At 40.2% G+C, this 144179-nt stretch overlaps 1 protein-coding gene across 7 annotated transcripts; it reads right to left on the reverse strand.

Moving 5' to 3' along the window:
* Positions 1–13599: 13599 nt before the first annotated feature.
* On the reverse strand, positions 13600–99745 carry LOC128870451 (carnitine O-palmitoyltransferase 2, mitochondrial). Of its 7 annotated transcripts, XM_054113116.1 has the most exons (5): positions 45999–46096; positions 45761–45934; positions 20292–21026; positions 14038–14829; positions 13600–13982 (listed from the first exon to the last, which is right to left on the reverse strand). In XM_054113116.1, exons 3-5 carry the CDS (start codon positions 21017–21019, stop codon positions 13838–13840), a joined length of 1665 nt encoding a protein of 554 aa, XP_053969091.1. In that variant the 5' UTR covers positions 21020–21026; positions 45761–45934; positions 45999–46096; the 3' UTR covers positions 13600–13837. The 7 variants fall into 7 exon arrangements, with proteins under 7 accessions (XP_053969091.1, XP_053969086.1, XP_053969087.1 ...); XM_054113111.1 differs by lacking the exons at positions 45761–45934; positions 45999–46096 and adding an exon at positions 97394–99745; XM_054113112.1 differs by lacking the exons at positions 45761–45934; positions 45999–46096 and adding an exon at positions 97394–99731 and having other exon boundaries at positions 13600–13979.
* Between the last annotated feature and the right edge of the window lie 44434 nt (positions 99746–144179).

Consider the following 144179-nt stretch of genomic DNA (forward strand, 5'->3'; position numbering starts at 1 on the left):
CTGTTTACTTTCGGGCTCACACGCGTAAATCCATGATTCATCACCTGTCACGATGTCATATACGTGTTTCGAAGCCCCGCGACCGTATTTTTTGAGCATTTCCTTCGACCAATCGACACGAGCCTTTTTTTGAGCGATTGAAAAATTGTGTGGGATCCAACGCGAACAAATTTTTTTGACAGTCTAATGTTTATGCAATATTGAATGTATGCTGGTCCCACTAATGCCTAAGATTGTCTCAATCTCACGATAGGTCACATGACGATCTTGCAATATCAGTTCGCGCACAGCTCCAATGGTTTTCGGAACAACAACTGATTTTGGACGACCTTCACGAAATTCGTCTTGGAGTGAACTACGGCCACGATTGAATTCACCATACCATCGATAAACACTGGTCCTTGATGGAGTTTCATCGCCAAAAAATGAATTAAGTTCATCCATGCAATGTTGCTGAGTTAATCCACGTCGAAAGTTGTAAAAAATAATCGCACGAAAATGTTCACGATTTAATTCCATTTTTGGATCGAGATGAATCTTTTAAGTAACTGTAAGCAACACAAATAGCGCTGGTATTTCAAAACGTTCTGAGTACGTAAAAGCCAAAAAATATCAAATTTGTTGTATATATATATGAGTATATACCTGATTAGCCGAAGTTCAGCTACAGATAACTCTTGACAACTCGGCGCTTTATAACATTGCGCCGCCTGTTAGCACGAATGCTGGTCAAAAAACGTAAAACGTTGGAAATGACTCGATGCAGCTTAGAATACGAAGAGTATTTTGCCATCACGGACCAATGATCTGTAGAGTTAATCACATGGGCACGAATGCCATTTCGTATGCCCAGTTCTTCTTCCACAATTTCTGCTTCCACAATTCTTCAGAGCTTTTCAGGAAAATAGGACCAGCCTACCACAATAGATGACGTAATAATTCGGAGGGGGTTATACCTCGTGAAGCGCAATCTGCAGGATTCTGTTCAGAACGAACGTGGTTCAACATTCGGGAGGCAGAACTTCTTGAACATCAGTGACGCGGTTGGCTATTAATGCCACCGATCTGCTGAGGTGAGCTTATAACCATGCCAATATTATGGTAGAGCCAGTCCAAGCGAAAAGCGTGTAGCGAAGATCAGACCAGCAGTGTAGCACGCTAATGGTAGACGTGCGGTAGTCTCCCTCTGTGTTCCAGATAACACCCAAAGCATGAACGTCATCATCATGAATTATCATCGACGATATAATGTGATACGTTAATAGATGCATTGGAAATGCTTGCGTTTAGTTCAGCGCAGTTCGATGCCCACTTACGAAGTTCACTCACCTTTCCTCAATATTTCCGAAATCTTTTGCTGCAACAATCGAAGTACTTCTTTACTAGATGCACCAGTAAGTATATCGTCCATGTAAAAATCCTTAAGAATGACACTAACAGCCCCAGCACAGCCATTCGGCGAATCTCTTGCCATCTGTTGAAGTGATCGGACAGCTAGATGAGACGCAGCTGTCACTTCGTACTTTACGCGAGCCATGCGAAAATCTTGGATGGGCAGGAATGGGTGGCTACGCCATACGATGCGTTGCAAATCGGCGTGTTTTGAAGATACGCAAACTTGACGATACATTTTCTTCTTTTTTGACATCTGCCGTTACAGCATAGCGGTGTGTTCTAAAGCGAAGCAAGATCGTATACCAATCTTCTTGCAGTTGAGGTCCTACAAATAACGCTCTATTCAGCAAATTTCTGGAAGCCAATTTTGCGGACGCGTTGAATACAACCCTTAATTTGGTCGTGATACTACTTTCCTTTAAAACAGGATTATGAGGCATATAATACGTTTGATTCACAGTCTCTGACCGGGGCCGCATATGTTTCATGTCAATGAGTTTATTCATGAAGTCATTGGCTTAATAAAGTGCAGATCGGCTAAAAACAAACCTCGGATGTGCGGCCACAATGAAATAGCTGTACGTTTTGACAGTGAAGTATTGATTTGTAGAGAAAGAAGAAAGAGAAAGTGATACTTCACCTCTAGCTCGTCCTCCTTGTGCTGACCCAATTTCAGTAATACTAACTTCAGATGTGAATCGCGGCAGGCCCAAGCGTTGCACACACGCCTCGGTCACAAAGGAAGCATGTGATCCAGAATCGAAAAGTAAACGTGCGGGCTGCCAATTACCTTCACTAATGCGGTGGATATCAGCACAACTCTTTCTACTGCTACGGGTGGACTGGAGCTCGAGTTCAAGCATGAAGAGACGCGTGGACCGTACGCTTGCTGGAAATTCAAAATTTTTTGAGCTTACCTTTGATGTGGCGTCAGCAGCGCACAACGGATGGGACGCGTTGCATATGTAATTATTCACTGCGGTAACGGTCGTTGAAGGCAAGGCACCGAGCAACAGGGTGTGATGACGTTGTTTACACATGCGGCAAGTGGAAGCACTGTTACAACGGTCCTTATAGAGACCCGAACTTAATCAGTTGAAGCATATGCGACCTTGCTTCAGTAACTGTGATATTGTGGACAAAGCTAATTCACGAAATTTTTCACAACTGTAAATTTTATGAGGTCCACTACAATAAGCAGACACGTTATTCTGTTCCGATACCGCGTGGAACACATTTGTCGACTTGCTTGCTGATGCAGTTTTAACCTTAATTGGTACTGATGTTGTTGACGACGAAAGCATCGATAACGATCGACATATTATCTCTAAAAATGTTATTAGTTGCTCAAAAGATGGAGCATCATCACTTACGAGTGATAACTCCCACTGCTTATGCGTTTCGAATGCCAATTTACTGACTACCTCATGTACCAATTAATCATCCCAAAACTCAATCGGACGACCCAACGCTTTAAGCTCGCGAATATGCTGTAGGAACGCATCAATTATACCTTTGATTGGGTCAGCATTGTGATGCGTAGCCCTTTTAATATCGCCCAACGCGCGAATATGAGATTCCACAATTACACGAATAACCTTATACCGCGTTGTTAATAAACCCCAGCTTCACCGTAATTTGCGTCACATATTTTAAAACCACTGATAATTTTTAACGCGTCACCCTTCAAGCAGCTTCGGAGGTAGTACAAGTTTGGTCCGGCCCATAAAGCAGAGTTACTATCGACTAACGAGGAAAACGCATCGCAAAAACCAATCCACTCGGAAGAGTCACCGGAGAATGTGGGTAACTCCACTTTCGGTAAACGTATAGCCGCGGATACAGGTGCCTTTGTGGAGCTATCTTGCGATTTAGTATGACATTTTCCACGCGGCTAAAGTTAGCTGAAGCTGTAGAGTACCAAGTTTCGGCTTGGATACGCACATTTTCTTCAATTTCAATAACATCGGCACCACAAGTAATTTCTACAGCGTCTTGAGCATCGTTAAAACAAACCCACTGTTCACTCAATAATTGGAGGTAACTCGCAATATTTTTTGTATCCATAGTGAATGCCTCATCAATACTTTTTGCCATACACCGTTTAATGGCATTGAAAGCGGAATCGCGCGTTTAGTAGAATTCGATTTTTTTTTATTTTTTTTATTTTAATTTAAAGAAAAGTAACGACGAGTTTTTAGAACTTTCGCGATGTTAAATGCAGGAACGGCTGCACAAACGTACACACGGTTTAATGCATTAAAATGTAATTTTCTGCCCGGCCCGAAGGACAAATAATGTTGCGGGGAGAATCCTGCATGCGGCTACAAATCTGTTGCGGGGAGAGTCCGGTATCTTTAATGTTGCGGGTTTAAAAATGTTGCGAGAAGAGTCTTGTATCCAATACAATAATGAAGTCTGCTGCTTTTCGAAATTACAATTTTTCTCTCTTTTTATTTTCCAAAATATTCCCATTACCATATACATATGTACATATTTCTTTTCCATCAAAGCCTACTTATTTTCACAGAAAATTATAACAAATAACAAGAGTTGAAAAACATTAAAGTGTTTATAATGAAAACATATTTTTCTCAAAATCGGTAAGCTCTAAGCACGTATGTATGTAGAAGAACAAATGACTTATTTTAATCGAATACTTAGTTGGACTCAACAATATAAATTCGCATATTTGTACGTGTATATACCATCTTCCTATGTGCCTGGTAATGAGGCATTTCTCTATGAAGGAATTTATTTCATTTGGTTGAAATTATTCTGTGACTAAAGCATTAACAGTTGGTATATTTTTGGATGCCAGTACAGAAAGTATTCTATTAAATTTAAAATGTTTGTGTTTTAATGATATTTTTATATTTTTTGAGTAATTAACGAAATGAGAAATAATTCAAAACGAAATATTTATAAATGAAGTGGAAAGTAAACAGAAAAAAATTAAATATATCTATATATTAATACGGAGAGCAAAATTTTGTCGTACCTTTTTTTAGTATTTATAGGCAGAGAAAAAAGTTGAAACATATACCAATGGATAGCATATGTGGAGACGGTTTGCACAATGTATTAAAATAGATACATAAGTGAATCGGTGCAGGTAAAAATAATCACACTATTTTAAGTGTATTAATAGTGTGTTAGAGCAGAATTATATTTTTACTTATATTTAGTCGCACTGTAATGGCAACAGAGTTGTTTGTTTGAAAATTGCTATATACATATCATGTATATAATCGCATAATAGAATAGCGTGATAAAAAAAAGGGAGTTACCTGGAAAGTTTTCCGGTAGTTTTCGAACTAGGTAAAAGTTTTCAACTTTGTCGCAAATATTGTGGAAAAATACCATTCCTAAAATCCACTTGGAAAGTACGCTGTCGTTAACTCCTTGTCCATAAGTGAGGCCACCAAAGCATTTCATCAATGATTGCTCAATTGCCATATCTGACCATGTGCGACACCAAAATTTGTCGGAACGTCTAATTGTAATTAAAAAACGTGGTGGTGTAGGTGAATTTTACTTTGTGGCGCTTGTACACCAAAAACTATTGATTTTACAAAAAATCGTAATAACATAAAATGTACGAAATTATCTCTAGTTTAATTTTGTATACATACGTTTTTCTCAATATGGCGGCGCTAGCGTCGCAGATACGAGGTGGCAAAGTTTAAATTCGAAAAGAGCATCCCAAAATCTATAAAAATTACCCAGTTTCAAAACTCCCGCAAAACTTTCCAGGTCAAACTACCAGATGACTGGACTAATAAACGAATAGTGTGAAGACGGAATAAGAAATATAGCTATATTATTGTGAATGCATACTATTATAAATTTGATTCAGAAATTATGATGGTCATGGATTAATTAATGATTGTTTTTTGTTATGGTTTTTCAAAAAAAAAAAATTTTTTTCCGTAATACATGAAATTAAATGTTTCCAAATCATGAATAAAAAAAATTATGATATTTGAAATACACAAATATAGGATCGCTTAATACAGGTAAAATGGGATATTTTTCACATTTAATTTTACCACATCTATTCACATACATATGTATATTATGTAAAAAGTTTCAACATAAGCGATCCATTTATATATGTATGTTTCAACTTTTTTCTATGACTATAAATACTAAAAAAATTTATAACTAAATTTTGCTCTCCGTATTTATATAACCGTCGATCCTAGTATATTATATTACTAATGGCTAATGACAAACGAATTCCAATCGACTGCTGCTAAATTTACATAATTCTGTCTCTTCGTTCCTTCTTCTATGCGTTCCTGTCATTGAGACTTCTCTATACCTTAACGTTCTCTGACATGAATATGAGTAAACCAAGTGGAAAGAATAACGAGACAAGACAATAGAATTGTATACTCGACTAGGACATATGTAAATAGCAATCCACATAGTGCAATATTATGTACGAGTTAACGAAAGTATGAATACAGACCATCCTTGAAGTTGCTACGAATTGAAACTGGAATTGAGTTCTAGATACGTGCAGCATTGACAAAAAACAGAGTTCAAATAACTGTATACCAGTACAATCAGATCATTCCGAAGAGCCGATTTTGTGAAAAATAATTTCTCGTAAATCTAATTGGTGATTTGTGTTATACAGCAACCAAAGCTTAATATTACATGCCGAATGCTTGGGATCATTATCATGCTGAAACCAGAAATCATCACCAAGCACCAACTGTTGATTGCTTTGCATCATACTAGTCTTTAAAATATTCAAATAAGAAAATTGATCCATTGTTGACTCAATAAAAACAAGTTTGCGAACTCCTAGCACCGCCATACACCACCAGACCATCACACCTCCCCCGCTATGCTTCACAGATGGTACAAGATTATCTTTTTCGAGCACAGTACCGCTCTTAAACTGAACTAGATTTCTTCCTTTAATGCCAAATATGCAATATTATATAAAATAGAACACGATCCCAAAATTCTGGAAGCTTGTAAATATATTCGTTTACAAAATCCATGCGTTTTTTCTGTTGATTTCGGACTTGTACGGTTTTCTACGTGCTACGAAATACCCATCATTTGTAAGTATTTTACGTACAGTATCGTCGTGCATATGCTTGCCAAAGGAATTTCAAAAGTTTTTACATATTTGAGAAGCCGTAATTCGAGGATATTTCACTGATTGCAATATGGGTCGTTTTTCATGTACGGTCAGCGTGGCAGATCGACCATAACGTGGCCTTGACACAATTGAACCAGCAGTATTGTAACATATATTTGCACGACATACTGCAGAGAAGAGTGACTTCTTCCTATGATTTTCCCAATTTCGCGGAAAGACTTGCCTTCATTTCTAAGTGGCAGGATAATTTTTCTCTCGCCAACACTAATTTTCTTAGTTATGAGGGCCATCGCTATGTCTTGTACACAAAAACTTTAAAATAACTCCAAAGTAATGTAGTCACAGTAAAATCAATTACAAACTAAAATAAAACCGTTATTGGGTATGAATATGCCACCGCATACTGCGAGGAATCACTGTTTTCATGTGTATGAAAACTTTTTCTGCTTCTTTGAAGAGCAGTTTTTTGTTTTGTAAAATTTAATTTTTAGAGATGTACTTAGGAAAAAATGTATAGAATTTAGGGGAAAATTGCTGACTAAACATTTTTCATAAAAGTTTAGAATGCTTTACCTCATCATGTTGGTCTCCTTCACGCGGGGATGAGGCCTAAGTGGTGGTCTGACCCCCATAGCATGGGGGCCAACCCAACACGAACTGAGAGGGAAGCTCCACATGGGGATTAGATTAGCTAGCCATTCACTTGCTTTACGGCATACTTGGTGGCCACCCAATCACCATGCGAAGATCACCGTACCGACGAAGATCCCTTTGTCATCCCCAAACCCTCTACATCCCGTTATTTCCTCTCCTTGCCCACCCCCTAATCCAGGGTGTTATGCGACACCGTGCCCATTTGACGGTTTGCAGCCAGAGGGTTCACCAGACCGGCTGTATTTCAACGGCGCCTTCCTAACACCGGTCCGCCTTAGGAAGTAACTGTGGCCTTGCCACGGCATGAGGCGCTGCCGTGGTGGACCGTTTTGAATTCCCCATTATAAAAATAGACCACTGCGCTCGCCTCGTCGAGCAGGTGGTCGTAAGAAAAAGATGAATACCAACAAAAATTTAAGAAACAAAACTTCTACTGCAGCGGGAGCAGGCTACAGTGGTCGTAATTCTACTGCCAAACACACGAATAACGCTCTTCAGCGCGGAAGTGCCGTTGTCGACGAAGACTCGGACCACGAAAGCGTCGGGAGCACTAACACAGCTGAGGAAGAGGCTCTCCTGCGTTCTCTGGTTGGGTCCAATGGTGCTGCTTCGGATAGCAAGAACAGACCAAGGATCAAGCCTGATAAAGAGAAGCTGAAAGCCAAAGCCCGATACAAGGCCGCGGTCAAAGTTTGTGATCGATTTGGCAGCAAGTCCAACCTGACGAAGCAAGAGGAGGAACGGTTGGCTTGGGCCAGAGAGGAGATCAAAAATGGCCGGGCCTTCTACGCAGCAAAACCAATGTTCGCGGCTTCCAATCCGAAATATGCGAACAAAATCGAAGAAGAGCTAGCCATCAAGAGGCAGCGTTCTGCGGATAGTGAGGCCTCAGGACCATCAAAAAAGCAGAAGCACAGGCACGAGATGGCTAAACCGAAAAACGGAGACGAAAGACCTACGACGTCGAAAGCAGCGGCAGCGGCCAGTGAAATTGCCAAGAGACACCTGATAGTGGCACTCACTGACCGTAGCGACCAGCTGGGGCGAATGTCGCAGGAACGGTGGAAGGTAGTGGAAATGAAGCTACTGGAAACCATGTTTACTAAAATGGACGCAGAACCGAACGCACCCATGCCAGCATTCGACGGAGCAGGGTGGTTCAGCGGCATCAAATTCATAAAATGCAAAGATGTCCCCACGCTCACATGGCTAAAGGAAGCAGTAAAAACGCTTCACGGCCTGTGGGAGGGGGCATCACTGGAAATTGTTGATCGCAACTGCATTCCCTCAATACCGAAGGCAAAGGTTTTCATTCCGCGAGTGGTAAAACCGGAATATGCGCTGCGACTACTACAACGACAAGACACGGACGTGTCGACAGACGATTGGAAAGTGTTGAGCGTGGCAAAACCAGCAACTGCTGATGGTGGCCAAGACTACATCATCCAAATCAACAAGCCGGCAGAGGACCTGCTTTACGCGCGATTCGGGAGGATGGCTTGGGGAGTTGGTAGCGTGCACCTTCGCCTCAAAAAGCGCAACCCGACCGATGACAACCACAACACGCTCGCTGCGGGGGAGGTGGAAAAGGATCTCGGTATAGAAGAGATCCTGGAAGCCTCCCTCAATATACAGGAAGTGGAGAAGGGTGACTTGGAGGTAGTATCCAACCCCGAGAAGGTACTGAGGCCAGATGCTGAAAGTCCTTCAGATAAACCTCCACAAAAGTAAGAACGCCTCAGCCGAGCTCCTGCTTAACATAGAGGGAGTCGGCTACGATGTGGCTCTAGTCCAGGAACCATGGATAGCATAGGGCAACATAGTCTCCGGTCTAAAGTCTCACAACTACAATACATACATCCCGATTGTAAAAAATAAGGTAAGAACAGTGATAATGGTCCAAAAAAAGTCTATGTTCTTATATTGATCATAATCTCTCTTCAGACGATCTGACAGTGGTGGCGCTGGAGGGCTGCAAGGATGAGACGCTACTCTTTGGGTCCTGCTATATGCCACATGATGAAGAAGCACCACAGACGGAACTTCGGAAGCTGGTAGAAACAGCTGCCAGAAAGAAGCATGCTCTGGTGGTAGGAACGGACGCAAACGCACATCACACAGTCTGGGGAAGTGCAGACATAAACGACCGAGGTGAGTCACTATTTACCTATATTCTTCAGAGTAGCCTAGAAATAGCTAATAGAGGTGAAGAACCAACATATGTGGGACCAACCTCGAAGAATGTACTCGATTTAACACTCTACACAAGCAGGCATGTTATGGTTCAGGAATGGAAAGTGTTGAGCAGGCCCTCATTCTCTGATCACAGATACATAAGCTTTCAGGTTATATTCCGCTCAAAAAACAAGCTTACGTCCTTTAGAAATCCTAAGAATACGAACTGGGACTTGTATAGGGATGTACTATCAAAAACACCAATGATACCCCGGAAATACTTGTCACACGTCGCACTAGAGAAAGGGGTTGAATTGTTTGCAACTACTCTCGTCAAAGCCTTTAAAAGATCCTGCCTCCCAACAAATAATAGACGCAAGGTGAAGTCTCCTTGGTGGAACAAGGAATTAGGAGCACAAAGGCGTAGGGTACATAAATTCTATAGGTTAGCCAAAGTTGCTGACAATGAGTTCTGTTGGAGGGAGTATAGGGATCTACTAAAAGTATACAAGAAAGAGATAAGGAAAGCCAAGAGAGAAACTTCTAGAGACGTCTGTAGCAGTATGGAAGACACTAACGAAGTAGCTAGACTTAGGAAACTGTTATCCAAGAAACTGTCTATGCAAGAACAATACGAAATAACAATATAAAATTAACGGGGAATGGGCTGTGAGCTGTTAGGACTCTCTATAAGACCTAGTCAGCACATATTTTTAAGGTGTGCGTACACTACAGATCTCGAACCTAGAGGAATGGAAAGTGTTGAGCAGGCCCTCATTCTCTGATCACAGATACATAAGCTTTCAGGTTATATTCCGCTCAAAAAACAAGCTTACGTCCTTTAGAAATCCTAAGAATACGAACTGGGACTTGTATAGGGATGTACTATCAAAAACACCAATGATACCCCGGAAATACTTGTCACACGTCGCACTAGAGAAAGGGGTTGAATTGTTTGCAACTACTCTCGTCAAAGCCTTTAAAAGATCCTGCCTCCCAACAAATAATAGACGCAAGGTGAAGTCTCCTTGGTGGAACAAGGAATTAGGAGCACAAAGGCGTAGGGTACATAAATTCTATAGGTTAGCCAAAGTTGCTGACAATGAGTTCTGTTGGAGGGAGTATAGGGATCTACTAAAAGTATACAAGAAAGAGATAAGGAAAGCCAAGAGAGAAACTTCTAGAGACGTCTGTAGCAGCATGGAAGACACTAACGAAGTAGCTAGACTTAGGAAACTGTTATCCAAGAAACTGTCTATGCAAGAACAATACGAAATAACAATATAAAATTAACGGGGAATGGGCTGTGAGCTGTTAGGACTCTCTATAAGACCTAGTCAGCACATATTTTTAAGGTGTGCGTACACTACAGATCTCGAACCTAGAGGAGATATTGTGCACGACATCCCGACGAACGTAATTACGACCAACAAGATAGAATGGACTATACAAAGTTTCGACAAATATAAATCACCAGGACGGAACAGAATCTTCACAGCCATGCTCCAAAAGTAAGCCATATTGTGGTACCATGGTAAAGAACGATATTCAGGGGATGCTTGAGGTTCAGCTTTGTTCCTGTATTGTGGAGAGAAGCGAAAGTTGTGTTTATTCCAAAAGTTGGAAAAAGCAACCCTCTCTACTCGAAGGAATACAGACCCATTAGTCTGACCTCATTTCTCCTGAAAACGTTAGAGAAGATTCTAGACACATACATTAGAGACACAATTGCGCCAGACGAATTATCCAAGGCGCAACATGCTTACACTAAAGGCAGATCCACTGAAACGGCACTTCACTCACTTGTACTAAACATAGAAAAGGCGTTAGAATATAAGGAGTATTTCTAGATATATCAGGGGCCTTTAACAAAGTGACAAAAGATGCTATTTTAAATAGCAAAGAGTCACTTAATGTGCAACCCGCGGTTTATCTATGGATAAGGCAGCTATTAGCTAGCAGAAAGATAAGAGCGGAGTGGAACGATGCGAGCGTCACCAAATATGCATGCAGAGGTACTCCGCAAGATGGGGTACTATCGCCGCTATTATGGTTACTTGTAGCAAATGAAATTCTTAAGAAACTTGACAGAGGGGCACCTAAGCTAGTGGCATATGCCGATGGATGGCATAGCTATAGTAGTTACGAGAAAGTACCTGGACACCATCAGTAATATGATGAACAGCACTCTCAAAACGATACACCAATGGGCATCTCGCGCAGGGCTAGGGATAAACGCGGGAAAAACGGACATGGTACTTTTTACCAGGAAGTACAAAGTTCCGGCGTGGAACCTCCCGAAGCTAGGCAACAACGAACTACTTCTCAAAGATTATGCAAGGTACCTCGGAGTAATACTGTACAGCAAATTGCTGTGGAAGCACAACGTTGAGGAGAGGGTGAAAAAGCCCAGTAATGCGTTGTACGCATGTAAAAGAATGCTGGACGTTACTTGGGGTCTATCACCCTCTCTGATGCATTGGTGCTACTCAGCAGTAATCAGACCGATATTGCTGTACGGAACCTTAGTATGGTGGACTGCGACAAAAAAACTGACATACTTAATGCCGCTGGAAAGGATTCAACGACTCGCTGCTCTGTGCATAACAGGAGCGATGAAGACCACTCCAACGGCGGCGCTGGAAATGATACTCAGCATGCCACCTATTGACCTCATGGCGGAAAACCTGGCAGCGAAATCCGCGAGGAGGCTAATGGCTGCGGGGGTATGGGGGTATTCACCTGCTCACAGCTTAATAGGAAAGTGGAGCTCAGGTGGCACAGACTACATGACTCTGTACTTTAATTGGGAGAGAAGGTTTCGCACTACAATTGAAGAGGAGGGATGGCACAAAGGCATGAAGCCTGGCCATAGAACCTTTCACATCTATACAGACGGCTCGAAAACTCCAGACGGAGTGGGAGCGCGTATTTACTGCTCAAAACTAGGAATAAGGCAGTCTATCAAGCTGCCAGACCACAGCAGTATTTTCCAAGCGGAAGTTTTTTGGTGTGGGGAAGGCCGCGGAGCTAGCCTACACTAGAACAAGAAAGAACTCAACAATTAATATATACGTGGATAGTCAAGCAGCAATAAGAGCAATAAGCACATATTGTATTAAGTCCAAAAATGTTCGTCGGGGCAGGGAGGCCATAGAAAGGCTAGCCGGAAACAGTAGGCTGCATATCTACTGGGTACCTGGTCACAATGGCATTATGGGGAACGAAATAGTAGATGAGATAGCAAAAAGTGCTGTGAGACTACCATTTGAACAAGAGAACGGCATACCAAGACCGCTAAACACAATATACAACGAAATGGAAGACCACATGAAAAGGCAAGTGGAAGCTAGGTGGACTAACCTGACCACATGCAAAACAGCAAAAGTCGTGTGTAGAACTAACGACAAAAAACTTACTCAATTCGTACTTACGCTCTCGCGAAAGGAATGCAGAACTATCATAGGTATGCTAACAGGTCACAATCTATTGGCTGCACATGCGTACAATATAGGGATTGCTAACACGGTCAAATGCAGTAAATGCAGAGAGGATGTTGAGGAGACTTTAGAACACCTTCTGTGCGTTTGTCCGGCATTATCAAAAACGCGACTAAGATGCCTGGGAGGCCCACTGTTTGAGGGTCTGGAAGACGTCTCAAAAGCGGAGTTCCCAGCCCTACTTAGATTCGTCAAAAGCGCTGACATCCTACATGATGTCTACTTTAGGTATTCATAGAGGTCGGTCTCCAACTGGTATCGCTAGGGACCAAAAGGTCTATGCGTGTCTTATTGCCAACCAGGCTAACCTAACCTAACCTTAGAATGCTTTAGTTTCTTTTACAATGAATTTCTTAATATGTTGCCTTCATTTTTTTGTGTGCAGATACTTTTCCTGAGAAATGTATATTTGGCGGCTACAAAATTTTTGGGTATTGAGCCCTTCTATTTATGACGTGCATCTAGATGTTGTTCCACAGTTTTGAGCCGACTCCAAACGGCAAATATTTTTCGGAGGTTAACCATTGTCTGCCGAGGGACAACCGCAATTAGAAAAAACTTTTTCTTCATTTTGGTGTTTCACGGAGTTTTGACCTACGTCTTCCGAATGGTAGTCACGCACCAGCTCATTCGGCTACGGTGGCTGCAATTATTATTTTTATTTTTTTGAAGAACTTTTTAAAAAATAAACCCGTTTAATTTCACCGCTTTGATTCATCAAGCCCACGAGTAAACCATTTTTCGAAGAACTGATCCAATAGTTATTCTTTATTATTTGAAATAATTGTCGAATTTGTTACATTTAACCTCACATAAGGTAATAGATTTTGGGTAAGCCGACTTATGTATTTCGTTCATTATACAATAAGTTAAGGTTATTCGAGGGATTTCAATGGGGAAGGCACCATTGCTTAGAACTAGACTACATATGTAAAAAAACCACAAATATTTGCTTGTAGAAATATTTACTTAACATTTTTTAGTTAATTTATAGCTTCTTTGAACTCATTTTTAAAATGTTATATATATCATTGAACGCAGTTTCGAGGTTATCAACAAACGCTTGTCCGTCTCGCTGTTTTTCATAAGAGGAAACTATTACACCGCAATAATCGTCCTGAATTGAATACCTGCTAGAAACATTTAACAATCATAGAATTCGTTTATCAACTTTAACTGTATACTTACGCAATGCCCAATCCATCCTGAACCACAGGACCAAAGGAACCCGCCAGCAAAGCATTTGAAGATAACGTTGAAGTACTAATGATGTTGTGATTGATTTTTGCATAACCTTTGCTATTATATATTTCTGGCAATCGTTTACCATGAAGTGAAGCTTGATGTTTTAAGGCAAACATATGCCTATCAAAGCCTTGTCCCATGGCAGCTTCTTTCACAAGCTTATTATGCACTTGGGAACATCGTTTAATTGAGGTATACAAATCTCTCGTATCAGGTTGTTTACTTCGCGTTTGCATTAAGCTTTCACAAACTTGTTTTGCTGCCATAGTGCATGGCCGCACAGTCTCGGTGCGCCCATGTCGAAATGCAGCCGTACTACATGATTCATAGGTTCCAACATAATCGTTAAATGCTCGTTTGTATGCAAGTTGGAACGAAAGTTGCATTATCGCGTCAGGACTTATACCATGATATTTACACAAACTTTTAGTTATAAGGGGATAACGGAGCATGTTTATATTAAGTTGTTTCATTATATAAGTATTATTTAAAATCGCTTTCTCTACGGCTATTTCTACTAGTTTATCGGTTTTCAGTTTTATTGGTCTCACAGACTTTATATGTTCAAAATTTTCAATATCTAAACCAGGATCTGCAAAGGGACTTTCTGTGGTTTCTTTATATATTTCATTGAAATATCTCAATACGGCGACGCCGTCGCCCCAAGAGTGCTCGAAATTCAGTGCAGCCGTACCATCCGCGCTTACTATCAACGATAAGGACTTGTCAAACCAGCTAGTAAGCAATAAAAGAACATATTAAATACCACTCTTCGAACCATCTGGCAATAAAATTACATGCCAAATAAACATATGTTATAATATGTTCACATATAAGTAGATGATCTACTTTTTGTGCTTCACTCCCAATCCGTAATTAAACATCGAGATTTCCCATACAAAATTTCTCTCCCTAAATCTGAGATTATAAAATAATCCTAGATAATAACCATACTGTGTTTTCTGTGTAATAGATCATTATTTTTACGCGTGTAAAAAAAAACTTCGAAGTAAAACCTAAATAAAATGGATGCCGGCAAAGAAAACAGGTTTGTAGACATAATTCTAATAAAATGTTTGTTAGGTATTATTAACTATGCATTCATATAACAGAAAAAAGCGTGTGTCCATAACGTGTGTTCTCTTATTACTTATTATAAAATGTAATATCAAATTTCGAATGCGTATTGCTGCCATAATTTTTTGAAACTTCAGTAAGCGTCGTTTACGGATTTCCTCCAACTGTTTATTATTAGAAACCAATTACGGAACCAAATTAGCTATTCCTTCTCCTTGTCTTTTCTTCATAATAATTAAAAAAAACTAAAAACACCGAAATATTCCACCAATTTAATTTCATTATTCATTTTCATTTCAAATTAAACCTTTCACAACAGTATCGACAGCTGATTGTCAATTTTGCAGGAAATCTGCCATATGTGAACGGGTTGTTGTTGTTGTTGTGACAGCATAAACATTCCCTAAGTATGGGGAATGCTGCTGGAGTGACAGTCCTTGGCCGGATATAAATCCGGGTCGTAACGGTCACGTAGAACCGACTGTCGTGGAAACGTATGTGAACGGGTGATTAATTTTGTGGATTTATTGGTAATTAATGCATATATGTGAACGTACTTTTAATTTAATAATGCATTACCACGCTAATTATTTAATTCCACTCTCACAAATCGCGTCTGCATGTTTCGAATGAAATGATTCGTTTTATAAATTTTCAAAGTTTAATTATCTTATTTAGTGGAAATTCAGTTTGAATAACAACGCAAATTAATGCCAAATCGAGGTTTTCCAAAGAAATAATTGCCAAGATATTTTGCACGGCTTTTATGAAGTGCAGGGCATTCACAGAGGAGGTGTTGTACCGGCTCAATTTCTTCTTCATCTCTACAACTCCTGCAGAAATCATTGTGAGGTACACCCATTCTGCTGGCTAGGGTGCCAATAGTGCAGTGACCCGTTATAACACCTGTGAGGGCGCTGGTAGTTGATCTGTTGAATCCTAGCAGACATTTTGTCCTTTTAAGATTCAGTTTTGGCCAAAGCGCTTTAAAAACCCTACAGTTAGTAGTCAGAGACCATTCTATTGGTTTCCGCGACTACGCTCAGGTCAATCGCAGTATAGAACTCATTTTTTTTCTTGTTCACGTTTCCCGGGAGCATAGATTTTTGTTTTTTGTTTTGTTTTAGAAACAGGGAAAGTAGGTAAATTTGGAAAAGTGCGAGGACCGTGCTTTACGTGGGATTTGAACCCACAACCTCTGGGATGGCAGATTGGTGCACATATACTAGACTACCGAGGCCGCTATAACTCATGTAAAGGAATGCTAATGTTCTCTACCACTCAGTGAAGGCCCATTTCCGAACCTTTCCTTGCACACTCATTCGCTCTTTCATTTCCCTCCACTCCAGAGTGGCCGGGGACCAAACAAAGTGTGGTGTTGGATAAGCGAGAGCGACCTTCTACATTCTTTAAGGGGTTATACGGGGTTATGAATTTCAAAAAAATCGATTTTTTTTATTGCATTTTTGTAATGTACATATATTCAAAAGTATACGCACGAAATTTGAAGTAGATCTAAGCAATACTTTCGGAGTTATACCTAAATATGTAGAGATGCCTCGGCACGTTTTAAGGTAGGTATTGAAACTTTAAACGTGTTTTTTGCAAAACGGCATTTTTCAAGTCGGTGTACACGATATCTCGAAAACGGCTTGTTTGATCGGTCAACCGTTTTAACTCAATCTTTAAAGATACATTTTCTAGTAATTAATCGTTCCTTTTGTAAATCTGATACTTATTTTCCATTTTATAATCAATTTACGGCCAAATTTTAACGTAAAAATCGAAATCATTTCTTTTAAAAGCTGCCATTTTGTGAAAATTTACTATTTTGATTCGCCGAACGATTAATTACTAGATAATCTAATATATTAACAAAATTTGTTTGGTTTTTTGATTTCAGATAATCCAATCCTGAGTTACGATGTACACCGTAAATCGTCTTTTTTTAAAGGAGGTTCCAGAAATCGCCTGCAGCGCGCTCTATAATCAACATTTTCATAAATAAAAAATTTTGTTACGTTCTTGAAGGATGCTTTTATAACCGCCAAAAATTTTCAAATTAAAATATTCTGAAGTTTCTTCAGGATAAATCCTTGACAACCCGTCTTTTATTTGCTTCATAACTGCGTATAACCCCTTAACACATCTTAAAGTTATGTGCGCTGACGCCAGTGCCTTAATCGCTGATTGACTATCAATAAAAATTGTAGGGTTTACCGGAAATAAGTCAATTAGTCTTATCGTCTTTGCTGCTTCGTGTATAATGTAGATTTCAGCTTGGCAGAAGCTACACCAGGCTGGGGGTCTAAAGGAGCAATTTAAGAATACTTGTTTCGGATACACTACCGATCCATCTTTGAGCCGCCAGTATAAATATGGCGACCACTATAATCTTATATGGCTCTGGTCTGTCAATCCTTTCTCGGATATTCCTATTTAATAGTATTCTTTCAGATCTATTTTGGGAACCAGATGGTTTATTTTTGATGCGTCTTGCAAGTGTTTCACAGATAGTATAACCGATTCCTGACCGTGTGTTTTCTTATAACATGCCTGCTGCTTTAATCCTTGAAGCAGATTTGGCCGATATCTCAATATGAAGAATCAGACGTTGGTAAACAAAAGCATCCTTCGTTAATATTATCAAACAATAGCGAAAACTGCCAAACAATTGTGCACAGCCTGCTTTATTATTATTATAATCCAAAACACCTCGCACTAGTATTATAAAATTCCATATCATCGCAGTAATAAATTGTAAAGTAACGTTTAGGAATTCATCCCATCTCCCTAAGGTTTTCAACCTATGTATGGTTACTTTTATTATCCCATAAACAAGAAGAGTAGCTCCAGTACTGTAAGCTGGGAAACCCGCCAACCAAAGATAATCAGTATCGTCGGATATCTCTCGGTGAAAAAAGCTCTACGGTCGCCGCTTGTCAGTAACAGTAAGTTAAAGTCGATAACACACTAACTCTGATTGTCAATAAACCGATAACATGGTATTACTTTCGATAGTTTTCTCTATTTTGCTCGGCACAAATAATCGCGTTAGCCACTTAGAATTCGGTAGACGGTAGTAATTGGGGCAAAAGTAAAACGTGTATGGCGACTTTTATGATGATCAGTTGCCCGGTTTTAAACTATGCACCGTAGTCACAGACTAGTAAGACGCAATGAATGAAGCTCTTAATCCGCCAAAGCACTACTCACCCCAGAGACTGACGGCTCAAAAGCCGCAAATAAAAACTCGCAAACAGCAAACAACCAAAGAAGCAAAGCACCAGAATAGAAACTATGGGTACATCGAAGTGAATAAAGCAACAACGAATGTAACGATGTCCAACGTACAACATTTTCACAATGAAGCGTTATGCCCCCTGTTAACTAACAGTCACTTGCTGAAAGCCGAGCCACTTCCAAGGTTGTCAAGAGACATCTCATCCAAATGATCGGTGGGATCCAGGTACACATCAAGCAACCACTGGACCCAATGACAGCAATAAGCATATGAACGGCATTCATAGAGAGCCTTTAACTAATTGTTGAACTTTCATCTCTCGGCAGGCAACCGCAAACTTCCAAGTGTATTTTTGCTACGAAAAAACTTCACGTAAGACACCATCTGCCGTTCAGAGTCAACGCTCTTCATTTATGGTCAAAAACCCAACGAAGGATGTATGCGCCGGTTGTATATAGTAATAAAGTGTTTTTCATAGAAAATATGGCAAAAATAATTACAGCAATATTTCGAATCTGTTACATTTTCTGATGGCTTATTATTGATACTCTGCCTATTAACTGTCCCAATATTGCAGAAATTATTTCGCGCCAAACCTGTTGTTTGAAAATATGGGAACTTGAATGTCTATGATGCCATCTCATAAAAGGTAACCCTACTGCGATTATTACACACTCTTAAACAAACCTGCAAAAACACTGTAGGAAGATGTGGGGCACAAAGACCGTTTGTTTAGAGCGGTAGTTTAGACCCATCGGCATTTGGCATCGTTCCCACGACAGTTCTACGTTACCGGAATGACCCGGATTTATATACGGCCAAGGACTGTCACTCCAGTAGCCCACCCCTTACATCTATGGGGAATTTTTATGGTGCCACAACAACAACCTACCATTTGGCGGTCATACAGTAGGGTTAGATCACTCAGCGTTAAGTGCTATAGCCCATACGGAAGTCACAGCTGGGCATTATCTTGCCCTTTACCACCATAGATCGTGGACCTAACCAAACAGCCGTATTAGCGTTAACCTTTTTAGTTCACACACAAAACGCTGCTAGAAGACAAGGAGAACTTCTCTATTCCAACGGGACTAGAGAGGTGGTCGGCAATCTATCGTAATATTTCGATGCCGCACATATAATACAGGGGGTCCACAAGACTGTGTCCTTTCCTCTTATTATTAATTTTCTATTGTATATTTCGTAGTAGCCCCAATTTCGTTTATTTCTTTTGCTGATGGTTGCTTGATATTGGCGGCCAACAATGACATTGACGGCTTGTATTCGAAGTTTAAGGATTATCTACTACTATCCAATTTAAAGTTTACGGCTGCCCTATTTACACTGTGGAACGAGGTCAAACTCTAAGTGACGGTATAAGTCGATGATACACGAGAAACATCTTGATAGGAAAGTGTGTATGCTCTCTGTCAAATAGAATGTAGTTGCTGTGAAAAACGATCCCAGAGGATACCTGCTAGAAGCAGAGCCTCTTCCTATCCCCTAACACCACCGTCAGAAGTCATCTCCTCCAAGCTATTGCTAAAGCACGCATTATACAACCACTGCACCCAACGAAATAAAAACAGACTTTCAAATACTTTCATCGATAATCCATCACTAAATTTACAAACTCTCGCCCATTTTTCGTTAATAAAACCAACATTTCATCACGAAAATGCAGGGGTTCGACTACTTGAGGAAACAAGGCACAGAAAATTTAAATTAAGATATCACCTACGGGGCCAAATGCTTTAAGTGTGCCTCTCCGAAGGCCACCAAGAACAGCACCCACCGTTATCTAACCTTACAGAGCAAATCGTTTTATACAATATAATTTTTATTTACGTATGTTTTTCTTTCGAATTTGTCTCACCGATTTTTCGCATCTCCAACAAGTAAGTGCTTTAACAGGGGTACGAAGCATTCCTCACTGTACACGGGATCATCAGTTGTGTCCAAACACAGGCAAAATAGTGCCGAGTCTATTTCCGTTTCAAGTAATCGCTTATTTTCTGCTTCTAAATTTTCTATTAAATGTTGACGCATTGTGGCCCAATCATCTCGGTTGCTAGATGTCAAGGCCCCAAAGGGCACAGGAGAAGGTCCGCTATTTCCATCCAACTGGAGAACAGCATGTAAACGTCCAAGGATTACATTAGGTCGTTCTATGTTTCCATCTTTGTTCAAAACATCTACAGAATACATATTACCTCGACGCATAACTAATATATGTTTTGACCTTTCATCTTGCACCAACCAATCTTTTCCTTTTCCGGGTATTCTAGATACGCCAAAAAGTCGACTGTACTGATTCATATCCAAAGGAAAAGCTTTAAAGGCATACGCTGCATATGTGGCTACAGCACGTGGCATGAGTCGCATCAAATTCCGAAAGCCTTGAGTATCGGTTTTGTTAGAATTTAAATGGTAAATTTCAGGCTCTAAAATGTCTGCCTGAAGCGAACGCCAAAATCTCATTGAACTGATTACTAAGTTAGTGGCACGTAGCAGCTGATTTTGATATCCACTTCGCGTATCATGCTTCATAATTAGCAAAGGATTATAGTTAAGAGGTAATGGGCGTCGATCTCTCAGATACATGTCAAACCTATATTAAAAATAATTGTTTAAATTAGACTTTATTTTAATATTTTATGTTTTGCATATTTAGTTCTATCTTATATGGTACATCTCGAGCTGCAATTATTACAAAGGTTTGAAGTGGAATACACGGATTTTTTTTTATTGATCTACGCCCTAGTAGCGTATCTCGAACCATAAAATATTTTACGCTGTTTAAACCGCTACTATCCTTTCAATGCATGGGTTAATATATTAAAAACTGTACATATTTCAACCCTGAGGAGAATCGATACGATATATAGTGGCTCTCACAAGTATTTTGCATGTGAAGACGATTAAGTATAGGGTTTTCCAATAACAGGTGTTAACGGTGAATGGAGAGATGATTAACGTTTTTTTATGGCCAGAATTGGATGGTATTGATCTGGACAACGTTTATTTTCAACAAGACGGCGCTACGTGCTATACAAGCAACGAAACCATTGATCTTTTACGGGTAAAGTTTCCGGACCGTGTTATCTCTCCAAGAGGTGATCACAATTGGTCAAAGAGATCTTGTGATTTAACATCTTGTGACTCTTTTCTTTGGGGCCACGTGAAAGAGAAGGTCTACACCAACAGCCCAGGGTCGATTCAAGACCTAAAAGATGGATTTCGTGAGGCTGTCGAGGACATAGGGCAGCCGCCATTTTGCAATTCGGTTATGGAAAATTTCAAGAAAAGGATATTGTCCTGTAAGCGTGGTCGTGGTGATCATTTGCCTGATGATAAAAATCCGATCATTTACATTAAAAATAGCAATTTTCTTTGAATATCAAAATAACACCTCTCATTGGAAAACCCTATATATCTTTCAATTTTTGTATTTTTTTAATTTATTTATTATTTAACAAGTTGGTTAAACTAAAGGTTAATACTACATACATAACTAAGTAAAATTTAAAAAAATGTAATTTTTATTATAACTAGTTATTTGATATGGTATTTCGTATCTTCTCAATTCTTCTAACTGTCGTCAATATTCGGCAAGTATTTCCCATTCCTCGATCAAAACAGCCCCAAGGTCATTTTTTTTTTTTTTTTTGTGTTTGCGAACTTTGTCTTCGAGATGGGCCCAACGATTTTCTATAAAGTGTATGTCAGGACCTTGTTGAGACATTTGCAAATTCTATGTGTTGTGTTGGTTTTCATATTGAACTAAGAACTCGTTCCATCACATACCCGTTTCTTCAGCCTTGGAATGTAAATTTTCCTTGAGAATAAACAAATAAAATATTAATCTATGGCGTTATCTATAAAAACTACTTTTCTCACTCCCTGAGCTGACAAAAAATCTCAACCGCCGTTTAGCAAAATCGACTAGGCAAATAACTAATGTATCTTGCAGATTTTCCTTCATTGTGAAAATATAAAAGTTTTTTTTCAGCTTTAGTTAATTATTTAGCCTTAATGATTTGTACAGTACCACAATTACAAACGACATGAATTCAATTATAAGTGATATTAATAATCCTTGTTGTTGTTGATCTCCTTGCCGCGAGGATGGGGCTTATATAGTGGTTAAATTTAAAAAAATTCAGGAGTTCCCATTAAGAGGGAAGCTCCGTATGTGGATTTTTTGTTGCGAAACGGCTCGTCTGGTGTTCGTTTCATCATCTATACGGATAGTACCGCACCAACATATTTCCAAGTCAAGGTGTGCTTGGAATCGTGCCGAGGACTGAATGGTGCATCACGAACGGAGATTCCCTCCCGAATTCTTGGCCGCCTTCGAGAGTAACTGTGGCCTTACCGCGGGGACCCGATTACTTCCTCTTAATACTGGTAGGTCGTTGTTGTTATTGTAGCAGTACCTTTGCCCTGTCAGTGTAGTGTAATCACCGGCCGTCTTTGTCTAGCTTGGCCCAGGAGACTAGCAGTTTCAACGGATTGGGTCCAAACGGAGAGAAGTGTTAGATGAGTGGGTTTGACGGTCGTGCGGAGTGCCTTCATATGCCGGACCTATGTTTAGTATGTCGGGGTCGATTCTGGATAGGTAGGAGTTTAACCTCCTACAGTATCCAGAACGTTATTGTGCCAAGGTTACGCGGGACTCTCGGGGAAGATGGAGCTCTTCGTCTGCAATTGGTAGTGGTTGGACTCCCATAACGGCATTCGGAGGTCGGGAGCTTAAGAAGGTGAGCATATGAGCCTCGTCGTGCAGGTGTTGTATGGGGGACATCAGGAGGCACCCGGTCGCTGTCCGAATATCAGTATTTTGACATGTCTGTAGCTTTGTCCCCTGCGAATCACTAGTTCCAGGCGACCAAACAGGCGCAGCATAGTTTAGAACCGGCCGACCAATTGCCTTAAATGTCGAAAGCAACAGTTCTTTGTCTTTGCCCCAAGTGCTGCCGGCAAGCGATTTGAGGACCTTGTTGCGATTTTCGACTTTTGTGGCAATTGCGGTTGTATGCGCAGAGAAGGAGAGCAAGCTGTCAAAGGGTACACCCAAAATTTTTGGGTTATTTACAGTCGCAATTGGTGTGTCGTCGACTTTTACCTTAAGGGACAGCTTGACCTCCTTTGTCCAGGTGGCGAAAAGGGTCGCCGTGGACTTGGTGGGGGAGAGTTGGAGATTCCTCGCAGTGAAAAAGCGAGAAAGGTCGGTGAGGTAGTTGTTCACTTTGGAACACAGGCCATCGATGTCATTGCCCGACGCCATTATCGTGCAGTCGTCAGCGTATGAGATCAGGGAAACTCCCGCTGGTGGTTGGGGAGCTTCGAGATGTAGAAATTGAACAGCAAGGGAGAAAGGACACCACCCTGCAGTACACCTTGCTTAATCTTTCTCTGCTTTGAAGTTTGATCTCGAAATATCACTGACGAGTGCCAACCGCTCAGATAGTTTGCGGACCACCTCTTTAGCCCTGGCGGGAGTGTCGACTGAAAAATATCATCTAGTAGCGTGGAATGGCTGACTGTATCGAAAGCCTTCTCTAGGTCCAACGCTACTAGGACAGTCCTCTCGCAGGGGCGGTTTTGGTTAAGCCCGCGATTTATCTGGGCGTTTATGGCGGTGAGTGCAGTGGGGGTGGTGTGCACTTGTCGGAATCCGTGCTGATGTGGGGCTGGGGCATGGTGTGTCGTGTAGAGTGGGAGTAGGAGGGCTTCAAGTGTCTTCACTACTGGGGAAAGGAGAGTTATCGGCCGATAAGACTCCCCTTGGTTGGCGGGTTTCCCAGGTTTCAGTAATGGGACCACTCTCCCTGCTTTCCACTTGTCAGGGATGATGAGAGTGGCCAGGGACAAATTGAAGACCCTTTTGAGGAATCCTACTCCCAGGGGTCCCAGATGCTTCAGCATCAGCGCGTTTAATCCGTCAGGGCCAATGGCTTTCGATGATTTCGACTTGTTGATGGCCCCCTGAACCTCATCTCCGGAGAAAGTAAGTGGCGCACTGTCGTTCGTCAGTTTGTGCAGCCTTCTGGTAGCACGACGTTTGGTTCAGTCGCCCAGAGGATGCGGTATGAAAAGCCGGCTAAAATAGATCGCGCATCTCTTCGGGTCTGACGAAGTGCAACCGTTGAAGGTGATAGCCACCTTGTCGTTGTGCTTCGTCGGGATCGACAGGGACCTAACGGTGGACCAGAGCCTACTCACACCAGTGGTGAGGTTGCAAGTCTTCAGATGCTCAACCCATTTGGTCCGCTTGTGTTGATCTACTAGTTGCCGGATCTCGAAATTGAGATCCCTCATGCGGGGATCCCGGGGATCGACCTGGCGTAGGTGGTCACGCTCGTTGGCCAAGCTGGCTGCTTCGGCTGGGAAATGAGGACGGATGTCCTTATGACCTCCAGCTGGAATGAAGCGAACCGCAGCAGCTGTGAGCACCTTGCGGAATACGCGTTCGCCTACGCGCACATCAGTGGGGATGGGAAGAGCGGCGAAGGTGTCCTCAGTGAATTCCGTGAAGCCGGCCCAATTAGCTTTTTTAAAGTTAAAATAGGACCGGTGATTCGCGGAAACAAAGTTGGCAGGTCTCTCAATCGAGACGATAATGGGCAAGTGATCTGATGCAAGCGATAGCATAGGTCGCCACGTTATGCTATTTATCAGACCCGCGCTAGCTATTGTTAGGTCAGGCGAGCTGCTGCAATTGCCCACTACCCTGGTGGGGGCGTCGTCGTTCACAGTGCTGAATGTCGAGTCGTCTATCTGCTCTGCCAGTTGCTGTCCCCTACGATCATTTGGCAGGCTTGAATGCCAAAGATCGTGATGCGCATTGAAGTCACCTACAACCAATCGGTTTTCACCTCTGATGAGCGCACCTATATCAGGGTGATATCCTGCCGGGCAGCAGGTGACAAGGGGTATATATATGTTAAATATTTCGAGCTCGGAATCGCCTGACCGGACAGCTATGCCTTGACATTCTAAGGTGCTGTCCCTGCGGTCGATTCCTTCATCGATAAGACGATCCTGTACATTGTGGTGGACTATAAACGCTAGGCCACCACCATTGTCTCGCTCGCGTTCGTGTCTGTGCACGTTATAGCCATCCCTGGTGATCAGCGATGACCTAGCGTGCAGCTTGGTTTCTTGGACCGCAACTATTTTAATACAGTGCCGGCTCATAAAGTTAACTATCTCGTCGACCTTACTCGTGAGTCCGTTGCAGTTAAATTGTAGAAGCTTGAAGCTTCTCGATAAGGTCAGTGTAACTCGGGGGGTGAGGGACGCGTGGGGTTGTCTACGTTGGACCTGCTGCGCAATCCACTGTGGTTGTTGTGGCCTGATGGTGGTGGGCGGCCGCGCCTCCGGGGGCGATGGTGGGTGCAGAGCTCTGCAGCAGGGGGCAACGTAGGCAGTTGTCCACTCACGGGTGGTGCGCAGGCCGGAACATCTCCGAAAATGGCACCAGCCAATGCAGGAATTGCATTGGACTGATACCAGATTCCGAGGTATTACGGTCTGACACACGGAACAGACTGTACGGGGGACCAGGAGCTGCTGGTTTGTCCCCGCACTGGGGTTGGAGCAGGAAGGGAGGGGAGGGGTTGAAGGGGAGTTGTGTTGCTCCGATGGGCTCCTCACCGTGGAGGTGTGGGTTGTGGTGGCGGTTGGTAGTGCCGGCTTATCAGGGGGTGTAGTAGCCGTGGAGGCATCAGACGCCTGCTGGCGGGAGCAACACGTGGCCACATACCGTGTGGACCACTCCCTGTGCGACTTAAGACCTGAACAGGTCTTAAGGTGGCTCCACCCGTTGCACTTATTACACCTAACTGAGGTGGAGTTCGGGTGAAGGCGTTTGTGGCTGACGCAGCAGTAGAATACTTCTGGCCCAGGGTTGGATTCGATTCCAGCCCTGAGGATAATCATTTGGAGCACGATTGCTGCGAGAGTTTGCTCCTGTGACGTAAGGGGTGAGGTGATATGCGATACACTAGACAGGGCTAGTATACTGGGGCGGCAGCCCTTGGTCGGGAAAAACCCGAGTCATTCCGGTAACGTAGAACCGGCTGCCATGGGAACGGGCGAGGTAGTCGTTTACTTTGGTGCATAGGCCATCAATGTCATTGTCCGACGCCATTATCGTACAGTCGTCGGCGTATGAGACCAGGGAGACTCCCTCTGGTGGCTGGGGGAGTTTCGAAATATAGAAATTAAAAAGCAAGGGTGAAAGGACACCACCCTGCGGTACGCCTTGCTTTATTTTCTCTAATTATACGTTTGGTCTCGAAATATCACTGACGAGTGATGACCACTCAGGTAGTTCGCGGTCCACCTCTTTAATCCTGGCGGGAGTGTCGACTGTCAAATGCCATCTAGTAGCGTGGATTGGCTGACTGTATCGAAAGCTTTTTGTAAATCCAACGCTACTACGACAGTCCTCTCGCAGAGGCGGTTTTGGTTAAGTCCGCGGTTTACCTGGGTGTTAATCACGGTGAGTGCCGTGGTGGTGCTATGCATTCTTCGGAAACCATGCTGGTATGGGGCTGGGGTCAGGTGTTCTGTAAGGAGTGGCAGTAGAAGGGCTTCAAGAGTCTTCACTAGTGGGGAAAGGAGAGTTATAGGACGATAAGACTCCCCTTGATTGGCGGGTTTCCCTGGCTCCAGTAGTGGAACCACTCTGTGGAAATTAGGCTCTTATCAGGAATGATGAGATTGGCCATAGACAGGTTGAAGCCCTTAGTGAGAAATTCTACTCCCAGTGGACCCAGCTTTTTCAGCATCAGCATATTTAGTCCGTCAGGGCTAATGGCTTTAGATGGTTTCAAGAGTTTGATGGCCCCCTGAACCTCGTCGCTGGAGAAAGCAAGCGGTGCACTGTTGTGTGTCAGTTTGGATCTGTGGGCCGGAGGATGCAGTATAAATTGCCGGCTAAAGTTGCTCGCGCATCTCTTCGGATCCGACGAAGTACGCCGTTGAAGGTGATATCCACCTTGTCGTTGTGCTTCGTCGGGTTCGACAGGGACCTCACGGTGGACCAGAGCTTGCTCACACCAGAGGTGAAGTTGCAGGACTTCATATGCTCTTCCCATTTAGCCCGCTTATATCGGGTTACCAGTTGCCGGATCTCCGAATTGAGATCTTTTATTCGAGGATCTCCGGGATCGGCCTGGCGTAGGCGATCACGCTCATTCGCCAGAACAGCTGCTTCAGCTGGGAAATTGGGGCGTATGTACCGGATCCGTCCAGCGGGTATAAAACGGGCCGTAGCAGCTGTGATCGCCTCGGTGGGAATGGGTAGAGCGGCAAAGATGTCCTCAGTAAATTCCGCGAATCTGGACCAATCAGCTTTGTTGAAGTTGATGTATGTATATAAATATTATAAAATTCGAACTCGGCATCGCCTGACCGGACATCTATACCTTGACATTGTAAGGTGTTGTCCCTGCGGTCGGCGCCTTCTTCGATGAGACGATACTGCACTGTATGGTGGACTATGAACGCTAGGCCACAACCGTTGTCTCGCTCGCGGTCCTTTCTATGCACGTTGCAGCCATCCCTGGTAATCAGTTCTATTGCAGGCCTCCAGACTAGTGCCGCATATGTTAGTTTTGGCCTTACAATGGCTGTGTAAGGCCAAATAGATAGTTTTGGTTGGATACCCCAGTTTTTATCCCACATTCCCTTACTTCTCTTCTGTAAAATGCTGTATTTGCTTTCTTTACCCTGTACTCTACGTTGAACCTCCAGCTGAGTTTAGGATCTAAGATGACAGCTAAGTATTTTGCCTGTTGGGTTAGCATAAGACTAACGCCGTTTAATTTTGGGAGATTAGAGTTTGGTATCTTGGTTCTCTTAGTGAATAGTATCAGTTCATTATTGCTCGGGTTTACACTTAAACCACAGTCTGAGCCCAATTGCTGAGTAATCCCAGAGCTCCTTCCATAATCTAACTGATTATGGTTGGAAACATTCCTGAAACCATTAGCACTATGTCATCCGCATACGCCACTGCTTTAATTCCCTTTCGCTTGAATTTGGTACGGATATTGTACTAATTGTACTAATAACCATAGCAAAGGGGATAAGACCCCTCCTTGAGGGGTTCCCTTGTTGACAGCGTTTTACCGTCCTGCTGTCCACCTCACCGATGATTATTCTAGTTTTAAGCACGTTCTCTATCCATTTGTTGAGACCTATGTCTGCGTCTAACATATTAAGAATCTCAATTATGAATCTTGTGCTATCGTTGTTAAACGTCCCCTCTATGTCGAGAAAAGCGACTAGTGAGTATTTTTTGTATTCTATGCTCCTTTAAATCGCACTTACAACCTCATGAAGAGCTGTGTCTGTAGATTTTCCTTTGAGGTAGACATGTTTGGGTGATGAAATTTGTGTGTTTGTAATTGTTGTGATGTGTGGTATGATCCACCTGTTATACTCTCTGGTGTGTGCCAACTTACCGACACCACACTTATATGTTTACTTCAGAACGTTTATTACTTCTAATTAGTTAACAATATTAAATGCTATACCAAATACAATTCAATCAAAGTGTTTAATTAATTCAGCTTATTACGATCGACTGTCTGTCATCTCAATTATAGTGCTTTTTGACATTTTAGATCAGGATTGCCATATTACTATTTCGCATTCCTCAACACCTCCCTTTGTTAGGAAGTATCATACTCATTCAAATATGCTGGTGGTCTACGAATCCTGCGACTCGTTGATGTTCCTCTATTCGTTCCTTCATGTGCATTAGAACCAGATGAGGTGGTTTCCACTAGGGGAGCCACTTCAACAGTTTCTGGCAGTAGTACTGGTTGATTTTCTTCATTGAACCGTGGTAGTTTTGTGAGATCAAAAACGTCGCATAAATATTTAGTCACATCGCGATTGCCAGTATGGTTTCCATACCATTTTATTTGCATGTGATCTAATCAGTTTTGAGTTGCCCTTTACTTCAATTCTGACATTGCAGTTCACATAACCAATCCGTTCTATGATAACGACAGGAACCCAAAACGTATCATTGCCTTGATGCCATTTAACGTTTACAAGGTCTCCATTCGAAAATTCTCTAGATTTTGCTCCGTGTTTGACATTAAACTGCTTTTCTTGTTTTAAATTTCGTTGTTTGATTTCCGTTGTTTGGGGCTTAGTTAAGTCTAACGTTGTTTTGATTTTCCGGTTAAGGAAGGCTTCTGCCGGATATTTACGTTGTACCACATTCGGATTTGGTGTGGATCTATACGTTTGCAAAAATGTTTGCAAGTTTTCTGAATCCGTTCCTTCCATTTTTAATTTTTTTAATGCCCTTTTCAGTGTATCTACGAACCGTTCCGCTTGTCCGTTGGACTGGGGATGATAAGGCGATGTCCTTATGTGTTGAATACCCCGCGATGTTACGAATTGTTCGAGCGCTCCGCTCGTAAATTGTGTGCCGTTATCGGAGACCAGTGTGTCACAATCTCCGTAACGTGAAAGCGTTTCATTTAGCTTGCTAATGATTGTTTGCGTTGTGATATTCTCTATTTGAAAAATTTCAGGCCATTTTGAGAATGAATCTACGATTACGAAGTATTAAAAACCATTGCATGGTCCTGCTATATCAATGCGTAACCGTTCCATTGGTTTTGTTGCTAACGGCCATGATCGTAGTGTATGTTTTACAGGCATTTTTGCTGTTGATGCACAAAGTTGACAATTTCGTGAATACGAGACTATATCTTCGTCCACACCAGGCCAATACACGTAACTCCTTGCTAACAATTTCATCCGTTCTCTACCTGGATGTCCTCTGTGTAGTTGACGTAAAATTCGTGGTTGTAATTTCTTCGGAATCACTATGCGTTCATGAAACATTAGGCACTCTTGAATCACGCTGAGTGCATCCTTCCGTGCATAAAGTGGCTGTAATTCTGGTGTTATTTCTTCCATCCATTTGATAATGCGTTTATGACACCTTGGGTCGTTGAACATTGCTTTGTAGCTTTTCTTATCATTTCAAAACTCACCGGAAGTTTTTCACATTGGTCTTCAATAATTGTGTTCATTTCTTCTTCCATTTGCGTACAAGCTATCACTATGTCTTCGTCTTGCTTTGTGTGATTAGCTATAAGGCGCGAAAGCATGTCTACACATCCAAATTCTGTTGTTTTAATGTATTGGATATTGAAGTCGTAAATCATCAATATTAGTGCCCATCGCTGAAGCCTATTTGCTGTGTACGTTGGGATGCCCTTATTTTTACCAAATATTGCGATTAGCGGCTTATGATCCGTGCACAATGTGAACTTACGTCCAAAAATAAATCTGTGGAACTTCTTTAACGCAAAAACTAATGCTAAAGCTTCCTTTTCAATTTGCGAGTACTTTTGCTCTGCATCCGTTAAAGCTTTTGAGGCGTGTTGTATAACCTTCTCTGATCCGTCCGGAAAAACGTGACAAATAAACGCACCGATTCCTCTATTGGAGGCGTCTGCTGCCACTTTCAATGGTAAATTGGGGTTATAATGCAATGTAAGCATTAAATCTGAATTTAAAATGCGTTTGAATTGCTGGAAGGCTTTTTGGCAATCAGCGTTCCAATTAAACTTTTCATTTTTATGAAGCAATTTGTCCAAAGGTGCTCTGATTTTGGACATTTCTGCGATGAATTTTCCATAATAGTTTACACTGCCCAGAAATGCTCGGACTTCTGACATATTTTTGGGTTCTGGTAGTGCTAGAATCTGGCTTATTTTGGTGGGGTCAGGTTTTATACCTGTTTTGCTTAAAATGTTTCCCAAATATTTTACCTGTGCAGCAAAAAATTTGCATTTGTCGAACTGGACCCGAAATTTATACTTCTGTAGCTGTTGCGCCACTTTATGAAGGTTTTCGACATGTTTCTCAAAGGTTGCACCGCCTATAATGATGTCATTTATGTAAGCGACGGTGTCATCTATGCCTGCCAATATGGTGTCCATGATTTGTTGGAACGCTCCTGGAGCGCTTTTGATACCTGGTGCGAGTCGATTGAACGTAAACAGACCCATATGCGTGTTAATGGTGAGCAGCTTGGCTGACTCTGCTGTGACGGGTATCGGTAGATACGCGTCTGATAGGTCTATTACGGTAAAACAATGACTTCCCGCGACCTTTGCGTAAATTTCTTCTGGCGTGTGCAGCGGATATTGATGCGGGTTTAACCATGCGTTTAGCCCTGATGAATAATCGCCACAGATCCGAACCTTGCCAGACGGTTTCTTCACTGCGACGATAGGCGCGGCCCATTCAGAAAATTCTACAGGGGTGATAACCCCTAATTGATGTAATCTATTTAGTTCTTCTTCAATGTACGGTAGCATGGAATATGCTACTGGCCTTTTTGCGCGAAAAATTGGTTTAGCATCCGGCTTTAGATGCAATGCTGATGTAACTGTGCTACAACTTTCCAGATTTGACTTGAATATGTCCGCATAGTCTTGCTGTATATGCTTCAAAATAGTAGATTGTTGATCTTGAACCGATATGATGTTGTTACAAATGAGATTGAGGCTTTTCCCAAATATGGAAAATGTCACACCAGTCAACTCCTAAGATGTTCAAAGAATCAATATTTGTTACGAATAAATTACAGTATTGTACTTCCCCGTTTAGCCTAGCTTCACAAGAGAATTCGGCTAGTAGTTGAATCCTATCTTTTGATGCGCTGGGAACGTATTTGTTCTCCAACCGTATTCCCGGTTGACCCATTTGTATCCATGTGGACTTTCCGATTAGCGAGACGTCCGAGGCGGTGTCCACCTGCATTCTGACATCACACGACGGAAACGATGAAGTTGCGGTTTCTATCGGCATTATGCTTACTGTTGTGTATTTGCGTCGATTAACATGCGTTATTGAATTTACTTGTAAGCAACTGTTGTGACCTTTGTTGCTCGTTTGTTGTTGCTTGTGTCGCTGAGGTTTTGTGCTTTTGCTTTTGCTGGCGCTGTATGAATTACAGTACCCCTCCTTATGACCGTATTTGTTGCACTTGTTACACTTTTGATTGCGATATGTACAATATTTTGCATAGTGCATGTCTCCGCAATTCCAACAGGGTGAGAATCTTCGCTTTATTTGTTTTGCTATTTTTAGTTGCATCGTTCTTGCTTTGGCGTGTATTTGCATGTATTGCGTTGGTTATTACGGCTTTTGTCTCTTCCACCATTGCTGTATCTTTCTTTAGATTGATGAATTTTTGCGCATGGCTCACCAGAGAGTTTAACCCTTTGCAGCATGGTGGGAAGCCAGGTTCCCACCTTCTTTTTTCTCAACTTTTCTCTACAGATTTCATATTTATGAAAATGGGACCGAGAAAATTTATTTATATGATAATCCATATATCAAAGAATGTAACTGAAACTAAGAAAATTGTTTTGCGTGAATTTATAAACAATTACAGATAAACAAATTGAAAAAATCGTCTATTTTCAGGAAAAAATTCATTTTTCAACAAAGTACATAATGTATAAAGATGGGACATGATACTATAAGGTTTTTGGGGTTGCTGATTACGAATCTGAGGTCAGATTTGAGAAATTCAATATGGCGGACCCCAAAAACTCCCTAATATCAAACTTGGTGAGTATCCAACAAGTTTTCAAAAAATATGTCCGCCATTTTGTATCCGCCATATTGAATTTCTCAAATCTGACTCAAGGTTCGTAATCAGCGACCCCAAAAACCCCCTAATATCAAATTTGGTGAGTATCCAACAAGTTTTCAAAAAATAGGTCCGCCATTTTGTATCCGCCATATTGAATTTCTCAAATCTGACCTCAGATTCGTAATCAGCGACCCCTGAAACCCTTAAAATTACATGCAATCATAAAAGCGGTTGGTAAGTAAAATGTGTGATTCAAAGGGTTAATGTTTGCTGTGAATCTTCTTCTAGTTTTGCCAATATTTTTATCCGAATGTCGGCTTCTGTGAGTGCTTGCAACCCAAATACATAGATGAGGCATTTGAATTGATCTGCCGAAAGTTCCGACAGTCTAAATTTTCACATTTCTCCCAGCTTGGAGACTGTTTCTTCGAATGTGAAATCTCGTGGATTTTTTGGTAAAATATATGTTGCATACTTGTTATACGCAATTGGATTTAGCTTCCTCATTAAGAGGCGAACACGTGATGCTTCGTCCAAATCTTTGCCATCGACCAAGAAAACGTCTTCGTGACGTGTATACCACGTGTCGAATGTGAGTGCGTTTGTGGCATCATAGCAAAATTCTGCTATGCTTTTTGCCAATGACTCCATCAACTGTTCCTTTGAATTTTCTACTGGCTGCTTTGATCTTTGAGTCAATTGCTCCAGTAATTTGCTTTGCCTCTGCAACAGTTTCATAAGTTCCTCTTGTTCTGGCATTTTCGCTTATGTTCCTACTTTGCAGTTTTGTAGGTTATGAGACCAATTTCCTCGTCGCCACCTGTTGTGATGTGTGGTATGATCCACCTGTTATACTCTCTGGTGTGTGCCAACTTACCGACACCACACTTATATGTTTACTTCAGAACGTTTATTACTTCTAATTAGTTAACAATATTAAATGCTATACCAAATACAATTCAATTAAAGTGTTTAATTAATTCAGCTTATTACGATCGACTGTCTGTCATCTCAATTATAGTGCTTTTTGACATTTCAGATCAGGGTTGCCATATTACTATTTCGCATTCCTCAACAGTAATCTTCTCTCTTAAGCTAATGCGTCTAAAGAACGACGGACTGCCCGCTGATCTATTCAAACATGGCGGCGAGGAGCTGGTAAGGTGCATGCATCAGCTCCTATGCAAAATATGGTCGGATGAAAGCATGCCTGCCGATTGAAATTTAAGTGTGCTCTGCCCAATCCATAAGAAGGACGATCCTGCAATCTGTGCCAATTACCGCGAGATTAGTCTAAATATCGTCTATAAGGTTCTAGCGCGCGTATTGTGTGAGAGGCTCAAGCCCACCGTCAAACAACTGATTGGACCTTATCAGTGTGGCTTTAGACCTGGAAAGTCTACCATCGACCAAATATTTACAATACGCCAAATCTTGGAAAAGACCCCCAAAAGGAGAATCGACACACACCATCTTTTCGTCGATTTCAAAGCTGCATTCGACACAAAACTAATACGGCTTTGCAAGATGACGCTGCTCACCGTCAGAATTGGAAAGAGGTCCGAGCCGTTTGATACCAAACGAGGTTTCAGACAGGGTGACTCACTGTCATGTGACTTCTTTAACCTGATGTTGGACCGGAAAGATGAGGTGGAGAAGGACTTGGCTTCACTTGGTGCGTCCAACTGGGCACGAGAAAGTAACGACTAGCGCGATTTGCTAAACACGGCCAAAATCGCGTAAGCGGATATCGCCCCAATTAAGAAGAAGAAGAATCTTCTCTTTGAGAAATACATCCAACAATCGCTCAAGAGTTTTTAGAATAAAGGAGGATAAACTGATGGGTCTGAAATTTGGAAAATGTGTATTTATAAGATATTCTAATGTATCGGCCGCGGATTTTGACCATTACCCGTTCCCACAGCAGCCGCTTCTACGTTACCGGAATGACTCGGGTTTTCCCCGACCAAGGGCTGCCGCCCCAGTATAGTAGCCCTGTCTAGTGAACCGTATATCACCCCACCCACGTCACAGGAGCAAATCCTCGCAGCAATCCTGCTCCAAATGCTTCTCCTCAGGGCTGGAATCGAATTCAACCCTGGGCCAGAAGTATTCTATTGCTGCGTCAGCCACAAACGGCTCAACCCGAACTCCACCTCGGTTAGGTGCAACAAGTGCTACGGGTGGAGCCACCTTAAGACCTGTTCAGGCCTTAAGTCACACAGGGAGTGGTCCACACGGTATGTGCCCACGTGTTGCTCCCGCCAGCAGGCGCCTGATGCCTCCACGGCTACCACTCCCCCTGATAGGCCGGCACTACCAACAGCCACCACAACCCACACCTCCATGGTGAGGAGCCTATCGGAGCAACGCGAGAGTTACGTACCATCACTCCACCACCCTATCTATTTATTTCTCTTTTTTGAGTTGTGACAGTATTGTCTTACATTTAATGAAATTGGAATCATACGCCAAACTATTTAAATGCTAAGATACTAAGATTTCACAAATAAAGGTTCCCACCAAAAGATTTGCTTAGTATGCAATATTACACCGACACGTTTTTCGCTCAATGCAGTTATGCTCTCAATAAGCATAAGGTACTGCATAAAGTGAGCGCAAAAAAGGTGTTATTAGAATTAAGGAAATTGTAAAAAGTTAGTCTGCAGATTCACAGCAACCAAGAAGGTTGAATTTGTTTAAAGAATAAAACCGTGAAAAATAAAAATTAAATTTAGTGTTTTAATTTAAGTCTAAAGACTTAAAACACATTAGTGGCGCAGTCATTGGAGATATTCCCGAAGGAATATTTAAAGAACAAGAAAGTGAATGAATGAATTTTTGACCAAAATAGAGGTCTAATAATGGCGAACCAACACGACGTGGAAGAACTACTGGAGATCATCCGCAGACAAGAAGCGGAGTTACAACTGCAGCAGCAACGCTTAATACAGCAGCAGCAACAACAGCAAACACAACAGCAACAACAACAAACACAACACCAACAACAGGAGTTTAATTTTAATATGACCGCCAAGGATGTCATCGACCAATTTCGACGCTTGAAGCCCCTTTCAGAAAATCAAAACGCAAGGGCCTTTATCAATGCTGTAGAATCAAATCTTACGTTATGCGGAACAAATCTGAGCCTTATTCAGTTTTGTTTGAGAATTGTGGCCGATGAGAAGATTCATGGCAATGCTGGCCGGCGTGTAAGAGAACTAGAAAGCGGCGCTTCGTGGGAGGAAATGAAGGGGAAAATTCAACAAGAATGCAGCCCAAAGACGACCTACGGAGAAGTCTTCAACTTGTGCCGGACAATAAAAGTAAGAAATTTAAGAGAACTATTTAATATTTTTGAAAATTCCAAATTTCATATTAATGATATATATACTTGTCTGACCCATTAAAACCTGGTATCTACCGACCAGAAAATGTAGACAGGGACCTGGTAGACATATTATTAGAAAAAATTGACGGACCAATTAGGGCTCATTTAAGTGAAAATGCGACTTTGAATGAGATAATTACAAAATATACCAAATTGAAACTATTAGATGACACAAGGGCCATTGCATTTAACCATAGAGTTAATATACAAAGTGAACGAAAAACAAACAACAATTGGCAATCATTAAAGCCAAGTAATAGTTTTCATAGCAATAATTGGAATACTAATAATTGTTTTCAAAACACAAATCGGCAAAAATCTAAGCCAAATAATAACTTCCAAAATGGCAACTTTAAACCGAATAGTAGCATTCAAACCCGAAATTTCAACTGGCAGAATTCAGACCCTTACCACAGGTCACAATACAGATTAATCAATAATTTTCCAGTTGAAAATTACAGCAGAAATTCAACACAGCAATTAAATTCCAGTAAATTATTTCAGTACAATCAACCAAATTCTTCTCAAACTAGAAAATCTTATCATAGTAGGCAACAACGTCAAACTAATGCGTATCAACAAGAACCAGAGCCAATGGATATTGGTAATTTAAAAGAAGAGGAGGACGTAAATTTTTATATGACGGCTTCTCCACAAAATTACCCATAATATTAGTAACAATTGGAAATTGTAAAATTAGAGGTCTCATAGACACCGGACCAGAAACAAGCATAATTAAACCTAATGTCCTTGGCAATACTTTTCCCACTCAACAACTCAATTCACCCCTTTTTTACAGAACCATAAACGGAATAAATCAAGTGACACACAAATTAGTTACCCCAATACCTAGAGAATTTAATATCTCAGGTACCTTCTCTTGGAAGGTTATTGATTTCCATAGCAAAATTTGTTCAGCAATAATAGGTCAAAAATGTCTCATCGCTCTTAAAGCTAAGGTTGATGTAGAGAATAAATTTATTACTATACTAGATAAACATATACCGTTTAGAAATTACAATCCATACAATAGTGTAGAAATTTGCTCACTTGAACACAGCGACCTAGAAAAATTTAATCTGAGACATCTAAATTCGGAAGAAACCCAATTGATAACGAAGTTATTGTACAGCTTCAAGGATTTATTTTATAAAGAAATTAAACATGAAATAATTACATCAACTGATAGAGCTGTATATTCAAAAATTTATAGGTACCCCCAAATTCACGAAGAAGAAATAAAGAAACAAATCACAGAAATGTTAGAGCAAAACATAATTAAGGAAAGCAATTCACCTTATAATAGTCCTTTATGGGTAGTGCCAAAGAAGATCGACAATTCTGGCATCCAAAACTGGCGAATTGTTGTAGATTATCGGAAGCTAAATGAAATTACTGTTAATGATAAATTTCCAATTCCCAATATGGAAGGAATTCTTGATAAATTGGGCAAAGCTCAATACTTCTATTCTATTGATCTTGCCAAAGGTTTTCATCAAATTGTTCTAGATGAAAATGACAGAAAAAAAACTGCCTTTTCTACACCTTTTGGCCATTACGAATTCATAAGAATGCCATTTGGGCTTAAAAATGCCCCCTCGACTTTCCAGCGACTTATGAATTCAGTCCTTCGTCAGTATATAAATAAAATTTGTGTTGTCTATTTAGACGACATCTTAATATTCAGTACTTCTTTATCAGAACATATACAAAATATTACAAACATATTTCAAACTTTGAAAACAGCAGGACTTAAAATTCAAATTGATAAATTTAGCTTCTTAAAGAAGGAAACCGAATTTTTAGGTCATATACTTACACCTAAAGGTGTTAAGCCAAATCCAGCTAAGGTCGAAGTAATTCAAAAATTGAAGCTTCCGACAACACAAAAGCAGATTAAATCATTTTTAGGAATAACAGGTTTCTACCGAAAATTTATAAAAGACTATTCTAAAGTAGCTTACCCCATGATCGCATATTTAAAGAAAAATGCTAAAATCAACATTACGGGCCCAAATTATATCATAGCTTTTGAAAAACTAAAGGATATAATAACAAATCCGCCTATTTTAAAATATCCAAATTTTAATAAGCGCTTTAAGCTTATCACTGACGCCAGCAATTTTGCTATTGGTGCGGTTTTGACCCAAGATGGTCATCCTGTTTCATTCGCATCGCGAACACTAAATAATCACGAAAAAAATTATTCCACCATTGAAAAAGAGCTATTGGCAATAGTGTGGGGAGTCAAATACTATAAACCTTATCTTTTTGGAAGAGAATTTGATCTCCAAACCGATCATCAACCACTAAAGTGGTTGCAAGTCAAAAACTCGGGTAAAGATATAAGCCCGAGATTACAGAGATGGCTAGTTCAATTAGGGGAATACGACGCAAAAATTTATTACATTGCTGGCAAAGAGAATAAATTAGCAGACTTTCTCAGCCGCATTAATTGCGAAAAGTGTGAGATAAACGCGTTAGATTCTGATGATTTAGGAATCACTCTTAACGAAACTTTTATAATAAAAAATCTAAATGCTGAAGAAGCAGCAAATCAATCTGATATATCTCTAGAAGTTCATTCCAACCATTCCCTTGAAACCGTACATTCTCAGGCAGAGAATTGCAATGATCATATTTCTATTTTAGATACCATAGTAAATAGGTTCAAAAACCAACTGATTTTAGTAAATAACAAGGAAGTTGAGGTCATGGAAATTTTCAAAAACAAAAGAATCTTTATCGATAAACAAGATATTGACTCTGACAATATAACTAATATAGTCCGAAGAAATTTTGATAAAGGAAAAGTGGCGATATTTTCCCAAATTAATGATCATGAATACAACAAATTACAGCAAATTTTAATTAACAATTTCTTAAGTAGTGAACGGTTATCATTTGTAAGATGTAGCTTTTTAGCACAGGACATCCAGGATGAAAGCGAGTTAAGAAAGCAAATATCTCTGTTTCATAAGTACGAAACTGGGCATTCTGGAATATTAGTAACTTACGAGGGCATGAAGCACAAGGTTTATCATCCCCAATTAAAAATAAAAATACATGAAATTATAAATAACTGTGACATATGCTCTGGAGGAAAATATGATAGAAATCCAATTAAAAATAAATTCCATTTAACCGAGACTCCTACTTCTACTATATTAATAAAATTGTACATGTCGATACTTATGTTAATAGTAAACACTCTTTTATAATTTTTCTTGACAAATTTTCAAAACATGCTGTGGCTTTTTACCTACCCGATAGGAATAATCAAACTATTATTGGCAAAATAAACGAATTTTTATCAATTAAGGGTTCCATTGAAAAGTTTGTGTTTGACAATGAGTTTAATTCCAAAAATTTTAGAGATTTTTTAACTAGGGAAGGAATTGAGTTTCACGTAACTAAACCAAACAGTCATACAGTAAATGCTGATATTGAGAGACTTAATAACACTCTAACAGAACGCATTCGAATATTAAACCTAGAGGAAAAACTCCCAGTTATAACTCAAATGCAGAAGGCCATAAAATTTTAGAACAATTCTTTCCATAGTACAATAAAAACTACTCCACAAGAAGTTCAAAATTACAAAGTTGATCACAAATTAATAAAAAATCGAATTGAAAGATCAAAGTTAACCACAATTTATAAACAAAACCAAAAACGGGAAAACTATTCAGAGAATCGACTGGAAGGATTTATAAAAAATTACAAAAGTTTGAGGCATAAGGAAGAACCCAAATTTATAAAAAGGAAATTGCAAAATATTCATACATCCAATATTAAAAGGCCAAACAAATTTTCAGGTGGCAACATTCGTACTGGTGATAGCGATATTGGTAACAGGGACTCAAGGGACATTGAAAGTCAACAAAATATTGGAAGAAACAGGTTACACTCAAATTAAATTAAGAGAAGTGGAAGTAATAAATGAAACAATTACTGTAATACATTTAATAGATTTAACCGAAATAAATATAATAATTTCACAAATAGAATCCAATATTAAAAATTTAGATATTGTCCATAAGGATTTATTACTCAAAGAAATAGAAATACTTAAAGACAAAGTTAAATCAATTACACCTTCGCCAGTGAATTTTAAACAAAAAAGAGGACTTTTAAATATTGTCGGGACAACACATAAATGGCTATTTGGCACAATGGACGACGATGACCGTCAAGAAATTTTACAGCATTTAAAAGTTACGGATGAAAATAATCACAACGTTACTGAAACAGTTAATAAACAAATTCAGATAAACCTACACTTTAATGACACCTTAAACCTACTAAAAAATAATATAGAAGAAGACAGAAAAAGAATCCAGGAAGCTTTTAACGAAATTAAAACCAGGAACAGCGAAATTGTAAGATATTTGCTATACTTAGACCAAATGCAAAAAATCAGATACTTGGAAAATAGGCTTAATCAAATTCAAGATAACATATCAGCGGCTAGGCATAAGACTTTACACCCTAGTATATTGACGGTCAATGAAATAGAACGTTACAATATTGATTTTTATAAGCTAAAATTACTAAAATTAGGTATAATGAAATACGATAAATCTAAGTTAATTATTGCCATTAAAATACCAACAAATTTTATTAAAACCTATGTAAAAGCTATAGTGCCAATACCCAACAAAGAGTTCATGGAAATAAATACTGATATTGAACATGTTGTCGAAATAGCAAATAACGTATATTATTATGAAGAAGAGACAGATTTGAAAAATTTGAAAAAAACTCAAAACTGTGTATATTATCAAAACTGTATGTTAAAGTATAACAACAAATTCGAGATCCTAGCTATGGACGATGAAACTTTAATTGTTAAGAATGCAATAAATGAAACTGTTTTACAAAATTATGACGACCGAAAAATCACACTTAACAAAAATTATTTAATATCTGTATACAACTGTAAAATAACAATAAAAGAGTACGTTCTTCAAAATAAAATAGAAATTGTAAAAGAGAAATATTACATTCCAGTAAACAACGAAAATAACACGTTTGAAAAAGAAATTAACTTCAAAAAAATTGTATTGGAAAATTTTGAAAATATTAAAGAAATAAAAGAATTAAAATATCATAGGAATGTTTCTTATTCAATAAGCACTTTCTTTTTTGTAAGCATTGTTATAATTATTGTGATATTGTATTTAAGAAAAAATAATAATAAAATTAAGATTATCAATAAAATTGAAAAAAAATCTGAGGATGTGGAACTGGAAGCCATTAAAGAAAAATACGGCTTAAAAAATAACAAACCATAAAATCCAGGAGAATCTTTTGACAAAGGGGGGAGGAGTTACGTACCATCACTCCACCACCCTATCTATTTATTTCTCTTTTTTGAGTTGTGACAGTATTGTCTTACATTTAATGAAATTGGAATCATACACCAAACTATTTAAATGCTAAGATACTAAGATTTCACAAATAAAGCTTCCCACCAAAAGATTTGCTTAGTATGCAATATTACACCGACACGTTTTTCGCTCAATGCAGTTATGCTCTCAATAAGCATAAGGTACTGCATAAAGTGAGCGCAAAACAGGTGTTATTAGAATTAAGGAAATTGTAAAAAGTTAGTCTGTAGATTCACAGCAACCAAGAAGGTTGAATTTGTTTAAAGAATAAAACCGTGAAAAATAAAAATTAAATTTAGTGTTTTAATTTAAGTCTAAAGACTTAAAACACATTAGTCGAGCGAGATAGCGGTGGTGGCCTAGCGTTTATAGTCCACCACACAGTGCAATATCGTCTCATCGATGAAGGAATCGACCGCAGGGACAGCACCTTAGAATATCAAGGCATAGCTGTCCGGACAGGCGATTCCGAGCTCGAAATTTATAATATCTATATACCCCCTGTCACCTGCTGCCGGGCAGGATATCACCCTGATATAGAGGCGCTCATCAGAGGTGAAAACCGATTGGTTGTAGGTGACTTCAATGCACATCACGATCCTTGACATTCAAGCCTGCCAAATGATCGTAGGGGACAGCAACTGGCAGAGCAGATAGGCGATTCGACATTCAGCACAGTGAACGACGACGCCCCCACCAGGGTAGTGGGCGATTGCGGCAGCTCGCTTGACCTAACAATAGCTAGCGCGGGTCTGATAAATAGCATAACGTGGCGACCTATGCTATCGCTTGCATCAGACCACTTGCCCATTATCGTTTCGATTGAGAGACCTGCCAACTTTGTTTCCGCGAATCACCGGTCCTACTTTAACTTTAAAAAAGCTAATTTGCCCGGCTTCACGGAATTTACCGAGGACACCTTCGCCGCTCTTCCCATCCCCACCGATGTGCGCGTAGGCGAACGCGCATTCCGCAAGATGCTCACAGCTGCTGCGGCTCGCTTCATTCCAGCTGAAAGTTTTAGCCAGTTTAGCAAACGAGCGTGACCACCTACGCCAAGCCGATCCCGGGGATCCCCGCATAAGGGATCGCAATTTGGAGATCCGGCAACTGGTAAATCTACATAAGCGGACCAAATGGGTTTAGCACCTGAAGACCTGTAACCTCACCTCTGGGGTGAGCAAGCTTTGGTCCACCGTTAGGTCCCTGTCGAGCCCGACGAAGCTCAACGACAAGGTGGCTATCACCTTCAACGGTTGCACTTCGTCGGACCCGAAGAGATGCGCGAGCTATTTTAGCCGGCTTTTCATACCGCATCCTCTGGGCGACAGAACCAATCGTCGTGCTACCAGAATGCTGCACAAACTGACAAACGACAGTGCGCCACTTACTTTCTCCGGTGGTGAGGTTCAGGGGGCCATCAACAAATCGAAGTCATCGAAAGCCATTGGCCCTGACGGATTAAACGCGCTGATGCTGAAGCATCTTGGACCTCTGGGAGTAGGATTCCTCACTAGGGTCTTCAATCTGTCCCTGGCAACTCTCATCATCCCTGACAAGTGGAAAGCAGGGAGAGTGGTCCCACTACTGAAACCTGGGAAACCCGCCAACCAAGGGGAATCTTATCGGCCGATAACTCTCCTTTCCCCAGTAGTGAAGACACTTGAAGCCCTCTTACTCCCACTCTACACGAAACACGTGGTCCCAGCCCCACATCAGCACGGATTCCGACGAGTGCACAGCACCACCACGGCACTCACCGCCATAAACGCCAAAACCGCCCCTGCGAGAGGACTGTCCTGGTAGCGTTGGACCTGAAGAAGGCTTTCGATACAGTCAGCCATTCCACGCTACTAGATGATATTTATCAGTCGACACTCCCGCCAGGGCTGAAGAGGTGGTCCGCAAACTATCTGAGCGGTCGGCACTCGTCAGTGATTTTTCGAGATCAAACATCAAAGCAGAGGAAGATTAAACAAGGTGTACCGCAGGGTGGTGTCCTTTCTCCCTTGCTGTTCAACTTCTACATCTCTAAGCACCCCCAACCACCAGCGGGAGTTTCCCTGATCTCATACGCTGACGACTGCACGATAATGGCGTTGGGCAATGACATTGATGGCCTGTGTTCCAAAGTGAACAACTACCTCACCGACCTTTCTCGCTTTTTCACTGCGAGGAATCTCCAACTTTCCGCCACCAAGTCCACGGCGACCCTCTTTACCACCTGGACAAAGGAGATCAAGCTGTCCCTTAAGGGAAAAGTCGACGACACACCAATTCCGACGGTAAATAACCCTAAACTTTTGGGTGTAACCTTTGATAGGTTGCTCTCCTTCTCTGCGCACACAACCGCAATTGCCACTAAAGTCCGAAACCGCAACAAGGTCCTCAAATCGCTTGCCGGCAGCACTTGGGGCAAAGACAAAGAACTGTTGCTTTCGACATTTAAGGCAATTGGTCGGCCGGTTCTGAACTATGCTGCGCCTGTTTGGTCGCCTGGAACTAGTGACACGCAGTGGATAAAGCTACAGATTTGTCAAAATACAGCCATTCGGACAGCGACCGGTTGGCTCCTGATGTCTCCCATCCAACACCTACATAACGAGGCACAAATGCTCCCAATAGTGGAGCACAACAAACTGCTCAGCAAGCAGTTCCTGCTTGGATGTTATCGCAGGTTTCACCCCTGCAGACATCTGCTTGAGCCTGAGCGGCCTCCCAGGCACGTCAGGAGACACCTCTTAGACTACGTTGACGAAATCCAGGACAAAACTGACCGCAGCCTACTGGACCGGACAGTATTGAGACAGTCAATAAACGACATCCACCGGGAGACCGTCACCACCTTCATGAACTCCCGTCCCGTGAATGCCGTAATCGGAGTCCAACCACCAACTATTGCAGACGAAGAGCTCCAGCTTCCCCGTGAGACCCGTGTAACACTGGCACAACTACGTTCTGGATACTGTAGCTGGTTAAATTCCTACATATCCAGAATCAACCCCAACATTCCAAACACATGTCCGGCATGTGAAGGTACCCCGCACGACACTAACCACCTATTCACATGCCCCCTAAAACCGATTCATCTAACACCCCTCTCCCTCTGGACCCAACTTGTCGAAACAGCATTTTTCCTGGGCCTACCCCTAGATGAGCTAGACGAAGATGACCGGTGATATGCCTACACTGACAGGGCTACCAATGCTGTTAAAACAACACCAACAACCATTACCCGTTATCTTTCCTCAAGAGAGAAGGACAGGAGTGTTCTTTGGATAAAAGCCGTAGTCTGGCCGTATTTGGTTGATTCAATGGAACTACAAAAATCTCTCCAAGCTTCTGTCTGAGCTTCTTTGATTTCTTTTATGTATTCCCTAAGGGGGCAACTTTGTAGGGTTTGAAGTACTTGTGTTTGTAGCAGATGTTGAAGGTTTTTCTTCTCATTTTTCTAAGTTTACTTAAATCTTCATTCCACCAGGTGGGATAAGTGTTTTTGCCATATGTGGCAGGACATGAAGTTTCAAGTCCTTTCGTCAACGAAGCTTTGAAAGCTCTTCCTTTCTCATTTAAGTCTTCACTTGACGTTATGGTTTTATTTATGGGTTGAAGTTTAGACTGGGTTATTCTACGGAATATGTTTGTTCTTCTAGGGTTTCTATAGGGGGTCGGTATCTCAAGCTTGATGATATTGAAGAGAATCCAACTACTATCCAAGGATTTCTTGTCGGATACCCTCCAGTTTGTGACTATTTGGGAGTGGTTATTTGTGCATAAAGTAACGTGTAATACCTCTTCCCAGCCTTGAAAGTTTCCCGAGCTCGGAAAAGAGAAGGTGGGGGTGGTCCCTACATTACATATGTCGAGATTGGTGCTTAATAAGAAATCAAAAAGTGACTCACCTTTATCATTCGTTTCCGAACTGCCCCCTCAACAGTTGGTATGTATTGTTAAGTGATGATAAGAACCGAGCCACTTCGTCTGGCGGCGCTGGTCTATCATGTGGCATGTATACTGATGCCAGGTATATTGCCGACTTCTGCCACTCCACCTTCACTGCTGTAAAATCAGGAGTACTAAAATTAGAATACAGAAAACCTTTTATGTGCTTTTTAGTAATTATGCATAATCGGGGCTTACCGTCTGATTTAGCATAATATATGATAATGTTGTTGTTGTTTTGGAATCCTTTAATCCCAGTGCCTGGGTTAGTTCGTGTATGAGTCCGATGTCGATGTTCCCCTCCCTGAGGAAAATATCCAAATTCTCTGTAACACATTTCGAGTGCTGCAGATTAACCCGTATGGCTTTAGACATCGGGTTGGTTGTCGTCTTCAGCTAGGTAGAGCTTTTCTAGTTTACTAGCTGTATGTTATTGTCGACATCTGCTAGATCGTCTTCATTTTAATTGCTGTCTGGTTTGAATATTTTCAGTTTGACCTTTCCCAGACCAAACCGCATTCTGTTGTCAGATTTTCTGAGTACTGGTAAGCCCTCATCGTTAATGAAGACGATTCAATACGGCCAAATGTGACCAAATACTGATGGCGCTTGGGAGTATGAATGTGCCGAATTATCTGATAAAGCTAATTGCTTTATACTTTGATAAGAGAACTATGGTATAATATAGACGTAGGCCTCAAAAGCTATAAGGTAACTGAAGGAGTTCCTCAAGGCTCTGTACTAGGCCCGGCTCTGTGGATATCATATATGATGGAGTGCTACGCGTTGAACAGTACGAACATGCAAGCATTGTTGAGTATGCAGATGACTTAGCTGTGGTAGTCGTAGAGAAAACGCTAAAAGAGGTCTGACGATGGGTAGAGAACACCATCAACAAAATTAAGCAATGGTCGTAAACGTCTGGGCTGAGCATAAGACCGAAGTGGTTCTCATAAGTTCTAGACGAAAAGTTGAAAACCTTCAAATAAAGGTTGGTGGTCACAATATAACATCAACAGATACCATAAAATATTTAGGGGTAATGATCGACAGAAGGCTCAATTTTAAAAAGCATCTGGAATACGCAAGCTCCAAAGGTGCAAAATCCTGCGCGACTGATGCCCAATGTGGGTGGACCAAGACAACATATGAAAATATTGTTAGCAAGCGTCTACAGCTCGATCCTATTTTACGCTGTGGAAGTGTCGGGTGACGTAGTGAAATATCCAAGCTATTTGAGGCAGGCTAAACGGGTGTACAGATTATGCAATGTCAGAATCATTAGACGCTATAGGACCATATCTGACGAAGCAGCAGGGGTAATAGCAGGCAGAATCCCCCTCGATACAAAGGTAAAATGCATGAAACCAAAATAAAAGCACGCAAAAAACGCGAAGGTATCTGGTAACAAAACCTCATTTTTTAACTGGGCATGGCTGTTTCAGGCAGTATTTGCACAAATACATGCACACAGACTCCCCATTTTGCCTATACTGACACGAATAATATGAAACTCCTGAGCATGCCCTGTTAGATTTGATGGGGAACAAAGCATGTGGCGCTCAAATATCGGCGAGAGCATGACAGCTGCTAGTACAATATATGCTAAAATCTGAAGAAACGTGGAACAATGGTTGTAACGTAGCCTCAACAATTATGCGAAGGCTGAGACATGATGATAACGAATGCAGACAAGTGAATAAACAGATCCTGCAACTTCGAAGGGATATCTCAACTGGTAATACCGAAGAAAAAGAGCAGAACAGCGAGGCGATGGGGTGGTTTAGTCCGCAGGCCCTACGAAACTAAGTTCAAAAGACCGGGGAATACCGCATGTGAATCGAGCATACATATGAGTCGGCTCATAGTATCTTTAGAAGATTCCGGTCAGGTCCGCATAAAAAAAAAACAAATTAATGAGATCTCAGAAAATCTCAAAAAAAAATCTGACTTAAAACAAAACACAGGGCACCATCACACGAGAACAGTGGTAGTAAATAATAATAATACACTCTAGTAACCCAGTTAGTTCTGGTAAAAGTAAATAAACAACCGCAAATTGTTCGAACAACAATTTCAAAAGAATAGGCGAAATACTTCTGTGTGCACACAATCTTATGCACGATTTTTGTTATAAATAATCAACGGTACAATATCTTTGCTCGCTGACTACGCAATTTCTTCGCAACAATTAGAATACGCATTTAAATTCATCCACACAAGAAATTTGAAATGTGTGCATACAAGCGACTATGCAAAATACTCCTGTGTCTGTGCCCATATTTCTAACATTTTTTTCTAAAGTACTTAAGATTCTCACTCCGACAGCATAATATGAATATAATTATGTATACTAAGTCTTGCCATAAATTCTCTGTGCAGCAATCTTGTTCCAAATATTTCTACTCAGGACTGGTATTGAATCCAACCCTGGGCCAGAGGTATTCCATTGCTGCGTATGCCATAAACGGCTCCACCCGAACTCCACCTCGGTTAGGTGCAATAAGTGCAACGGTTGGAGCCACCTTAAGACCTGTTCGGGCCTTAAGACACATAGAGAGTGGTCCACATGGTATGTGGCCACGTGTTGCTCCCGCCACCAGGCGTCCGATGCTTCAACGCAGCTTTTGGTCCCCGCAGTCTGTTCCTGTGTCAGACTAGAATACCTCGGAACCTGGCATCAATCAAATGCAGTTTCTGCAATGGTTGGTGCCACTTTCGGAGATGCTTAGGCCTGCGCACCACCCGTGAGTGGACAACTGACTACGTTGCCCCCTGCCGCAGAGCTCTGCACCCGAAACCATTTGTATTCATTTATTATCTTCTAAACTGTTTTATATTGTTTTATTTTAACATGTCTGGCACTACTCCTCCTTTTCAAATAACCAGTATAGGAGAATTGTTGGTCAATTTTAAAAATTTTGAAATCAAATAACTTAAAAACTACAACCCTCCTAATGGTGAGGTTTCCACTTTTAGAATAAAGCATACCCCCTCTAACCCTCGTATATCACTTTTTTTAAATCACGGCCAACCAGATAGTGAAGATCCCGAAGACACTTTGAAGGTAAAGAATAGCATAACTATTGGGTCGGATTTGCTATTAAGTAACATAAGCAATTTTAGGGAAACTAAAGGGTTTTCCAATAAGAGGTGTTATTCCCGTAAAAGATCAATGGTCTTGTTGCTTGTATGGCACGTAGTGCCATGTTGTTGAAAATAAACGTTATCCAGATCAATACCACCCAATTTCGGCCATAAAAAATCGTTAATCATCTCTCGATAGCTCAATCCATTCACGGTAACTGTTGCTCCAGCTTCATTTTCGAAAAAGTACGGTCCAATGCCTCCGCCGGACCATAAGCCGCACCAAACAGTCCCACGTCGAGGATAGAAAGGCTTTTCAACAAGAACTCTTGGATTTTATGAGCCCCAGATCCGACCATTTTGCTTGCTGATGAAGCCACCGAGGTGGAAATGGGCCTCATCGATCAAGATGATTTTGGATGGAATTCCGGATCTTTTTCATGCACTTCAACGACCCAATCAGCAAAACCATGACGTTGTTGATGATCGGCCGGCTTGAGTTCTTGTGTTAACTGGACTTTATAACTTTATAAAATACGGTGTTATGACGTTTGTGGAATGCCTAATTCCAAAGAACGACGAGGAATGGACAAACCTGGGTTTTCTTCAACACTTTCGGCTACAACAGCAATATTTTCGGCTGTTCTTGAGCGACGTGCACGGGTTTTATTCTTCACATCACTAACTTGTCCCAACAGCTCGAATTTTTTCACCAATATCTGTATTGCGGTCCGACAAGGTGCTTCACGATGACCCAAAAATGAGTTTTACGAACCATCTTTGCCAAATTTTCACCATTAGCATATAGTGAATTTTAATAATTTCAATGCGTTGTTTAAGCGTGTATCGCTCCATTTTTATTAAGGGTATAGTTTCTACTTGTCAAATATCAAAAAATGACAGCTTCTAAAGTGACATCTACCGAAAGAGCGGGCTATTCAAAATAACACATGTTATAGGAAAACCCTATATAATGACTTATTTAATGAAAGTTGGTTGAGATGTTAGGGAGTGATTCAGAAACAATCTTACAACTCCCATTTATTCTGGAAATAACAGTATAAACAAGTTATACATATTTTTCTACACTTGACTTAAATTCACTAAATATACACTCACATACATGTTTTTACTTATTTTTATACCTATAATCGAAATATTTTAATGAAAATTAAATGCAAATGCATTTACCCATATTACCAATTTCCAATTTTAAACACGAATGGGAATTCATTGGAATTGACAACAGTATAGTGTTGCCGGATCCTGCACATGAAAATAAAAGAATTAACAAAAATCAAGTATAGGGTTATTCAATAGGTGCGCTTCAACTTTTTTCCGATAGGGAGGCCGAACGACGCAATATTTTTTATTTTTCGCTTGTCATTTGTAAACTTCATTAGTATACATTTCATCATGGAACGCTACACACTTGAGCAACGATTGCAAATCGTGCAAATTTTTTATGAAAATAATCGTTCTGTTGCTGCTACTTTAAGAGCATTACGGCCATTTTACGGTCCATTTAACAAGCCGTCCCGTTTTGGGGTTATGTGAAGTCATTGGTCTACAGTAACAAGCCGGCGACGATTTGTGAGCTCAGTGCCAATATTGAACGCGAAATTGCTGGAATTTCGGCCGATTTATGCAAAAGAGTGGTCGAAAATTGGGTTCAACGATTGGACTTCGTTAAACGTGCACGCGGTGGTCATGCAAAAGAAATCGAATTTCATACTTAAATGTATATGTTCAAACTCGATAATAAAAAAAAATTAGTTAAAAAAGTCAAACCGCTTGTGTTTTATTCAAAAAAGTTCAAAAGTTGAAGCGCTCTTACTGAAAACCCCTATATTTCAATTCAGTGTTGATGATGACGATTGGGTTATTGTGCCTCTTTACTACACACACGCGAATGACGTTGTTGTTGTTGTAGCAGCATAAACATTCCCCGTGCATATACGAGGAATGCTGCTAAAGTGACAGTCCTTGGCCGGATATAAATCCGAGTCGTTTCGGTTACGTAGAAACGACTGCCGTAGGAACGACGTTATAATTTTTGGTTCAATGGTTTTAACGTGGAAAGGAGTTCTACGCAAAAATACTATGGATGCCGAAGCCGGAGTTGAACTGATGAGTGTTTTTGTTTTGAACAGCAACCGAAGGCCGACCACGCGGAAAGGAGTTCCACGCAAAAAAACTGTGGATAGTTTAGCCGGAGCTGGACTGATGGGGGTTATTTTTTGGGGGTTGGCTTTCCATTATTGCTACCACGAAAAAAGTTGCTGTCTAAGTGCGTGGACCGAATTTAAAATTCTAGCACCCAAATGTTGTCCAAACATATATCAGACTTTTAATTTATAGTACTTTTTATAAATTACCATTAAGAATTAATAGCAATATTTAATGTTAAAAATGCTTCTAGTTTGTATAACCTTGAAAAAATGCCCTAATACAGACGCTTATTTTACTTAAATACAAACACAGAAAAGTAAAAATATTCACTCATGAACACGTTTTATTAAAGACCCGATTCAAAGCTACTTCTCTTACTCAACAATACTACGAATTTTATTAAAATTCTATTATTACAAATGATCTTCCAAACGCTTGTAATACAGTACAAAATAAATTTGCGGGACGAACTATCAAAGGAACGATAGTGAGAAAAGCATAAAAATCGAAGCAAGAAAACCCCCAGTCAACCAACAATGAGGTTAAGTAAACCTTTTGTGGTTTTTAAAGGAGTTAAATTGACCTAATGAGTTGGTGCGTGACTACCATTCGGAAACACCCAAAAAGGGTGTACTTGCCAATTATATATCTCCTTCTTAATCGGCGTATCCCTGCTGGATGTTCGCGATTACATACAAGCGTTATTTTGACCTTAGGTCATGTTATTAATGATGTCATTATATTTGTGTCTGTTTCTCGCTGCCACTGCACTATGGGGATTTTTGTAATTTTTTTGGCATAAATCACAAATTCAAAGATTATGACTTAAATTTTTGCAGGTGAATCACGTAGATTAAAGTAGAATTTCGGTTTTTGTTTATTTTTTCATTCGATTACGCCTACACCTCCGCCCTGAACATGATCTCTAAAATAATTTGACAATTTATAGTAAATTTGTGTTTCCATATATTTCATTTATTTCGCGAATTTGTGCATTCTGAAACAAAAAGTATTTATTTAAAAATAATTAAATTATTTCTTTGTTTTTATATTAAATTTGTCTGGGTGGATAATTCCCTTCCAAAATAGCTTAGGTACATTTTTAAACTGCATATATGTGTTCTAAGAAGAAAGAAAAATATTACGTAACTTACAAACAGCTTATTGAGACTACTTACTACCAATATGAACTTAGTTTTCTTCTATTTCAATATATTCTTCGTCAGAAGTAATCACATCAAGTTCAACATCTTCGTCATATTCTTCATCTCCGTTCTGATCTACATGATCTTCTTCATCTTCTTCCTGATAATCTTTGTCATTATTTGTTAAAATATTTAAAGGTGGCGATTGAAGCAGCGTGAAAACTTCTTTTGGTATGTCTTTCTTTTTATTTTTGTTTTGTCGTTCTTTTAAAAAGGTAGTGGACAAAAATGGGTCCGAAGTATCTAAGGCTCTGTTAAAAACATCTGTCACATTATCCAGCCGACTGCATTTTCTTGCATGCCCCCTTCTATCGCTCTTATAAAACTTATTTCGGGATTCGGATGCATGTTCCCCAAGACAGCCAACAGGAACCAAGGAGTTTTCTATTATTTGATGACCATGTACTAGTACCTTGTGAACAGTAGGAGACATAGGATACCTTTCCACAAAAGGTTTCAAACTTGCTTGAGTTAATTTCATGCTCACAGAAAATGCTCACTAAAATTATATAGAAGTTTTTCAGTAATTGTTCTTCAACATTTAAAATTGAGGCTAATAAGGTTGCGTCAGAAAATGCCCTCCTTGCTGTGTTGCCATCATTGGAGTTTCCGCTGCCGTTTGGAATAGGCTTGTCTACATTGAGGCTCATTTCCTTTAAAAGTGTCCTTTGTATTAATTGTTTTCGAGTTATTAATTGAGGTTTATCGCAATCTTTAACGTGCCACTTTTTCATCTCGACTATATATGAAAGTTTCAACACAAACTCGAAAAAGCGGATCCAAGCATGCAAAGGGCTGATTCCATATTGAAGGGCATGTGTTTTGGCCTTGAAAACTTCTGAAGTAATATCTTTAATATTAAGTAATTGTGTTGGCTTTGCTCCGCAGATGGGGCAAGACTGGCATGAGTTGCATCCCGACAATATATTTAAAACTTTCCCATCAATTAAGGTCATTTGTCCTAAATATTCCACAAATATCTTTTTACCATTATACCGGTACATATATTATATGATTTCAGATTTCGAATTTCAGTATCCAAGTACTCTTTTTCTGTTAGAATGAGAGCATGACTTTCCTTGATGAATTCAATATTCAATGGCCGACAAAACCGAACCGAATGGGGTGCTTTATTGACCCAAATAATTTGATCGGTCTCATTAATCAGTTTTAAAGAAATAATTGTTGTTACGAACAATGAATAATCAGACACATTACCATGGTCTTGAAAACGCTGCTTGTACATACTGTGCCCGGTCGAACCATCATATCCATAACTGAAAATTAATTTGCAATGTGTCACGTTTGGAAGTATACCTAGGACCTCATGTTGCATTTCAAGGATGCGGGTAGTTGTATGGTCCAAAAGTTGTTGTAAAGGAACTTGTGCCTTATCTTCAAAATATTGAATGCCGTCTGGTCTTAGCTTTAATTTGGAACTAGACAAATCCTTATAGGGCGGATATATATCATAACCATGTATTTTTGCATTTTGTTTTATATTATTATATTGCTCTTTTGTAAATCCGTTTTCTAACAAAAATGCTAAAGCACTGTCAGCTGACATTTGTTGGGGCTCAGACGAAAAAAGTTTCCTTTTCATTTTACAAATATCTTTGCTTTTTGCCGCAGCTTTTAAAATAGCAACCATATCTTTCTCTTCTGATTTTTTAGCTGAAACTGTAGCAGCATGTAAAAGCAAGGGCAACGAGTTTTCGTGTTCTTGCGAAAGTTCTTTTGCAAACTTCCGTTTTAGTCGGGAGCTAGCATTCTCGTAGTCCACTTTTGGACGGCCAACTTTATTTTCGGATATACGATTAATTTCGGTGTTGTTTACTAGGCTTTTATCAAGCCATTCTGAATGTTTTTTTCTAAATCTTGACATAACTCGATGACAATGGGCCAGTTTTTTTCAAAATATTTGACAAAAGCTCGTACTTTTTTATTAATTTGGGCTACCTTAGATTCATTCAGACTTTCACCAATTTTTTTTAATATATGCTGCTTAACTGCGACCTCTGCCCGATTATTTTTGATATAAATATCTAGCAGCTCTACATTTCCGAACGTATATCCCTCTGTAAAAGGCGATTTTATCAAAAAGGGGCAAATTTGTGCAAACAAAGTTAGTTACATATTATTGTGGACGTTTTAGTAAGTAACTCTACATTTAAAACTCTGTGCACTTCTGTGCGCCTTGGAAGTTCTATTATACGAAACGCACCTATACTTGTTAAGACTAATTGAAATAATACATATGAATAAAACACGATATACAAAATCTAAACCACACATAATTGAAAAAATTTTACTAAAATATAATCTTATATACCTGGACTATGACCTTCCATCATTTAAATTTGGATTCTTTGTTTTATTTGGATAACTCGAGCAATCAAACTTTTTGCAATGTATTCCACCAAACTGTGCACAAAGCGAACACGATAATCAGCTGACTTTGAAGGCGTACCGTTCAATCAATGTGACCGTAAAAAATTTTAACGACTAATTTCTCAAATAATTAGGGTATGGTAAAAATAAAAATAAAGCTTATTTTAAAATACAGGATACTTTTTTTTTTAATATATGCCAAAAAAAACGCCAAAATCCCCATAGTGCACTGTGAACTCGCCGTTTTGAGACCTGTCCTCTTTGTCCTTAAATTGTTCCTTGTATCAGCAGTTTTAAAAGATAGTATTTGTCTCCTCTCGTTATGTGTCCGAAATAAGCGACTTTTCTTCTTTTCATATCCATTAGCATGCTCTCAGAGGTTTGCATTCCATTTTGCACTATGTCATTTAATTTTTTATCAGTCCAGCTTGTGCTCATCATTTCTCTATAGCTCCACATTTCGAAGGACTCTAGGCGGTGTATGCTTATGGTTTTAAACGTCCAGGCCACGCATCCATATAAGACTAACAACCCCCTATGGTTAGTCTCGCATAGGAATAGTCTCTGCTCCATTTATTTACAATAAATTTATTTTTATCATTATTTATATTTAGTCTTTGCTGTGTTTTTCCACTTTGTTTATAATGGATAGTTTGGAGATCCTGGATATTGTTACTACCGTTGTATCGTCTGCGTAGCGAATGTTATTTATATATCCCATTAACTTTAATACCTATTTCTACGTCATTTATAGCTTCTTCAAATATTTTTTCTGCCTACACGTTAAATGATAGTGGCGATGGAATGCAACCTTGTCTCCCCCATCTCTAGATTTTTGTCTCTCTTGTGGTGTTGTCTCCGAATCTACTTTCTGTAGTCTGATTCCAATATATGTATTTGTTTGTGTCCAAATCTTTCATTATTTAATTAACTTGATATGTTGTATTTCGTCGAAGGATTTCTCGTAGTCTATAAAACACTTGCAGATATCTTGATTGGCGACCTATGATTTCTGTGTAAACATTGGAAGGCTAAATATTGCTTCTCTGGTCCCAAACCCTTTCCTAAAGCCAAATTGTGTTGTTCCCATAAAGGCCTCGCATTTCTAATTAATTCTGTTATGAATAATTTTTAGAAAATTTTTTAGCGGATAGCTCATTGAACTTATTAGCCGATAATTCCTGCATTGTTTTGCATTAGTCTTTTTTTGTATCACAATAAACGTGGATTTTTATCATGACCTCGGATATTTAGCAGTTTCATATATGTGGTTAAACACTTTCATTAGGGTTGGCATTCCACTGTCATCTATAAGTTTGAGAGCATCAGCTGAAATTTCGTTGTTGATTTTTTTGGTTTTCATAATTTTATCGAATTTTTTTTCAGACAGTTATTTTAAGTAATGGATCATCTGTTGAGTGGCTTATGCTAATATTTTCATCTCTTGAATCGTCTTTGAATAATTCAAGGACATATTGTACCCTAAATATTGTGTTTTTTGTTTTCGTCTGTTATAATTTTGTCGTTTGTATCGTAAAATGTATTAATTGCATTGTATATTCTCAGGTTACATATTTCCTTTAGTTTTCTGTGTAGGTTAAAACTCTCATGTAACTTTTCCAATCGCTCTTTATGCTCACATTGGTTGTTTCCCGTTGGCTTATCCCATACATTGGTTTCTTGCGTCTCTTATTTCCTTGTTTCTTCGTTTATATTCGTCAATGTTTATGTTCCGATATTTCGTCTGTTATAACTTTGTCGTTTGTATCGTATAATGTATTAATTGCATTGTATCTTCTCAGGTTACATATTTCCTTTAGTTTTCTGTGTAGGTTAAAACTATCATGTAATTTTTCCATCCATTGGTTTCTTGCGCCTCTTATTTCCTTGTTTCTTCGTTTATATTGGTTAATGTTTATGTTCCGATATTTCCTTCTCTCATTCATCGAGCTCAAAACATCATCATTCACCCATTTTTCTTTGGTTACATTAATTTTTGTTCCTAGTGTATTAGTTTTTAGTATTCTTATTTTGTCAGCAATATTATTCCAGCATTCAATAGTATTTTCACCAGTATTGCAACTTGTCAATAATCCATTCAGTTTGTTTTGGAAGTCATTCTATTATCGTCGTTTTCGATTTTTTGTAAATCGATATGTGATTTTTTCTGTTTTGTTTTCCGTGATGTTAATCGGATTCGTTATGATCAGAAGGAACGCCTGGTGGTGTTTTAGCACGTATCATAGATGATTTAAATCTTTTGTTAATCAAGATGTGGTCAATTTGATTACGTTTTATATTTTTCATTCTATCTTGTGGTGATATCCATATGTACAGCGGTCTCTCTGGCAATTTGTAATACGTATAACCAATGATGAATTCTTCTTCTTGACAAAATTGCACTAGTCTATTTCCTCTTTCATTTCTATCTCCTAGACCGAATTTTCCTGTCACATTTTGTGTTTCCTCTTTTCCTACTTTTGCGCTGAAGTCACCCATGATTATATTTATATCATGTTTCTTAGTCATCATTAGAATTTTTTTAAGGTCATTATAAAAACTTTCAATCTCGTCATCAGCACAGTCAGCATTGGGAGTATATACTTGGATAATATTTAAATCAATTGGCTTTGTTTTTAATTTTAGGATCGCTATTTTGTCAGAGTATGGAATAAATTCGTTAACTTTCCCACAATGCTTTTTCGCGATCATAATGCCTACTCCTCTTCTATGTCTTGAAGAGTCATGTCCTGAGTAGTATGCAGCCGTTTGGTAGCCACCATGTTTCGCTTATACCGAGAAAGTCAAGTTTTAGTCTGTTAAATTCATTAATTGTGTTGTCTATTTACCTGATTCGTATAAACTTCGTACATTCCATGTCGCAATTTTTAAGCTCCTTAAGTGTTTCATAATGTATTTACTCCTATTACTTGTGTGTTGTTTGTATGTAATTGTCATGGGAGAGCGCACCTTCACTGATTTACCGTTGCCTTCTGAAGGAATATTAATTTCAATTGTTTTTGACTGCTAACATCCTAATTTTTGTGTTTTTGCCTTTAAATGTCTTATATTGTTAAAGTTAAAGTTTTATTTATTAACTTTTATTTAAAAAAAACCGGCGGACTTGCGTCCGCTTTCGTCTTTATTGGTTTGAATTAAACTTAAGATTAATTACAAAAATTTCTTTGACTTCAAATTATACCTATAATATTATGGTCTACACGTCACGTTGCTCTTGCATGTGCTCTCTTAATTGATTATTGCTGACTTACCTATATTTTGGCAATTGCTGCTGACTGTTGTTTACTTGGCTTTTGTCAACAGCTCATGAATCGTCAGCAATTCTTCGGTTGCTCGTGCGGAGTTATTGACCGTTGCTAATGGTCAACTTGTTGGGCTGTTGTAAGCTATTGTGTTAACTTATACACAGGGCATTGTTTACTCGTATATTATTAGCTGTCGTCTAGGCCCAAATTGAATTTTTCGTTATCTCTTATACAATTAATACATTTGTTTTCGGGGTCGTATTTGCACTTGCTTGTTTTATGTTTTCCAAAGCATATGCTTCATGTTTCGTCGTTACATACATACTTGTGATTTGTGATTGTATCTTTTACATTTAAAGCACATCGTCATGTCAACTCCGTCATATACTTTGCATTTTTTTCACCCAATACTGACTTTTTCAATTTTTAGGGCGCTCGAGATATGTCCTTCATCCACTTCCAGTATGGTATTGTAATAGGTTTTGTTATTTTTTTGGACCGCGTATGATTTCAAGACTTTAATTTCATCTTGCTCCATACATTTGTTTTGCTCTTCAAACATTCTAATAAATCTTCATTATTCTTTTCGAAAGACATACCTGTTATCATCAGTTTTGGCTTAAGTGGTCGGGGGATCTTAATCTCGTATTGGTCACTTAAAGTTTTTTCCATTATTGCTTTAATTTTATTTCTTTCCTCATTATTCACACTATTAATTATCATAGTCCCATTTTGACGTGTTTTTATGTCAGCAAAGTTTAGCTCTTTAGGGTTAATTTTATTATTCAAGTCTTGTTTTGTTTTATCACTTGTTTGTTTTGTTTTTGGTTTTATTATAATAGGCACACGTTTTTTTAATTCTGGTATATCCTTTGTTTTTTTCGGGTCATTGTTGAGTTTTAACACGTTTGCGTATGTTTTATTGCTTTTTTCCACATTGATAGTGATTTCCTTACATTGTTTTTCACTCTCTTTACCCGCAGTTTAAGTTTGCTCTTTCATATGTTCCGCTATCTTTCTTACTTTTGTTATTTCTTCAACATTTTGTTTGTATATCTCTTGTTGGATTTTTAGATTCGCCATTTTTTCTCTTCCATCGATTGTAACAGATGTGTCAATCTCTCTTATATTCCCTTTCCTCATCATCATTGTTGGTTGGACAACCCTGGTCGGGTCTTCGCCATATGCCTCCAATTGTCTCGGTTTCGTGCCTGTGTCCTCCACGCCCGAAATCCCAATAAGCCTGCGTCTTCTTCTACGCGTCTATATATCTAAGCGGCGGGCGGCCCTTTCTGCTCTGTCATTTACCGAAGAGTATTTGTTGAGGTGGGTAATCCGTGTTAGCCCGCAATATGTGACCTGCTCATCTCAATCTGTTGATCATGATTGTGGTTAGCACAGATGGGTGCGCATATAGTTTTTCCGAGCTCATGCGTTTCGGCCACTCGCCTTTATCACATATCGCGCCAAAATTTTCTGAGTGTCCACGTATAGCAAGATGGAAATAATAACTAAGCGATACAGTAAAATCTTTGTTTTTCTGTCTAGGAGGCGACTCTTTAGATGTTGACACAGCGAAAAATAGAAGCGGTTGGCCATAAGGATTCTGTGGCAGATTTCTGCAGAAATTTTGTTGTCATGATTAATGATTACCCCAAGGTATTTAAATTTCTTCACTACTTCGAAACCATAGTCACCAATTTTTAGTATTTCGATGGTTTTGGTTTCGATTTATATTAATTTAGGTATATATTATTTTTATTCACGCTCTCCTGAATATCCCGTAGGACTAGATCAACGTTTTGGATGTATGTAACGCACTCCTCGTAGCCGAATGGGTTGGTGTGTGACTACCATTCGGAATTCACAGAGAGAACGTTGCCCCTAGCGGTTGCCCCTCGGCAGGCAATGGCAAACCTTCGATTGTATTGCCATGAAAAGATCCCCATAAAAATATCTGCCGTTCGGAGTCGGCTTGAAACTGAAAGTCCCTCCATTTGTGGAACAACATCAAGACGCACGCCACAAATATGAGGAGGAGCTCGGCCAAACTCCCAAAAAGGGTGTACGCGCCAATTATATATATACATACAAGCTCAACCTTGAAAGGTAAAATAAGGCACAAATTCACATCCAAAAAGGTATTGGCGTAACGTAATCTGCTTGCTCCATTGCAGCTATAACGCGCGTATATTTTGTGGGTTCTCCTTTAGGCTGAATAACGGCCTACAAACGTGTCTTCATGCTATTTACCTGATTTGAATTTTCGGAAGGTGTTATTTTATTCAATTCAGCAATTATTGCCTCTTTTAGAGAATCCTTTGACGTCATGTGATGAGATCGTATCTTCCGTTCCAGACGATGCCACACATACCCAATAGGATTTAAATTCGACGATTGGTCGGTGTTTTAAGCTATTTGCAATGGTATATCAACCACTCCTGCACAAGATAAGATGAATGGTTTGGGTCATTTGGGTGTTGAAATTTCCCAGTTGTCCCATTAAGGGAAACTTGGAAACTTTCTTTAAGAATGTCGCGATACACATGCTTATCCATTGTGTCATCTATGAACACGAGCTTTCCGACACCAGATGCTGCGAAACACTCCCAAACCATCACATTTCCTCCACCTTGTTTAACTGTTTTGAGCAGGTTGTTCTCTTGAAGCTCTTTATTTGCCTTTCGCCAAAACTTTTGTACTCCATCTGACCCAAATAAATTGAATTTTGATTCATCACAAAATATGGTGGTGTTCCAAAAAGCGTCGTACTTATTTAAATGCTGTTTAGAAAATTCTAGCCTCTTTTTCTTATTTACCTTTGAAATGAAGGGTTTGCGTCCAGGAGCCCGGCCATGATACCCAGCCCTTTATAGGGTACTTCGAACAGTTTGGGGGTTGAAATTAATTTCAAATAAAATTTGCAGGGCCTCGCATAATTTGACAGCGGAATGTTTTGATTTTTTGCCACCGTGGACACCACAATTCGCTCCTGTCGTTCAGTTAATTTTTTTGGGCGGCCAGATCAGCTCTCCGGCGCTATTTTGGCAGTGTTGCAATAATGCATAACGATGTTTCGAACGCTGGGCAATGATTTATCGACAAGTTTGCCAGTTTCGCGATAGGCTTTTTTTAAATACAGTTTTATCATTAAGAGCACAGATACCTGTAAAATTTCGACTTTTTTTTTTTTTTCATAAAGTGTTATATTAATAAGGATTATATAAGAATATGTGAAAAAAATTTTAGAACGTAAATTTAAGTATTTTTAAATTATAGATCGTCAATCGGGACGACTCTTTTCTTTGCGTTCGAGCGCTGGGAGAGGTATAGTTACGCTGCATTCAAACTTTAGACGCGTTTTTCTCTACAATATATTTTTCGAATTGGCGTACACGATAACTCGAAGCAAAAATAGTGGAAAAATTCGCCCCAAAATTCATTTTTTTTAAGCGTTTTATTCCACGATTTTTTTTTAAATTCATATAGAAATTATAACATTAATAAACAAAGAAATGTTTGGTCAGGTCACTGACGCCGATGCTACAATGCCCGTCGATTGAGAAGCCCCCCTACGGCCTTCCTGGAAGAATTGAGTGTACATCCGCCATTTTAAATGATTAAAATAAAGAAAAAAATGTTATATTATTTTAATGTATGAATAAACTGTATGCCAATTTTGAAAAAAATATATTGACTTCTTCATTTTAAATAATTCTAATGAAAATCAGGGAAAATATAGCCGTTTACAGGTATCTGCCCACTTAATTGACGTAATTCTAGGTAAATTTCAGCACCACAGCCCATTTTGATCTATGTCCGTTGAAATCGCGATCAAAAGTGATTGCGACCGTATGCAATTCCTAAAACGTACGAATAAGTAAAAAGCAAGAGTGAAAATAACTGGAGTTTACCGTTACGACGCCAAAAGCACAAGCTATCATAAAGAATGTGCCAATACTTTTTTGATGTGAATTTGTGGCTTACTTTACCTTTCAAGGTTAAGCTTGTAAACCTAAGCCGAAATGATTTTTTTTTGTTCAGATATATCATAATATATATATATACATTTAGAAAATACCGTTTTTTATACTTTCATTAGGAGAAAAGTTAGAGCACTGGGAACTTTGATTTTTTGAGTGTGCCAATACTTTTTTGACTCACTGTATATATATATACAAAACCAAAATAGTGAAAATTTGGACTAAAAAATCGCGTTGTTTTTTTCAGATTTTCGCCTGCGGCCCTTTTTTTATTTTAAAAATATATTTTTACAAATACTGAAAATTTGGAATAAGAAGCACGCGATGTTTAGTCCAAATTTTCCACTGCGGTGCTTTTTGATTCGAAATATACATATATACATACGTGTTGCAAAAAAAAAATTTTTTATACAATAAAATAATAAATTTTTCGGGTTGGCTGTCCATAGCTACAACGATATATTAGCTTACAATGTTTAAGTGCGGGGATCGGATTTAAAAACTATAACACAGATGAGTAGGTTTTAAGGGGCATGTGAAAAGGTGGTTAGTGTCGTGCGAGGTGTCTTCACATGCCGGATATATGTTTGGTATGTTGGGCTCAATTCTGGATAAGTAGAGTTTAACCTGCTAAAATATCCAGAACGTAATTGTGCCGGTGTTATGCGAGTCTCACGGGGAAGCTGGAGCTCTTCATCTGCTGTAGGTGGTGGTTGGACTCCGATTACAGCTTTTGGTGTCGTTTATTGTTTGCCTAAACACTGTCTGGTCCAGTAAATGTGTCTGTTAGTTCCGTCGGCGTAATTAAATAGGTGTCTCCTGACGTGCCTAGGAGCCGGCTCTGGCTCCACTTGCTTGAAGGAAGGGTGAAACCTGCGGTGGCACTCTAACAGGAACTGCTTACTGAACAGTTTATTGAGCTCCCTTGCAGGGAGCATCTGTGCCCCATTGTGAAAGTGTTGAAGAGGAGACATCAGGAGACAACCCGTCGCTATTCGAATGGCAGTGTTTGGCAAGACTGGAGTCTTATCCACTGCGTGTCACTGGTTCCAGGCGACCAGACAGGCGCAGCATAGTTTAGAACCGGCCGGCTAATTGCCTTAAAATGTCGATAGCAACAATTCTTTGTCTTTGCCCCAAGTGCTGCCGGCAAGTGATTTGAGGGCCTTGTTGCGATTTTAGACTTTAGTGGCAATTGCGGTTGTGTGCGCAGAGAAAGCGAGCAAATAGTCGAAGGTTACACCCACAACTTTGGGACTGTTAACAGTCGGAATTGATGTGTCATCGGCTTTTACCTTGAGTTGCAGTTTGACCTCCTTTGTCCAGTTGGTAAAAAGGGTTGCCGTGAATTTTGTGGGGAAAAGTTGGTTTTCACAGTGAAAAAGCGAAAAAGGTCTGTAAGGCAGATGTTCACTTTGGCGCACAGGCCATCAATGTCATTGCCCGACGGCATTATCCTGCAGTCGTCAGCGTATGAGACCAGGGAGACTCGCTCTGGTGGCTGCGGGAGCTTCGATAGGTAGAAGTTGAACAGCAAGGGTGGAAGGACACAACCCTGCGGAACTCCTTGCTTGATCGTCCTCTGTTTGGATGTTTAGTCCCGAAAAATCGCTGACGAGTGACGACCGCTCAAAAAGTTGGCGAACCACCTCTTCAGACCTGGCGAGAGTGTCGACTGATAAATATCTTTTAGTAGCGTGGAATGACGGTTTTGGTTAAGCCCACGGTCTATTCGGGTGTTTATAACGGTGAGTGCTGTGCACTCGTCGGAAACCATGCTGATGTGGGGCTGCGACCAGGCGTTTCGTGAAGAGTGGGAAGCCTTCAAATGTCTTCACTACTGGGGAAAGGAGAGTTATCGGATGATAAGATTCTCCTTGGTTGGCGGGTTTCCCAGGTTTCAGTAGTGGGACCACTCTGCCGGCTTTCCACTTGTCAGGGATAATGGGAGTGGCCAAGAACTGATTGAAAACCTTTGTGAGAAATCCCACTCCTAATTATCTCAGGTGCTTCAACATCAGTCCAATGGCTTTAGATGTTTTGGTTTTGTTGATGGCCCCCCTGAACAATGCCGCACTGTCGTCCGTCAGTTTGTGCAGCCGCCTGGTGGCACGACGCTTGGATCTGTCGGCCGGAGGATGCAGTGTGAAAATTTGGCTAAAATAGCTCGCGCATCTCTTCGGGTACGACGAAGTGCAACCGTTAAGGGTCGTTGTGCTTCGTCGGGTTCGACAGGGACCTTACGGTGGACCAGAGCTTACTCACACCAGTTGTGAAATTGCAGGTCTTCAGGTGCTCAACCCATTTGGTCCGCTTGTGTTGTGTGACCAGTTGCCGAGTCTCCGAATTGAGATCCCTTAAGTTGGAATCCTCGGGATCAACCTGGCGTAGGTGGTCATGCTCGTTTTCTATAACGGCTGCTTCGACTGGGAAATTGGTACGTAGGTCCCGGATTCAAGCCGTAGCAGCTGTGAGCACTTTACGGAATGTGCGTTCACCTACGCACACATCGGTGGGTATGGCGAGAGCGGCGAAGTTGTCCTTGGTAAATTCCGCAAAGCAGGCCCAATTCACTTTGTTAAAGTTAATGTATGGCCGGTGATTCGCATAAAACAAAGTCGACAGGTCTCTCGATCGGGACGATAATGAGCTAGTGGCCTGATGCAGGCAATAACATAGGTCGCCAGGTTATGCTATTTATCAGACCTGCGCTAGCAGTTGTGATGTCAGGCGAGCTGCTGCAATTGCCCACTACCCTAGTGGGGGCGTCGTTGTTGTTGTTGTAGCAGCATAATCATTCCCCATACATATATAGGGAATGTTGCTGAAGTGACTGTCCTTGGCCGGATATAAATCTGGGTCGTTCCGGTAACGTAGAACTGACTGTCGTGGGAACGTGGGGCGTCGTCGTTTACAGTGCTGCAGCAGGGGGCAACGAAGTCGCGTGTCCACTCACGGGTGGTGTGCCGGCGGGAGGACATCCGAAAATGGCACCAGCCACTGCAAGAATTCCATTCCGAGGAACTACGGTCTGACACACGGAGCAGACTGTGCGGGGGACCAAGAGCTGCTGGTTTGTCCCCGCACTGGGATAGAAGCAGGAGGGTTGTGGGTCAGTGAGGGAGTTGTGTTGCGCGTGGGGGCTCCTAACCGTTGAGGTATTTTTGGTGGCGGCAGTTTGACGTTCCGGCACTGAGGGCGGTATCGCCGTTGAGGCAGAGGCCACCTGAGGGTGGGAGCAACACGTGGCTACATACCTTGTGGACCACTCCCTATGAGTCTTAAGGCCTGAGTAGGTCTTAAGATGGCACCACTCGTTGCGCTTATTACACCTAACCGAGGTGGAGTTAGGGTGGAGCCGTTTGTGAGTACAAGACACAAATACGGTCGTAAAAAACCTAATTTTTAAGCTTTTCCTGGGGGTTTTATAGGGATCCTAGAAGATTGGGACTTTCATCGTTATAATGTTGTGACCGTCTTCTTTCTATTTGCAGTGGTGAATGGTGCCACGCCCTCTCCCCTTCAGCCCCTCATCCAAATATATCGAGGTAGTAATGGAAAGTTTAGCTAATTTGTCGCCAACAGCCCTTATAAATTTTGACAAATAGTTTGAATTATAAAACTTAAGTTAACGATATTTCAGTACAAGATTCAAATACGGTCATAAAAAACCTAATTTTTAAGCTTTTCCTGTTTTTATTCCAAATTTTGGGGAAATTTGGTTGCCCATGAATCAAAAAAACGGGTTTTTAAGGGGGTAGAGGGAGTATTCTACTTTCTAAAAGTGAAAACCTCGCCGGTCGCGCGGTTATACAATAGTTTTTAAGTTATTTGATTTCAACTTTTGTAAAATTTACCAAGAATTCCCCTATTCCCCCCAGACATCTTATAAAAAAACAATGAAAAACATTTTAGAAGATAATAAATGAATAAATATACAAAATTGTATAGTTTATTTTTATATATATTATATACGTCTAGGCATATATATATGTATATGTATACATCTATATATATATACAAAAGAAAGTCGTGTTAGTTACACTATTTATAACTCGAGAACGGCTGAACCGATTTGGCTGAAAATTGGTGGAGAGGTAGCTTAGAACCAAGAGACGGACATAGGATAATTTTTATCCCATTCGAGCGCATTCCCGTGAAGTCACTATATAATGTGGTATAACAAAAACGCATATGGAATAACAAAACGCAAATAACAGCTAAACGTAATTTTGTCTATAGTTAAGTAGAAAATTTGAAAATATAAATTTTGTCAGAAATATATAATCACAGTAATTTGCATTCTCTTTGAATCATCATTATCAATGCCGCGACCAAAACGATCGAATCTTTCCCGACAAAGCCGTAATGCAAGAAGGATACGAAACATTGCGAATAAAACGACTGAAGAAGCACAAGGAATTGCCGGTGAAGAGCGCCGCGTTAGTATGGCTCGACTTCGTGCTTCTCAATCACAAGAGCAAAGCGAGGCAGCCCGTGAAACGGCTCGGTTGGCAATGCGAAATCGTTGAGCGAATGACAGAGATCAACAAGTAGATCATTTTCGACGCACAAGAAGAGAATTATCAAGTGCTGATTTGAATCGAGCAGCGTTTCGATATGATTTCAACACTGATTACTGTTTGCTTCCAGCGTTTGCATTGGGCCAATGAACGTTGTTTGCGAGTATTGTGGTGCATTGAAGTTTTCCGGAGAAACGCCCGGAGTGTGCTGCCTTAGTGGAAGAGTGAAGTTGCCATTATTGACTCCGCCACCTGAGCCATTGAATTCATTGCTTTGTGGCGAAACACCAGAACCACGTCATTTTCTTGCAAACACTCAAAAATACAATGGTTATTTCCAAATGACCTCATTTCGGGCAGACATTATCGAAGAACGAGGATTTAATCCGACATTAAAGGTATTTATTATTATTATTATTTATTGTTCGACTTTTTTAAAATAAACATTACATTTCATTTTTAATCATTAACATTAGAACGTACGACAGTGACTCTAGGTCGTTTGTCGGAAGAAAAAAGAAAAAAAACGAAATCTTACATTTTACATATGTTACTATGGTACTATGTATTGAATTCGCTTAAAATTAATTTTCTATATTCTAAAGCACCAGTGATGAACTTAAATAAGTTATTATATCCAGAAGGGCCAACACCATTTAAAATGTCTATGATTTCATCTCGGTTTAAACTAAATTTTCCAAAAAATCTTTGACGAATTCTTTTAAGTATCGGGCATTTTCCTAAGAAATGTGTGATGTCTTCTAATTCATTTAAGTTACATAAAGTGCAATTTAAATTCCTGTGGCTTCCCAAGTATATTAAATCACATCTGGCTTTCATAATCCACAGAATTTTATAGATTTTAGTATTATCGTTTAAATAGCTTCTGGCGTTGTTATAGTCTAATTCCTTATATAATCGGGTGCTTTGGTGTGCCCTTTCCCATAAAGTTCGAATATTCGAATCATGGAGATTTTCTATTATTGAAATTATATTTCTATTCCACTCTCTTTTATTTGAAGTGCCCCAGTTACATGTTATATTTAAATTTTGTGCTAGATTACTAATTTCTTCAACCCAAAATATCTGTTTTTCTAAAATCTTTTTTGATAGTATATGAGGCAATCTATTATCATTATATTCAAATAACGTTATTTTAAGTGAAGCTGCAGTGTATACAAATGAAAACTTGGAACATTTGTCTCCAAGAGAATGCAATAAGATGGCGTATTACTCGGGAGATGAAGTACCCTTTTTAAAAAATAAAGTTGAATTTTGTCTACTTCTTCAAACAACGAGTTTCCCCATACCTGAGAGGCATAACTCTGAATTGCTCTAGTCACCGCTAAAACCAGTTTCCATTTTGCCGACAACTTAATTTTATTTTTACTAAGAAATGTGCACCAAGTTGCATTTATGCTGAAACTGAGTTGCTTGAAACTGAGTTTTGATGTTAGCTTTACACCCAAGAAATTATATTCTTTCGTTATTGGTATAACTTCGCCGTGAAAAAACCACTTTTCTTTTTCTGCTATTCTACCGCCTCTCCGAAAAATCATTATAGCTGACTTAGATAAGTTTACTTGCATATTCCACTTATCGCAGTATTTTTCTAAGTTGCTTATCATTTTTTGAAGAGCACTAACCTCATCTGCCAATATCACGATATCGTCAGCATATAATAGCAAACGGATATTTAACTCATCTATAAAGAGTCCCCCCTCCAAGCAGTCGTGCAGGTCATTCAAGTAAAGAGCAAAGAGCAAAGGTGAAAGCAGGCACCCTTGCTTTACTCCTAACGATATTTTGAATTTTTCTCTAATTTCATCTCCTACTTTTAAAGGTATTTATTGATTTGTTTTTGAACTTACTATAATTATTCATACGTATTATGTTTGCTGATTATAAAAAAAGTGATTATAAATAGGTGCGCTTCAACTTTTTTCCGATAGGGAGGCCGAACGACGCAATATTTTTTATTTTTCGCTTGTCATTTGTAAACTTTATTAGTATACATTTCATCATGGAACGCTACACACTTGAGCAACGATTGCAAATCGTGCAAATTTTTTATGAAAATAATCGTTCTGTTGCTGCTACTTTAGTCCAGATTTTTTCCAAAAAATCATCTTCAGTGATGAAGCTCACTTTTGGCTCAATGGCTTTGTCAACAAGCAAAATATGCGTTACTGGGCAGAAAGCAATCCACACGTGATTCATGATGCACCGTTGCATCCCGAAAAAATCCCTGTTTGGTGCGGTTTACATGCCGGCGGCGTAATTGGCCCATATTTTTTCGTTGACGAGAACGATCGCCACGTTACTGTGAATGGAATTCGATACTGCGACATTATTTTTGGTATAGACTTAGACGACATGTGGTTTCAACAGGACGGGGCCACAAGCCACACAGCACACGCTACAATTGATTTGTTGAAGAGTAAGTTCGATGAGCGCATTATTTCCAGAAATGGACCGGTCAAATGGCCGCCGCGCTCGTGTGATTTGACGCCTCCAAACTATTTTCTTTGGGGTTATGTGAAGTCATTGGACTACAGTAACAAGCCAGCGACGATTTGTGAGCTCAGAGCCAATATTGAACGCGGAATTGCTGGAATTTCGGCCGATTTGTGCAAAAGAGTGGTCGAAAATTGGGTTCAACGATTGGACTTCGTTAAACGTGCACGCGATGGTCATACTGAAAAACGCTTTACTTCATGGGCAGCATGGAAGAACAACTTGATCGACGTCAAGGGATCAATGCAGCAATGAAAAGAGCAATTCTTAAAGATCTGCAGCAACTACTTCATGAACATCATGCGTTGGTCAGGCTGTTCAAAAGTGCTTTGGCACGCATGCCAAATGATGACTACAAAGTCATGATCAGAGCAGATAAACGACCACCTGGAACACACGAACGGGTCGTTCCGGTTACGTAAAACCGTCTGTCGTGGGAACGATGAAGTTGCCATCCTGATTGTTGGTGAAAACTTGGAAAAACGTGATATCGTGCTTACACGTCGTGATACCGGGCAACTGCAACAAATATCTGAAACACATCGTTCATATGACACGTTGCAGTACCCGCTGATGTTTTGGCAAGGAGAAGATGGATATTATTTTAATGGTTACGTAAAACCGTCTGTCGTGGGAACGATGAAGTTGCCATCCTGATTGTTGGTGAAAACTTGGAAAAACGTGATATCGTGCTTACACGTCGTGATACCGGGCAACTGCAACAAATATCTGAAACACATCGTTCATATGACACGTTGCAGTACCCGCTGATGTTTTGGCAAGGAGAAGATGGATATTATTTTAATATCAAAATGATAAATCCATTGAATGGTGAGTATCAATATCATAGTTCAACATGACATACATTTTACATTCTTTGGTTTTGGTTTGCAATAAAAGACCAATTACACTGCTTATTACCAGGAAAAGATAAGGGGTTGTTTGTATAGATCAAATTGAACAAATGACTGGCAACCGATTTATAATCATTTATCTTCACCCTTTCATAATTATGCTAAAAATTTACATAGGTACAAAATGCTCGATCAAATTTTGGGTAAAGCTAAACAAAACGAGTAGCGAAACCATTGGGCTACTCAAGGAGGCTTACGGGGACCAATCTCCGTCCAGTGCCCAGGTAAAACGGTGGTACAAGTCGTTAAAGGAAGGCCAGGAAGACGTCGAAGAAGAGCAGAGATCTGGAAGTTCTTCCACGACGCAATTTTTGAACATTGACCGTCGTGCTAGTCTACGTGAGATCAAGGAAGCGTTAAATTTAACTTACAAAGAAGTGCTCCTGCGGCTGAAAAACCGCGTCGCCCGGATTCGGACCGACCTCGTCAACAATTGGACCCTTCATCACGACAATGCGCCGGGAAACACCGAACAACAATCGAATGGCAAAAACGAGGCCTGCCCTGCATATATTCTTATTTGGTTAGTGGAAAGAATTCAAACAGACCAAATAGATGATATCATATGTGCCGAGATTCCCGATCACGAAGCCGATCCAGACCTACATGATGTTGTAATTACAAGTATGATTCATGGACCGTGTGGCGCCATCAATCCCCAATCACCTTGCATGGTCGGCGGCAAGTGTTCCAAAACGACATTGGCAGCCGGTTCTACGTTACCGGAATGACTCGGGTTTTTATTCCCGACCAAGGGCTGCCGCCCCAGTACACTCATTCCCATGGCAGCCGGTTCTACGTTACCGGAATGACTCGGGTTTTTATTCCCGACCAAGGGCTGCCGCCCCAGTACACTAGCCCTGTCTAGTGTATCGTATATCACCCCACCCCTTACGTCACAGGAGCAAACTCCCGCAGCTAACCTGCTCCAAATACTTCTCCTCAGGGCTGGTGTCGAATCCAACCCTGGGCCAGAGGTATTCTACTGCTGCGTCTGCCATCAACGGCTCCACCCGAACTCCACCTCGGTTAGGTGCAATAAGTGCAACGGGTGGAGCCACCTTAAGACCTGCTCAGGCCTTAAGTCGCACAGGGAGTGGTCCACACGGTATGTGGCCACGTGTTGCTCCCGCCAACAGGCGTCTGATGCCTCCACGGCTACTACACCCCCTGATAGGCCGGCACTACCAACCGCCACCACAACCCACACCTCCACGGTGAGGAGCCTATCGGAGCAACACAACTCCCCTTTAACCCCTCCTATCCCTTCCTGCTCCAACCCCAGTGCGGGGACAAACCAGCAGCTCCTGGTCCCCCGTACAGTCTGTTCCGTGTGTCAGACCGTAATACCTCGGAATCTGGTATCAGTCCAATGCAATTCCTGCAATGGCTGGTGCCATTTTCGGAGATGTTCCGGCCTGCGCACCACCCGTGAGTGGACAACTGCCTACGTTGCCCCCTGCTGCAGAGCTCTGCACCCACTACCTCCCCCGGAGGAGCGGCCGCCCACCACCATCAGGCCGCAACAACCACAGTGGATTGCACAGCAGGTCCAACGTAGACAACCCCACGCGTCCCTCACCCCCCGGATTACACTGACCTCACCGAGAAGCTTCAAGCTTCTCCAGTTTAACTGCAACGGACTTACGAGTAAGGTCGACGAGATAGTCGACTTTATGAACCGGTACAGTATCAAGATAGCTGCGGTCCAAGAAACAAAGTTGCACGCTAGGTCATCTCTGATCACCAGGGATGGCTATAACGTGCACAGACACGATCGCGAACGAGACAACGGTGGTGGCCTAGCGTTTATAGTCCACCACACTGTGCAGTATCGTCTTATCGATGAAGGAATCGACCCCAGGGACAGCACCTTAGAATGTCAAGGCATAGCTGTCCGGTCAGGCGATTCCGAGCTCGAAATTTTTAATATATACATACCCCCTGTCACCTGCTGCCCGGCAGGATATCACCCTGATATAGGTGCGCTCATCAGAGGTGAAAACCGATTGGTTGTAGGTGACTTCAACGCGCATCACGATCTTTGGCATTCAAGCCTGCCAAATGATCGTAGGGGACAGCAATTGGCAGAGCAGATAGACGACTCGACATTCAGCACAGTGAACGACGACGCCCCCACCAGGGTAGTGGGCAATTGTAGCAGCTCGCCTGACCTAACAATAGCTAGCGCGGGTCTGATAAATAGCATAACGTGGCGACCTATGCTATCGCTTGCATCAGACCACTTGCCCATTATCGTCTCGATCGAGAGACCTGCCGATTTCGTTTCCGCGAATCACCGGTCCTATTTTAACTTTATAAAAGCTAATTGGGCCGGCTTCACGGAATTCACCGAGGACACCTTCGCCGCTCTTCCCATCCCCACTGATGTGCGCGTCGGCGAACGCGCATTCCGCAAGGTGCTCACAGCTGCTGCGGCTCGCTTCATCCCAGCTGGATGTTATAAGGACATCCGTCCCCACTTCCCAGCAGAAGCAGCCAGTTTAGCAAACGAGCGTGACCACCTACGCCAGGCCGATCCCGGGGATCCCCGCATAAGGGATCTCAATTTGGAGATCCGGCAACTGGTAAATCAACATAAGCGGACTAAATGGGTTGAGCACCTGAAGACTTGTAACCTCACCTCCGGAGTGAGTAAGCTCTGGTCCACCGTTAGGTCCTTGTCGAACCCGACGAAACACAACGACAAGGTGGCTATCACCTTCAACGGTTGTACTTCGTCGGACCCGAAGAGATGCGCGAGCTATTTTAGCCGGCTGTTTACACTGCATCCTCCGGGCGACAGAACCAAACGTCGTGTTACCAGAAGGCTGCACAAACTGACGAACGACAGTGCGCCACTTACTTTCTCCGGTGATGAGGTTCAGGGGGCCATCAACAAGTCGAAATCTTCGAAAGCCATTGGCCCTGACGGACTTAACGCGCTGATGCTGAAGCATCTGGGACCCCTGGGAGTAGGATACCTCACAAGGGTCTTCAATTTGTCTCTGGCCACTCTCATCATCCCTGACAAGTGGAAAGCAGGGAGAGTGGTCCCACTATTGAAACCTGGGAAACCCGCCAACCAAGGGGAGTCTTATCGGCCGATAACTCTCCTTTCCCCAGTAGTGAAGACACTTGAAGCCCTCCTACTCCCACTCTTCACGACCCACCTGGCCCCAGCCCCACATCAGCACGGATTCCGACGAGTGCACAGCACCACCACGGCACTCACCGCCATAAACGCCCAGATAAATCGCGGGCTTAACCAAAACCGCCCCTGCGAGAGGACTGTCCTAGTAGCGTTGGACCTAAAGAAGGCTTTCGATACAGTCAGCCATTCCACGCTACTAGATGATATTTATCAGTCGACACTCCCGCCAGGGCTGAAGAGGTGGTCCGCGAACTACCTGAGCGGTCGGCACTCGTCAGTGATTTTTCGAGATCAAATGTCAAAGCAGAGGAAGATTAAGCAAGGCGTACCGCAGGGTGGTGTCCTTTCACCCTTGCTTTTTAACTTCTACATCTCGAAGCTCCCCCAACCACCAGCGGGAGTTTCCCTGATCTCATACGCTGACGACTGCACGATAATGGCGTCGGGCAATGACATCGATGGCCTGTGTTCCAAAGTGAACAACTACCTCACCGACCTTTCTCGCTTTTTCACTGCGAGGAATCTCCAACTTTCCCCCACTAAGTCCACGGCGACCCTTTTCACCACCTGGACAAAGGAGGTCAAGCTGTCCCTTAAGGTAAAAGTCGACGACACACCAATTCCGACTGTGAATAACCCCAAAATTTTGGGTGTAACCTTTGACAGCTTGCTCTCCTTCTCTGCGCACACAACCGCAATTGCCACTAAAGTCCAAAATCGCAACAAGGTCCTCAAATCGCTGGCCGGCAGCACTTGGGGCAAGGACAAAGAACTGTTGCTTTCGACATTTAAGGCAATTGGCCGGCCGGTTCTAAACTATGCTGCGCCTGTCTGGTCGCCTGGCACTAGTGATTCGCAGTGGATAAAGCTTCAGACATGTCAGAATACCGCCATTCGGACAGCGACCGGGTGCCTCCTGATGTCACCCATACAACACCTGCACAACGAGGCACAAATGCTCCCAGTAGCGGAGCACAACAAACTGCTCAGCAAGCAGTTCCTGCTGGGGTGTTACCGCAGGTTTCACCCCTGCAGACACCTGCTTGAGCCTGAGCCGCCTCCCAGGCACGTCAGGAGACACCTCCTCGACTACGCTGACGAACTCCAGGACAAAACTGACCGAGACCTACTGGACCGGACAGTATTCAGACAGTCAATAAACGACATTCACCGGGAGTCCGTTACCACCTTCATGAACTCCCGTCCCGTGAATGCCGTAATCGGAGTCCAACCACCACCCATTGCAGATGAAGAGCTCCAGCTTCCCCGTGAGACTCGTGTAACATTGGCACAATTACGTTCTGGATATTGTAGCAGGTTAAACTCCTACTTATCCAGAATTGACCCCGACATACCAAACACATGTCCGGCATGTGAAGGTACCCCGCACGACACTAACCACCTCTTCACATGCCCCCTTAATCAGACTCATCTAACCCCCCTCTCCCTCTGGACCCAACCCGTCGAAACAGCATGTTTCCTGGGCCTACCCCTAGATGAGCTAGACGAAGACGACAGATGATATACCCACACTGACAGGGCTGACTATGCTGTTAAAACAACAACAACAACAACATCCACGGAAATTAACGGCGGAAACTATTACTGGCAACGATGGTTGTCCACTGTATCGCCGTCGATCACTCGATGATAACGGTCGAACTATCACAACAAAAGTGAAAAGAATGGATTTCGTTGTCGAAAACAGTTGGATTGTTCCATATTCGCCACTTATTTCAAAACGTTCCAGACACATTGCAACGTTGAGTATTGCAATTCAGTAAAGTCCATAAAATATATTTGCATATGTCACGAAAGGCAGCGATATGGCGGTTTTTGGCATCCAATCCTCCAATACCAACGATGAAATTGCGTGCTATCAAGTTGGTCGTTATGTGAACTGCAATGAAGCGATTTGGCGTATATTCGCATTCCCTATTCACGAACGTCATCCTACTGTTATGCATTTGGCGGTTCATCTTGAGAATGGTCAACGAGTATATATCGCGACTTCGAATGTTTTTCAACGTGCTGAAACACCCCCAGCGACAACATTGACCAGTTTCTTTGCGATCTGCCAAATCGATCCGTTTGCACGAACTTTGCTTTACTCGGAGATGCCACGTTATTACACTTGGAGTGCTTCATCGAAGAATTTTCAATGACGGAAGCAAGGTGATACGGTTCCTGGTTATCCGGATGTACGTTCTACTGATGCTCTTGGTCGTATGTATAAAGTTCATTCAAAGAATGATGAATGCTTCTATTTGCGGTTGTTGCTGGTAAATGTGCGTGGGCCAACGTCATGTGAGTCACTACGGACTGTTAATGGTATAATATTCCCAACATATCGTGCTGCATGTGAAGAACTCAATTTACTAGAAAACGATACCCATTGGGATACGACAATCGTTGAAGCCATTATCTCTGCATCTCCAAGTCAGACACGCACATTATTTTCGACATGCCTTCCATCGAACCCATCTAACCTATGGCATAAATACAAGGATAATATGTCAGAAGATATTTTACATCAAATTCGTGTCAGTTCCATAAATCCGGATCTCGAGATGAATGAAGAGATACATAATCGGGATTTACTCTTGATCGAAGACATGTTCCGTAGTTTATTATGAGCGGTAGTTTATTAGTCAGGTTAGGAATGCCAGCGCCAAATCGTGAAATGCATGACGCATTTAATCGAGAGTTGGAACGGGAACGTGAATATGATCACCAGGAATTAGATTTAGTAGTTCAAACGAGTGTACGTACCACTGTTGAATCGCCAACAAAAATAAGTTTATGATACCTTAATGAAGGCAATTCATGATGGAAATGGTGGTTTTTATTTCCTTGATGTCCCTGGTGTAACTGGTAAGACATTCCTCATGCCAGTTGTTGTTGTTGTTTTAACAGCAAAGGTAGCCCTGTCAGTGTAGGTATATCATCGGTAGTCTTCGTCTAGCGCATCTAGGGGTAGGCCAAGGAAACATGCTGTTTCGACAGGTTGGGTCCAGAGGGAGAGGGGGGTTAGATGAGTCGGTTTAAGGGGGCATGTGAAGAGGCGGTTAGTGTCGTGCGGGGTACCTTCACATGCCGGACATGTGTTTGGTATGTCGGGGTCGATTCTGGATATGTAGGAGTTTAACCTATTACAGTATCCAGAACGTAGTTGTGCCAGTGTTACACGAATCTCACGGGGAAGCTGGAGCTCTTCGTCTGCAATAGGTGGTGGTTGGACTCCGATTACGGCATTCACAGGACGGGAGTTCATGAAGGTGGTAACGGTCTCCCGGTGGATGTCGTTTATTGACTGTCTAAATACTGTCCGGTCCAGTAGGTTGCGGTCAGTTTTGTCCTGGATTTCATCAGCGTAGTCTAGGAGGTGTCTCCTGACGTGCCTGGGAGGCGGCTCAGGCTCAAGCAGGAGTCTGCAGGGGTGAAACCTGCGGTAACATCCGAGCAGGAACTGCTTGCTGAGCAGTTTGTTGTGCTCCACTACTGGGAGCATTTGTGCCTCATTATGTAGGTGTTGGATGGGTGACATCAGGAGGCACCTTTGCAGCTTTGTCCACTGCGAATTACTAGTTCCAGGCGACCAGACAGGCGCAGCATAGTTTAGAACCGGCCGGCCAATTGCCTTAAATGTCGAAAGCAACAGTTCTTTGTCTTTGCCCCAAGTGGTGCCCGCCAGCGATTTGAGGACCTTGTTGCGATTTTGGACTATAGTGCCAATTGCGGTCGTGTGCGCAGAGAAGGAGAGCAAGCTGTCAAAGGTTACACCCAAAGTTTTGGGGTTATTTACCGTCGGAATTGGTGTATCATCGACTTTTACCTTAAGGAACAGCTTGACCTCCTTTGTCCAGGTGGTAAAGAGGGTCGCCGTGGACTTGGTGGGGGAAAGTTGGAGATTCCTCGCAGTGAAAAAGCGAGAAAGGTCGGTGAGGTAGTTGTTCACTTTGGAACACAGGCCATAGATGTCATTGCCCGACGCCATTATCGTGCAGTCGTCAGCGTGTGCGGCCAGAAAGACTCCCTCTGGTGCTTGGGAGAGCTTCGAGATGTAAAAGTTGAACAGCAAGGGAGAAAGGAAACCACCCCGAGGTACACCTTGCTTAATCTTCCTCTGCTTTGATATTCGGTACCGAAAAGTCACTGACGAGTGAAGACCGCTCAGGTAGTTTGCGGACCACCTCTTCAGCCCTGGCGGGAGTGTCAACTGATAAATATTATCTAGTAGCGTGGAATGGCTGACTGTATCGAAAGCCTTCTTCAGGTCCAACGCTACTAGGACAGTCCTCTCGCAGGGGCGGTTTTGGTTGAGCCCGCGATTTACCTGGGCGCTTATGGCGGTGAGTGCCGTGGTGGTGCTGTGCACTCGTCGGAATCCGTGCTGATGTGGGGCTAGCGCCAGGTGATTCGTAAAGTGTCTTCACTACTGGGGAAAGGAGAGTTATCGGCCGATAAGACTCCCCTTGGTTGGCGGGTTTCCCAGGTTTCAGTAGTGGGACCATTCTCCCTGCTTTCCACTTGTCAGGGATGATGAGAGTGGCCAGGGACAGATTGAAGACCCTAGTGAGGAATCCTACTACCAGAGGTCCAAGATGCTTCAGCATCAGCGCGTTTAATCCGTCAGGACCAATGGCTTTCAATGACTTCGATTTGTTGATGGCCAACTGAACCTCATCACCGGAGAAAGTAACTGGCGCACTGTCGTTCGTCAGTTTGTGCGGCATTCTGGTAGCACGATATTTGGTTCTGTCGCCCGGAGGATGCGGCTAAAATAGCTCGCGCATCTCTTCGGGTCCGACGAAGTGCAATTGTTGAAGGTGATAGCCACCTGTCGTTGTGCTTCGTCGGGTTTGACAGGGACCTAACGGTGGACCAGAGCTTACTTACCCCAGAGGTGAGGTTGCAGGTCTTCAGGTGCTCAACCCATTTAGCCCGCTTATGTTGATTTACCAGTTGCCGGATCTCCAAATTAAGATCCCTTATGCGGGGATCCCCGGGATCGGCCTGGCGTAGGTGGTCACGCTCGTTTGCTAAACTGGCTGCTTCGGCTGGGAAGTGAGGACGGATGTCCTTATAGCTTTCAGCTGGAATGAAGCGAGCCGCAGCAGCTGTGAGCACCTTGCGGAATGCGCGTTCGCCGACGCGCACATCAGTGGGGATGGGAAGAGCGGCGAAGGTGTCCTCGGTGAATTCCGTGAAGCCGGCCCAATTAGCTTTTTTAAAGTTAAAATAGGACCGGTGATTCGCGGAAACAAAGTCGGCAGGTCTCTCAATCGAGACGATAATGGGCAAGTGATCTGATGCAAGCGATAGCATAGGTCGCCACGTTATGCTATTTATCAGACCCGCGCTAGCTATTGTTAGGTCAGGCGAGCTGCTGCAATTGCCCACTACCCTGGTGGGGGCGTTGTCGTTCACTGTGCTGAATGTCGAATCGTCTATCTGCTCTGCCAGTTGCTGTCCCCTACGATCATTTGGCAGGCTTGAATGCCAAAGATCGTGATGCGCATTGAAGTCACCTACAACCAATCGGTTTTCACCTCTGATGAGCGCACCTATATCAGGGTGATATCCTGGTGACAGGGGGTATATATGTTAAATATTTCGAGCTCGGAATCGCCTGACCGGAATCCCTATGCCTTGACATTCTAAGGTGCTGTCCCTGCGGTCGATTCCTTCATCGATAAGACGATCCTGTACAGTGTGGTGGACTATAAACGCTAGGCCACCACCATTGTCTCGTTCGCGATCGTGTCTGTGCACGTTATAGCCATCCCTGGTGATCAGAGATGACTTAGCGTGCAGCTTTGTTTCTGGGACCGCAGCTATTTTAATACTTGGCCGGCTCATAAAGTCAACTATCTCGTCGACCTTACTCGTAAGTCCGTTGCAGTTGAATTGGAGAAGCTTGAAGCTGAGGTCTGTGTGATTCGGGGGGTGAGGGACGCGTGGGGTTGTCTACGTTGGGCCTGCTGCGCAATCCACTGTGGTTGTTGCGGCCTGATGGTGGTGGGCGGCCGCGCCTCCGGGGGCGGTAGTGGGTGCAGAGCTCTGCAACAGGGGGCCACGTAGGCAGTTGCCCACTCACGGGTGGTGCGCAGGCCGGAACATCTCCGAAAATGGCACCAGCCATTGCAAGAATTGCATTGGACTGATACCAGATTCCGAGGTATTACGGTCTGACACACGGAACAGACTGTGAGGGGGACCAGGAGCTGCTGGTTTGTCCCCGCACTGGGGTTGGAGCAGGAAGGGAGGGGAGGGATTGAAGGCGAGTTGTGTTGCTCCGATAGGCTCCTCACCGTGGAGGTGTGGGTAGTGGTGGCGGTTGGTAGTGCCGGCCTATCAGGGGGTGTAGTAGCCGTGGAGGCATCAGACGCCTGCTGGCGGGAGCAACACGTGGCCACATACCGTGTGGACCATTCCCTATATGACTTAAGGCCTGAGCAGGTCTTAAGGTGGCTCCACCCGTTGCACTTGTTACACCTAACCGAGGTGGAGTTCGGGTGAAGCCGTTTGTGGCAGACGCAGCAGTAGAATACTTCTGGCCCAGGGTTGGATTCGATTCCAGCCCTGAGGAGAAGTATTTGGAGCAGGATTGCTGCGAGAGTTTGCTTCTGTGACGTAAGGGGTGGGGTGATATGCGTTTCAATAGACAGGGCTAGTATACTGGGGCGGCAGCCCTTAGTCGGGAAAAACCCGAGTCATTTCGGTGCCAGTATTTTTAGCCCCTGATCGTGCGAGATCTAAATACACCCATCAAGTATTTAGATTTGTCTTCAAACAAAAAAAAAGTTATTTATTAATATTTCATACATATTTATTTCATACATTATTATTTTATATTTATTTTGAAAAGTACTTTTCATCGGGGAAGAGCTTTAGAGCAAACCTGCCGACTAAAGGTTCACCACGAGAAGTCTTTACTATCCAGGAAGAGCTTTAGAGCAAACCTGCCGACTAAAGGTTCCTTTTAAATAAAAGATTTCTTTTTATTTAGTTAGGGCAAATGACTGCCTTCCAACTACCAGGCTAAGACTGAATTGCCCGCCTTCTGATAGAATGGCTTTATTTTATACTTTCTTTTTGCCTTGTCATCAATAAAATATATATTGTAATTACAACCAAACATTGTTACAAGTAAAAATCAATAACAAAATTGTAAATTCATAAAAATACTAAACAAAAAAATTTTGCTTAGGCAGACTTACTTCACAGTAAGCTATGGTTTTGCTTTGGAGTGAGGTATCATATGACAAAAAAAATGTATTTGGTGTGTGCCATGTGTTTACTTATGTTTCGGGTTTCAAAAAAAAGGAAAAGAATTATGTGATTGAAATTAAAGAGTAGAGTAAATTGAAATGAAAAAAAAGAAAAGAATTATGTCATTGAAATTAAAGAGTAGAGTAAATTGAAATGGTTTGCATAATTTAAGTTTGAGTTCATTTACCTATTAAAAATATATATAAAGAGTTCGAAAGAAGTTTGAAAGTGAAGTGAAGGTACTCTACAATTTTAAAATATATCAAATATTAATATTTGATATATAATATATATATTTATCTAAATTATTTTAAAACAAAAATACTCCATTAATATTTAATATACACATGTATATTTTATTAAAAAAAAAAATACAACAGTGCCGCAGGCGAAAATTCGGAATTCAAATCGCCCGATTTTTGATTCCAAATTTCCACTATATTATTAATATTTGATGCAAACAGCTGTGTTCAAAAATATAGTAGTGCACCTCACAACATTCATATTCATTTTTCGACTTGTTAAACATTACAAATTAAACTGGTTTTCATATATTTTTAAGAATAGCATACAAAGAAGAAAATAGTGAAAAGATACCGTTCGTTTTCCATTGGTTTGTGTAATTTTTTGATGACTTGCGAAGTGCACCGAAGTGGCTGTTCATAATTATAGTAATGATTACATTAAAGGAAAAACAAAACTACTACTATATTTTTGAACACATATATATGTATAATTTATTAAAGAAATAAGGATATCGACCTGATATAGGTGCACTCATCAGAGGTGAAAACCGATTGGTTGTAAGTGACTTCAATCCGCTTCACGATCTTTGACATTCAAGCCTGCCAAATGATCGTAGGGGACAACTATTGGCAGAGCAGATAGACGATTCGACATTCAGCACTGTGAACGACAACGCCCCCACCAGGGTTTTGAGCAATTGCAGCAGCTCGCCTGACCTAACAATAGCTAGCGCGGGTCTGATAAATAGCAAAACGTGGCGACCTATGCTATCGCTTGCATCAGACCACTTGACTATTATCGTCTCGATTGAGCGACCTCTCGACTTCGTTTCCGCGAATCACCGGTCCTATTTTGACTTTAAAAAAGCTATTGTAATTGGGCCGGCTTCGTGGAATTCACTGAAGACACCTTCGCCGCTCTTCCCATCCCCACCGATGTGCGCGCAGGCGAACGCGCATTCCGCAAGGTGCTCACAGCTGCTGCGGCTCGCTTCATCCCTGCTGGAACGCTCGAGGACATTCATCCTCATTTCCCAGCCGAAGCAGTCAGCTTGGCCAACGAGCGTGACCACGTACGCCAGGTCGATCCCAGGGATAACCGCATGAGGTATCTCAATTTCGAGATCCGGCAACTAGTAGATCAACACAAGCGGACCAAATGGGTTGAGCATCTGAAGACCTGCAACCTCACCACTGGTGTGAGTAGGCTCTGGTCCACCGTTAGGTCCCTGTCGATCCCGACGAAGCACAACGACAAGGTGGCTATCACCTTCAACGGTTGCACTTCGTCGGACCCGAAGCGATGCGCGAGCTATTTCAGCCGACTTTTAATACTGCATCCTCCGGTCGACAGGGCCCAGCGTCGTGCCTCCAGAAGGCTGCACAAACTGACGAACGACAGTGCGCCACTTGCTTTCTCATGTGATGAGATTCAGGGTGTCATCAACAAAACCAAAACATCTGAAGCCATTGGACTGACGGGCTGAACGCGTTGATGGTGAAGCCCTGGGACCATTGGGAGTAGGATTTCTTACAAGGGTTTTCAATTCGTCCTTGGCCACTCTCATCAGCCCTGACAAGTGGAGAGCACGGAGACTGGTCCCACTACTGAAACCTGGGAAACCCGCCAACCAAGGGGAATCTCTAAACTCTCCTTTCCTCGGTAGTGAAGACACTTGAAGCCCTCCTACTCCCACTCTTCACGAAACACCTGGCCCCAGCCCCATATCAGCACGGTTTCCGACGAGTGCAGTCGATTCTACGTTAACGAAACGACCCGGATTTATTCCGGCCAAGGATTGCCACTCCAGCTGCAACAACAACAACAAAGAGTGCATAGCACCACCACTGCACTCACCGCCATAAACGCCCAGATAAACCGCGGACTTAACCAAAACCGCCCCTGCGAGAGGACTGTCCTAGTAGCGTTGGACCTGAAGAAAGCTTTCGATACAGTCAGCCATTCCACGCTACTAGATAATATTTATCAGTTGACACTCCCGCCAGGGCTGAAGAGGTGGTCCGCAAACTACCTGAGCGGTCTTCACTCGTCAGTGACTTTTCGGTACCGAATATCAAAGCAGAGGAAGATTAAGCAAGGTGTACCTCGGGGTGGTTTCCTTTCTCCCTTGCTGTTCAACTTCTACATCTCGAAGCTCTCCCAAGCACCAGAGGGAGTCTTTCTGGCCGCATACGCTGACGACTGCACGATAATGGCGTCGGGCAATGACATCGATGGTCTGTGCTCCACAGTGAACAACTATCTCTACCATTCGGACAGCGACCGGTTGCCTCCTGATGTCCTCTATTCAACACCTTCACAATGAAGCACAAATAAACTGCTCAGTAAGCAGTTCTTGCTAGGGTGCTACCGTAGATTTCACCCTTGCAGACACCTGCTTGAGCCAGAGCCGCCTCCCAGGCACGTCAGGAGACTCCTTTTAAACTATGCCCACGAGGTCCAGGACAAAACTGACAGAAATCTACTGGATTCCTCACTTCGCTTTTTAGATAACGGGAAAATAATTTCAGCAGCATTTAAATGCGGCACCAAAAAGCCTGCGTTCAGCCTGTTTATTTTTATTTATTTTTTATTTTATTTATTTTTATTTTTTTTTAATTTTTTTTTATTTTTTAAAGCTTACATGATAATAAAATTAAAAGTAAATTGAGCAAACGCAGCGCTAGCAGCAGAGGCTTTCGGCTGTCTGGTGATGTACTATATGTTGAATCAGATGACGGAGTAGGTCGGTGTCCTTCAGAAATTTGTAAATATTTTAGATGTTTTCTTCAGTGGCTTCTTTTAGAAGTAGAAGAGGACCTGTGTTGCTGAAGTGGTGATGCCTTTGAGAAGCAAGCTCTGGGCAGGATACCAGTAGGTGATGTACACTGACTGTTGCTTGGCAGAAGGGGCAGGTGTTGGGTGTATTACCCTGTAATAGGTGTACGCTGGTGATTATGGTGTGCGCAATACGGAGTCAAGTGTATGGGGTAATGTGGTTGGTGGGTACCGATGTTGGATAGGCAGGTTTTGAACGTTTAGGGTTGATGTTGGAATAATGATGTTTGTAATACGACCATTCACGAAGTAACTTGGTTTGCCTCTGTTCATGAATGAGTCGGTGTATGTCGCTAGGTAGAATGACTTGTGATGTGACTGTTGGTGTAATGGACATGTCTTTGGCAATTGTATCTGCCAGTGTGTTACCCTGGATGCCGGAGTGCCCAGGTATCCACATTATTTTGATGCTACTCCGATGGGTTATTAGTATGGTTTTGATACTGTCGATTATTTTGCTTGATTTTTTGTTGTTTTTAATGGCTTGGAAGCAGGACAAACTGTCGGAGCAAATTAATAATTATATATGCTTACTTTTGGCGCAGTATTGAACGGCTTGTAATATGGCGGTTGCTTCAGCGGTGAAAATAGAGCAGAATGAAAAAAGAAGGCCGTACGCGATAACTTCCTGATTTTCTTTTACCACTGCGTAAGAAGTGTGGGATCCTTTTGACCCGCCAGTAAAAATCAATTTCCACCCGTTAAATTTGTATTCTGCGATAGATTCGGCGAACTTGGCCCTGTAAGCCGCGTTTGGGGTATTCTCTTTCCGTAAATTAACTAGGTCGTTGATAAAAAATTTATTGCTAACCGCTCACGGTGGGTGATTAGTGTACCGCAGAGTGTGTAGTTTAGAGGGTAGTTCCGCATGCTTAGCAAATAAGGCGCAGGTGTGTATTGATGAGGGTATTTTTGGTGTAGATACGCGTGAGGTTGCAGATTGAAAGTCTTTGCCAATAGGAAGGTTGAGGCTTAGAGTAAGCTTTGGATAGAGCCTGAATATTTTGTCCTCCATGTTGTCGTGTAGAGACGGAAGACCCGATTCAGCAAGAATGGCCTTTATGGGCGATGTCGGAAAGGCGCGTATGGATCTGCGCACTGCGGCATGGTAGGGGGCAGCAAGCACCTTTGGGTTTTGTTTGGCGTGTAATCCATAAACAGCTAGTCCGTAATTGATGGTTGATGGGATTCAGGCTTTTACCACGTTAATCAGAAGAGTTGAGCTAATTAGCGAGCGTTTGCTTGATAAGTATTTAATAATATTTAATTTAACATATAGCTTTCCCTAACATATTTACAGTGTTGTTGGAAGGAATATTTGGGATCGAATATAATACCAAGAAACTTAAGATTATCTGTATTTACAATATTTACGCCATTGAGGGTAAGGGAAGAAGGAGGACACTCCCGTTTTTTACATATATGAAGCATTTTGGTTTTACTAGGACAAATTGAAGGGCCTGAGGATAGAGACCAGGTGGATAAAAGGTGTAGGATTTTGGAAAAGGTTCGCAATACTTCCGCTTGATTCTTAGATTTGGAGAATAGCAATACATCGTCTGCGTATATTTGAACTTGGATTGTTGGAAACTTGTACAAAATGGTACTAATTTCGTTAAAGGCTATAATGAACAAAATGACCGATAAAGGGGATCCCTGTGGAGTGCCATTATCGAGTGGAAAAATGGGAGAGCGGGTGTTGGGTGTTGTCCATTTGTCGAGTTGTCTGAGTACAACCTGAATTCCAATCCGATCAAATGCTTTTTGAAAGTCGAATGAAAGCAAGGAGATGTGGTTTTTGCTGGAAAGCGCGTTTGAAATAAAATGGTAAAGATGTAATAGGGCATCTGTTGTGCTTTGTCCCTTTTTGAAGGCGACTTGATTTGGGTGGATGAGTTTGTTTGAGTGGGCATACCAGGTTAGTCTGGTAGCGATTATCTTCTCCATTAATTTGCCGAGGCAGGGAAGGAGTGAAATTGGGCGATAGCTGTTGAAGTCGCAAGGTGATTTTCCGGGTTTTAGGAGAGGAATTACTGCGCTTGTTTTCCATACGTGTGAGTAGTAACCTGTGGTGAGGATATTGTTGTAATGCTTGATTAAATGGCGAAGGAGGGAAAGAGGGAAATGCTTAATCATGGGATAGGATATTTTGTCGATGCTGGGAGTCTGGCTTTTTGTTGCGGCCAGGGCAACTTTGAGCTCAAGGAGAGATATGTCGGCTTCTAAGAGTCTGGCAGAATAGGAGAGATTAGAAGGAGTGGTACGATTTTGGGGAATTAGCGAGTGTTTAGCGATAATAAATTCGGGAGGTAAAGTGTGGTCTGAAGAGGCATTAGAAAAATGGCTGGCAAATTCTTGAGCTATACCGCAAGGATATAGAAGATTGCCGCGAGAGGAATTAAGGGAGTTGATTTGGGAATTGCAAGGTACACCAGTGAGCTTTTTGATGTCAGCCCATATTCTCTTAGGGTCGGATGATGCAGAAATGCTGCTGGTGAACTTTTGCAAACAGTGCAGCTTTGCATTCTTAATTACACGACGAAATTGTGCGTTCAATTTTCCGTATTGAATGAGATTTGAAGTGGATCGATTGCGTTTAAAATAGTACCAAGCGTGTTGCTTGGCTTGCCTAAGGGAGGCAATTTCTTTGTTCCACCATAATGGGGCTGGTTTTACTGGTTTTGTTGAGGACAGGGGTATGGAGGCGTTGGCCGCACGTCGAATCGCTTTATGGAGGTTGGAGGTTTCTAGGTTAATATTGAAAGACAGTGGTAAGGAGTTAGAATAGGACTCGCAAGCAAGTTCGAATTTGTTCCAATCCGCTCTATCTGTTTTAAATTTGATTCTAGGGGAAAAAGGAACAGTGGGTCGGAAGGTGTGAATTTTGATGAGGATAGGGAAGTGATCGCTGCCGTCAAGGTCGTCTATGAGGGACCATGATGAGTTGTTGGAGAAGGAGGGAGATGACAGGGTAAGGCCAATATGGGTAAAGGTTGAGTGAGTTGAGAAGTGGGTGGGAGAGCCGTCATTGAGTACAATACAGTCGGAAGTAAGGATTGCGTCTTCTATAGCGCGCCCTCTCTGATTAGAGGAGGTAGAACCCCACAAGGGGCTCCAAGCATTAAAATCGCCTGCAAGGATATAGGGTTGAGGAGGGGAGGGAAAAAGGTTGTAAAAATCAGCGGTCGTTATTGATTGACTAGGAGGAGAATAGGCGCAAGTTATTATGAAATCGGAAGAAGTTTGTAGTTCTATGGATAGTGAGGAGATATTGGATGGGGTGGGAAAGTTGCGGTGGGGTAGGTTACGCTTGACAAGAATAGCGATTCCTTGTTTATTGGTGTTGATGTGGGGAAGGTTATGGAAGTGCCCTACGTAAGTTTTGGGAGTGGGGGCATAGGAATTATGGGCGAGGTGGGTCTCATTTAGGAGTATGACGGAGGGCTTATACGTATGGGGTTGATTTTGGTATGCGTTAGGGTTGCTATTATACATTTTCCACGCTTCTCTAATAGTGCATCGCCGCTCTATTTTTATCTTATTAACGGACTTGTGTTTCAAAAAAGTGGGACAGCAAGGATCGTTGGACGAATGTGTCTCTGCTTGACAATTCACACAAAATAGTCTTGGGCATGGATGATGTGGCGGTGGAGTGGCGCACTGGCTACATACCTCAATGTTGCGATATCTGTTAGTCCGTGTTGCATTATGAAGCGTAGTGAACGTCAGGTGCGGCTCCGAGGGTGGGTTGAGCAGTTATAGCCACCCTCGCACGTAAAAAAAAATTATTTTTAGCCATTTCCTCCCGATTAAAACATTGATCAAATTAAAGTTAGACTAATATTTTGAAGAAATAAAATTGTCAGCTGATTATAAAGTGGTGGATTATACGTCAGCTGGTCACACAAATATGAAAAAAAAAAAAATATTTTTTCAGTGATTTCCTCCCAAACGGAAATTTATCAGATGATAGTTTATGTATTGTTTTTAATAAATAAATAAATCAGCTGGCTATATGTAGGTGGAATGTGCGTCAGCTGATGCACTGAAGTTGTAACGTAGGAGCTAGTCGGAAACATTTATAGCCTAAGTAAATGTATCAGCTGACGAGTTTTCCCCCAACATACTGCCAGCTGATTTGTTTTATTACTTACAGGATCATTTCAACAATCCGCACAAACATTTTTTTTCGGAGGGAAATGACGTACTTGAAGTTATTCAACATTACATTTGATGAGTATGTCAAAAAGTTGGGATAAAAATATCCCGATCCGGCCACACTTCTCTCATGTCTTTAAGATTCATTGTTTCTCCCCAAATATTCCTCCATCGCCCCTTGCGGTGGTAACTCGTACTATATTAGTTGTAACGGTTTGGGCGTATCTATTCTCACACAAGGCTAGGCATAGTTCTGGGTTTATTAATATGATGTAATATTATGGGAATCTTAATAATATAATATTTGCATCGTGCACGACACTACTTATACTATTACACTATATTTTTTTAACTCGGAAATTAAACTATACGCTTTCAAAGAAAACGGATGCATTATAGGTACAAGTGATTTATCAATTCCAATATTTATGTTCACGTTATAATTAAAAAGAATACTCGTATTATGAAGTAATAACAATAATTATATGTAGTAACAATATAATGCAATTCATAATATACCAGATCCTTTACAATTGTATACATATATAATTTAACTATACTCATGAAAAGAATTATTAAATGATTTGTGCAAACAGAACAAAAGTCATTATCATTGCCTTTGATAGATACATTTTCCCATCGATTAAAGACACTGAGCATAAACTCCGAGGTATGGAACAAGTAAACTTCCGTATCGATGGTCCAGATCAAGTGCGAAAAAAAGATTTTTCAATTGAGTTAAAAAATACCAACTTTAAAGAAGCACTTGTACAGTTTTTTATTGAAAATTGGGAAGAAAATTATATGGCACTATATATTAATAATAAAATAATTTTTGTCAATGCTGACGATTGTTTTAAGTACGTAGTTAGAGATTCTAAAGTGGTAAAAACGGTAGAAAAAACACTTTCGTGTCCAGCTCACGAAGAAGCCGACACAAAAGTAATTTTTCATGTTTGCCAGTTAGATTTTAATGCAAATGTACGATTCGTTGCTCGGATACTGACGTATTAATAATTATGTCAGCCAATATGGGTAATATTGCAGAAGATATCCCAATTTATATGGAAGTCGGCGTCGGAAAAAATCCAAGATTTATCAACATAACGGAATTACATAAAGCATTAGGAGTAAATTTAAGTGCAGCGCTTCCTGCATTTCTCGCATTCAGAGGATGCGATTACAACCCGGCCTTTTTTAAGAAGGGCAAAAACCGCCCATTTTCAATAATGTCAAAATCTGAAGAATTCACTGAATGTTTCATCCAATTGTCACAACCAACTGAGAAGAGACTTGACTTTTTTCACAAAATACAAGAGTTTGTATGTAATGTATATGGTTTGAAACGATTAAAGTTTATAAATGAGGCGAGAGTAGCATTGTTTCAAAAGACATACAAATTTCTTGATAATGACAATTCGTTTCGATTACCTAAGAAAGGTATTGATGGCTCATCTCTTCCGCCGTGCAAAACGGAATTATATAATCATTTTCTAAGGACGTGTTATATTTCGGAAATTTGGTCTTAAGCACACCTGAAAGTACCAACTGTCAATGAGCCTTCTGACTATGGCTGGGTAGAAATAAATAACAGATATGATTTCATGTGGTTTTCTGGTACTCAGTTACCAACATCCATTGATCAAATAACTCAATCAGAAGAAGGTAAGAATTTTTTTTTAATTTTATTTTTTTTTAAACATGTATCCTAAATTAATTTTTGTATTTTTAAACAGATGACAATAATGAAGACATGGTGGAAAACAGCTCTGACAGCGACTCTGACAGTGAGTCAGAAAGAGAAGTGAGATGAGCAGAAGCGAAAATGAAAATGATTCAATTACCAAACATAATTAAATAACTTTTTGTATTAAATCTTAAACATTATTAATTTAAGTACTGAAAAATTATAAATTAGTTGATTTGCTTAACAAAATATTTATTTATTTCTATTCTTAAGAATCGGAAAGTTCCCATATAAAATTTGATTTAATCGAAACATTGCCATAACATTATACATTTCAGTTTACACATTAAATGTAATGTTGAATAACTTCAAGTACGTCATTTGCTCCCGAAAAAAATGTTTGTGCGGATTGTTGAAATGATCCTGTAAGTAATAAAACAAATCAGCTGGCAGTATGTTGGGGGAAAACTCGTCAGCTGATACATTTACTTAGGCCCGTTCATGGCGTCAAATGTACACTATTGCAGTGTGTTGGTTATTTGTGTTTGTGTCTTTGTGCTTTTTTCTTTGTTTTTTTTTTTTTGATGTGTTTTGTTTTGTTTATTTGTGAGGTGTTTGAACTTTTAACTAACTGCAACTGTAAGGGAAGCTGTAGCTGTAAATAAATAGTCAAACGGGACGTGTAAACGCTGCGGTTGCCCACTATCGACTGCCTGTTTATTTTAATTATACCGTTAATTTTAAGATATTTTGCCTTGTTTATATTAACTTTTGATTGCGCATTACATCGACTGAATGTTAACAAAGCTTAGTTGAACATTTTATTTATAACTGGAGATAATTAAAGAACATGGAAGGAAAGAAAAAAGAAATAGGCGTTTCTGAGACTAAAATCATTATAAAAATGTGGAAAGACGGAAAAAGTTACCGAAATATTGGAAAATCTATTGGGAGAACGTATTCCTCTATTCAGCGAGTTGTAACAAATTTTCGGCAAACAGGAATTTTTACATCTAAGCCCAGGTCAGGGCGTCCGAAAAAATTATTGACCCGGGAATAGCGTTCTATAATCAACTTGGCAAAGGGTAACCCCGGATTACATCCTCAAAATTAATCAAACATTTAAGAAAAGTATTTGCGCCGAAACTGCCAGAAAAGTTCTACGTCAAGCTGGATACCATGGTAGAGTCGCCCGAAGAAAGCCTTTGATTTCTCTTTTGAAAAGACGTAAACGCATTCAGTTTGCTAATGAGTACATAAATAAGCCTCCCGAGTTCTGGAAAAAAGTAATATTTTCAGACGAAAGTAAATATTGTACGTTCTGAATAAAGGGTCGTCAAATTGTTTGGCGAAAACCTGGAACTGCTCTTGAAAAGCAAAATCTTGTTGGCACGGTTAAGCACGGAGGTGGCGGGGTGATGGTTTGGGGCTGCATGGCGGCAAATGGGGTGGGTCAGTTAGAATTTATTGATTCGACGATGGATAAATGGGGATACTTGAACATACTAAAACGGAATTTAAAGCAAAGTGCAGAAAATCTCTGCTTATCAAGAACATTTTGGTTTCAACAAGATAACGACCCGAAGCACACAGCCGAGATCGTTAAGCTTTGGCTCATGTACAACGCCCCAAAACAGCTTAAAGCACTTACCGAAACGACCCGGATTTATATCCGGCAAGGACTGTCACTCCAGCAGCATTCCCCGTATGTAAGTATGGGGAATGTTTATGCTGCTACAACAACAACAACAACAGCTTAAAACACCGCCACAGTCCCCAGATCTTAACCCCATCGCGCATCTGTGGGATCTATTGGAAAAAAGAATTCGTCAGCAAGTGATTACTAGTAAAGAGGTTTTGCGGAGTGTCATGTAGGCAGAATGGAGGAATATAACAGCAGAGGGAACAGAGAAACTAGTAAGTTCAATGCCAAATAGGCTGAGTGAAGTCCTGAAGCAACGTGGATATCCAACTAAATACGCAACGGACTTACTAGTAAGGTCGACGAGATAGTTGACTTTATGAACCGGCACAGTATTAAAATAGCTGCGGTCCAAGAAACAAAACTACACGCTAGGTAATCTCTGATCACCCGGGATGGATATAACGTGCACAGACACGATCGCGAGCGAGACAGTGGTGGTGGCCTAGCGTTTATAGTCCACCACAATGTACAGGATCGTCTTATCGATGAAGGAATCGACCGCAGGGACAGCACCTTAGAATGTCAAGGCATAGCTCTCCGGTCAGGCGATTCCGAGCTCGAAATATTTAACATATATATACCCCTTGTCACCTGCTGCCCGGCAGGATATCACCCTGAAATAGGTGCGCTCATCAGAGGTGAAACCCGATTGGTTGTAGGTGACTTCAATGCGCATCACGATCTTTGGCATTCAAGCCTGCCAAATGATCGTAGCGGACAGTAACTCGCAGAGCAGATAGACGATTCGACATTCAGCACAGTGAACGACGACGCCCTCACCAGGGTAGTGGGCAATTGCAGCAGCTCGCCTGACCTAACAATAGCTAGCGGGGGCCCATCAACAAGTCGAAATCATCGAAAGCCATTGGCCCTGACAGTTTAAACGCGCTGATGCTGAAGTATCTGGGACCCCTGGGAGTAGGATTCCTCACTAGGGTTTTCAATCTGTCCCTGGCCACTCTCATCATCCCTGACAAGTGGAAAGCAGGGAGAATGGTCCCACTACTGAAACCTGGGAAACCCGCCAACCAAGGGGAGTCTTATCGGCCGATAACTCTCCTTTTCCCAGTAGTGAAGACACTTGAAGCCCTCCTACTCCCACTCTACACGAAACACCTGGTCCCAGCCCCACATCAGCACGGTTTCCGACGAGTGCACAGCACCACCACTGCACTCACCGCCATAAACGCCCAGATAAATCGCGGGCTTAACCAAAACCGCCCCTGCGAGAGGACTGTCCTAGTAGCGTTGGACTTGAAGAAGGCTTTCGATACAGTCAGCCACTCCACGCTACTAGATGATATTTATCAGTCGGCACTCCCGCCAGGGCTGAAGAGGTGGTCCGCGAACTATCTGAGCGGTCGGCACTCGTCTGTGATATTTCGAGATCAAACGTCAAAGCAGAGAAAGATTAAACAAGGTGTACCGCAGGGTGGTGTCCTTTCTCCCTTGCTGTTCAACTTCAACATCTCGAAGCTCCCCCAACCACCAGCGGGAGTTTCCCTGATCTCATACGCTGACGACTGCACGATAATGGCGTTGGGCAATGACATTGATGGCCTGTGTTCCAAAGTGAACAACTATCTCACCGACCTTTCTCGCTTTTTCACTGCGAGGAATCTCCAACTTTCCCCCACCAAGTCCACGGCGACCCTCTTTACCACCTGGACAAAGGAGATCAAGCTGTCCCTTAAGGTAAAAGTCGATGATACACCAATTCCGACGGTAAATAACCCCAAAACTTTGGGTGTAACCTTTGACAGCTTGCTCTCCTCCTTCTCTGCGCACACAACCGCAATTGCCACTAGCCGGCAGCACTTGGGGCAAAGACAAAGAACTGTTGCTTTCGACATTTAAGGCAATTGGCCGGCCGGTTCTAAACTATGCTGCGCCTGTCTGGTCGCCTGGCACTAGTGATTCGCAGTGGACAAAGCTACAGACCTGTCAAAATACTGCCATTCGGACAGCGACCGGGTGCCTCCTGATGTCACCCATTCAACACCTACATAACGAGGCACAAATGCTCCCAGTAGTGGAGCACAACAAACTGCTCAGCAAGCAGTTCCTGCTCGGATGTTACCGTAGGTTTCACCCCTGCAGACACCTGCTTGAGCCTGAGCCGCCTCCCAGGCACGTCAGGAGACACCTCCTAGACTACGCTGACAAAATCCAGGACAAAACTGACCGCATCCTACTGGACCGGACAGCATTTAGACAGTCAATAAACGACATTCACCAGGACCCAACCTGTCGAGACAGCATGTTTCCTGGGCCTACCCCTAGATGAGCTAGACGATGATATGCCTACACTGACAGGGCTACCTGTTAAAACAACAACAACAACAACAACCAACTAAATATTAGATTTAATATTTGCATATAGCATATCATGTTTTTGTATTAGACTTTAAGACTGAGCGCAGACTTTATTGTCGCTTTATTTACTTGTTAGAGCCATTAGTCATCGTTATCTAAAAACTTATGTGTGGAATCTTGATATTTATTTATGTTCTTGAAACTTAAACATATAATAAACATATAAATATACAGTAGCGTGCAATAGTGAGCACATGTTGGGCGATTTAACTTTAAAGTCTCTGAAAAAATCTAAATGCACAACTTAATGAAACAAAACTTTCAGCATTTATTCGTTGCTTAATTCTTAAAATAACGGCTTAAAACAAAACAAAAAATACAAATGTAGGAATGAGAAGGAGGCAATAATATAAAAAAGTAGGTACGTTTTTACTCAGTTTTGCACGTTTTGTTTATGTAAACCGAAAGGGGCTGCAACATTTAGTACAGTTGTAATTATATACCGTATAGTTTTTGTTTCATGTTACTATGTTTTTACTTTTGTTATTAGTAGTAGAAAGGTGTTCGAAGTTAGACAATCGCTTTTTGATTAATATTAATATCAATTATGAAGAAAATAAGTGTGGAGCTCGAAAACAGCGTCGTGATTTTGACTAATAGTGGAAATTCCTCAAGAAAAATTGCTGAAATATTAAATATTAGCCAACGCACAGTTATTAATGTACAGAAGCGAAGAAATGTAGCGCATGCACCGAATGTTGGAGGTCGACCACAACTTCTTTCGGACTCAGACGCACGCCTTATGGTACAAGAAGTATGCAAAAACAGTTTTGTGACACCAAAGAAGGCTGCAGCAATGTTAAATAAGAACGTTAGCGAGTGGACTGCGCGTAGAGCATTCCATAGAATCGGGTATAAATCAGCTGTAAAGAAGAAAAAGCCAGCGTTATCGCTCAAAAATATTAATGCCCGTCGAGCATTTGCTCGAAAATACAGAAATTGGAATGTTGAAGACTGGAAACGGGTAATTTGGTCGGACGAAGTAAAAATTAATCGTTTTCAGTCCGACGGAATAAGCTATTGCTGGCGCCGACCTACAGAAAGGATCCAAAGGCATCACGTGAAGCCAACTGTTAAACATGGCGGTGGTAATTTGATGGTGTGGGGTTGCTTCACTTGGTGGCACATCGGACCACTCGTTAAAATTAATGGTATTATGAAAAAAGAAGATTACTTACATATATTGCAGACTAATTCGCCAGAATTTGTTGATATGAGCGCTTACCCAGAAGAGGAAGCTATCTTCCAACAAGACGGCGATCCCAAACATACCGCCAAAATTGTTAAAGAATGGCTGTCGCAGCAAAATTTTCAGGTAATAGATTGGCCTGCACAAAGCCCGGATCTAAATCCAATTAAAAATTTGTGGGCAATAACCAAACAGCGGCTGGGAAAATATCGCAGGGCTCCTGAGAACATGACAGAGCTATGGGACCGGGTACAGCAGGAGTGGAACCAAATTCCGCGCACATTTATCGAGAATCTTGTCGAAAGTATGCCCCAACGCATTAAAAGTCTAAGAAAAAATAAAGGCCTATGGATTAACTATTAAAATTTATTAGTTTTTAGCCATGAGTGCCAGACGTGCAAAACTGAGTAAATATAGGGTTTTTCAGTAAGAGCGCTTCAACTTTTGAACTTTTTTGAATAAAACTCAAACGGTTTGACTTTTTTAACTAATGTTTTTTTTATTATCGAGTTTGAACATATACATTTAAGTATGAAATTCGATCTCTTTTGCATGACCACCGCGTGCACGTTTTACGAAGTCCAATCGTTGAACCCAATTTTCGACCACTCTTTTGCATAAATCGGCCGAAATTCCAGCAATTTCGCGTTCAATTTTGGCTCTGAGCTCACAAATCGTCACCGGCTTGTTACTGTAGACCAATGACTTCACATATCCCCAAAACGGGACGGCTTGGTAAATGGACCGTAAAATGGCCGTAATGCTCTTAAAGTAGCAGCAACAGAACGATTATTTTCATAAAAAATTTGCACGATTTGCAATCGTTGCTCAAGTGTGTAGCGTTCCATGATGAAATGTATACTAATGAAGTTTACAAATGACAAGCGAAAAATAAAAAATATTGCGTCGTTCGCCCTCCCTATCGGAAAAAAGGTGAAGCGCACCTATTGAATAACCCTATATGTACATTTTTATATTATTGCCTCCTTCTCATTCCTACATTTGTATTTGATGTTTTTATTTAAGCCGTTATTTTAAGAATTAAGCAACGAATAAATGCTGAAAGTTTTGGGCTCCGACTCCATGCAGTATCCCATCACTTGTTTTGAGAGAAATATTACGAATTTTCCAATGAAATTCACAGGAGATGTTGATTTCGTGCTTATTTTGCTAAAACTAGCACCAACACTATTCAGTTAATAATAGTTTTTAAGTTATTTGTTGATAAAATTTGTCTTTTACCTTCACCAAATTTTGATGCAATAAGTGCACTTATCACATTCATTTTAATAAATATTCAAACTACATTAACATACACACACGTTTTTAAGTCTTTTTATTGATATATACCATAAATTAACAATTTAAATTGCATTTATAACTTGCAAACACTTGACGCGCCAGCTAAATTTACAATAACTGAAAAGTATGGCTGAATGGAGTGCTGCCAGAAGCAAAAAATAATAAAAAAATAGAATGCGATTGAAAACGAAGCAACATAGGAACATAATTTCCACACACTCTTTTTTGTTAGAATAATGAGGGAATGGGGGTTTACAACCTCTAAGGTGTATATATTGAGTTCATAAATATATATAAATACAATATCGATGTGATTTTCGAAATACAGTTCAGCTTCACGTAAAATTCCTACGCGAAAAGGAGTACTACGCAAAAATACTGTGGATTGCGTAGCCGGAGTTGGACTGATGAGGGTTATTTTTTTGAAGCGCGGCCGAAGGCCGCCCACGCGAAAAAGAGTTCTACGCAAAAATACTGTGGATTGCGTAGCCGGAGTTGGACTGATGAGGGTTATTTTTTTGAAGTGCGGCCGAAGGCCGCCTACGCAGAAGAAAGTTTTACGCAAAAATACTGTGGACAGCATAGACGATTTTTTGTTCCAAATTTTCGGCTGCGGCGCTTTTTTTTCTTTTTTTTTTAAATATATATATGTATATATATATACCATATATTCATAATATATTTTCGCCTGCGGCGCTTTTTTTTTCTTTTTTTTTTTAAATATATATATGTATATATATATATCATATATTCATAATATAGTGAAAATTTGGAATTAAAAATCGCGCGATTTTGTATTCCAAATTTTCGCCTGCGGCGCTTTTTTTTCTTTTTTTTTAAATATATATATGTATAATATAGTGAAAATTTCGAATTAAAAATCGCGCGATATTTTATTACAAATTTTCGCCTGCGGCGCTTTTTTTTTTCTTTTTTTTTAAATATATATATGTATATATATATATCATATATTCATAATATAGTGAAAATTTGGAATTAAAAATATATATATCATATATATATATCATATATTCAAAATGCATACAATCAAACATACTTTACTGAAAATCAAGCATTAATATATATATGTATATAAATATATACATATATCCATAAATATACCTATATATGTATATATATATATATATATGAATAGACGTATATAATATAGAAATAATTTGTAAAATTTTGTATTTCTATTCATTTATTATCTTCTAAAATTGTTTATTTATACGATGTCTGGCAGCACTTCGGCTGGTTGCAGTGACCAAAATGGGAGGATTCTTGGTCAATTTTAAAATTTTTAAACTCAAATAACTTAAAAACTATAAGCCTCCGGCCAGTGAGGTTTTCACTTTTAGATAGTAGAATACCCCCTCTACCTTATAAATATTATAAAATCAGGTTGTGTGCTTCATTCACTAAAACGTTATTGTAGGGTGAACGCAGACTTTCTGGGGCATGTGTATACATTGTTTTAAGTGGCCCATGTCACATTATACTAAACTCGACCCAAAAAATCTCCTCGGTCCTTTTCACAATAATTGTTAACCTGGTATAATTACCACAAATTCCTTCGAGCACGTATTTATTAATTTATCTTACCATGGCTTTGATATGTAACTTGTGTGTTTGTTTGCTTTATCACTTCTCTGTAAAAGTTTTTGCAATTCGACACCGTCACCATTCTTAAACTCGTCTAAAATGCGCACAGTTCGTTCATATTCCTCGCGATCTAAGATAGGCAACACAGAAGCAAGAAACCGCTCACATGTTAGTTTCAAATCAGGAATTTGCAAGCGCGGCAACGAGTTTTGAAAATAAAGTGTAGGCAACTTTGAATGCTGCATGAACTGATAATCAATATGTGACCTCTGTGCAGATATTGACGTATAGCGAAAATTTAAGCGCGCAGCCGACCCTGCATGCCCAATTGGAAGTTTCATTCGCTTCATAATTTGCATCTGAAATAATTTGCCAAACAAACTTTAGTTAAAAAATGAGCTACGAAGTACAAAGTTCACACATTTATCAGAATATCGATTTTAACCGATAAATTTTTGAATATATGCTAATTTCAAATCACGTAAGGGCCTCCGCACACGGATCTTGTCGTCATCGCAGCGAATGCGACAAAATGTACGCGAAGCATATGCCTCGTTATCGCACACGTGTGCTCAAATGGCGAACTCCACATGGGTCGTCAGCTACTCGTACTCGTCACAGCAAGCATGCAGCATGTCGCTTATCTTACAGCAGATTCGTCAAATATCCTGTGCGCTTGTTCTTGATTGTTTTTGATTTTCAGTATTATATTTTGTTTTTGAAAAGTCGGGTTCAAAAATTTCTACAAGCTGCTTAAAAACTTTTTTAGGCATTCTGCAAAATGTCTGAAATGTAAAATCATTGTAATCAATTGTGCAATGAAATGTCTGAAGCTTATAATCATCCTGTTGTAACTCTGTTGTGGCAATATATATTCTGATGTTTGAATTATTCCGAACAGATCCAAGCCATTATACGGATGCACCCAGTGTCTCAATTTTCTTTTTTTTTCTCACCCAATGGGGAGGATAATACAATAAAATAAATTGCCATATCGGCAACTCGTACTTTTACGAAAACTAGCTGCATTGTGTGCGGACAAGCAAGCGGAGAGTCATCGTTGCTAAATAAAAATATTATGTAGTGCTACTGACGATACGACGCGTGTGCAGTGGCCCTAATTCGCCCCCTAAAGCTTTGTTTCCACGTCACATAATCCGCTATTAGAGTAGATTGCGAATTACCAAAGGCGAATTGGGTACCATATGCGGCGCGCTCTCAAAACACTTATTTTATTGTTCACGAATTTGACAAATCTGTAGTCAGTTCCATTTCCAATACAAAATAAACTAAAAGAGGGGGGAATTCCAAATTTGAGAAAGTTCAGGGAATGGCTTGATAATTGGTGAACCAAGGACTATTTTTCAAGGCAGCGCAGAACTAGGGTAGTGGGTGTGCAAAAATTTTTAACAGAGACACCAAAACCCTGCAGTAAGGAAGCCACAATCCTGCTGTTGATCAGTAAGGAAACCGAAGTCCTGTTGTTTGAGACGAAATGATTGAGAAATCTTGTAGCTTGAGACGAAATTACGACAATATCAAAATCCTATTGCTTGAGACTATATGACTACAAAAATAATGCTTAAGGACACCAACACCTTGCAGGTGGAGACGAAACGACGACAAAAATACTGGTTGATTTTTACCGCACTTCAAATTACGCTTTAAGATATATTTTCGAAAATGTTTCAATCAAAGCTTACATATTTGCAGATATAACAAGTGCTGATAAACCTTAAAGTGTCATATACTGTTTCAGTTTACTTTCTTCTTCTTCTTAATTGGCGGAATAAATGATTACGCGATTTTGGCCGAGATTAGCAAAGCGCGCCAGTCGTTTCTTTCTCGTGCTAACCGGCGCCAATCGGTTTAGATTATGAATGAATAATATCTGGGCTATAAGATTACACCAAATCCTTGCAGATTGAGACCAAACGACGACAAAAATACTGGATTATTTTTACCGCACTTCAAATTACGCTTTAAAATATATTTTCAAAAATGTTTCAATCAAATCCTACTTATTTTCAGAAATAACAAGTGCTGATAAACCTTATGGTGTCATATACTGTTTCAGTTTACATTATGAGTGAATAATATCTGGGCTATAAAATTATAGCGAGGAAGCTAAACGCGAACTCCACAGCTGTACATCTAGACAGTCATGCTATCAGCAATATAGGGGACAGACTATTTCCCACACACCCCATGCTGTGCGGGGACCGAGACCCCCAAGGTGACGAATTGCCTTCACCCTCTACTGAAAAAGAGCTTAAAACCACGGTAAGAAGCCTTAAAAGAAAGAAAGCTCCAGGCACAGGTATTATCCCAGCTGAAGCTCCCAAACTTGTGGCTGAAAGCCGACCAGCTGTGATGCTTGACGTTTTCAATGCATGCACTGCTCAACCATCTTCCCCGTGCTGTGGAAAATACAGGAAATGACGCTGATCAGGGTAAGGGCGACCCAGCGCAACCCTCAGCTTGGCGTCCGCTTTCCATGCTGGACAGCGCCAGGAAATCCTTGAGAAACTCATACAGCGCTTGCTTGCAGAGTCTGTTGAGAGTGCAAAAGGATTGTCAGCAAGGCAATACGGTATCCGACGCGGAAAATCTACGCTTGGCGCCATAGAGGAGGTGGTAAGAAGCGCTCAACGCAGACGCCAACGCCCGAACCGCATCACCGTCCTAGCTACGTTTGATGTACGAAACGCCTTTATTAGCCTAAAATGGATATACATTATAAAGGCACTACGAGAAAGGTTTCGAATACCTGCATACCTGCTAAAGATTCTCCAGAGTTACATGAGTGAGCGTGAGCTGCTGTACGACACACCAGGTGGCCAGAAAGCAACAGCGATATCGTTTGGCGCAGCTCAAGGATCTCTTTTCGGCCCCGATCGCTGGAATATGAGCTACGACGGTAGGACGATATAGTGGCGGTCATACCAGCTCGGGACACTGAGGACGCTAGAATGAAGCTGACCCAAGTCATGATAAGGACGCAAATATGGCTTGAGGACCACGGCCTGGATCTCACCGAACATTAAACCACAGTCATCCTTATGACACGAGGTCACATGCCACTCAGGTCAGCATGCAAATAGGCGACACGTGAGTGATCAAAAAAGTAAAGAAAAACTTAGGTATTCAACTTGACCGCAGGCTTACTTTCTGGACCCAGATACGGCATGCAGCTCCCAAAACATGGACCAACAAAGAGCAGAAGAAAGCTTACTATGGCGGCCACAAATTCAATTCTTCTGCACGGTAACGAGGAATGGAGAATTGTGCTAATTGCCAAGCCAAGCACAAAGCACTGGAGACTGTGCAACGAACAGGGGCACTCAGAGTTGCCTCAGCCTACCGCACTGTCTTAGGTGCAGTAATTTTTGTAATCAACGGGCAGATACCCGTCCACCTCATGGTCCGGGAACGAATAGATGCGTGGGACTCCAAGAAGAAAAACGTCATCGCTAGCTTCTCAGAACGGAGATACCAAATTATGGTGCGGTGGCCAATCCGATGGGACACTGAACCGAGTGGCAGATGGACGGCGAAACTTATTCCATCAATTGACAAATAGGTCCAAAGAAACCTCGGAGAAGTAAACTACTTAACCCTTAACTCAGCTCCTCTGGGCCCACGGATACTTCCGGAGAAACCTACACCGCATGGGCAAGGTAACCGATTCCAAGTGCATATACTGCGAAGCTCTGAGTGATGACGCTGAACATATGTTTTTTAGTTGTGACAGATGGCTCGCGGAAAGAAATGCTCTGAGGGAGCGACATCGCGCCGAGCAAGATAATCAGCAACAATGCTCGAACGCCGTAAAGAAATACATCAAGAACGTACTACGAAAAAAAAGATTGACCTCGACACAGTGCAACAAAACGAAGCTGCACAGATAAAGACGCAAGAAGACGAGCCTATGAATGTAAGGTGGGTGGGTGAATAGGATTGGTCCTTTATGGATGCCATTCTGGGCCCTCCCGAAATAATATATAATAGAAAGCAGTCCCGGGAAGGGGGTCTCCCCAGAAGGAGAGTAGGGGTCATTTTAGTGGCCACACCACATGACGGTCACTGTACGTGAAAAGGCATTTTGAACCCTACCTAACCCACCAAAAAAAAAAAAAAAAAAATTAGTGAAGCTTTGGGTATTTTAATATACGTTGCGAAAGCCATTAGGGTGATACAAGTGGGTGATTGTCAGTGGTGAGATTTAAACTAATCGAATTAATGAAAACGAAGTGCCGTGTGTTAAATTGTGAAAGCAAAAATTATAATAAATCCTTAAAATGCAGTTTGTTTGCGTTTTTATTCGGAAGACACCGTGGCGGGAAAGTATGCGTGTGTGCGAAAAATTTCTTGTGCCTGTTAGTTTACATTGCTTTCGGCTACACTTCCTCTTTACGAACAAGTAATTCCCTTTCTTTCGTTTGTTTTTTCATGGGCTCTTACGACACGGCGAATTCGGAAAGCGCAACCATGAATTCCATCATATAGATAATATATATAATATATTTCAGGTCAGTCCATAAGTTCGTCAGTTTTTTAAAGGTGGTTTTAAAATTAATAAAAAAGATGTTTAAAGTATTAATTAATCAATAATATATTTTCCTTCATGATTTAATTCCCCGCTCAAAATTTTTTTTGTCCTTGGAGCCAAAATACAGTTCGATGTCCCTTTTTATAGCTTCTTTTGAGGAGTAGTTCTTGTTACTCATATGGGATTGAACTCCATGGAAAAGGTGATAATCACAAGGTGCAATATCCGGAGAGTATGGTGGGTGCGGCATTAGCTTCCATCCGAGCTCGTTCAGCTTGCCTAACGTTTGCCTTGCGGTATGAGGTCTTGCGTTGTCGTGGTGAAGAAAAAACTTTCCGTCTATTCACTAAAGACGGTCGATTTTTGTTAAGTGCCTCATTCAGGTTTGATAGCTGATGGGAATAATAATCAGCAGTTATCGTCTGGTTTGGTTCCAGAAATTCATAATAAACAATACCGGTCATATCCCACCAAATAGACAGGAGAATCTTCTTGGGGTGAAGGCCATCTCTAGGGGACGGTTCTGCTGTTTCATCTTTATCTAACAATTGGCGTTTGCAAACATTCACTCTCTGCTGAAGGTTGGCGACGGAAAGTATAAGCGGAACCCATTTCCCAGCTTTGAAACCTTTCCCAACTGAACCAGGTGCCTGTGAACTGTTCCATGCGATGAATTTAACCTCTGAGCCATCATATCGACTCTCAAATTTGGCTCAGCGAGGCGTCGGAGTTAAAGACTTCTGGACGACCAGAGCGTCAGTTACCTCTTCGGAATTTTGAAAACCACTTTTGCGCAGTCCTTACACTCACGATATCCTCTCAGTGAACAGTGTTTATTTCTGCAGCAGCAGTTGTTGCAGTTTAACCACTTTTATAAAAAACTACAAAATATGCCTCTTATACGCGTTCGAAGACTCCATTTTATTTTTTAACAACACGCGCTTCTATCCACGATTAAAATCACTTGTTGAATGAACAATATATTAAAGAAAATGTAAATAGTTCTGTTATATTCTGCGAATAATTTTTTTGTATGCAAAAATCGTACAAAATGAAGTTATGGGTAAAATACGCACGAACTTATGGACTGACCTAATATATATACAACTGGCGCTTACACCATTTTCGGGTGTTAGGGCGAGCTCTTTCACCTATTTGTGGCGTGCGTCTTGATGTTGTTCCACAAAATGAACTCCATTATCCTTGCGAATTACGTGGTTGGTATGCTAATTTACTAAATTCACTTCGCTCTCCTTGTTGTTGTTGTAGCAGCTCTTCTGGTTTTTTGTTTTTTCTTTAAAAGACAATTCATCAGGGGGCTTGTCGCCGGTGACAGCCTCATTATCTATTGCGAACGAAAGGTCAGACGAAAGAATTGTCTTTAGACGATTTCGTTTAGCATTGGCATTTCCTATGTTGTTGGCCAACGCTTACATTATAGCAGAATACGAGACCATAGCATATGTCATATGCGTAGTTATTATAAGCAATTCATTTAAGTATTAAGAACAAAAATTATTCTTCAAAGTTTTTATCTTTTTTAAGCTAACTTAAGAATATCTAGCAGTGCTTGTCTGCATTGTGTACATACTTATTTCGTTATATATATTTTTACGAATTTTCTTACGTTAATATCCAAATAAATCTTTCACAATAATTCCGCTGAGTTCGATAAGTAGATTGTCCAATAAAAGTCACAAATTAATGGCAACACACTTGCTTGCTTTAGTGATTCATTTTATAACTTTTCTTTTATGCCCTTCAGAAGGGTGTGAACATCAAGAAACTTGACAAGGTGCAAAGACTAGCATCTGTTCTGGTAACCGGTGCCATGTCAACCACACCATCGAAAGCATTATATGCGACACTAAACCTCCTTCCGGTAGATCTGCAGGCAATATATGACGCACGCAGCGCGGCAATAAGGCTGAACACTCTAAACAAGTGGTCAAACACGGATTATGGCCACGGTAAAATCCTGGCTGGCACTCTGGGGCTTCCCGAACTGGTGCACTATGCACTCCCGCCTATACTTGCCATTACATCGTTTACGACCCTCCTACCCTCAAGGGAAGAGTGGGAACGGGACGACGTGAGACAGGGCGAGTCCATCCATGTTTACACAGATGGCTCAAAGCTCGAGGGCAGGGTGGGCGGAGGTGTATATTCCGAACATCTGGGGATCTCCTTCAGTTTTCGGCTCCCCGACTACTGTAGTGTCTTTCAGGCTGAACTGATGGCAATAATAAAAGCCGCGACACTGATACAGTGTGATGCGATATCCGGAAATGATATCTACATTTTCACTGATAGCCAAGCGGCGACAAAATCCCTCACAAAACAGTCGACAACCTCCAAGGTAGCCATGAAATGCCGCACATCTCTTAACGAGATGGCTAAGTCATTTCACTTAAAGGTAACATGGGTTCCTGGCCATCGCGACATTGAGGGTAACTGTAGAGCCGATGAACTAGCAAGACTCGGCACTAAACTGTCTGACGAGCACATAGATAATGACATAGGGATACCCTTACAAACATATAAGCTACACATCCTTGAAGAAATTGTAAAGAAAGCAAACGAAAGATGGCGAAATGAAGCAACCTGCAAAATCGCCCGTCAACTTTGGCCAACTCTAAATGCTAAACGCACAGAATCTCTGCTAAGCCAAAATAAACACAGTCTTAGCACATTGATCTCAGTCATAACGGGGCACTGCCTATTAGGCAGACACGCCCAAAGGATGGGTGTGCAAACACATGACTTCTGTAGAAGTTGTCAAGATGAGGAGGAGGAAGAGACAATCTCGCACCTACTATGCCACTGCCCTGCTCTATCCAGGCGGAGGCTTACTATTCTGGGTAGACAATTTTTTAATGAGCTAGAAGACCTCAGTACTATAGAAATCAGAGATATTTTAAAATTTTTGAAAAACACACACTGGTTTTAGGAGAGATAGGGACAAGCTCCCCACGCGGCATCATAATGAGCTATGAGCCTGAGTGTGTCCCACAGGACAACCGCTTCAACCTAACCTAACCTAACCTTATTTCCTTATTCGTCTAACGGAACACTGTGCATGCACCTTATATACTTTGTCTTCGCAGAAAAAAGTTCCGTAATTACTGCTTTTGTATGTATGCAGTGTCTAAGCATTTGTTATTTTAAAATCAGCCGCCACTATATTCCACTGCATAAAGCGTGATGCAAAGAGTTCGGCTGTTCTCTTTGACAAATTTTCTTCTCGTACAAGGTCATTGAAGTCGGCTTGCGTTACTAAATGCGGCACGGTAGTCCCAAGTTCACTGGGTGTTGGTACAAATTCCGATACTTCTGGTTCCCCGCATCTCGCATTCGATGCAAGAAATGTTGATAGCATTGTTGGAGCTACTGTTGGTTCTCCATCCCTTAATTCGGGAACATCATCAAAAATCTCCATTGAAGCCGCTATACGTTCTTCTGGTGAGTACAGAACCGCTGGAATAACCGATTCAAAATTAGCGTAGCGAATTTTGTTGCGGCGAAAGTATTGGTACCCTTTAGTTTGAGTAAAAGTTACGCAAAAGTAGCACAGTTCACTGCAGTGCTCCGTACGTGGCAGCCAAATTGTTGGTACAGAGTACTTTATTGTTGACCTTCCATCAGTAAACTTGCATAAATTTCTATAGCAATAGTCGCACACGACTTCCGGAGTATACCACAAGTAAGGAACATAAGCAGTCTTGAATATTTTCTTAAACGAATTAACCACTGTTTTCGTAATATTTTTGAAATTTTTACTTGGTGCGAATAAGCCACAAACGTAACAAAAGTTATGTCGAGTCGGGCACTGCATTTTTCGTAAGATGAAATATACAGAAAGACGTTTTCGCGCAACAGAACTTAAAACAATTGTCAAAGTATACGTCTCCTAGTAGCGCAACTGTCAGATGATCGGAACTTCCGGAACTGTAACAAACACACAAACGGCCCAGAGTGGGTTGTATGAAACAACAAATTAAAGGTTAATAAGTTGTTTAAAAATTTGGAGTCCCTTCAAGTTATGGCGAAAATTTAGAAAAAATTTTTTTTTTTAGAAAAAAAATTCAAGAAAATCTGAGAATTGATACAATTTTTTGTTTTAATTTTACATAATAAAAACATTTCCACGAGTAACAGCTGTTTCCAGATGACATCATAATTTGCGCTACACATATTATACAGGACAATGTCATGCCCACTTTCAAGGTATTATACCAGAATATTTTTTTATAATATTCAATATGTACTAAAATATATATGTATATCGGAAATAATTAATCGACAAATTAAAAAAAAAAGGCAATTCAGATGCGGAAGTTGATAATCGTTGTGCTCACAATCCAACAGTGAAGAGAATCACTGTCCATGAATTACAAATGTTTCTTCATCAGAATAACAATTTAGTAAACATGTTTAAATAGCATTGCATCAGATGCCATCTGATAGCCATAATATAATCATTCGAGCTCACAAAACACCTGCCGGTGAACACACAAGGAGGTTTAATTCACGAAGTGGCTGTTGTCATTGTGGGAGAAAATTTACAATCTAGAGATATTGTGCTTCATCGTAGGAATAGTGATTTAAAACGTGTATCTGAAACAACCAGGCGTTATGATGCATCACAATATCCTTTGATCTTTTGGCAGAGTGCAGATGGATACCATTTTATTATCAATATCGTACATGAAGTAACAGGTAAATAAATTGAACAAGATTAAATAATATTTTTTGATTCAATTCATTTAAGCAACAAATTAAACATTTATAATTTTTGATTGCAGGTGCTGAAACCAACAAAAAAGTTAGTGCTATGAATTTGTATTCATACATACTCATGATCCGTCATGGTGTAGTAAATCATATTTTGATGTTTCAAAGACTTTATCATTAGTTTGCAGTTGACATGTATGTCAAAATTGAACCAACGACAGCTACGATCAGACGAATACATTCCTCTCCGTGATGCTATAAATGCGGATGGCAATGTGAATAATGTGGGAAGAATGACAATTTTGCCAGCCACTTATATAGGAAGCCCACGCCATATGCATGAATATGCTCAGGATGCTATGTCATATGTTAGGCAGACTTATTTGTTACATTCACGTGTAACCCGAAATGGTTCGAAATCAAGATGGAATCGCTACATTGCCAAACACCAGTTGCTAGACATGACATAACTGCCAGAGTGATTAAGCAAAAATTAAAATTTCTCATGAATTTCCTAATAAAGCATTGTGTGTATGGCCGAGTCCGTTGTTGAATGTATTCCGTAGAATGGCAAAAGCGCACGTATTAGTCTGGTTAGTAGTCAAAATAAGGTCAGATGAGATTGATTTCATAATTTCAGCTGAAAAATCAAACTTGCATGCAGTAGTTACCAAACACATGATACATGGACCTTGCGGACTTTTCAACTACAATTCAACCTGTATGGTCGACGGCATGTGTTCCAAGCGATACCCAAGAGACCTGCTTGCTGAAACCATAACGGGAAATGATGGATACCCATTGTATCGTCGGCGATCAGTTGAGGATAATGGGCAAAGTAGTGAATGTAAGAGGACAAAATATTGATATAGACAATCGTTGGATTGTGCCATACTCGCTAATATTGTCCAAAGCTTTTGAGACTCACATCAGTGTAGAATATTGTAACTGTGTGAAGTCGATAGAGTACATATGTAAGTATGTTAACAAAGGTAGCGATATGGCTGTCTTCGCTGTAACCAATGCAAATGGTGAAATATCACAGTACCGGATGGGTCGCTATGTAAGTGGCAACGAAGCAATTTGGCGTATCTTTTCATTTGTGATCCATGAAAGACACTCTACAGTAGTCCTTTAAGAAAACGGTCAACGAGTTTATTTTAATGAATCTAACGCGGCAGACAGAGCGGCACGTCCACCGTCGACAACTTAAACAAGTTTCTTCACAGTCTGTCAAACTGATGCTGATTTTGCTTTCACTTTGCTGTATGCTGACATGCCACGATATTACACCTGGAATGCATCATCGAAATCGTTTCAGCGTCGAAAACATGGAACACCAGTTGAAGGACATCCAAATGCATTTTCTTTAGACGCTCGGGGTCGCATCTACAAAGTACATCCAAATAACGGTGAATGTTATTATTTGCGGTTGTTGCTGGTGAATGTTAGTGGTCCGATATCGTTTGAGCAACTGAGCACTGTTAATGGACAGCTGCGCGCGACTTACTGTGAGGCATGTCAACTGTTACATTTACTTGAGAACGATTCGCACTGGGATGATACGCTCAAGGATTCCGTAATATCTTCATCGCTGCATCAAATTCGTACATTGTTTGCGATTATCATATCCACATGTTTTCCCTCGAATCCAAGGGATTTGTGGGTTAAGTATAGAGATGACAGGTCTGAGGATGTTTTGCATCGTGTGCGCCGTCAAACTTTGAATCCTACACTACAAATGACTGCAGAAATTTACAATGAGATATTGATCATGATAGAAGATATGTGTTTATTGATGGCAAATAAAGTATTGTCGTGTTTGGGAATGACAGCACCAGAACGTCATATGCACGATGCATTAAACCACGAGTTGCAAAGAGAACAACAGTACATATGTTCAACAATTTAATCAACAACAAAAAATTGCGTACAACACTTTAATGGAAGCTGTGAATAGTGGATCTGGCGGAATTTATTTTCTTGATGCTCCCGGAAGAACCGAAAAAACGTTCTTAATTTCATTGCTTTTGGCAAGGATCAGATCGCAAAATGATGTTACTCTAGCGTTAGCTTCATCAGGAATAGCTGCGACTCTGCTAGAAGGTCACTGGAGGCACTGGGCAGAACGTTGAAAGATCGTCGTGACAACCAATATATTTTTGCTAGAGTCATGATACTGTTGTCAGATGATTTTCGTCAGACTCTTTCAGAAATTCACCAATCAACTGTTGCTAATGAACTAAATGCATGCCTAAAATCATCGAATTTGTGGCAGTATGTAAAGACACTCCAATTAATAACTAACATACGAGTATTTTTGCAACAAGATGAAACTGCGAATGTGTTTCCGAAGCAGTTGTTAGATATTGGAAATAATAAAGTTGCAGTGGGTACCTCGACTGGATTCATCACGTTACCCACAGATTTCTGTCAAATCACAGACTCAAAAGAGGAGCTTAATCAGCATGTTTTCCTAGATATAACGCAAAAGTTCAATGACCATAATTGGTGTCGGGAATCTCAATGCGACCTTTCAGAATTTTCTTCCAGGGCAGTTGGCTTCCTTCAAATCAGTCGACATCGTTATGAACCAGGAGGACGTAGTCAACTATCCCGCGGAGTTTTTACATTCACGTAATTGTTTGGATAACCACCTCACAATTTGCAGTTAAAAATATAGTCAGTTGCCATCATGCTGCGTAACATTAATCAACCTTGACTGTGCAATGGAACAAGACTGGCTCTGAAAAAGCTGATGAATAACGTCATTGAGGCAACAATCATAAAAGGAAAATACAGAGGAGAGGATGTCTTGATACCGCGGATAGAGATGATTCTAACGGATTTGCCATTCGATTTTAAACGCTTACATTTCCAGAACGTCTGGCCTTTGCGATGACCATAAATAAATCGCAAGGACAGTCGTTAAAAGTTTGCAGAATCAACTTGGAGCTTCTTTGTTTGGCCCATGGACAATTATACGTCGTGTGCTCGCGTGTCGGAAAACCCTCTTCTTTGTTTATTTATGCACCACAAAACAAAACAAAAAATAGGGTATGAGAAAGCTTTAAATTGATTAACAAATTGTATCATTGCAGTGTGTGTCTGTCAATATCAAATTTAAACCTTATAAATAGCCAGTATCTCAAGAGAACTCTATTTTGTAATTAAGCAACATGATGTGTCGAAAATAATAATAAAACTTCATCTTAATTCAAAATATACTTTTTTTATTAAATACGGATTCGTTTTGTTTGTTTTAAAATTATTTTATGCAAAAGTTTAGGTATTTTATTTATTGATTGGGCAATACGAAGTCTGCCGGGTCAGCTAGTCAATAATGAAATTATTAAAAGAGAAGTCAATTCAATACTACACTTTCAAACCAAAGGAACAAAGGGGGTTTAAGGTAATTCTGCGTAATATGAACCATTCAACTGATGTTAAAGAAATAACTCGAGAGCTTAGCGAACACGGCTACGAAGTAGTTTATATCGAAAACATCGTGCAATCACGAATTAAAAAGCCTCTTCCAATGTTTTCTATCGAACTCTAACCAGACCCAAACAACGAACATATATATTCCCTAAAATCCCTGTTACATTGTAAAATAAGCTTTGAACCACCTTACAAAAAAGATTATAGCACAATGTAAAAACTGTCAAAATATGGACACACGCTTTGTTAAATGTTAAATGCGCAGGAGAACACAAAACCAGCGAATGTAAATTAAATATGAACAGCAGTAAAATTAAATGCGCTCTTTGTGGAGAAAATCATACCGCAAACTATAAAGGGCGCATTGTAAACAAAACTTTAAAAATTAAGCGTCTCCCAGCGCTAAAGCCAAAAGTCACAACATTAAATGCCGAAATGCCGAGCTTCCAAAGCAAGAACTAAAAGAAAAAGCCAAAATCTTTACTTGCAAATGGTAACACCAAATAAAACATTTGCACAGGTAGTAGCCACGAAAACTGACTCTCCACCGACAAATAACGAACTCAACGAAATTAAAGAAATGATTAAGCAACTAATATCCCAAATGTCAAACATAATGACTATTATCACCCTGCTTGTTTCGAAAATAAATGGACAAAATAAATAATTTGAAACTAGCTCTATGGAATGCAAATGGCCTTGGTGAGCATGTCTTGGAACTTAAAACTTTCCTAGTTGAAAAAAGAATAGACATCCTACTAAATGGTGATTTTGTAAGAGCTATAGGAAAGTTTTTCAAAAAAAACACACGTAAAATTCAGAAAAATGCATGAAATTTTTATTTAAATCGATAGTACAGTCCATATAATTTAATGTTTGAAGATTATTTCATGCAAATGTTGACAGCGACTGCGCTTCAAATGGTCCATCCGCTTAGTCCAATTTTGGCATACTCTTTCCTATGTTTCAGCCGGTATCTCACATATAAATGCTTTAATGTTGTCTACAATAGACATGAGCTTAAACAAAGCCCCACAAAAATTAAACTAAAGGCGTTATATCGCACGATCTGGGTGGCCAATTGACAGGTCCCGAAAGTGTAATAAAATGTTCACCGAACTCGCCTCTCAACAAGTCCATTGTTACGCGTGCTGTGTGGCATGTGGCACCGTCTTGCTGAAACCACATGTCATGCAAGTCCAGCTCTTGCATTTTGGACAAAAAAAAGTTGGATATCATTTCACGGTAGCGCTCACCATTCACAGTTACGTACTATTCGAAGCATCTTTGAAGAAGTACGGTCCAATGATACCTCTAGACCATAAACCGCACCAAACTGTGACCCTTTCTGGATACATTGGTAGCTCTTGCAATTCTCTTTATTCTTCTGGCTGATCTTCACTCCAAAATCGACAATTCTGCTTATTTACGCACCCATTGATCTAAAAATGAGCTTCGTCGCTCAACACAATTTTTCGATAAAAAACCGGATCTTAAACTTTCTTAACAGAACACGCATTTTTATAATAAAATTCAATGATTAGCAAGCGTTGTTCGTTTGTAAGACGGTTCATGGTTAAATTATATATAAATCACCCGTTAGTTTCAGAAACTCACTTTACGGAAAAGAGCTAAATACTGCTTCCAGACGACAATATATTTTTCACCAATCATCCGGACAAAAAGGCTCATGGGGGCTCAGCTATAATATTACGAAAAGCAGTCAAATGTGTTATAATGGACCCGTACAAAAAAGACAACATCCAAGCTACAACTGTCCTAATTGAAGACCAAATGGGGCCCCTGATGATATCAGCTATATATTGTCCAACGAAACACAGCAAGTCGGCGACCCAATACTTCGACTATCTCAGTCTCGAAAGTGACTATAACGCAAAAAACACAGCATGGGGATCAAGACTGACAAACACCAAAGGAAAAAATCGAATGGATGCAATACAAAAAAGTTAAAGTGACTACATAAGTGCAGGTGACCCTACTTACTGGCCCACCGATATGAATAAAAAGCCAGATCTTATCGATTTTTTTATGTACAAAGGTGTATAAAGAAATCAACTCACAATTCAACCTAACTTCGACTTGTCATCGGATCAACCGCCAATATTTTTATGGTATCAAAGAACTCTTGAGTCCCAAGTACATTTCTCAAAATTATACAATAAAAACACTGGGAAATTTTCCGAGAAACCATTATAAGCACAATTGACCGCAATGTACCACTTAAAGTTGAAGAACAAATCGACGGCGCTATTGCGTTTTTCACCAATGCAATCATTCACGCAATAACCTTATCAACATCAACAGTCGAACACACAACCAAAAGAATATATATTCCGGACTATATTAGACAGAAGATAAAACTTAAAAGAAAACTAAGGAAACAATGGCAAACAACAAGACATCCAGACGACAAAACAATCTTAAACAAAATGACTAAAGATATTAAACAGATGTTAAGGGAATTAGAAAATAAAAAGCTACAATCTTATATGGCAAATTTAGACCCAACAAAAAATGACAAATGTTCACTATGGAAAGCGACGAAGAACATTAACAAAACAACACTTCACCAACATGCAAAATAATATGTGGGCTAAACACATTTGGATAAAGCTTGCACACATGCGAAACACTTCAAAAATACCTTCTACAATCCAAAAAATAGGCAACAAAATAACTTACTGATACATTCGAAAAATGGTGGAAAAAAGTGACCATAAACGAAATACTGACAAAAATTAAGAATATAAACAATAAAAAATCTCTACGATAGAATTAATGGACAAATTATAAAGAATCTACCCGTCAAAGGAATTAAGTATCTAAAGAATATATTTAACTCGTCAATACGACTCAAATATTTCCCTTTGCCTTGGAAAATTTCTGATATAATTGCTCTGCCAAAACCAAATAAATATGCCAACAAGCCTTCATCATACAGGCTGATAAGCCTCTTGCCTTTATTGTCCAAGCTATTTGAACAACTGATTTATGACCGCCTTGATCTCCTAGTACAATCTAACGACATCATTCCTTCTCATCAATTTGGCTTTCGGCGAAAACATTCAAGGATACAACAGGTACACAGAGTAACGAACAAAATACAAAAGGAAATTGACAACAAAAATTATTGCGTCACAGTCTATCTTTACGTGGCTAAGGCCTTTGACAGCGTATGGCATCCCGGACTATTGCACAAATTAAAAAAAAGTACTTCCAACTGACTATTATCTACTTTTGCGGAGTTACTTTAATGAAAGATATTTTTATGTTAAATATCAGGATGAATGCTCTAATGTACTAGGTATGGAAGCAGGTGTTCGACAAGGAAGCGTTATGGGGTCACTCTTAAACATTATCTGTACACATGATACAACCTGCCCAAGTGACGATAGCATGATTTTTAAACTTTTACTGATGACACCGTTTTAATGACCTCTAACAAAAACACTACCCAAGTTATATACACAAAAATAAAGTATGACCCAAAAATATTGACTATAAATAATAAAGTCATTAAATATGATACAAAACCCAAATATTTAGGCATAATAATTGATGCAAAATTTACCTGGAAGGAGCATATACTTCAAAAGAGAAACGAAGTTAAAAACAGATTCAGACAACTCTTCTGGCTACTGCGAAATGGCTCGCGACTTTCACTTGGTAATAAATTGTTAATCTACAAAACTCTTATAACTCCGATCTGGTAATATTGCAACAGCAGGCAAATCAAACCTTAAAATAATGCAACGACTACAATCAAAAATCCTAAGGACTATCGCAAACGCAGCCTGGTACATAACCACTGACGATATACACAGGACCTCAAAATTAAATTTATGGAAGACGTCATTCGAAAGACGAATGCAGCACAAAGCATATTCGCAGACTACCAACACACACAAACGAAGATATTCTGGAAATTCCACATTCAGAACTGCAAAAACGAAGACTAAAACGAATAACTCCGACAGCCCTAGCAGATACTTCATCACTAAAATAAATATTAACCTTTTCTTCGTTTTATGTCATTTAATTCTTATTTGCATTATCCCTCTTATGTTGTAAAAAGAAATGTACTTTAAATAATGATTTAATGTTACGCTTATATTTCCATAATTGTTATAAAAATTACTAAGTGTCGAAAGTTGACAGATGTAATAAATTGGAAAAAGAAAAAAAAATAATTACACTGTTACTGTTGTCATTTATATTTTCCAAATTCTTTGCTTTGCATTGTAATCATTTTTATTTTAAAATCATTTCTATTTCTCTCACTTCCTTTGTGTTTTTCATATTCTTTGCTTTGCAATGTAGTCCTTTTTATTTTGATTTCATTCCTATCTATTTAATTATCCCTTTGCTTTATTTAAATTCCTGTACCTTCCGTATCCTCCCAGCCATAGACACTGCCAATGTGTAATCAAATAGCAAAACAAGTAGACAAGGAACATGCAAAAAGATTCCTTAAACTCACTTCTAATTGCTATAATAGTTTTAGTGCCTGTCATTTGAATGCGCGAAGTTTGAATGTTGGAAAAATTTAAAATGTAATTAAATTTTGTTTTCGATAGTTTGAGCATTGACTTAATATAATACCTTCTGCTCAAATATGAACGAGACGTTATCAATAAAACGGTCCACGGATGACATATGGCAAAAATAAATTTTTTGTTTTTTTGGTAGGACTGTTATAAGCTTACATGGCAAATTTCAGCGTGATATGTCACATAGTTTGTTTTCTGTGCTACTGTAAACAAGTCAAGCTCGAGTGTGTTCTTCGAATTTAACGATGGAAATTCAAGTTGAACAAAGAATTTGTTTGAAATTTTGTTATTCCAACAAAATTTCGGCTTCAGACGCCTTAAAAATGTTGCAGACAACCTATGGGGACTCTGCTCTATCGCGTGCACGTGTTTTCCAGTGGTACAAATCGTTCAAAGAGGGCCATACATCGGTTGAAAACTTGCCTCATGAACGTCGTCCAGCAACATCGGTAAACGACGAAAACATCGGAAAAGTAGAGGGAATTGTGCTTGAAAATCGCACAAATCGCAAAATCGGTTAACGTTGAATATTATTTAGACGTTTTAAAGCGTTTGCGCGAGAACATTCGTCTTAAAAGGAAGGAATTGTGGGACAACAAGTCATGGTTCTTGCATCACGATAATGCACCAGCTCACACATCACGTCTTGTTCGCGATTATTTGAACAAAAATAATGTTAATATCGTTCCGCAAACACCGTATTGGCCTGATATGGCTCCATGTGACTTTTTCCTGTTTCCCAAGCTCAAGTTGCCGCTCCGTGGAAAACATTTTGAGACAATTGAAGTCATAAAAGAGAATTCGAAGAACACACTCGAGCTTGACTTGTTTACAGTAGCACAGAAAACAAAATATGTGACATATCACGCTGAAATTTGCCATGTAAGCTTATAACAGTCCTACCAAAAAACCAAAAAAAATTATTTTTGCCATATGTCATCCGCGGACCGTTTTATTGATAACGTCTCGTTCATATTTGAGCAGAAGGTATATTGCAGAGAGATGGTTTAAAGAGTATATTGTTAATAATGATATTGGCTGTGCGACTGTAGAAAATACCAATCAGTGATATTTGATAAACTAGTGGAATTCAACATCTTATATGAACATATTATTGTGTGTGGTGATTTAAATGTAGACTTTCTGTGTGATAATTTTTCTTCCAGGAGCTGATAGATAGTTTTCTATCTCTAGGAATTTCAATCATCATTGAATATGCTACTCCCTTTGCACCCCTTTGCAAACCAAGTTTTTTGGATGTATTTGGTGTCAGTGACAGAGATGTCATCAGCCATATTGTCCTATGGTTAGAGTTTCTGACCACGAGTTGATATTCTTATCCTATAACATTCAGTTACACAGACAAAATCAAGTAAAGAGTTATTTTTTTTTAGAGATTTTAAGCTTATTCAACATTAATAAGGAGGCTGCTGAGCTTAATTGGAATATGTGTTGGTTATTCACAACAGTGGATGAAAAACTGCAACATTTCAATGCTATAGTCAATCACCTATTTCATAGGTTTGTTTCGTTAAGTAAAGTTAAAGTCCACGGAAACAGGAAACCATGGCTTACATGTGAGGTATAGTAGTCTTTAAATAAAGAGCGTAGTAAAGCATATAAGAAATGGAAAAATTATAGCAATTCTACGTCATGGCAAAAATATCGCGTTGCCAGAAATATAGTAATCGCAAGCACTAGAGATGCCAAAAAGGAAGCTCCATGATAGTTTGCCTTGGAAAGTCCTATAGAAAAGCTTTAAGTCCTTAGGTGTCTCAGGAGAGGATTTAGATTAGATTAGATTTGTGGGGGGTTGGACAAGTCCAATCACTCAGTCAGTAGACCATTGCATAGATAGAAATCAGTAGAAAGAATAGAGATAGGAAAGATAGAAGGTGGGTGGTAAAAACGGATAGATTAGTTTGAGGTCACTCTTCCACAAATCTCTTGGATTCATTGATGAATTTTAAGGCATCCGGAAGAGGAAGAGTATGAACTTTGTCCATACTCAGTGCATCGCAACCCAATATCCTAAGTCTGATTCTGGCAAATGCAGGACATCTACAGAGAAAATGGTCTGTAGTGTCGTCATTCTCAAGACAGGATAGGCATATCGGGCTGTCCACGACCCCCATGGTAGCCATATGCTGACCACAGACGCTGTACCCTGTGATTACACCCCCCAGTACTCTCAGGTTCTTCCTGCTGAGTTTTAGGATGAAGGTCGCTGTTTTCCTGTTTGGTTTTTTCATAAAGCACTTAGCTACTCTGCATGAGTTCAACTCAGACCTCATGAATTCGTCCATCCATAGTTGAATCGATACGGAATTGACACCTAGAAAGGGTTCAGGGCCTAGTGGCATACTTGCAGAGCCTTCATTTGCCAATTTAACAGCTAACTCGTTCCCTACAATACCACAACGTCCAGGCACCCAAATAAGACTAGCTTTGTTGTGTTTTGCAACACTGTTCAGTTTTGTCTTACATTTACTGACCAACTTCGAAGATCAGCGTGGGTTAGCAAGGGCTTTCAGTGCAGCTTGACTGTCACTATAAATTCCAATACTGTTGCCCCGCCACTTTTTCTCAATTAGCCAGTACGTCACATTCAAGATGGCATAGACTTCCGTAAGGAATACCGTGGCCATCTGCCCTGTGGCATAGGAGTACTTAATGTCTTCGACTAAGTACCATCCAGATCCGCTTCCATCGCTGGTTTTGGATCCGTCGGTGTAGACAGTGTGCTGGTATCCTGTAAATAGGTTCTCTGGACTTAACCATTGATCTCTATCTGGAATCAAAACATCATATTTCCTACCGAAGCTAACGACAGGCACCCGATTGCCCACCGGCATCGAGAACAGTGTGCAGCTCTCCGGCAACTGGTGGTATATCTGACAATGGCCAGTGCTTACTTCATTTCCCCAGACTCCGTTTCACTTGAGCCTCTAAGCCGCCTTCATTGCTTCCTTTCGAATTTGAAGATCTAGAGGTTGCAAGTTCAGAATGGCATTAAGGGCATCACCAGATGTTGTGCTCATGGCACCTGTGATACCCAAGCACACACTTCTTTGTGGCCTGTTAAGGGGTTTTACTCTGGAATTAACCATTGTAGCATTTCACCATACTACAGAGGCGTTTGTAATAATGGGTCTAATCAGGGTGATGTACAGCCAGTGTACTAGAAGGGGGGACAGTACCAGTGTTAACCCTTTCAATGTGAGTAGTAACAGGCCTTCCATATTACGTTTCCTAGTGGAAAGCACTAAGGTACTTTTTGTAGGATTCACCGAAAGACCATGCAATTCGCACCATTACTTAATCTTATTTAGAGCTACCTGCATTTTATTGCACATAACTTCAAGTGATCATCATGAGATTAATACGCACACATCGTCTGCGTAGGCTTGAAGAGTACACCGCCTTGTGGTCAACCCTTCTTAACTTCAACCCTGACTCCTTTATTGCTTTCTCAACCCATGGTAAGCAGTCTTTTGGATAGCATAGAGTGGATCCATCTGACAATGATTTCTTCTACTCCATGACTTCTGATAGAAGAGCACATAGAGTCAAAGGTAGCATTGTCTAAAGCTCCTTCAATGTCCACAGATATGCCAAGAGTGTACTCTCTTGTTTCCAGCCCTTTTTCGATTATGTTAACGCACTCGTGCAGAGCCGATTCGCAAGATTTCCCACTTTGATAAGCATGTTGTCTGACGTTGAGAAGGTTTCGACTTTGAACCCTCGTCCTAATGTGCTTCTCCACCATACGTTCCAGACCCTTAAGCTTAAAAGATGTCAGGCTTGTAGGTCTGAAATTTTTTGGTAAAGCTTAGCCGTCCTTGCCTGGCTTTGGGACAAATACAACTTTGACCAAACGCCACAGTTGTGGAACATAAGCGTGCGCAAGACATGCCGTAAAGATTCTTTTCAAAGCCTTTAATAGTTGTTCTCCGCCTCGTTTGAGCATGATTGGGTAAATGCCATCGGGTCCTGGGGACTTAAAGTGTTCGAATGTCGAGAAGGCGAACCTTATCGTTTCCTCGTTAACTATCCTGGATGCAATAAACCAATCACGTCTGCTGGTAATTATATTGACATGATCAGATTGATCGATAGAGCTTTGACCAGCAACATTCCTGGCGCCAGGGAAATCTGTTGAAAAGAGAACATCGTACACTTCTGATTTTGAGTCCGTATATCCTCAGGAGAGGATAATTACGTTTGCAGTTTTCATCCAGAAATTTTCTAGCATCTAACAGGGCTTCACTCGGCATACCTGTAAATGACGGTGAGTTTGAGTTAGTGTCTGCAACAGAGGCGGATTTGATACCATGGGTACATACTGTCAAATCTAATGCTATAGGGTCTGACGGTATTTGTCTTAAATTTCTTAAAATCATTCTTATCATTTGTAATACCATTTACCACGCATTTAATTAGCTTTTCACTCACAACATCTACATGTCCATATCTGTGGAACATAACAAATATATTTAGTACCTGTGTCAAAAATAAAAGGTTTTACAGCTCCTCAGCATTTCAGACCAATAAGCATTTTACCAGCCCTATCGGAAGTATTTGAAACCTTTTTGGCGCGACAAATTACCTTCTACTTAGACAAGAATAATCTGCTGAGTAATTTCCAGTCAGGTTTCAGAAGTCTGCATAGTTGCTCCACGGCTATGCTTAAAATTTTTGAAGATGTTCGCCCTGCTTATGATAAAAATTGCCTATCTTTTGATAGAACATTTGTTGTAATAGCGGTTGCCCTTCGGCAGTCAAATCCAAATCTCTGAGTGTATTTCTGTCATGTAAAAGCTCGTCATAAATATCTGCTATTCGGATGCGCCTTAAAACTGTAGATCCCTCCCTCAAGATGTACGCTACAAATAGGAGGACACCCAAAAAGGATGTAAGCGCCATTTATATATATATATATATATCTGTAAAAAGGAGACTTGGTTATTTAGATTCTGTCCCGTTGTGTATGTGGTCCCGTTACCTACAGTTCCAGTCAGCAGCGATCGTCGCGAGATAATCAGCAGTAGTCCGCAGAGGAAAAAGTCAGTAGCCGGTTGAAGTTGAAGGTTGTCGCTATTGATCGATTCGTGTCATAGTATTTTCGCGCATTTATTTAACATTGTTTCATTTTGCAATTTAAACTTATTTATTGTAAATATTGGAAAATAATGAAATTGTAACTAGTTGGCAGCTACTTAATTTCTTTTTTACTTTAGTACTTTTTATTTACTTATATACGTTTTTATTTTCGCTCATCTGCGAATCAAGCGATCAACCGAATTGGCTGGTGGGGGGAAATGATCGTTGGACCTTCCCCTTCCACTAGAAACTGGTCCCAGTTCGCTGGCAACAGCGGTGCAGTCAACATCGCTCCGCGCGATAAAGCTGTTTTAAAAGTGTGTTACGATTTTGCAGTGGCGAAAATGCAGCGATCGTTGGGGCAACGTTACTCGATCAAATTTTGCGTAAAGCTAAACAAACCGAGTACCGAAACCATTGGGCTACTAAAGGACGCGTACGGGGACCAATTTCTGTCCAGTGCCCAGGTAAAACGGTGGCACAAATTGTTCAAGGAAGGTCGGGAGGACGTCGAAGACGAACAGCGATCTGGAAGGCCTTCCACGACGCAAACAGACGAAGATGTGAACTGGGGGGAAGATGGGGGTTCCGGTGCTTCCCCACCCTTCCTACAGCCCATACCTGTCCCCTCCGGACTTCTTCTTGCTCCCGCGCCTGAAAAGAAAGCTGAAGGGGAGGCGTTTCGACTACATCGAGGCGATCCAAAAAACTGTGACAGCCGAATTGAACTCGATTCCAGCGGATGAGTTTAAAAAATGTTTCCTGCAGTGGAAGGACCGCTACCAGCGGTGTATTGACGCTCAAGGGTCCTATTTTGAAGAATATTAGTTGTATAAGTCAAAAGGTTTAATAAAACTGCTTAAAAAATAAGGCTCATTACTTTTCAATCAAATCCTGTACATTTGGGGCTCAACCGCCTGAGTTTATAAAGAAGTGAACATAAAAGCTCAAGTTGAAGGTGTCACTGAATAGCATATGAAAGTCGAAAAAGTGGATTTGTACAGAGACTAAAAACAACAAAAAAAAGTTGAAAGTTTTATATTTGGTCTGAATGTGCTGTAAAAAAGGAAAACCAAAACTACACTTGGGCGTTGTTGGGAAAACCTAAAAGCAGACGGTGGCTCCAGCTTAGGTGATGATTATTAAGACTCCTTACTAATAAACTGGTCAAATCGTAAAAAGTAAGATTCAAAATCGTTCCACGAGTAAATTCTAAAAATAAGAAAAATTATTTCACTGGGACCTAAAGAAGAAATTTCGGTATGTGCTGCACGGTTGGCGCTTGAAGATTTAATTCAAGTTATAACTTTACAGCTCTCCTACTTTTTCAGTGTTGCGTGAACGGTATGCTATATTTGAGAATGTAAAAGGCGAACCCTCTTAGAAAACATCGCCTAAACCGTTATGAAAAGCGAAAAAAAAAACGATTCCAATAAAAGAGAGCATTGCTACAATTGCGGTTAAACAGAGTATAAAAGAGCAGAGTGCAAGTCGGGCACCAAATGCTTCAACAGTGGGTATATTGCGAAATATTGTGATTTAAAAAAACAAGCCGAAGTGAAGAACGTAAACATAGTATTAGAAAAAAGACGTTTAAAAACAGTAATTGTGAATAATAGGCAGATATATGGCTTCATTGACACAGGTTCAGATGCAACTTTAATTAAAAACAGTATGTCAAAACAATTAGACAATATTGTATTAAACTCGAAACAAACTACATTATGACTGTATAAGGTAATGTGCTAACATATATAAAACAGAATTTTGCGTGTGATGTTGAAGTAGACAGTCTGAAAATTATACAAACATTTTTGTTGTTCCCGACATTAAAATTAATCACGATGTGTCATTGGAATATGGTTTCACAGAAAATTTTACGTTTGTTTCCGACGCGGATGGGAATAGTTTTACGGTTCTGAACCCCGAAAACGAAAGTAGCGACGCAGAACAGTTGAACATTTATAATATAAACACTCAAGAGGTAGATTTCTATGTGCAACTGCAATACAAATCGGCAGTAAAGAATCTATTTTCGTCGGTTAATCAAACGGAAGAGAAAAAACATTGCCTGGTTACAATAAAAATAACGCAGGATAAAGCGATATCATTCCATTTTTCGCTGAGTAGGTTGCCGTAACAACAACAAGACACGTTGAAAAAAAATCAAAGAGTGACTAAGACCGAAAAAAGATCGTTCAGCAAGAGTATGTGTCGATTACCGCAAACTAAACACTATGGTTTTGAAAGACGGCTTTCCAGTACCAGTGATTGACGACGTTTTAGGCTCGGAACAGAATTGCAGCGGGGCAGCGGGTAGCGGGTTGACGGGTGGTGATCGGCTGATCCACTTCCGTCGGAAAATTCGCTCGTCTAAACACAATTGCGACGGGCTGACAGCTGACACTTTGTGGCTACAATAAAATTAATTTTGTTGTGAAATCATTTCGTTTGTTATATTTCTGAGTGCATGCTAAATGAACAATATCGAAAGACTATTGCGAATAGTTAACATTTTGTATATAATGATGGTTCCATATATATTGTAGAAGTCTACGCAAGTGGGGAAAGTTACTGATCGCCATTCACATGGGAGTGGCCAGGACGATTCCTCTGCATATGGTTCAAGCAGCTCACAACTTCCGAGATTAGCCCAAGTATTCTCTGCGTAGCTTCCGAACACCCATTTTGTGAGCGAGCCAACGTAAGAAGGCGAAGCATCTCAGGGTAGCTAGTTGTGCCCTGCTAGTTGTGTTTGGGACCCGCCATATAAATATCAAAACATCGGATAAGAACTTCCTGTACTGTTGACGACCACTGCAAATGAACTAAGGACAACGATTTGAGGGCATGCACAAGGAATGTCCTGTCCCTTCATGGGGAAGGTGCCTCTGCCAGCCTGGTTGATGTCCTCGTGAGAGTAAATGCTGACATCACTGCCATTCAAGAGATGCGATAGACGAGGCAAGGCAAGAAAACTATAGGACTTTGCGTCGTCTACTACAGCTGCCATGTAAAGGAGCGCAAATTCGGTGTCGGATTTGTTGTGGGAGAGAGATTTCGTCGCCAAGTACTGTCGTTCACTCCAGTGGACGAGCGTCTAGCAATAATCCGTATCAAAGCGCGATTTTTTAATATCTCGCACATTTGCGCCCACGCCCCGTCGGAATAGAAGGACGATGCGGCCAAAGATTCATTCTATGAGCGCCTGGAACATTCCTATGAGCGCTGCCCCCGACACGACATAAAATTCGTGCTTGGCGACTTTAACGCCAGGGTGGGCAAGGAGGGAATTTTTGGTTCCACAGTCGGAAAATTCAGCCTACCCAACGAAACATCCAGTAACCAACAGAGGCTGATCGACTTCGCCGGGACCCGAAACATAGTAGCCTGCAGCACCAGATTCCAGCATAAGAAGATATACCATGCTATCTGGCTGTCTCCTGACCAAAAAACGCGAAACCAAATCCATCATGCTGTGATAGATAGAAGACACGCTTCTAGTGTTCTAGATGTACGTACGATCCGAGGACCCAGCAACGACTTGTTTCAGCCAAACTACGCACACGCGTCTGTGGAGCAAGAAACGTACATTTGACTACGCAAAGAATGTTCGACATCGAAAAGCTGCAATCACAACAGAAAACCTGAAGATTCGCCACTGGACTCTCACTCCTGCTCTTAGAGAGTACTGCCCAACGATCCAGCATGCACGAGCAATGGAGTAACATCACGCGTCCTTTACGTACTGCAGGCGAAGATGAAACCGGATTTAGGCGAGACCGAAAAAAAAATTGGTATGATGAGGAATGTCATGCTGTCGCGGAAAGAAAGGATGCTGCCTATAGAGCCACGCTGCCATCGGGCGCAACGCGAGCCATGTGGGATCGCTACCGAGAGCTAAAAAAGTAAGGGAGACGTTTTATCAGACAGAAAAAACGCGAGGCTGAACTACGTGAGTGCGAGGTGCTTGAGAGGTTGGTCAATAGGAACAACGCCCGAAAGTTCTATCAGAAAGTTCGGCGGCTTACAGAAGGTTTTAAGACCGGGCGTTTCCCTGTAGGAACAAGGACGGCGATCTGGTGACTGTTATCCAGAGCATACGTAAATTATGGAGAAAAATTTCTCCAGCTTGCTAGCTAGGGACAGCTGCGCGTGTCACAATGAATGTGAATATCCCGATACCCCAATCGTTGGAGACAGAACTATCGTTCCGCTACCCCACCATGACGAGATGAGAATAGCGATAACGCGTCTAAAGAACAACAATCCATAAGAAGGGTGATTCTGCAATCTGTGCCAATTACCACTAGCTTAGTCTTCTAAATATCGTCTATAAGGTTCTAACCAGTTCTAACAAGATTGAAGCCCACCATCAACCAACTGATTGGACCTTATCAGTGTGGCTTTAGACCTGGAAGGTCCACAATCGGTAAGATATTCACAATACGTTAAATCTTCGAAAAAACCCATGAAAAGAGAATCGAAACCCACCATCTTTTCGTCTAGTACGAAAATAAGTTACCAACATGCCGCGATGTCTGAATTTGGTATCCCCACAAAACTAATACGGCTATGCAATTTTTTATAAGAACGTACAATTGTTGGCGAATTATGATGATATTGACATCATCGGCCTTAACAACCGCGCCGCAGGTTCTGCTTTCTCCAAACTGGATAAAGAGGCAAAGTGAATGGGTCCGGTGGTGAACGAGAACAAAACAAATTGCCTCTGTCATCAAACAAACATTCGGCGCACTCGCGTCACTGTTGACAGTTATGATTTCGAGGTTGTAAAATACTTCGTTTATTAAGGAACCAGTATTAACACCTATAACAATCTCAGCCTTGAAATCCAACGTAGAATCTCTCTTGCTAACAAGTGTTACTTTGGACTAAGTAGGCAAACGAGTAGTGAAGTCCTCTCTCGACGACCAAAACTAATACTCTACAAGGCTCTCATCATGCCCGTCCTAACGTATGGTGGGGAAGCGTGGACGACGACAACGTCCAATGAAGCGACGTTTGGAGTGTTTGAGGGAAAGGTTCTGCAGGTTTTGGACCTTTGCGCGTTGGCGAATATCGCAGGCGATGGAACGATGAGCTGACTTCATTTCACCAGTACGGAAAAAACTGGTCATATGAGTACAACATTTGACTTAGGGAGTAAAAAAACAAGCTTGTCACAACGTACAACACCTTGTATAATTGTGTCTTACCTCTGCACCATGATCACCGCTTGCTTCTTAAGGCTACAACATACACACTTACACGTAAGTTACATTTAAAGAAGTAATAAAATGGTGATATTTCAGTTAGTGAACCATTTTCATTCAGGTTTCTGCTGCCCGTTGACAAATGCCCAATCGCCAAATTAAAACCCCGCGACGGTAATGAAATTGTATAGCATCCTTTTCCTTCATATTGAATATATCATATATATTGATATCACATACTATTGTATATAATTTACTGATGTTACGCATGGTTCAAAAAAGTATTAAATTTATTAATAACAATATTTTTCAGTTTAGCTTTTATTTAATTACAACATAAAATTGTAATAAAATAAGTATTATTTCATTTCGCGCATTTTTCTAATTCTTCATGCAAAAGTATCATAACTTTTGCTTCAATTCGATTAACATCGACTTGGGGTAGGTTTACATCAACTAGCCTTTACGCAAAAGGTTGAAAAAGTGTGAAAGTTGAATTTTTTCGTGGCGCCTTAGCAAGCTCAGTAATTAAGGCAATGTATTGCTCTATTGCGTTGGCGAAACTATCCTTCGTGCCAAGGAACAAGGGGATTCAGGCTCGAAGTCTTCCACCATAGTGGAATTTGAAACTCATTTTCTTCTTAAATTCTCAAAATATTAATTTTACTTTTACTGCCAATCTTGTTCGCTGTTGCTTGTAAACAAATAAATTGCCATCAAGTGATCGGGAATGCACCGCCGAGTCGGAGAAAATAGAAATAAATCTAACTATTTTGTTGCCGTAAGGAAATGGTCTCCGGCGAAATTCTGTGCAATTCCGTGCTATTAAATGTGTTCTAATTTTAACAGCGGGTACCCGTAAACTCGTCACGCGGTTAGTGAAGATTCAGTCAGCGAAATACTTCTCAGTTCTATACTTGGAAAGCGGTTTTTTGCATCTGCCAATAGAGGAGGAGAGAAAAAGATTTGCAGCATTTGAAACTTAAGAAGGTATCTTCGAATTCAACAGAGGCTGCTTTGGTTACTATAACTCTCCAGCGGTATTCATCAGGTATGTCAATTACAATACATATTTCAACCTCTAATTGACGAAAACATTATCGAGCTGTAGGTATATGGATGACATTGTGGTTTTCAGTGCAACAATCGAGGAGAGTCTAGCTAAAATAAAACGCGTGTTAGAAATAATTTCAAGGTACGATTTGTAGATATAGTGGAAAAAATGCGTTTTTCTGAAAACACGGATTGACTTTTTGGGTATGCAATCGAAAATGGCAAAGTTTGGTTGGGTAATGAGAAAATTAAAGCTGTTGAAAGATTTCAAATTCCTGCGCATATAAAAGGTGTACAATGGATTCTCGGATTGAAAGGCTATTTTCGTAGATTTATCGTAAATTACACTCAGATAGCTCGCAAGAAGCGAAACAACATAGTTATGTATTGGAAGTAAAAGCAGCCTAGCGTTGAAAAAGTTCCCACCGTTTGCCGGATAACGAATTTAAGGGGTCCTGGTGGTCTAGAATTTTCAAAAAATTTGTTTTTATAGTTAGAAAGTATAGGATTTTAAGAATATCCTGTAAAATTTTGGAAGAATATTCCCAGTATTTTCGATTCCAAAGCCAAAGGTAGAGTCAGATTATTCACGCGGCGGCATCAATGGCCGCATTTAAATGGTCAAAACTCTAAACTTAATTATCTCAAAACTACTGTTTTCTATTTGTGGTGTGCGTTCCATAAATGGAAGGACCTACAGTTTCAAGCCGACTCCGAACGGCAAATGCTTTTCATGAGGATCTTTTTCTTAGCCGAGAGGCGACCGCTATTAGAAAAAACTTTTTATTCATTTTGTTTTTTCAGCGAGATTCGAACCTACGTTCTCTCTTAATTCCGAACGGTAGTCACGCACCGGCCCATTCGGATACGGTGGCCGCCAGTACAAAATTAAGGATGGTTCAATCTGTAAGGCGTTCGACGGAGACGATTTGTTGGTGATACCTAAACTTAGGGAGTAAGATATAATTCGCAACACGCACGATGTGCAACCATTTCGCTACGCAAAAGACGATGCATAATATAAACCAACATTATTTCGTTCCTCATTTGGAGATCAAAGTCAGCAAATACATAAACAATTACGTCAGGTGTATCATATTTAACAAGAAGCTGGGGAAAAAGGAAGGCTACTTGCATTATCGATAAAACCGATGACCCGCTAAATATGTTGCGTGATTGGTCCAATGGACTCCACTCCTAAGCAGTATATATAAATTTTCGCAATAGTTGATGGTTTTTCAAAATTTTTCTGGTTGTTTCCAACAAAAATAACCGAGGAAACAAATCGGCACTTAAGTGAGTGGTTCGACATATTCGGAAGCCTAAGCCGATTGGTTAGCGACAAAGGCGTTGCGCTCACTTCGCAACTGTTGGTCGAGTTCTGTCGATGCATACAATAATAACAACGGGGGTAGCAAGGGAGTATTCTAATGGAATAAGAGGGAAAACTACTACGCTACAAGCTTGCTCGATAGTCAGCGTCAGTCCAACAACTATTGTGTATGAAATATTGAGGAAGAATGTTAGGCTTTACCTCTTCAAAATTCAAATCGTACACACGCTTAAGCCTAACGATTACAATTTGCGTGAACATTTCTGCGGGACAATGTTAGAGCGATTTCGTTCGGTAAACACTATTTTTGGGAGTGATGAAGCCTATTTTCCCTGAAATGGAAGTGTAAATAAGCAAATTGTCATTATTGGTCACCTTAAGAACTAACTCCGGCGGCCGCCGTAGCCGAATGGGTTGGTGCGTGATTACCATTCGGCATTCACAAAGAGATCGTTGGTTCGAATCTCGGTGAAAGCAAAATTAATAAAAAAACATTTTTCTAATAGCGGTCGCCCCTCGGCAGGCAATGGCAAACCTCCGAGTGTATTTCTGCCATGAAAAAGCTCCTCATAAAAATATCTGCCGTTCGGAGTCGGCTTGAAACTGTAGGTCCCTCCATTTGTGGAACAACATCAACACGCACACCACAAATAGGAGGAGGAGCTCGGCCAAGCACCTAACAGAAGTGTACGCGCCAATTATTTATTTATTTATTTTTTTAAGAACTAACTCCACTATTAAAAAAATAATAGTCACCTCGCTGTGCCAAAGGGACAGGGTGTTGGCTGAGCTCCTCCTCCTAATTGTGGCATGCGTCTTGATGTTGTTTCACATATGGAGGGATCTACAGTTTTAAGCCGACTCCGGAAGGCAGATATTTTTTTATTATGAGCTTTTTCATTCACACTCGGAGGTTTGCCAGTGCCTGCCGAGGGGCGACCGCTTTTAGAAAAAACTGTTTCCTCATTTTGGTGTTTCACGGAGATTCGAACCTAAGTTTCTCCGATGGTAGGCACGCCCATATTTGTTTGAAAATCGTGGAGGGCAAGCAATTTCTGGGGACGCTGCCCTTTATTGGCGCATAATGAACGCTTATTTCCTACCAATATTGAGTGAACTGTTCATCTTTTGACAACGCACTTGAAGAAAATTAGACTCGACAGATATAAGCAGCTTCTTCGGTGGCACGCGGTCAAGGGCCATGAAAATATTCTTTTCACTGATGAGAAAATTTTCACTGTTGAAGTACTTTTTAATAAGCAAAACTACAAAATCTGTGCTAAAGCTTCTAAAGACGGTAAAAATGTTATTCCAAGGGTTGAGCGTGGCCACTATCCCGCCTCCGTAATGGTTTGGTGGGGAGTGTCTTGTAAAGGCGTTACACCTCTTCATTTCTGCGAAAAAAGGATTGAGACCGGAGCCAAAGTGTATCAGGAGGACGCCCTAGAAGGCGTAATGAAGCACTTGAGCAGTACAGCAGGGGCTAAAAAAACAAAATTCAAGGGTTCGTACCCGCAGAAGACTAGAAGTCCAAATCTGAGTCCCTTGGACTACAGTATGTGGTCAGAATTGGAGAAGATGGCCTGTGCGTGGAAACCGTGCGTGCTGCAATAAGTGAATGGCCTAATCGTTTGAAGCCTAGAAGCAAATGGTGACCAGTAGTAGTTATTCTTTATTTATTTATAAATTTATAAATATTGCATCTTACATTTCAATAAATTTTACGATAATTCATTTAAATATATAAATACATAAAGAAAGAAATAATAAAAAATTTGTGGCAATAGCAATGTTGTCTGTCACAGTTCAAAAATTAATCAAAAATTAAACTCTGCAATAAGAAAATCTCTATAGCGTAAGGCTGAGTATATAAAACAAGTTAGCCTTTTCCAATTGTGGCCATTAAGTATATTTATTAGCTCTGCTTCATTTAGTTTCGCTGCGTTCAGGTATTTTGTTCTGATCTCCTTCAGTACCGGATATCTTCCAAAGAAGTGCTGCATATCTTCTTCCTCGTTTAAATTGCAGGGGGTGCATATTTTTCGAGCATTTCCATACGTAGTTGCATTCAGCTTCAGTAAACAACATCTTGCCTTGAAAATTGTCGTAATATCAGCTAGCCGCATATCTTCTTTAATATATGATATCCCTTTTGTGTAGTCTAAATGTTTATAAATTCGCGTCCCGCTTGACTGTGCTTTTTGCCTTGCCATGTTGATATCTTTTATTTTTATTTTGGTAAGAAGTTTCACACAGCGATTTTGCCAGTCTGTAGCGGTGAAGTTTTCTTCAAATTTCACACCGAGCTCCATTCCCATGTCGTTCAGATACTTAAGCCAAAACATATTTTTATTTAAGGTGCCTTGTGTTGGTTTGTGTGGGAGTCTGTTGCAATTATATTATATATATCTATATATATAAATGTGAAAATCTGTCCCTATATTCGCTTAAAACTCGAGAACGGCTGAACGGATTTATCTTATCTTGGTCTTGAATTATTCGTGGAGGTCTAGGGAAGGTTTAAAAGGTGAGAAAAATTCGAATAATTGCCGGGAAAATGGTCAAAACGTGGACCCGGGTAACCTTTGGTTGTGTATGTACAATATGGGTATCAAATGAAAGCTGTTGATAAGTGCTTTGATACGGGGTAATTTTCATACCTATTGATGACTAGGGTCTCGAAATATATGCCAAAACGTGGACCCGTCGTGTCTTTAAACCGAATTAAACCAAACTTACACACATTGTTAAGGAGGTATTGAAGATGGTTTCCGTATAGTTTGGATACCTATTGGTAGATACGGTCTCGAGAATAGGTCAAAACGTGGACCCGGGTAACCTGGGGATGTGTATGTACAATATGGGTATCAAATGGAAGCTGTTGGTGAATGCTTTAGTTCAGAGTATTTCCATCCGCTCCGTGACTAGGGTCTCGAGATAGAGACCAAAACGTGGACCCTAGAATATGTTTGTACAATATGGATATCAAATGAAAGCTGTGGTTAAGTGCTTTAATACGGGTTAATTTTCATACCTATTGATGACTAGGGTCTCGAAATATATGCCAAAACGTGGACCCGCCGTGTCTTTAAACCGAATTAAACCGAACTTACACACATTGTTAAGTAGGTATTGAAGATGGTTTCCGTATAGTTTGAATACCTATTGGTAAATAGGGTCTCGAGATATAGGTCAAAACGTGGACCCGGGTAACCTTCGGACGTGTATGTACAATATGGGTAGCAAATGGAAGCTGTTGATGATTTCTATAGTATAGAGTATTTTTAATACCATTCCGTGACTAGGGTCTCGGGATATAGGCCAAAACGTGGACCCGGGTAACCCTAGGGTATGTTTGTACAATATGGATATCAAATGGAAGCTGTTGGTGAATGCTTTAGTACAGAGTATTTTTCATGTCGCTCCGTGACTGGGGTCTCGAGATATAGCTCAAAACGTGGACCCGGGTAACCTTTGGTTGTGTATGTACAATATGGGTATCAAATGAAAGCTGTTGATAAGTACTTTAATACGGGGTCATTTTCATACCTATTGATCACTAAGGTCTCGAAATATATGCCAAAACGTGGACCCGCCGTGTCTTTGCACCGAATTAAACCAAACTTACACACATTGTTAAATAAGTATTGAAAATGGGTTTCGTAAAGTTTGGTTGTAATTCGGAACACCGGCAACGCGTACAGCGTTCTTTGAACCAGCCATAATGTCGTTTACTTTTTTAACGCTTGGGGCGGAACTGAACTGTCAAATTGACAGTGTGAGTTACAATGTGTCAATATTTCTTTCAGATTTGGACGCCATAAGGAGAAGACGTAAGTGCAAAGTGTAAACATTTTTTGTGAATTTTTTTGGAGTGGATTTTGGAACAGTGAGTAATTTCTTACGAAATTTGAGAGTTTAATGTGAAATCAAATGAAATTATGTTTTGTGGATTTATTTTTTCGGTTCATTTGCGATAAGCTACGATACACCATGAGTGAAAAAAAGGTAAAAAAAAATGAAAAAACAAAAGAAATTGTTAAAGGATGCAAGAGAAGAGCACGAAAAAAGCGTAACTTTGATGAAAAAATCAATAGTCTTATCATGCAAATTGTCACCAATTTTCAGAAGCAAAGAGATGATTTAAGAAAATCACAACAAAATAAAATAATCCTGACCATGTGGACTTGGGCTTTTAAACACATATGCATCGAAAATATAGTCCACAAAATTGAAAAAAAACATGTTTTAAAATCTCAGAATACCATAATTACAATCATGTTTATTACAGTACAAATGCCAAGCCAATCACGTAATCATATTGGTCGTTCGACAAATAATAATAGGCGCATGAGAAATGCCCGGAATAACGCGACATCAGAAGAACGTCAAGAACAAAATGAAGTAGTCAAACGATTGATGAATAATGCTATCCAAGCAACTATTTTAATTGGCAAATTCAAGAATGAAGACGTTCTAATACCCAGAATTCCTATGATTCCACCTGAATTGCCATTTGAATTCAAGCGTTTGCAACTGCCCATTCGTTTAGCATTTGCAATAACTATCAATAAATCACAAGGGTGAACTTTAGAAATATGCGGGATGAATTTACAAGAACCAGTATTCACTCATGGTCAACTATACGTTGGCTGTTCACGTGTTGGGAAGCCAACAACATTATATATTTACTCAAAAGCAAATAGAAAAACAAAAAATATTGTTTATGCCAAAGCGCTTGAATAAAGAATAAAGAAATAAATAATATGAAAACCATATCTTTTCTGTTCTAAACCATATCTATTCTATTTTAGTGTGCCCAGCGAAGCGGGCCGGGTTTGCTAGTGTATTTATAAATAATTTTCCAGATATACTTTATGTGTAGTTCTACAGAATACATGTGGCTGGCTATCTTCCAAATTAGTTTCTAATGTTATTATATAATTGGGAGTGTACTCGGGTAGTTTGAGGATTCTTTTAATAAAGTAATGTTGAAATTTATTTACTTCATCGAATAATTCATAGCACCAAACTTAGGCTGCGTAGGTTTGCATCGCTCTGCATACTGCTTGGAACAGCTTAGATTTTGATTTTAATGAAATGAATGGTTATGCTAAAAAATCGTTTCATGTTCCATTAATGCTAGCTTTTGCTGAAGTATTTCTGGCTTCTAAGTGCTTGCCGAATGCCATTTTGGGTGTGAGAATGACACCAAGATATTGATATTCGGCCACCAATCTAATTTCGTCACCTTGGTACCACCATTTTTCAGCCTCTTCTGAAGACCATCATCTCCCATTTATTTGGGTTTACTTCCATATTCCATTCAGCGCAGTATTTCTCCAGGTTATAAATCATGGATTGCATGACTTTAGGGTTATACGCCAGGAATACAATATCATCGGCATAAAGGAGAAGACGAATATTCATGCCCTCAACCATCTTCCAAATATGTAGTCGTGCAAATCATTTAAGTATAAAGTGAACAATAATGGCGACAACAGACATGCTTGTTTACACCAGTGCAAATTTTAAAATAGTCGGATACTTAATATATTTTCCCGTCCAAACCGCAGATCTAGTATTCTCGTAGATATTTTCTATCAGGTTCGTTATTTTACTAGATATTCCCATCTATCAAAGTTTATTAATCAACGGTCCCTGCAAACGCCACCATGAAATCAACAAAATATCCGTAAACTTTTTGATTTTCATGAACCTTTATATGTACAATAGACGCAAGATTATTAATGTTATCTACAGTTGAATAGTTTCTTCTACAACCGGCTTGGAATTCTGTGAGCACGTTGTTTCTACCCAACTTGCAAGTCTTGCGTTAATCAATCCCATTAACACCAATGTGATAGAATTCATATACCCCGATTGTTACTGGCATTTACATCTCTCTTTTTAAAAATTGGGAAAATTATTGTTTTTTCAAGAGTCTCATCGATTCGTCCGGTCTCAAAAATTATGTTGTATACCTTTGTTAACTCCAACAGAAATTCTGGCGAAGAAAACTTTAGCAGTTCATAAGGTATTCTATCTTCTCCTGGCGCTTTATTTATTTTAGCATTTTCAATGGTTTTTTCAACTTGCATAAAAGTTATATCTTTATCGAGATATTTATCTTTAAATAGCGCAGCTGCGTAATAAATGTCTTTTGTTAATTGCGGTTGGTTTAGTAGGCTTTGAAAATAGTATTTAAAATCGTTCGCAGTAATATTTGTACCAACTTGAAATAACTTTCCTCTTATATCCTTCGCTAAACTCCACCATTCTTTTGCATTTGCAGTTTAGTTGATTCGTTTTACAATTTTTTCATAATATTTTTTCTTTGCTTTTTCACATGCGTTTCTATAAAATTGATTTGCCTGTAGATATTTTTGCTTATCGTCTGCAATGCTAGATTTTCTAACATTCAGATATTTGAAGGATAGGTCCCTTAAAACATTTGAAATTGAACTATGCATTTTAAAAAGTGATTTTATGGTAATGTTTCTGGTAGGTGACTGTGGCACTGACATTTTTATTACGTTGGCAAGCTTCTCCAGATCCATTATTTCTCCTCCGTTTTTAAACTTATTTAGGTATTGGTTTAGTTTTAATTGATAATTTATCTTATCTTTCTCTTTAAGCATTACCTTCGGCAATAAGTTGATGTTTTCCAATTCGTTTCGTACCATATTTATTTTTAATAAAATTGTGACCATTTCGAATGAATATTTTAATTTTTGTTTTAACATTTGCAAGATTAAATAAAACTAACTTCATTAAAAAAAGTATTATAATTTCATGCCTATAACGGTTTTACTTGTAGCAGAACTTAGGGCACGACTAAGTAAATTATTCCGCTACCTGGCTGACCGGTATTAATGAGTGCAAACAATATCTTTTTTTTGCAAAAATCAGCGATTTATTTAAAGTGCTGACTTCGATTACGCGCAGAGTAAAGCTTTAAAATAAAAAGCGCATGGTTGTCGGACTTTTGCACTTCTCATTCGAAAGGCATCACGAAGAGGTGATGTGCTGCCGTACAAATTGTGGCAAAAACATTAGGACTCTCCGGCACCTTGTGGGATACTGGCCGACTTGTTTCTTTAATTTCCATACATTTTTGATAAAAATTAAAGAAGACAACTAACTTACGGCTAAAACTTCAATAGCTAAGTCAGATGAACATTTTTTATTTTATTTTAACTTCAACTCGAACTTTATTTCTGCCAACCCTGTTTCATTGGGTGTTTGTAAAGTTGCTTCTAAGTCGATCCTACAAATCAATAAATTATTTTACATGCGTATTATTTCGTGCTCACAATACTCTAGCGGTACGGGATAAGCAATTTCCTGAATTACATTGCCGTACATACGTCTTTTGACAACAGTTTCTTTTAGTGAGTGGAACGCTACAGCCACTAGCCGACCTTCGTAGCGCAAGTTACTCCTCCGCAGTTATTATTTTTGTAGTAGTTTACTTACCAACTAAGTAGAGCAAATAGGTTACAGGAGGTTGCCCTCTGGATGCAATCACTCAAGGGACATGGTGGCATTTTGAGGCAGTTAACAGTTTTAGGTAAAATAGGGATCGGAGCCATTGTTTTCTCCAAATCAGCCAATTTACCTATTTTCTTAAATCTTGCGAATACTGCTGACCTTTTTCAGGCAGAAACTTTTGCGATCCTGCAGGCATGCCGAATGTTTAGGGAACGTGGGAGCTAGGGAGATCTCAAAATTTTTTCCGATAGTTAAGCTGCAATCAAGAGTTTGACGACGTCATGGTGCAGATAAAATCTGGTCAACTTCTGTAAGGAAGAGATCAAATCTCTAGCGTGTGCAGGTAACGTTTATATGATCTGGACTCCAGGACATAGGAACATAGAAGGAAAAAAATTGTTGATGAGCTTGCCAGGAAGGGGTCGACTGAATTGGTTTCAGATTTCTCCCACCCGTTCATCGGCATCCCCCTGACTGTTGTTAAAGGGGAATCGCACAACCTATTTCTCAGTCAAACGCAAATCAGATAGACCTCTGTCGTCTTGAATCTTAGTTTGGACCTCTGAAAACTGTCCAATACCGTTTTCAACTACTTCCTAGCACAAACACACTTTCTCATTTTTTTCAATATTAATTACATTTATATTTTCAAAATAGTCTCACAAATATGTAAACAATGTGATGTAAACAAAATACATACTTTGACAAAAAGAGCCGCCGAGGTGAAAATCTCAGCTGTTCTAATAACACCACCTCTTATAAATATGACTTGGGTACATTTGTAATTAAATTTAGTAGCCCTTCTTCTTGTTTTTGTTCTCTGCTTTTTATTAATATTATATTATTTGTTGCGAATAACGGTGATGGAAAAAGGATTTTACTTTATTTCTACCTAAGATTAGTTTATTTCATCCATTTTTTCACGCAATAGGAGTTCCAGAGCTCCAGCAAATGAGAACAGGCAGGCGTAAAGTCACTTGTCAATACTGGCACCCCATTACCACTCAAATATGTTATCCGTCTCTTTGTTGTAAAATAATAAGTAGGAAAAGAAGAGGATAGGTAAATAGTCGTATCGAGTTACAAAGACGACTTGACACGGACCTTCTCAAAAGCTCCTTAGTGGGCTAGGTTACGCTGAACTGGAAACTCAAATTAGCTTTTTCATAGATTTTTTTGTTTTTGTTTTTAAGGAAACTAAGACTAAGAAGAAGATCAAAAATTAATTTTCTGAAGCATTCGGACAATACCAAATACTGACATCTAGAGCTCACTTTTGAAATACCCTTTATTTTTGTCTTCGTCAATAAAAATAGGCTTATGCGCGGAAGGGATGGTGTCATGGGGTCGCTTTATGAATGAATAAGCCTTGCTTTAAGAAATATGCTCTTGCGTTTATGAATGAAATAGTTTTTGTTGTATTAAAGAACATTTTATGTTCGCCTTGCGAATGCTGCTTGTCTGGACGATAAAATTTATTGAATAAATGGCATATACCAAATACCACGCATTTGTTTTGTATCGATTTATTTTTGTATACACTAGCAAAACGAATCGATCTCGGTACTTCCAACTCATCATGATGTTTTCCCTTCAAACACAATCTGATTTTTTTTTTGTAAACATATCCCTTGTTACGTCAGCACATCAGCTAATTCTTTCATTTTCGCTTATAACGGTATAGTTATTAAGCACACCTTCTCAATTTTTTTCATTATGCAGAATTTGACTGGCGATAAGATTGTTTTAGTGATATAAGAAAAAAGTCTACGCTCGAGTCACTTTGTTGCCATCTAAACAACGACTGATTGCACAAGTGTGCTGCTTTCGGATCCGCTGTGACGTGCAGCGTTGCCGCGAGCTTCGAAAAAAATGTATCAATTTCTAAGCAAAAAATGTTTAAAAATGTATCAAACTCATCAACGGCAACAATTTTTATTATTTTTTCCTTAAAAATAAATAACACTTGATATTCTAATATCTATTTATATATCATTTGTCTAACAAATTTTTGTCTAACTAATTTGTTCTTTGCCTTCGGTTCCAAATGATTTTTAATTATATTTGTCGACTTAGTTCTGGCACAGGCCACATTTTTTGCAATAGTTGAATCCGGAAAAATATTTTTTAAAACTCGAGGTAGTGCATCCAATGTTGACATTGGTAGATTGTGAACTGCACAAAACATAACTAACGAGTGTTCAGCGTACCTTACCTTTTTCAGCATGTTTGTTTGCTCATCTGGCACCAGAGATTGCTCGATGGTGCTTGGTTTTTCTTAGTGCTAACGTTTTTTTGGCGTTAAGCAGATTTTTCATGCCGTTGAATATGTGTTAATATATTGAACATACTTTTCCTGCAGTATACGAAAATGCATTACCATTTTGTTCAACCAGCCAATGAAATAATTCTTTCCAATTTTCCCTGAAACGACGTTCATATGCTTTGGGCGTTGAAGATCTAAACGAGTGGTCAGATATATTTGCAAATTAAATGAATGTATGTATGCATGGATGTGTATATTTTACAATTACCTTTCGTTTTTTATCTTTTTTTTTTCTTTCCCCCTGGAATCCACCTTATTTTCACTGTTACTAGTATTTTTTGCAAGCCGTTGTACAAATCTAATAATATATGTTATTTAAATTGAGTATTTTATTATTTTCACTAAAGAAATACTTACTTATCCATTTTTATGCAAAATCATGACGCGTTGAGTCAAAGTCTTTCCAAATAGTAATAGTCCAGTCAAAAGAGACGAAAAAAATAGCCAACTTCGTAATTTTAGGAGTATGCGAGTTTATGGTTTTATTATGTAAAACCCATCACTGTGAACTTAAATTTGAGTTTTCGGGGTCGGGGGTTGTGTCCCGCGGCCGCCATCTTGGAAATAAGGGTGCAACTGGTTTTTTGCGATTATCTCGTGAATTTCGAAAGTTACGAAAATGTTGTAAAATACTTTTTTGTAGATAATAATATTATCTACAACTTTCATTCAAAACGTTTTATTGTAAAATTAATAATAAAAAAGTTATAAACAAAATTACGCGAAAAATTAAGGGATGCATTGTTTTAAAGCGTAATAACTTTTTTTTTATTGATTTTATGGAAAATATACATCATAGCTTTTTTATAGAGCATTCTTTTGTGAACATTTTTGTCTAAAAGTTTTTTCCGCTATCTTTATTTAGTCGTATGATTTTGAGCTGCTAAGCGGAGCAACCAATACATTAGCGAAGCGCGTACATGATTACACAGGCCGACAAAATTTAACCAACATTCAGACCCAGAAACCAGACTATATATTTCCAAAGGCTTATGATGCGCTAAATCCAAATCTGGCCTCAGAATTGCTCTATCAGCTCTGGTTTTCGAGATATCCTAACCTAAAAGTGCAAAAAACACCATTTTTGCCCATATTTGAGGTTATGTAGCCTTGCAGATGTTTTCTTTCACCAAAATTAAAGGATGTCATCTTTAAACACAATCCTTCTTTTTTCAAATGGCGTTTTGTTTGCTCAAATATCATTTTTTTTCGCAGAGATATCGCATTTTGAAATTTTCATGTTTCGAAATTTTCCTACACCTGAAAATCGATTAAGATAACAAGACATGATATATTCGATTACTAATTTTCTTGAATTGAGTCTTATTTTTCTTAAAATATAATATTTTTTTTTTTTTTTTTTTTTTTTTTTTTTTTTGTTTTATTTCAAACATAATAAGTAAATTACAATGTTTAATTACACTACAACTAGTTCAGAAACTAACGAGCAGTTTGATTCGAAAATAAATTACAATTGATAAAAAGAAATTACAAACAATATTTCTTATTTTCTGTTAATAGCCAGCAAGTTCATGTGGTTTTTTCCTCTTTAATCTTCGAACTGGGCACGGGTTACTAAGGATGCTCCTAGCTTCTTCGTTTACATGCCCTTGAAGTCGAATTTGGTGCGCTTCTGCTATTTTCTTAATTTCTTCAGTTACAGTGTTAACTTTAAGGTCCCGATGAATATCAGCATTTCTGACGTACCAGGGTGCTTTAACGATGATTCTCAGCACTTTGTTTTCAAAGCGTTGTATTACATTGATATTTTCTTCACTGGCGCAACCCCAAAGCTGTGCACCATAGGCCCATAATGGTTTTAATGTTTGTTTATAGAGCAATAATTTGTTATATATGGATAAATGCGATTTCCATCCAATTAGCCAGTTCATTTTGTTTAGCCTGATGTTAAGCTCATTTCGTTTTATTTTTATATGCTCTTTCCATCGCAACTTCGCATCTAGGTATTTTGCAGTATTAGCGAATGGGACTTTTTCATTAGAAATCATTATTGGTTGGTATTTTGTAATTTTATTTGTAAAATTCACGTGAATGGATTTACTGTTATTGAGTTTGATTCCCCATTTTCTCGTCCATGATACCATAGAGTCGATTGCAGTTTGAAGGTTCCTTGCAGCTTTTTCTTCTGTCTTTTCAACACATAAAATTGCAGTGTCGTCAGCGAAGGTGGCAGTTAAACAATTTGCCATTAGTGGTAAATCTCGGGTATAAAGAATATACAGGATTGGACCCAGGATGCTACCTTGTGGTACGCCGGCTTTTATTTCAACCAGTTCAGAATATTCCTTTCCCTGTTTAATTCTTAAATATCTTGAAGTAATATATGACTCCAGCAGACTACAATATTGGTATGGGAGGCAAGTCTTTAATTTGTAAATCAAGCCTTCATGCCATACTTTATCGAACGCCTGTGCGACGTCGAGGAAAACTGCTGAACATACCTTCTTTTCCTCTAATGCTTTTTCGATTTCTGATATTATTCTATGGACTTGTTCCAACGTGGAGTGTTTACTTCGGAAACCAAATTGGTGAGAAGGTATTAGATCTTTTAATTCAATAATGGGTTTCAACCTGAGGAATATTAGTTTTTCAAACAACTTGGATATTTGTGATAACAGAGAAATCGGACGGTATGAAGACACGTCGTGAGGATCTTTTCCTGGTTTTGGAATCATTATAACTTCCGCAACTTTCCACAGTCCAGGAAAATATTTTAGTTTAATAGCTGTATTGAAAAGATAAGCCAATCGTTTTAGGGCTTTATTTGGCAATTGTTTTAAAACTTCTGCAGTTATAAGGTCGAAGCCTGGAGCTTTTTTATCTTTAAGTTGCTTGATTTCCTTTCTGAGCTCATTTAATGTAATTTGTGGAATTTCAGAACGGTTTTCATATGTACCACAGGAGTTTAAGTCGTAGTTACTCTTATTAGGTGTGAAAGTTTTTTTCAAATACTTCGCAAAAGCAGTGGCTTTTTCTGCATCGCTTCTAGCCCAAGTACTATTTTCATTTCTAATAGGTGGAACATGGCATATTGGTCGTTTTAAATACTTTGTACTTTTCCAGAGAGAATAGTCATCTTTTTTATCAGCTGAAAGCTCTGATAGGTAACGTTGCATTGACTCATTTTCAATAACTGCTATTTCTTTTTTTAATGGAGTTGCTGCATTGTTGAGTTTCGTTTTATCTGCAGGTGAACGAGTTTGCTGCCACTTCCGGCGAAGTTTTCTCTTTTTTGCAAGAAGAAGTTTTATTTCTTTAGGGTAGTTGGTGCCTATCGTTTTCCGCCTCAATTCCGGCGTGTTTTCCCAAGCAGCTTTCTGAATTTTCTTCGTAAAAGAATCGATCTCAACCTCCAAACTTTCAGCTGTCAATATTGGTGCAGAAAAATGCATTGCGGTGCTAAGTGTTGTTTTAAACGAAGCCCAGTCAGTGTATCTGTTGTACAGAGTCAGATTTGGTTCTTTTTCAACAACTGATTCACTTATGGTCAAGTATATAGGGGAATGGTCAGAATTCAGACTTAATCCCTCTTCTATTTTGACGAAGTTTTGGGATACTTTTCGGACCATGAAAAAATCAATTAAATCTGGTTTTTTGTTTACATCTGTTGGCCAGTACGTTGGTTTTCCAGTAGAAATGAAATCACATCCGGTTTCTTGGGCCGCTTTAAGTAGCTCCCGACCTTTGGTTGTAGTAAGGCGCGATCCCCAATAAGTATTTTTCGCGTTAAAATCTCCACCAATAATAAATTTGCGTTTGCGCATATTAATAAGAGTTTTGAAGTCGTCAGATGATATCGTGTACCTCGGTGGACAGTAAATAGCTGTGATTGACATATATTGGTGTTTTAACCTTACTGAAACAGTTGTTGTTTGGAGAATGTCAGAGCTAGTTTTATTTTCTTCGTAGTGTTCTAGACTGTTTTTAATAATTACTGCAGTACCTCCTCTTGCGCAATTGTTTGGATGTATTGTGTGATAGACATTATAATTTTTGAAGGAAATGTGGTTTTGTGTAGTAAAGTGTGTTTCGGATATTAGGCAAATATCTATTTTTTCTATATTTAAAAGTAGTTCGAGTTCCTTTTGGTTTTTTAATAATCCATTCGAGTTCCACGCTACAATTCGAAGGTTATCAATCATAACAATGTTTTTAACTTTTGTTCGAGATTATTTAGTCTCTTTTGGAGGTCTGTATTAAAAACTTCTTGCTTATTTAATTTATTAAGGATTTGAGCGAGAATATCTTCACTTTTTGTTTGGGTTTTGGTTATAACCAGTTTTTCACTACCTTTACCTTTTACTACATCGGAAAGGGTTGGTTTATTCCGATTACTATGTAAAATTGCTTGGCTATTATTATGTTTTGTCATATTAACAGGACGTATATTATTAGGCTGATTATCAGTAGCCGTATTTTGTTTCTGACCAGTTTTATTTCGCATTTTTTGAAGCTCTTTCGCAATTACGCATCCACGGTAATTGGCCGGGTGGTCTTCACCACAGTTACAGCATTTGGGCTTTTCATCCATTTCTTTAGTACACTCGATAGTTTTATGTTTTCCGCTGCATTTGACACATCTGGGTGATTTGCCGCAGAAGTTCCTTGTGTGGCCAAAAGCTTGGCAATTTTTGCATTGTGGAATAGCTTTGGAGTTTTTAACTGGTTCGATTATGACGACAGAATGCAGAATGTATTTAATTTCATAAATTTTCTTGATGTCTTCGGTGGAGTCGAATGTGGCAAGAAACATGTTTAGTGGTTCGCGGGTTTTCCATTTTAACTTGTTTACGACATTCGTTATGTTAAAGCCTTGTTCTTTAATGTCAGCCACTATCGAAATTGGGGTACATGAATGGTGTAAGTTTTTGATCATCACTTTTATTGGACGTGTTTGTTTATCTTCGTAGGAGTACCAAGATGAATTTGAAATGGTGAGCATTTTTGTAATGGATCTGTAATCATCACTTGAAGATGCATTAATTTTGTATGTTTCATTATTTAAAAGTTTTATAGCAAAGTGACTTTTGGCTGCTTTTTGAACAAGATTTCTAAGGTCCTGATAATTTTCGACGTTTGAAACCATAATTGGTGGGGGCCGAAGGTCACGCTTTTTACTTTGATTTATGACAGTGGCATTTTGAATTCTCAGTGGAAAACTATTTATATGTTCCATTTCAGGAGATTCTTCAGCCTTTCGTTTTTTGCTTTGTCTCTTGCTTTTTTTAAGGATCCAGTCGGTTTCCCGTGCAAGATCTTCTTCATCAGTCTCATACTGTTCCGGATTTATGTTTGAAGTTTGTTTTGTATTGGATGAGTTTGAAATATTACTTTCCTCTTTGAGTTTTTGGTTTTCAACTTTTAATTGGAGGCAAAGCTTTTCTAGTTCTTTCAATTTCTTTTTTAAATCGTCGATCTCTGAGTTAGTATTACCTCTAACACTCCGACTTATAGATGGTTCCGCGGCCCTTCCACTTCCTGGAGGTGGTGTTTGGGTCATTTTTAATGTTTATAATTTTTTTATTTTTTTTTTTAATTTTTTTTTTTATTTTATTTTTTTTTTTTTTTTTTTGTTTTTTTTAATTGTAAAGTTTACAAATTTTTATTTTAATAAGTTCTATTGGACAGATGGCAACTCTGAACTTCTAAACTGTTATACAATATTATAACACCTTAATTTTTGTAGTATACTTTTAGGTATACACTTAATTAAAATCTATGTTGACGTTAATTATCAGCTGTTTTTGTTTATCAACTGATAAAAAGTTGCGCGGGAGATTTGGATGTTGATAACGAAGGAGAAATTTTCATCCAAAACTTAGGTAATTTTATAAAGTTTTAGTCTATTTTTCTTTATTGTGTCCCGGGTAGCACCCACATTTATCACGATAGAAGCACTACACCTTCGCACTTGCTTTAATAACGTTTTATTTTCAGTTTTCGCACTAATTACAATTGAAAATCTGTTTTGTATAGAGAGCCGATTACTATGCGACCGACACAAACAAATTTTCGATGAAATATAATATAATAATAATTTTATTATCTACAAAAAAGTATTTTACAAAATTTTCGTAACTTTCGAAATTCACGAGATAATTGCAAAAAACCAGTTGCACCCTTATTTCCAAGATGGCGGCCGCGGGACACAACCCCCGACCCCGAAAACTCAAACTTAAGTTCACAGTGATGGGCTTTACATAATAAAACCATAAACTCGCATACTCCTAAAATTACGAAGTTAAATCTTCTTTTGACTGGACTATAACAGTAAATGACCAACAACACTTATTCAAATCCATATGTACATACACACACATTGCACATACGCTCAACAGTGTTGTCCAAATAAAATTGAGCCGAAAATAGAAAAAAAGTCAGGGTTATGTTTCTGTATAAGAGTTGCCAAAGAAAGGTTATAGCATTTCTAAAATTTTAGTAATGAAAGAAAATAAATTTATTTTTCATTTTAATTGCCCCTATGCAAATTTAAAATTAATTTAGACAAATAAGAAAAATGTATCAAAATAGGGTATTTCGTAATAAAAAACTATCTATGTATCAAATAAAAAATTTAGAAAAAAGTGAATCAAGAATGATACAATTGTAGCAAAATGGCAATGCTGGTGACGTGGCAGTCGAAGTTCTCCTCACAATTTTATTTTACACCATTAATAACGAGCAAATCTTGTAAATTTATCGTCATTGATGGAGTCACATCCTATTACTTACTCAGCGGTTGCAAAAACAAAGATTTGTGTACTAGGAGGTGGAGGTGAAAACCAGAATGATAGTACATTTGCCTCAATAGCTACAACTGCCGACGTACACAAGAACTACATACGTAAAGTAATATACTAATTAACTATTTACCTATCAGAGAACATAAAACAATTGTTTGGAAATTTACTTCTAGTATTGAAATGTCCGACACAGAACTTT

This window comes from Anastrepha ludens, chromosome X, assembly GCF_028408465.1.
Source record: "Anastrepha ludens isolate Willacy chromosome X, idAnaLude1.1, whole genome shotgun sequence".
Classification (NCBI taxonomy): Eukaryota; Metazoa; Arthropoda; class Insecta; order Diptera; family Tephritidae; genus Anastrepha; species Anastrepha ludens.

What these genes read in the sequence shown, in the direction of transcription:
- LOC128870451 (XM_054113111.1), bottom strand. Translation starts at nt 97,752, where the DNA reads ATGCAAATTATGAAGCGAATGAAACTTCCAATTGGGCATGCAGGGTCG. An exon ending in GTTGGAGATGCGAAAAATCG is followed by an intron (nt 14,830 to 20,291) that starts GTGAGACAAATT and finishes ATTGCTTACTAG; the next exon opens with CTGGTTTGACAAGTCCTTAT. An exon ending in CAGGATGGATTGGGCATTGC is followed by an intron (nt 13,983 to 14,037) that starts GTAAGTATACAG and finishes AAATGTTTCTAG; the next exon opens with CAGGTATTCAATTCAGGACG.